The sequence below is a fragment of the Pseudophryne corroboree genome, chromosome 11, assembly GCF_028390025.1.
Source record: "Pseudophryne corroboree isolate aPseCor3 chromosome 11, aPseCor3.hap2, whole genome shotgun sequence".
NCBI classification, from domain to species: Eukaryota; Metazoa; Chordata; class Amphibia; order Anura; family Myobatrachidae; genus Pseudophryne; species Pseudophryne corroboree.
The window spans coordinates 344,221,503-344,361,016 of NC_086454.1; the positions used below are offsets into that span (position 1 = coordinate 344,221,503).

Genomic DNA, 139,514 nt, shown 5'->3' on the forward strand with positions numbered 1-139,514 from the left:
CAGCCTAACCCTAACTTCCCTCATCCCCTGTGCGCTCCCCGCAGCCTAACCCTAACTTCCCTCATCCCCTGTGCGCTCCCCGCAGCCTAACCTTAACTTCCCTCATCCCCTGTGTGCTCCCGCAGCCTAACCCTAACTTCCCTCATCCCCTGTGTGCTCCCGCAGCCTAACCCTAACTTCCCTCATCCCCTGTGTGCTCCACTCAGCCTAACCCTAACTTCCCTCATCCCCTGTGTGCCCCCGCAGCCTAACCCTAACTTCCCTCATCCCCTGTGTGCTCCCCACAGCCTAACCCTAACTTCCCTCATCCCCTGGGTGCTCCCTGCAGCCTAACCCTAACTTCCCTCATTCCCTGTGCCCTCCCCGCAGCCTAACCCTAACTTCCCTCATCCCCAGTGCGTTCCCCGCAGCCTAACCCTAACTGCCCTCATCCCCTGTGTGCTCCCCGCAGCCTAACCCTAACTTCCCTCATCCCCTGTGTGCTCCCGCAGCCTAACCCTATCCCACCCCTTCCGCAACCTAACCCTAACTTCCCTCATCCCCTGTGTGCACCCCTTCTGCAGCCTAACCCTAACTTCCCTCATCCCCTGTGCGCTCCCCGCAGCCTAACCCTAACTTCCCTCATCCCCTGTGCGCTCGCCGCAGCCTAACCCTAACTTCCCTCATCCCCTGTGTACTCCCGCAGCCTAACCCTAACTTCCCTCATTCCCTGTGCGCTCCCCGCAGTCTAACCCTAACTTCCCTCATTCCCTGTGCACTCCCCGCAGCCTAACCCTAACTTCCCTCATCCCCTGTGTGCTCCCCGCAGCCTAACCCTAACTTCCCTGATCCCCTGTGCGCTCCCCGCAGTCTAACCCTAACTTCCCTGATCCCCTGTGTGCTCCCGCAGCCTAACCCTAACTTCCCTCATTCCCTGTGCGCTCCCGTAGCCTAACCCTAACTTCCCTCATCCCCTGTGCGCTCCCCGCAGCCTAACCCTAACTTCGCTCATCCCCTGTGTGCTCCCCGCAGTCTAACCCTAACTTCCCTCATCCCCTGTGTGCTCCCCGCAGACTAACCCTAACTTCCCTCATCCCCTGTGTGCTCCCCGCAGCCTAACCCTATCTTCCCTCACCCCCAGTGCGTTCCCCGCAGCCTAACCCTAACTTCCTTCATCCCGTGTGCTCCCCGCAGCCTAACCCTATCCCACCCCTTCCGCAGCCTAACCCTAACTTCCCTCATCCCCTGTGTGCTCCCCACAGCCTAACCCTAACTTCCCTCATCCCCTGTGTGCTCCCCGCAGCCTAACCCTAACTTCCCTCATTCCCTGTGCCCTCCCCGCCGCCTAACCCTAACTTCCCTCATCCCCAGTGCGTTCCCCGCAGCCTAACCCTAACTGCCTTCATCCCCTGTGTGCTCCCCGCAGCCTAACCCTAACTTCCCTCATCCCCTGTGTGCTCCCGCAGCCTAACCCTATCCCACCCCTTCCGCAACCTAACCCTAACTTCCCTCATCCCCTGTGCGCTCCCCGCAGCCTAACCCTAACTTCCCTCATCCCCTGTGCGCTCCCCGCAGCCTAACCCTAACTTCCCTCATCCCCTGTGCGCTCCCCGCAGCCTAACCTTAACTTCCCTCATCCCCTGTGTGCTCCCGCAGCCTAACCCTAACTTCCCTCATCCCCTGTGTGCTCCACACAGCCTAACCCTAACTTCCCTCATCCCCTGTGTGCCCCCGCAGCCTAACCCTAACTTCCCTCATCCTCTGTGTGCTCCCCACAGCCTAACCCTAACTTCCCTGATCCCCTGGGTGCTCCCTGCAGCCTAACCCTAACTTCCCTCATTCCCTGTGACCTCCCCGCAGCCTAACCCTAACTTCCCTCATCCCCAGTGCGTTCCCCGCAGCATAACCCTAACTGCCCTCATCCCCTGTGTGCTCCCCGCAGCCTAACCCTAACTTCCCTCATCCCCTGTGTGCTCCCGCAGCCTAACCCTATCCCACCCCTTCCGCAACCTAACCCTAACTTCCCTCATCCCCTGTGCGCTCCCCGCAGCCTAACCCTAACTTCCCTCATCCCCTGTGCGCTCCCCGCAGCCTAACCCTAACTTCCCTCATCCCCTGTGCGCTCCCCACAGCCTAACCCTATCCCACCCCTTCTGCAGCCTAACCCTAACTTCCCTCATCCCCTGTGCGCTCCCCGCAGCCTAACCCTAACTTCCCTCATCCCCTGTGCGCTCCCCGCAGCCTAACCCTAACTTCCCTCATCCCCTGTGTACTCCCGCAGCCTAACCCTAACTTCCCTCATTCCCTGTGCGCTCCCCGCAGTCTAACCCTAACTTCACTCATTCCCTGTGCACTCCCCGCAGCCTAACCCTAACTTCCCTCATCCCCTGTGTGCTCCCCGCAGCCTAACCCTAACTTCCCTGATCCCCTGTGCGCTCCCCGCAGTCTAACCCTAACTTCCCTGATCCCCTGTGTGCTCCCGCAGCCTAACCCTAACTTCCCTCATTCCCTGTGCGCTCCCATAGCCTAACCCTAACTTCCCTCATCCCCTGTGCGCTCCCCGCAGCCTAACCCTAACTTCCCTCATCCCCTGTGTGCTCCCCGCAGTCTAACCCTAACTTCCCTCATCCCCTGTGTGCTCCCCGCAGACTAACCCTAACTTCCCTCATCCCCTGTGTGCTCCCCGCAGCCTAACCCTTACTTCCCTCACCCCCAGTGCGTTCCCCGCAGCCTAACCCTAACTTCCTTCATCCCGTGTGCTCCCCACAGCCTATCCCTATCCCACCCCTTCCGCAGCCTAACCCTAACTTCCCTTATCCCGTGTGCTCCCGCAGCCTAACCCTATCCCACCCCTTCCGCAGCCTAACCCTAACTTCCCTCATCCCCTGTGTGCTCCCGCAGCCTAACCCTATCCCACCCCTTCCGCAGCCTAACCCTAACTTCCCTCATTCCCTGTGCGCTCCCGCAGCCTAACCCTAACTTCCCTCATCCCCTGTGCGCTCCCCGCAGCCTAACCCTAACTTCCCTGATCCCCTGTGTGCTCCCCGCAGTCTAACCCTAACTTCCATCATCCCCTGTGTGCTCCCCGCAGTCTAACCCTAACTTCCCTCATCCCCTGTGTGCTCCCCGCAGCCTAACCCTAACTTCCCTCACCCCCAGTGCGTTCCCCGCAGCCTAACCCTAACTTCCCTCATCCCCTGTGTGCTCCCCGCAGCCTAACCCTAACTTCCCTCATCCCCTGTGTGCTCCCCGCAGCCTAACCCTAACTTCCTACATCCCGTGTGCTCCCCGCAGCCTAACCTTATCCCACCCCTTCCGCAGCCTAACCCTAACTTCCCTTATCCCGTGTGCTCCCGCAGCCTAACCCTATCCCACCCCTTCCGCAGCCTAACCCTAACTTCCCTCATCCCCTGTGTGCTCCCGCAGCCTAACCCTATCCCACCCCTTCCGCAGCCTAACCCTAACTTCCCTTATCCCATGTGCTCCCGCAGCCTAACCCTATCCCACCCCTTCCGCAGCCTAACCCAACTTCCCTTATCCCGTGCACTCCCCGCAGCCTAACCCTAACTGCCCTCATCCCCTGTGCGCTCCCCGCAGCCTAACCCTAACTTCCCTCATCCCCTGTGCACTCCCCGCAGCCTAACCCTAACTGCCCTCATCCCCTGTGTGCTCCCCACAGCCTAACCCTAACTTCCCTCATCCCCTGTGTGCTCCCCGCAGCCTAACCCTAACTTCCCTCATCCCCTGTGCACTCCCCGCAGCCTAACCCTAACTGCCCTCATCCCCTGTGCGCTCCCCATAGCCTAACCCTAACTTCCCTCATCCCCTGTGTGCTCCCCACAGCCTAACCCTATCCCACCCTTTCCGCAGCCTAACCCTAACTTCCCTCATCCCCTGTGCGCTCCCCGCAGCCTAACCCTAACTTCCCTCATCCCCTGTGTGCTCCCGCAGCCTAACCCTAACTTCCCTCATCCCCTGTGTGCTCCCGCAGCCTAACCCTAACTTCCCTCATCCCCTGTGTGCTCCCCGCAGCCTAACTCTAACTTCCCTCATTCCCTGTGCCCTCCTCGCAGCCTAACCCTAACTTCCCTCATCCCCAGTGCGTTCCCCGCAGCCTAACCCTAACTGCCCTCATCCCCTGTGTGCTCCCCGCAGCCTAACCCTAACTTCCCTCATCCCCTGTGTGCTCCCGCAGCCTAACCCTATCCCACCCCTTCCGCAGCCTAACCCAACTTCCCTTATCCCGTGCACTCCCCGCAGCCTAACTCTAACTTCCCTCATCCCCTGTGTGCTCCCCGCAGTCTAACCCTAACTTCCCTCATCCCATGTGTGCTCCCGCAGCCTAACCCTATCCCACCCCTTCCGCAGCCTAACCCTAACTTCCCTCATTCCCTGTGCGCTCCCCGCAGTCTAAACCTAACTTCCCTCATTCCCTGTGCACTCCCCGCAGCCTAACCCTAACTTCCCTCATCCCCTGTGTGCTCCCCGCAGTCTAACCCTAACTTCCCTCATCCCCTGTGTGCTCTCCGCAGCCTAACCCTAACTTCCCTCACCCCCAGTGCGTTTCCCGCAGCGTAACCCTAACTTCCCTTATCCCCTGTGCACTCCCCGCAGCCTAACCCTAACTTCCCTCATCCCCTGTGTGCTCCCCGCAGTCTAACCCTAACTTCCTTCATCCCCTGTGTGCTCCCCGCAGCCTAACCCTAACTTCCCTCATCCCCTGTGTGCTCCCCGCAGCCTAACCCTAACTTCCCTCATCCCCTGTGTGCTCCCCGCAGCCTAACCCTAACTTCCCTCATCCCCTGTGTGCTCTCCGCAGCCTAACCCTAACTGCCCTCATCCCCTGTGTGCTCCCCACAGCCTAACCCTAACTTCCCTTATCCCGTGTGCTCCCGCAGCCTAACCCTATCCCACCCCTTCCGCAGCCTAACCCTAACTTCCCTCATCCCCTGTGTGCTCCCGCTGCCCAACCCTATCCCACCCCTTCCGCAGCCTAACCCTAACTTCCCTTATCCCGTGTGCTCCCGCAGCCTAACCCTATCCCACCCCTTCCGCAGCCTACCCCTAACTTCCCTCATCCCCTGTGTGCTCCCGCAGCCTAACCCTAACTTCCCTCATCCCCTGTGTGCTCCCGCAGCCTAACCCTAACTTCCCTCATCCCCTGTGTGCTCCCGCAGCCTAACCCTAACTTCCCTCATCCCCTGTGTGCTCCCCGCAGCCTAATTCTAACTTCCCTCATTCCCTGTGCCCTCCCCGCAGCCTAACCCTAACTTCCCTCATCCCCAGTGCGTTCCCCGCAGCCTAACCCTAACTGCCCTCATCCCCTGTGTGCTCCCCGCAGCCTAACCCTAACTTCCCTCATCCCCTGTGTGCTCCCGCAGCCTAACCCTATCCCACCCCTTCCGCAGCCTAACCCAACTTCCCTTATCCCGTGCACTCCCCGCAGCCTAACTCTAACTTCCCTCATCCCCTGTGTGCTCCCCGCAGTCTAACCCTAACTTCCCTCATCCCATGTGTGCTCCCGCAGCCTAACCCTATCCCACCCCTTCCGCAGCCTAACCCTAACTTCCCTCATTCCCTGTGCACTCCCCGCAGTCTAAACCTAACTTCCCTCATTCCCTGTGCACTCCCCGCAGCCTAACCCTAACTTCCCTCATCCCCTGTGTGCTCCCCGCAGTCTGACCCTAACTTCCCTCATCCCCTGTGTGCTCCCCGCAGCCTAACCCTAACTTCCCTCACCCCCAGTGCGTTTCCCGCAGCGTAACCCTAACTTCCCTTATCCCCTCTGCACTCCCCGCAGCCTAAACCTAACTTCCCTCATCCCCTGTGTGCTCCCCGCAGTCTAACCCTAACTTCCTTCATCCCCTGTGTGCTCCCCGCAGCCTAACCCTAACTTCCCTCATCCCCTGTGTGCTCCCCGCAGCCTAACCCTAACTTCCCCCATCCCCTGTGTGCTCCCCGCAGCCTAACCCTAACTTCCCTCATCCCCTGTGTGCTCCCCGCAGCCTAACCCTAACTGCCCTCATCCCCTGTGTGCTCCCCACAGCCTAACCCTAACTTCCCTTATCCCGTGTGCTCCCGCAGCCTAACCCTATCCCACCCCTTCCGCAGCCTAACCCTAACTTCCCTAATCCCCTGTGTGCTCCCGCAGCCCAACCCTATCCCACCCCTTCCGCAGCCTAACCCTAACTTCCCTTATCCCGTGTGCTCCCGCAGCCTAACCATATCCCACCCCTTCCGCAGCCTAACCCTAACTTCCCTCATCCCCTGTGTGCTCCCGCAGCCTAACACTAACTTCCCTCATCCCCTGTGTGCTCCCGCAGCCTAACCCTAACTTCCCTCATCCCCTGTGTGCTCCCGCAGCCTAACCCTATCCCACCCCTTCGACAGCCTAACCCTAACTTCCCTTATCCCGTGCACTCCCCGCAGCCTAACTCTAACTTCCCTCATCCTCTGTGCGCTCCCCGCAGCCTAACCCTAACTTCCCTCATTCCCTGTGCACTCCCCGCAGACTAACCCTAACTTCCCTCATCCCCTGTGTGCTCCCCGCAGCCTAACCCTAACTTCCCTCATCCCCTGTGTGCTCTCCGCAGCCTAACCCTAACTGCCCTCATCCCCTGTGTGCTCCCCACAGCCTAACCCTAACTTCCCTTATCCCGTGTGCTCCCGCAGCCTAACCCTATCCCACCCCTTCCGCAGCCTAACCCTAACTTCCCTCATCCCCTGTGTGCTCCCGCAGCCCAACCCTATCCCACCCCTTCCGCAGCCTAACCCTAACTTCCCTTATCCCGTGTGCTCCCGCAGCCTAACCCTATCCCACCCCTTCCGCAGCCTACCCCTAACTTCCCTCATCCCCTGTGTGCTCCCGCAGCCTAACCCTAACTTCCCTCATCCCCTGTGTGCTCCCGCAGCCTAACCCTAACTTCCCTCATCCCCTGTGTGCTCCCGCAGCCTAACCCTAACTTCCCTCATCCCCTGTGTGCTCCCCGCAGCCTAATTCTAACTTCCCTCATTCCCTGTGCCCTCCCCGCAGCCTAACCCTAACTTCCCTCATCCCCAGTGCGTTCCCCGCAGCCTAACCCTAACTGCCCTCATCCCCTGTGTGCTCCCCGCAGCCTAACCCTAACTTCCCTCATCCCCTGTGTGCTCCCGCAGCCTAACCCTATCCCACCCCTTCCGCAGCCTAACCCAACTTCCCTTATCCCGTGCACTCCCCGCAGCCTAACTCTAACTTCCCTCATCCCCTGTGTGCTCCCCGCAGTCTAACCCTAACTTCCCTCATCCCATGTGTGCTCCCGCAGCCTAACCCTATCCCACCCCTTCCGCAGCCTAACCCTAACTTCCCTCATTCCCTGTGCACTACCCGCAGTCTAAACCTAACTTCCCTCATTCCCTGTGCACTCCCCGCAGCCTAACCCTAACTTCCCTCATCCCCTGTGTGCTCCCCGCAGTCTAACCCTAACTTCCCTCATCCCCTGTGTGCTCCCCGCAGCCTAACCCTAACTTCCCTCACCCCCAGTGCGTTTCCCGCAGCGTAACCCTAACTTCCCTTATCCCCTCTGCACTCCCCGCAGCCTAACCCTAACTTCCCTCATCCCCTGTGTGCTCCCCGCAGTCTAACCCTAACTTCCTTCATCCCCTGTGTGCTCCCCGCAGCCTAACCCTAACTTCCCTCATCCCCTGTGTGCTCCCCGCAGCCTAACCCTAACTTCCCTCATCCCCTGTGTGCTCCCCGCAGCCTAACCCTAACTTCCCTCATCCCCTGTGTGCTCCCCGCAGCCTAACCCTAACTGCCCTCATCCCCTGTGTGCTCCCCACAGCCTAACCCTAACTTCCCTTATCCCGTGTGCTCCCGCAGCCTAACCCTATCCCACCCCTTCCGCAGCCTAACCCTAACTTCCCTAATCCCCTGTGTGCTCCCGCAGCCCAACCCTATCCCACCCCTTCCGCAGCCTAACCCTAACTTCCCTTATCCCGTGTGCTCCCGCAGCCTAACCCTATCCCACCCCTTCCGCAGCCTAACCCTAACTTCCCTCATCCCCTGTGTGCTCCCGCAGCCTAACCCTATCCCACCCCTTCCGCAGCCTAACCCTAACTTCCCTCATCCCCTGTGTGCTCCCGCAGCCTAACACTAACTTCCCTCATCCCCTGTGTGCTCCCGCAGCCTAACCCTAACTTCCCTCATCCCCTGTGTGCTCCCGCAGCCTAACCCTATCCCACCCCTTCGACAGCCTAACCCTAACTTCCCTTATCCCGTGCACTCCCCGCAGCCTAACTCTAACTTCCCTCATCCTCTGTGCGCTCCCCGCAGCCTAACCCTAACTTCCCTCATTCCCTGTGCACTCCCCGCAGACTAACCCTAACTTCCCTCATCCCCTGTGTGCTCCCGCAGCCTAACCCTAACTTCCCTCATCCCCTGTGCCCTCCCTGCAGCCTAACCCTAACTTCCCTCATCCCCAGTGCATTCCCCGCAGCCTAACCCTAACTTCCCTCATCCCCTGTGTGCTCCCGCAGCCTAACCCTATCCCACCCCTTCCGCAGCCTAACCCTAACTTCCCTTATCCCATGTGCTCCCGCAGCCTAACCCTAACTTCCCTCATCCCGTGTGCTCCTGCAGCCTAACCCTAACTTCCCTCATCCCGTGTGCTCCTGCAGCCTAACCCTATGCCACTCCTACCGCAGCCTAACCCTAACTTCCCTCATACCCTGTGTGCTCCCCACAGCCTAACCCTAACTGCCCTCATCCCATGTGTGCTCCCCGCAGCCTAACCCTAACTGCCCTCAAACCCTGTGTGCTCCCCACAGCCTAACCCTAACTGCCCTCATCCCATGTGTGCTCCCCGCAGCCTAACCCTAACTTCCCTCATCCCCTGTGTGCTCCCGCAGCCTAACCCTAACTTCCCTCATACCCTGTGCGCTCACCGCAGCCTAACCCTAACTTCCCTCATCCCCTGTGTGCTTCCCACAGCCTAACCCTAACTTCCCTCATCCCCTGTGTGCTCCCGCAGCCTAACCCTAACTTCCCTCATCCCCTGTGTGCTCCCGCAGCCTAACCCTAACTTCCCTCATCCCCTGTGTGCTTCCCACAGCCTAACCCTAACTTCCCTCATCCCCTGTGTGCCCCCGCAGCCTAACCCTAACTTCCCTCATCAACTGTGTGCTCCCCACAGCCTAACCCTAACTTCCCTCATCCCCTGTGTGCTCCCCGCAGCCTAACCCTAACTTCCCTCATTCCCTGTGCCCTCCCCGCAGCCTAACCCTAACTTCCCTCATCCCCAGTGCGTTCCCCACAGCCTAACCCTAACTGCCCTCATCCCCTGTGTGCTCCCCGCAGCTTAACCCTAACTTCCCTCGTCCCCTGTGTGCTCCCGCAGCCTAACCCTATCCCACCCCTTCCGCAACCTAACCCTAACTTCCCTCATCCCCTGTGCGCTCCCCGCAGCCTAACCCTAACTTCCCTCATCCCCTGTGCGCACCCCACAGCCTAACCCTATCCCACCCCTTCCGCAGCCTAACCCTAACTTCCCTCATCCCCTGTGTGCTCCCCGCAGCCTAACCCTAACTTCCCTCATCCCCTGTGTACTCCCGCAGCCTAACCCTAACTTCCCTCATTCCCTGTGCGCTCCCCGCAGTCTAACCCTAACTTCCCTCATTCCCTGTGCACTCCCCGCAGCCTAACCCTAACTTCCTCATCCCCTGTGTGCTCCCCGCAGCCTAACCCTAACTTCCCTGATCCTCTGTGCGCTCCCCGCAGTCTAACCCTAACTTCCCTGATCCCCTGTGTGCTCCCGCAGCCTAACCCTAACTTCCCTCATTCCCTGTGCGCTCCCGCAGCCTAACCCTAACTTCCCTCATCCCCTGTGCGCTCCCCGCAGCCTAACCCTAACTTCCCTGATCCCCTGTGTGCTCCCCGCAGTCTAACCCTAACTTCCATCATCCCCTGTGTGCTCCCCGCAGTCTAACCCTAACTTCCCTCATCCCCTGTGTGCTCCCCGCAGCCTAACCCTAACTTCCCTCACCCCCAGTGCGTTCCCCGCAGCCTAACCCTAACTTCCCTCATCCCCTGTGTGCTCCCCGCAGCCTAACCCTAACTTCCCTCATCCCCTGTGTGCTCCCCGCAGCCTAACCCTAACTTCCTTCATCCCGTGTGCTCCCCGCAGCCTAACCCTATCCCACCCCTTCCGCAGCCTAACCCTAACTTCCCTTATCCCGTGTGCTCCCTCAGCCTAACCCTATCCCACCCCTTCCGCAGCCTAACCCTAACTTCCCTCATCCCCTGTGTGCTCCCGCAGCCTAACCCTATCCCACCCCTTCCGCAGCCTAACCCTAACTTCCCTTATCCCGTGTGCTCCCGCAGCCTAACCCTATCCCACCCCTTCCGCAGCCTAACCCTAACTTCCCTCATCCCCTGTGTGCTCCCGCAGCCTAACCCTATCCCACCCCTTCCGCAGCCTAACCCAACTTCCCTTATCCCGTGCACTCCCCGCAGCCTAACCCTAACTGCCCTCATCCCCTGTGCGCTCCCCGCAGCCTAACCCTAACTTCCCTCATCCCCTGTGTGCTCCCCGCAGCCTAACCCTAACTTCCCTCATCCCCTGTGCACTCCCCGCAGCCTAACCCTAACTGCCCTCATCCCCTTTGTGCTCCCCACAGCCTAACCCAAACTTCCCTCATCCCCTGTGTGCTCCCCGCAGCCTAACCCTAACTTCCCTCATCCCCTGTGCACTCCCCGCAGCCTAACCCTAACTGCCCTCATCCCCTGTGCGCTCCCCATAGCCTAACCCTAACTTCCCTCATCCCCTGTGTGCTCCCCACAGCCTAACCCTATCCCACCCTTTCCGCAGCCTAACCCTAACTTCCCTCATCCCCTGTGCGCTCCCCGCAGCCTAACCCTAACTTCACTCATCCCCTGTGTGCTCCCGCAGCCTAACCCTAACTTCCCTCATCCCCTGTGTGCTCCCGCAGCCTAACCCTAACTTCCCTCATCCCCTGTGTGCTCCCCACAGCCTAACTCTAACTTCCCTCATTCCCTGTGCCCTCCTCGCAGCCTAACCCTAACTTCCCTCATCCCCAGTGCGTTCCCCGCAGCCTAACCCTAACTGCCCTCATCCCCTGTGTGCTCCCCGCAGCCTAACCCTAACTTCCCTCATCCCCTGTGTGCTCCCGCAGCCTAACCCTATCCCACCCCTTCCGCAGCCTAACCCAACTTCCCTTATCCCGTGCACTCCCCGCAGCCTAACTCTAACTTCCCTCATCCCATGTGTGCTCCCCGCAGTCTAACCCTAACTTCCCTCATCCCATGTGTGCTCCCGCAGCCTAACCCTATCCCACCCCTTCCGCAGCCTAACCCTAAATTCCCTTATTCCCTGTGCGCTCCCCGCAGTCTAAACCTAACTTCCCTCATTCCCTGTGCACTCCCCGCAGCCTAACCCTAACTTCCCTCATCCCCTGTGTGCTCCCCGCAGTCTAACCCTAACTTCCCTCATCCCCTGTGTGCTCCCCGCAGCCTAACCCTAACTTCCCTCACCCCCAGTGCGTTTCCCGCAGCGTAACCCTAACTTCCCTTATCCCCTGTGCACTCCCCGCAGCCTAACCCTAACTTCCCTCATCCCCTGTGTGCTCCCCGCAGTCTAACCCTAACTTCCTTCATCCCCTGTGTGCTCCCCGCAGCCTAACCCTAACTTCCCTCATCCCCTGTGTGCTCCCCGCAGCCTAACCCTAACTTCCCTCATCCCCTGTGTGCTCCCCGCAGCCTAACCCTAACTTCCCTCATCCCCTGTGTGCTCCCCGCAGCCTAACCCTAACTGCCCTCATCCCCTGTGTGCTCCCCACAGCCTAACCCTAACTTCCCTTATCCCGTGTGCTCCCGCAGCCTAACCCTATCCCACCCCTTCCGCAGCCTAACCCTAACTTCCCTCATCCCCTGTGTGCTCCCGCAGCCCAACCCTATCCCACCCCTTCCGCAGCCTAACCCTAACTTCCCTTATCCCGTGTGCTCCCGCAGCCTAACCCTATCCCACCCCTTCCGCAGCCTACCCCTAACTTCCCTCATCCCCTGTGTGCTCCCGCAGCCTAACCCTAACTTCCCTCATCCCCTGTGTGCTCCCGCAGCCTAACCCTAACTTCCCTCATCCCCTGTGTGCTCCCGCAGCCTAACCCTAACTTCCCTCATCCCCTGTGTGCTCCCCGCAGCCTAATTCTAACTTCCCTCATTCCCTGTGCCCTCCCCGCAGCCTAACCCTAACTTCCCTCATCCCCAGTGCGTTCCCCGCAGCCTAACCCTAACTGCCCTCATCCCCTGTGTGCTCCCCGCAGCCTAACCCTAACTTCCCTCATCCCCTGTGTGCTCCCGCAGCCTAACCCTATCCCACCCCTTCCGCAGCCTAACCCAACTTCCCTTATCCCGTGCACTCCCCGCAGCCTAACTCTAACTTCCCTCATCCCCTGTGTGCTCCCCGCAGTCTAACCCTAACTTCCCTCATCCCATGTGTGCTCCCGCAGCCTAACCCTATCCCACCCCTTCCGCAGCCTAACCCTAACTTCCCTCATTCCCTGTGCGCTCCCCGCAGTCTAAACCTAACTTCCCTCATTCCCTGTGCACTCCCCGCAGCCTAACCCTAACTTCCCTCATCCCCTGTGTGCTCCCCGCAGTCTAACCCTAACTTCCCTCATCCCCTGTGTGCTCCCCGCAGCCTAACCCTAACTTCCCTCACCCCCAGTGCGTTTCCCGCAGCGTAACCCTAACTTCCCTTATCCCCTCTGCACTCCCCGCAGCCTAACCCTAACTTCCCTCATCCCCTGTGTGCTCCCCGCAGTCTAACCCTAACTTCCTTCATCCCCTGTGTGCTCCCCGCAGCCTAACCCTAACTTCCCTCATCCCCTGTGTGCTCCCCGCAGCCTAACCCTAACTTCCCTCATCCCCTGTGTGCTCCCCGCAGCCTAACCCTAACTTCCCTCATCCCCTGTGTGCTCCCCGCAGCCTAACCCTAACTGCCCTCATCCCCTGTGTGCTCCCCACAGCCTAACCCTAACTTCCCTTATCCCGTGTGCTCCCGCAGCCTAACCCTATCCCACCCCTTCCGCAGCCTAACCCTAACTTCCCTCATCCCCTGTGTGCTCCCGCAGCCCAACCCTATCCCACCCCTTCCGCAGCCTAACCCTAACTTCCCTTATCCCGTGTGCTCCCACAGCCTAACCCTATCCCACCCCTTCCGCAGCCTAAACCTAACTTCCCTCATCCCCTGTGTGCTCCCGCAGCCTAACCCTAACTTCCCTCATCCCCTGTGTGCTCCCGCAGCCTAACCCTAACTTCCCTCATCCCCTGTGTGCTCCCGCAGCCTAACCCTATCCCACCCCTTCGACAGCATAACCCTAACTTCCCTTATCCCGTGCACTCCCCGCAGCCTAACCCTAACTTCCCTCATCCCCTGTGTGCTCCCGCAGCCTAACCCTAACTTCCCTCATCCCCTGTGCCCTCCCTGCAGCCTAACCCTAACTTCCCTCATCCCCAGTGCATTCCCCGCAGCCTAACCCTAACTTCCCTCATCCCCTGTGTGCTCCCGCAGCCTAACCCTATCCCACCCCTTCCGCAGCCTAACCCTAACTTCCCTTATCCCATGTGCTCCCGCAGCCTAACCCTAACTTCCCTCATCCCGTGTGCTCCCGCAGCCTAACCCTAACTTCCCTCATCCCGTGTGCTCCCGCAGCCTAACCCTATGCCACTCCTACCGCAGCCTAACCCTAACTTCCCTCATACCCTGTGTGCTCCCCACAGCCTAACCCTAACTGCCCTCATCCCATGTGTGCTCCCCGCAGCCTAACCCTAACTGCCCTCAAACCCTGTGTGCTCCCCACAGCCTAACCCTAACTGCCCTCATCCCATGTGTGCTCCCCGCAGCCTAACCCTAACTTCCCTCATCCCCTGTGTGCTTCCGCAGCCTAACCCTAACTTCCCTCATACCCTGTGCGCTCACCGCAGCCTAACCCTAACTGCCCTCATCCCCTGTGTGCTCCCCACAGCCTAACCCTAACTTCCCTTATCCCGTGTGCTCCCGCAGCCTAACCCTATCCCACCCCTTCCGCAGCCTAACCCTAACTTCCCTCATCCCCTGTGTGCTCCCGCAGCCTAACCCTATCCCACCCCTTCCGCAGCCTAACCCTAACTTCCCTTATCCCGTGTGCTCCCGCAGCCTAACCCTATCCCACCCCTTCCGCAGCCTAACCCTAACTTCCCTCATCCCCTGTGTGCTCCCGCAGCCTAACCCTATCCCACCCCTTCCGCAGCCTAACCCAACTTCCCTTATCCCGTGCACTCCCCGCAGCCTAACCCTAACTTCCCTCATCCCCTGTGTGCTCCCCGCAGCCTAACCCTAACTTCCCTCATCCCCTGTGTGCTCCCCGCAGCCTAACCCTAACTGCCCTCATCCCCTGTGTGCTCCCCACAGCCTAACCCTAACTTCCCTTATCCCGTGTGCTCCCGCAGCCTAACCCTAACTTCCCTCATCCCCTGTGTGCTCCCGCAGCCTAACCCTATCCCACCCCTTCGACAGCCTAACCCTAACTTCCCTTATCCCGTGCACTCCCCGCAGCCTAACTCTAACTTCCCTCATCCCCTGTGCGCTCCCCGCAGCCTAACCCTAACTTCCCTCATTCCCTGTGCACTCCCCGCAGACTAACCCTAACTTCCCTCATCCCCTGTGTGCTCCCGCAGCCTAACCCTAACTTCCCTCATCCCCTGTGCCCTCCCTGCAGCCTAACCCTAACTTCCCTCATCCCCAGTGCATTCCCCGCAGCCTAACCCTAACTTCCCTCATCCCCTGTGTGCTCCCGCAGCCTAACCCTATCCCACCCCTTCCGCAGCCTAACCCTAACTTCCCTTATCCCATGTGCTCCCGCAGCCTAACCCTAACTTCCCTCATCCCGTGTGCTCCCGCAGCCTAACCCTAACTTCCCTCATCCCGTGTGCTCCCGCAGCCTAACCCTATGCCACTCCTACCGCAGCCTAACCCTAACTTCCCTCATACCCTGTGTGCTCCCCACAGCCTAACCCTAACTGCCCTCATCCCATGTGTGCTCCCCGCAGCCTAACCCTAACTGCCCTCAAACCCTGTGTGCTCCCCACAGCCTAACCCTAACTGCCCTCATCCCATGTGTGCTCCCCGCAGCCTAACCCTAACTTCCCTCATCCCCTGTGTGCTCCCGCAGCCTAACCCTAACTTCCCTCATACCCTGTGCGCTCACCGCAGCCTAACCCTAACTGCCCTCATCCCCTGTGTGCTCCCCACAGCCTAACCCTAACTTCCCTTATCCCGTGTGCTCCCGCAGCCTAACCCTATCCCACCCCTTCCGCAGCCTAACCCTAACTTCCCTCATCCCCTGTGTGCTCCCGCAGCCTAACCCTATCCCACCCCTTCCGCAGCCTAACCCTAACTTCCCTTATCCCGTGTGCTCCCGCAGCCTAACCCTATCCCACCCCTTCCGCAGCCTAACCCTAACTTCCCTCATCCCCTGTGTGCTCCCGCAGCCTAACCCTATCCCACCCCTTCCGCAGCCTAACCCAACTTCCCTTATCCCGTGCACTCCCCGCAGCCTAACCCTAACTGCCCTCATCCCCTGTGCGCTCCCCGCAGCCTAACCCTAACTTCCCTCATCCCCTGTGTGCTCCCCACAGCCTAACCCTAACTTCCCTCATCCCCTGTGTGCTCCCCGCAGCCTACCCTAACTTCCCTCATTTCCTGTGCACTCCCCGCAGCCTAACCCTAACTGCCCTCATCCCCTGTGTGCTCCCCACAGCCTAACCCTAACTTCCCTCATCCCCTGTGTGCTCCCCGCAGCCTAACCCTAACTTCCCTCATCCCCTGTGCACTCCCCGCAGCCTAACCCTAACTGCCCTCATCCCCTGTGCGCTCCCCACAGCCTAACCCTAACTTCCCTCATCCCCTGTGTGCTCCCCACAGCCTAACCCTATCCCACCCTTTCCGCAGCCTAACCCTAACTTCCCTCATCCCCTGTGCGCTCCCTGCAGCCTAACCCTAACTTCCCTCATCCCCTGTGTGCTCCCGCAGCCTAACCCTAACTTCCCTCATCCCCTGTGTGCTCCCGCAGCCTAACCCTAACTTCCCTCATCCCCTGTGTGCTCCCCGCAGCCTAACCCTAACTTCCCTCATTCCCTGTGCCCTCCCCGCAGCCTAACCCTAACTTCCCTCATCCCCAGTGCGTTCCCCGCAGCCTAACCCTAACTGCCCTCATCCCCTGTGTGCTCCCCGCAGCCTAACCCTAACTTCCCTCATCCCCTGTGTGCTCCCGCAACCTAACCCTATCCCACCCCTTCCGCAGCCTAACCCAACTTCCCTTATCCCGTGCACTCCCCGCAGCCTAACTCTAACTTCCCTCATCCCCTGTGTGCTCCCCGCAGTCTAACCCTAACTTCCCTCATCCCATGTGTGCTCCCGCAGCCTAACCCTATCCCACCCCTTCCGCAGCCTAACCCTAACTTCCCTCATTCCCTGTGCGCTCCCCGCAGTCTAAACCTAACTTCCCTCATTCCCTGTGCACTCCCCGCAGCCTAACCCTAACTTCCCTCATCCCCTGTGTGCTCCCCGCAGCCTAACCCTAACTTCCCTCACCCCCAGTGCGTTTCCCGCAGCGTAACCCTAACTTCCCTTATCCCCTGTGCACTCCCCGCAGCCTAACCCTAACTTCCCTCATCCCCTGTGTGCTCCCCGCAGTCTAACCCTAACTTCCTTCATCCCCTGTGTGCTCCCCGCAGCCTAACCCTAACTTCCCTCATCCCCTGTGTGCTCCCCGCAGCCTAACCCTAACTTCCCTCATCCCCTGTGTGCTCCCCGCAGCCTAACCCTAACTTCCCTCATCCCCTGTGTGCTCCCCGCAGCCTAACCCTAACTGCCCTCATCCCCTGTGTGCTCCCCACAGCCTAACCCTAACTTCCCTTATCCCGTGTGCTCCCGCAGCCTAACCCTATCCCACCTCTTCCGCAGCCTAACCCTAACTTCCCTCATCCCCTGTGTGCTCCCGCAGCCCAACTCTATCCCACCCCTTCCGCAGCCTAACCCTATCTTCCCTTATCCCGTGTGCTCCCGCAGCCTAACCCTATCCCACCCCTTTCGCAGCCTAACCCTAACTTCCCTCATCCCCTGTGTGCTACCGCAGCCTAACCCTAACTTCCCTCATCCCCTGTGTGCTCCCGCAGCCTAACCCTAACTTCCCTCATCCCCTGTGTGCTCCCGCAGCCTAACCCTATCCCACCCCTTCCGCAGCCTAACCCTAACTTCCCTTATCCCGTGCAATCCCCGCAGCCTAACTCTAACTTCCCTCATCCTCTGTGCGCTCCCCGCAGCCTAACCCTAACTTCCCTCATCCCCTGTGTGCTCCCCGCAGCCTAACCCTAACTGCCCTCATCCCCTGTGTGCTCCCCACAGCCTAACCCTAACTTCCCTTATCCCGTGTGCTCCCGCAGCCTAACCCTAACTTCCCTCATCCCCTGTGTGCTCCCGCAGCCTAACCCTATCCCACCCCTTCGACAGCCTAACCCTAACTTCCCTTATCCCGTGCACTCCCCGCAGCCTAACTCTAACTTCCCTATCCCACCCCTTCCGCAGCCTAACCCTAACTTCCCTCATCCCCTGTGTGCTCCCGCAGCCTAACCCTATCCCACCCCTTCCGCAGCCTAACCCTAACTTCCCTTATCCCGTGTGCTCCCGCAGCCTAACCCTATCCCACCCCTTCCGCAGCCTAACCCTAACTTCCCTCATCCCCTGTGTGCTCCCGCAGCCTAACCCTATCCCACCCCTTCCGCAGCCTAACCCAACTTCCCTTATCCCGTGCACTCCCCGCAGCCTAACCCTAACTGCCCTCATCCCCTGTGCGCTCCCCGCAGCCTAACCCTAACTTCCCTCATCCCCTGTGTGCTCCCCACAGCCTAACCCTAACTTCCCTCATCCCCTGTGTGCTCCCCGCAGCCTACCCTAACTTCCCTCATTTCCTGTGCACTCCCCGCAGCCTAACCCTAACTGCCCTCATCCCCTGTGTGCTCCCCACAGCCTAACCCTAACTTCCCTCATCCCCTGTGTGCTCCCCGCAGCCTAACCCTAACTTCCCTCATCCCCTGTGCACTCCCCGCAGCCTAACCCTAACTGCCCTCATCCCCTGTGCGCTCCCCACAGCCTAACCCTAACTTCCCTCATCCCCTGTGTGCTCCCCACAGCCTAACCCTATCCCACCCTTTCCGCAGCCTAACCCTAACTTCCCTCATCCCCTGTGCGCTCCCTGCAGCCTAACCCTAACTTCCCTCATCCCCTGTGTGCTCCCGCAGCCTAACCCTAACTTCCCTCATCCCCTGTGTGCTCCCGCAGCCTAACCCTAACTTCCCTCATCCCCTGTGTGCTCCCCGCAGCCTAACCCTAACTTCCCTCATTCCCTGTGCCCTCCCCGCAGCCTAACCCTAACTTCCCTCATCCCCAGTGCGTTCCCCGCAGCCTAACCCTAACTGCCCTCATCCCCTGTGTGCTCCCCGCAGCCTAACCCTAACTTCCCTCATCCCCTGTGTGCTCCCGCAACCTAACCCTATCCCACCCCTTCCGCAGCCTAACCCAACTTCCCTTATCCCGTGCACTCCCCGCAGCCTAACTCTAACTTCCCTCATCCCCTGTGTGCTCCCCGCAGTCTAACCCTAACTTCCCTCATCCCATGTGTGCTCCCGCAGCCTAACCCTATCCCACCCCTTCCGCAGCCTAACCCTAACTTCCCTCATTCCCTGTGCGCTCCCCGCAGTCTAAACCTAACTTCCCTCATTCCCTGTGCACTCCCCGCAGCCTAACCCTAACTTCCCTCATCCCCTGTGTGCTCCCCGCAGCCTAACCCTAACTTCCCTCACCCCCAGTGCGTTTCCCGCAGCGTAACCCTAACTTCCCTTATCCCCTGTGCACTCCCCGCAGCCTAACCCTAACTTCCCTCATCCCCTGTGTGCTCCCCGCAGTCTAACCCTAACTTCCTTCATCCCCTGTGTGCTCCCCGCAGCCTAACCCTAACTTCCCTCATCCCCTGTGTGCTCCCCGCAGCCTAACCCTAACTTCCCTCATCCCCTGTGTGCTCCCCGCAGCCTAACCCTAACTTCCCTCATCCCCTGTGTGCTCCCCGCAGCCTAACCCTAACTGCCCTCATCCCCTGTGTGCTCCCCACAGCCTAACCCTAACTTCCCTTATCCCGTGTGCTCCCGCAGCCTAACCCTATCCCACCTCTTCCGCAGCCTAACCCTAACTTCCCTCATCCCCTGTGTGCTCCCGCAGCCCAACTCTATCCCACCCCTTCCGCAGCCTAACCCTATCTTCCCTTATCCCGTGTGCTCCCGCAGCCTAACCCTATCCCACCCCTTTCGCAGCCTAACCCTAACTTCCCTCATCCCCTGTGTGCTACCGCAGCCTAACCCTAACTTCCCTCATCCCCTGTGTGCTCCCGCAGCCTAACCCTAACTTCCCTCATCCCCTGTGTGCTCCCGCAGCCTAACCCTATCCCACCCCTTCCGCAGCCTAACCCTAACTTCCCTTATCCCGTGCAATCCCCGCAGCCTAACTCTAACTTCCCTCATCCTCTGTGCGCTCCCCGCAGCCTAACCCTAACTTCCCTCATTCCCTGTGCACTCCCCGCAGACTAACCCTAACTTCCCTCATCCCCTGTGTGCTCCCGCAGCCTAACCCTAACTTCCCTCATCCCCTGTGCCCTCCCTGCAGCCTAACCCTAACTTCCCTCATCCCCAGTGCATTCCCCGCAGCCTAACCCTAACTTCCCTCATCCCCTGTGTGCTCCCGCAGCCTAACCCTATCCCACCCCTTCCGCAGCCTAACCCTAACTTCCCTTATCCCATGTGCTCCCGCAGCCTAACCCTAACTTCCCTCATCCCGTGTGCTCCCGCAGCCTAACCCTAACTTCCCTCATCCCGTGTGCTCCCGCAGCCTAACCCTATGCCACTCCTTCCGCAGCCTAACCCTAACTTCCCTCATACCCTGTGTGCTCCCCACAGCCTAACCCTAACTGCCCTCATCCCATGTGTGCTCCCCGCAGCCTAACCCTAACTTCCCTCATACCCTGTGTGCTCCCCACAGCCTAACCCTAACTGCCCTCATCCCATGTGTGCTCCCCGCAGCCTAACCCTAACTTCCCTCATCCCCTGTGTGCTCCCGCAGCCTAACCCTAACTTCCCTCATACCCTGTGTGCTCCCCACAGCCTAACCCTAACTTCCCTCATCCCCTGTGTGCTCCCGCAGCCTAACCCTAACCCTCCCCCTAGTGCCTGGCCCTAACCCAGCACTTACCTTTTTTTGATTCTGACCGCCAGGCTCCATGGTGATTCTGAGTGCCGGGATCCTGCCCGCATCCCAGAGAATTCTACCTACAGTATTAGAGAGCTTTCCATGTTTTACGATGACTAATTGAAAATAAATGTTATGGATGGAAAATAAATGGGTAAAACAGGGGTGGAATGGTATATAAATATGACGCATATGCTAATGGTGCCGGTTTGCAGGCATCTTGCGATACTTGCCACTGTGCATGCCTATATTGTGGCTGTTTTAGTGAACTCATTTTGCACCTGTGATTTGGGTTATAATTACACAGAAATTAATTGCCAAATCACGTATTTAGGGCGCTTTCCACACTGCGGCTAATTTACTCACCCAGGGCTATTCTTTTAGCTCCGATACCGCCACTTTTTTGGGTGAAACCAAATCCCTGATAAGTAAGCATTTTTTTCCGCGATTGCGACCACGGTTTGCAGCTTTTCGCGGATCCTATGTGTTGTTGCAAGAAAATGGGTAATTTTTATTGCGGAAAATATAGATTGTAATTGGATAGTCTGATAACAGGCCTCATTCAGAACTGATGGTTAGCGCTGTGACAAGGACCACATACACCGGGGTAAAAGTTCCAAACACGGGGTTTATTTTTCCACAGCTTCCACAGACAGCGGTTCATAAACAGGTCACAGGTCACAACAGTTTATGGCAAGATTTTGCAGTATCGCAGCATATTGGGACGCCTAACAATAGCCACCCCTTGGCCTATCACCTGGGCGACTAGTTCACCATCAGGAACCCTGAACTCTGTTCCCAGCAGAGGCTTAAGCCAAGCTCTCAGGTGCTGCTGATTAACCTGAAAGTTGTTCCCAGCAGGCTGCAAAACCTGGACCAGACCTCCTAAACACATTACACCCAGGTTACCAGGTGGTGAGTATTGCCTCGCATCTGTGGCACTGTGGCCTCCTTGCCACAGCATACAAGTCTGATGGCAGAATGGGTGACTGACAGGCTGAGGGTGTTTGGGGGCGGGGAAGGGGCGGCGACTGGTTCCGTTCCACAAAACGGAGGCATAAGGCCTCCATTTTGTGGGAGTGCCTGTCAGTGTCTGCGTCGCCTTACCTCAGCAGCGGACCTGAGATGGAAATCTGAGTGGCGGTTACTCAGATGACCAATGGTCGCGCAGTGTGATCTGATGGTGCATATTAAGACGCAGCAGCATATAACGGAAACAGCCAGGAGGCGTCTATTTACACCAGGCGCCTCCTGCTGCATTCGCATATGAGCTGTGCGATGTTGCAGAGCCGCTTCCTTGCGGCTGTGTAATATCGTACAACTCTGAATCAGCCCCAATGACCATCGGCCAAAAATCGTGAAAAAAGGCTTTTTTTTTTTGCGAGGAAATTTATCACAGCCAATAGGATATCCCCCTTAGTCTGCAGTATTTAGTGACTGATTTCAGGGCGGGCCCCTGGACATTTGCCGGTCTAACCGCCCTGTAGTTACGCCACTGACAGAACCACAAGTGACCGGCTGATCAGAAACAAAATAAATCAATTTATTTATTTAAGACAATAATAATCTCAATAGTAATTAAATCTCTTTTTTTCCTATTAGGATAACGTTGTATACAAGTCTAATATTTATTAAAGTACGTGATGGTCTCCTATGAAGTTATGGATGACGAGGTCATTAAGGAGGCACTCAAGAAGTCTGACTCCATTCCCACGGTTCTGCCATAAGCCGTTGGTAGGAGGTAAGTCTCAGCAAGGTCTGTCCATATAACGGAATATATCCCTGGGGTGTATATAATGGGGGCACATTTTTAAGTTAGGTGCCATTATTTGACAGCACCCCAGTAACTGTGTGTCCTGCATTAATTTATTAGTTCTTACCCAGGGGCGTTTTAAGAGAAGAGGAGTCTTATAATAGACTCTTGAACGTTTTCAGCCCCAGACCCATGTGACCCTTAATCCAGCCCTGCTCACGAGCCCCCTCCTACTTTACACCAACCCTGGTTTTATGCTACATCCAGGGTCTACTGTGCTTAAATGATATGAAAACCTTGGTGAAGAACATACCAAAAAAAAAAAAAAAACCAATGCATTTAGTAAATGTTTCTATAGGGTAAGTGCAAACCAATAAATTCTAATTATCCGAAAGGTGGAAAACTCTTTTCATGCTTGTAATAAACACAGTATATCCTCTGTCTGTATTACTGAATTCACCATTATCCTAATTAGCACAGCCCTGCATCCCATATAGCCATCAATAAAGGCCATTTTTGTGTCTGATGAAGGGTCTGTGCTCAGATGATTGTCATATGACAGACGGGTTGGGGACTGCAGCCTACAACTGAACTGTGTTTGCATGAGAAGCCATATAGATCCGATACCACTGGTAAGGGCTCAGGAGAATCCAGTATTTAAAGGGACAATACCATCAATATTGTATTTCATTTATAGATGAAGAAAGATTGGAGCTACATACAGGATCAGACTGGAACCTTACCCTTGTAGGATGAGGTGGGGCCCACCGGGAATTTCCCTAGTGGCCCTGTGGCCCCACCTCCAGGGGTAAGGTTCCAGATTGCGCACTCAAATTTTACATGATTACTCTATTAGAGGATCAGTTGCCTGGTGGAGCAGGATCACTGATCAGCATGGGTGCTTGGTAAACGTCTATAGAAACTAAACCAAGTTTTGCCCTTCTTCCATTCAGGTTAGGGTTAGGCCCTGGAGAGAGGGCTAGTACTTAGGGATAGGAGAGAAATACTTACTAAAACACTGAAGGATCTGAGGTCTGACAAGGAAGTCACAGTCACATGACCGCGGGGATCCTGGAACACGCTGCTGGAGTCACTGCAGCCTCCAGGAGCAGGTAAGTCACCACATACTTGAATAGCAAGATGGTCAACTTCCACGTTATGACCATTTCTCATATTGATATGAAGATGTCGACATTTCGTAAGGTGAAGACTTGGAGACCAGAAATGGGCCTAATGGGTGGAGCCCGCCCTCACTCTCCATCCATAACCACCTGGAACCCTTAACCTGGCTTTTACAAAAGCCCAAAAGTTTGTTTTGTGATCCAAGACATTTTAATGGGGCTTTAAAACATACAAGTTAGAAACCTGGGACAAATATATATATAACTTTACCAGTGCTTTTATCATAATATGGACACATGCAGTGCAAATGATGCCGAGCCAGGAATATCCCGGGTCGGTGCCACAGTGGTAAAGGGATAAGACCCGGGTCTGACATGGCTTGGACCATATTCCAAATCACGGGTCAGGCCCGGGACTTTGGTGGAAAAGGGGTAAAACAAAATGTACTTCATTTAATATGTTTTTCTGAATTGATCAGTAAGAATCTTTAGCCCTAGGGGTGCCGTAAAAAATGGATATGGTGATATATTCCTCATGTATGGTGATACATGCGGTGATTAGACACGGCTGGGGGATTCTGGAGAGAAGCTGGAAGAAGATCAATGTTTGCTCACAAGCCGCTCCAAGTTTGGCTCAGGGGGACGTGCAATGACACGGCTCGGCTATATTTGCCAGTTAAATAAATGAACCTATTGTGACAGAGACTAAATATACCAGAGCTGATGGTTCACATGGGTGAGAACGAATCATTGGACTAAGGCTTGAAGACCACAACAAAGCACACCAGCTAGAAGTTGGGAGTAGTTAGTAAACACTCCACAGATAAGGCTCCGGGCAGTATGCTATTATTAGTACTTCAGGGAATAACCCTTCCAGTGTCGGCTGTTACCAATCACGTAATCCTGTCTGTGCTATAACTAAGCAGATAAAGTACGACTTAGGGGTAATATTCAATTAAAGTCGGAAACTGCCGTGTTGTCAGAAAGACGGGAGTTCCTGACTGATTGAGGTCGGAAGGGGTTCCGACCTATTCAATCTGGGGCCGTTTCTTCCGACAAGTCGGGATGCAGGCGGATCGGCGGCTATAGGGGTGTATTCAATAAGTGTCAGAAGCTGCCGTCTTGTTGGAAAGACGGCAGCTTCAGACAGGTTTAGGTCGGAAGGGGTTCCAAACTATTCAATGCTGGCTGTTTTTTTCCAACAAGTCGGGAATTCCCGACTTGTCGGAAAACACGTGGATTGTCGGATTAGCAGCGGATCCACGTGTTCCACGGCCAAATCCGACAGGTTTTGGCACCGGGTCCGACAATTTCAATCCGACTTTTTTTAAAAGTCGGACTGACGTTGTCATAACCAGGGTGAGAAGACGGGTGAGGCAGCTGGAGGACAGCGGGTGAGGCAGCCGGAGGACAGTGGGTGAGGTAGCCGGAGGACAGCAGCAGCACGGATGGGACAGCACTGGTGAGCGGCTGTGACAGTTGTCGGGAACGGTCAAATCCGACTGTCGGATTTGGCCACTCATTGAATACTAACTTGTCGGGTCCTTTCCATTGGAAAGGACCCTACAGGTATTGAATACACCCCTAAGTCGCCGATCCACCTGCATTGTTGGAAGCGCGGCCAAACCCGACAGGTTACTCAGAATGTCCACTGTATCTAAGCTGCTGTGGCCCATGCATTTGCGTCAGCACAGCCATGACACAGAGGCAACGTGCCTTCATTCTGTGCAACTTTCCCCATTTCCACAACCAAACAGCAGCGGCATGCAATCATGCTGAGAAAACCACTCATGTCAAATTCCTGATTATCATGTTCTTGCTTTCCATCTGCTCATGGAACAGAAGGCACTCCAATGAATTGCAGTCTTCAGTAATGCACCATCTGAGGCTTGATAAGGTCGTCTTGCCCTTTGGCTGCTGGCAGGAAAAAGTTGCAGTTGGGCGCTCAATCGGCCATATTGAGTTAATGGCAGGTATTGGAGACAAAGGTGCAACCTGGCTGGTAAGGCCTAAGCCTAGGAGGAGAATTAACCATCAGTGAAGTTCTCCTTTAATTCCCTCACCATAGCAACTGCACCATCATGTTTAGTAATGGGTATAACTTCCAATGACATAGACACCACCTTTACTTGACCTTTATCTGGAGCGATACTCTTGAGACTGTGCAAATGTACTGGCTAATTTACCTTCATCTCTTCATATTACTTTTGTGGAGAACTTTGTGGTCTTGTAAGAATCAGGAAATGAGGCCTGGAACCCTAAATGCCAGTGACAGGCAACTGGAGGCCAACTGAGCCTTCATCTGTGGCCCTCAAGACCTCTTCTCCTTTATGACTTATCTGCCCTGCTCATATTCTCTGATTTATGACCGTGAGTGAGGGGGGAGGCTGAGGGGTGATGTAAGGTACAGTATGTAAATTCTGAGGAGTGTTTTGGGATAAACATTCTAAAGGGTAAATGTGGTTGGTAGGAATTTTGTGTTGAATGTGGGGTCTGTTACAAGTGCACGTGGTGTCTCTGATTACATTATTACATTAAGGTATTGTGCGGCCCGTTAGACATTAGGGTGTTGTGCGACCCGTTAGACATTAGGGTGTTGTGCGACCCGTTAGACATTAGGGTGTTGTGTGACCTGTTAGACATTAGGGTATTGTGCGACCCGTTAGACATTAGGGTATTGTGCGACCCGTTAGACATTAGGGTATTGCGCGACCCATTAGACATTAGGGTATTGCGCGACCCGGTAGACATTGGGGTATTGCGCGACCCGGTAGACATTGGGGTATTGCGCGACCCGTTAGACATTGGGGTATTGCGTGACCCGTTAGACATTAGGGTATTGTGCGACCAGTTAGACTTTAGGGTATTGCGCGACCCGTTAGACATTAGGGTATTGTGCGACCCGTTAGACATTAGGGTATTGTGCGACCAGTTAGACATTAGGGTATTGTGTGACCCGTTAGATATTGGGGTATTGTGCGACCCGTTAGACATTAGGGTATTGTGCGACCAGTTAGACATTAGGGTATTGTGTGACCCGTTAGATATTGGGGTATTGCGCGACCCGCTAGACATTAGGGAATTGCGCGACCCATTAGACATTAAGGTATTGTGCGACCTGTTAGACATTAGGGTATTGTGCGACCCTTTAGACATTAGGGTATTGTGCGACCTGTTAGACATTAGGGTATTGTGCGACCCATTAAATGGTTAGGGTTCACACAGCCCTTGAAATATACTAGGTGGCCTACCATTGCTGTATTCGCATTAACTATGGGAGACATCTATGCGGCCTGCAGAAAAATACATGTTACACTGGAAATTCATATTCGTTTTCATGCGTGCCAAATCCAATAACAGAAAGATTATCTTTGATAAATGAGTCCCTGTATCATAGCTATTAATAATGAGCAGCGGATGTCAGGCTCAGAGGGCATGGGTTTCTCTAACGCTACAGAAAAACAAAACTTCTGAATGGCTTCTTTGAGTAAGGCAGTTGTATATCACAGTGACACTGAACAATATTGTGCTTATTCATTATGGAATATGCTAGGTTTCAGCACAATAGTCACAGTATAAAACATGTATAAATATAAATACACAAAACCAATCACTAAAGACAACGTGCTCAGTTCACTCCGGCCCTCATTCCGAATTGATCGCTCGCTGACGTTTTTCGCAGCACAGCGATCCGGTTACTACTGCGCATGCATATGCATCGCAATACGCATGTGCGTCGTACGGGTACAAACAGCATCGTTGCTATGCAATGCTTCTAGTGACGAATCCATTCGCACAACCGATCGCAAGGAGACTGACAGGAAGAAGGCGTTTATGGGTGTCAACTGACCGTTTTATGGGAGTGGTAGGGAATACGCAGGAGTGTCCAAGCGTTTGCAGGGCGGGTGTCTGACGTCAATTCCGGGACCGGACAGGCTGGATTGATCGCAAGGGCTGAGTAAGTTCAGACCTACTCAGAAACTGCAAAAAAACCACAAATTTTTTGTCCCGCTCAGCTGCACATGCGATCGCACACTTGCAAAGCAAAATACACTCCTCGGTGGGCGGCGACTATCTGAGCTTAGAAACTCTGTGTTAATCATCTAGAACAGGGCTAGAACAGGGCTGGCCAAACCGGTCCTCGAGATCTACCAACAGTGCATGTTTTCCAGGCCTCCTGGAGATCTGTAGAATTGTCAGTTAGGAATGAATACAGCACATCTGAACTGTTGGTAGATCTCGAGGACTGGTTTGGCCAGCCCTGATCTAGAACATTCCATATACATTCTACATCCCCAGGGGGGACCGATCCATGAAGATGCAACTCAATTATTCCTTGGACCTCCCCTCCCCTAGAGTATCTCCTACAGTACGGTTCAGCTGTGTATATTGCTTAGCGGTCATGCAGTTTAAAATAAGAATTTACTTACCGATAATTCTATTTCTCGTAGTCCGTAGTGGATGCTGGGAACTCCGTAAGGACCATGGGGAATAGCGGCTCCGCAGGAGACTGGGCACAAAAGTAAAGCTTTAGGACTACCTGGTGTGCACTGGCTCCTCCCCCTATGACCCTCCTCCAAGCCTCAGTTAGGATACTGTGCCCGGACGAGCGTACACCATAAGGTAGGATTTATGAATCCCGGGTAAGACTCATACCAGCCACACCAATCACACCGTACAACTTGTGATCTGAACCCAGTTAACAGCATGATAACAGAGGAGCCTCTGGATAGATGGCTCACAACAACAATAACCCGATTTTAGTTAACAATAACTATGTACAAGTATTGCAGACAATCCGCACTTGGGATGGGCGCCCAGCATCCACTATGGACTACGAGAAATAGAATTATCGGTAAGTAAATTCTTATTTTCTCTGACGTCCTAGTGGATGCTGGGAACTCCGTAAGGACCATGGGGATTATACCAAAGCTCCCAAACGGGCGGGAGAGTGCGGATGACTCTGCAGCACCGAATGAGAGAACTCCAGGTCCTCCTCAGCCAGGGTATCAAATTTGTAGAATTTTGCAAACGTATTTGCTCCTGACCAAGTAGCTGCTCGGCAAAGTTGTAAAGCCGAGACCCCTCGGGCAGCCGCCCAAGATGAGCCCACCTTCCTTGTGGAGTGGGCATTTACAGATTTTTGGCTGTGGCAGGCCTGCCACAGAATGTGCAAGCTGAATTGTACTACAAATCCAACGAGCAATAGTCTGCTTAGAAGCAGGAGCACCCAGCTTGTTGGGTGCATACAGGATAAACAGCGAGTCAGATTTTCTGACTCCAGCCGTCCTGGAAACATATATTTTCAGGGCCCTGACCACGTCTAGCAACTTGGAGTCCTCCAAGTCCCTAGTAGCCGCAGGCACCACAATAGGTTGGTTCAGGTGAAACGCTGAAACCACCTTAGGGAGAAACTGAGGACGAGTCCTCAATTCCGCCCTGTCCGAATGGAAAATCAGATAAGGGCTTTTACAGGATAAAGCCGCCAATTCTGACACGCGCCTGGCCCAGGCCAAGGCCAACAGCATGACCACTTTCCATATGAGATATTTTAACTCCACAGATTTAAGTGGTTCAAAACAATGTGATTTTTGGAACCCAAAACCTACATTGAGATCCCAAGGTGCCACTGGAGGCACAAAAGGAGGCTGTATATGAACTTCAGGGACTGAAGCTAGTTCTTTCTGGAAGAAAATTGACAGGGCCGAAATTTGAACCTTAATGGACCCCAATTTCAGGCCCATAGACACTCCTGTTTGCAGGAAATGTAGGAATCGACCCAGTTGAAATTCCTCCGTCGGGCCTTACTGGCCTCGCACCACGCAACATATTTTCGCCAAATGCGGTGATAATGTTTTGCGGTTACATCCTTCCTGGCTTTGATCAGGATAGGGATGACTTCATCCGGAATGCCTTTTTCCTTCAGGATCCAGCGTTCAACCGCCATGCCGTCAAACGCAGCCGCGGTAAGTCTTGGAACAGACAGGGTCCTTGCTGGAGCAGGTCCCTTCTTAGAAGTAGAGGCCACAGATCCTCCGTGAGCATCTCTTGAAGTTCCGGGTACCAAGTCCTTCTTGGCCAATCCGGAGCCACGAATATAGTGCTTACTCCTCTCCATCTTATAATTCTCAGTACCTTGGGTATGAGAGGCAGAGTAGGGAACACATACACTGACTGGTACACCCACGGTGTTACCAGAGCGTCTACAGCTATTGCCTGAGGGTCCCTTGACCTGGCGCAATACCTGTCGAGTTTTTTGTTGAGGCGGGACGCCATCATGTCCACCTTTGGTTTTTCCCAACGGTTTATAATCATGTGGAAGACTTCTGGGTGAAGTCCCCACTCTCCCGGGTGGAGGTCGTGTCTGCTGAGGAAGTCTGCTTCCCAGTTGTCCACTCCCGGAATTCCTGCTTCTTGTGCCACCCTGTCTGTTTACATGGGTGACTGCCGTGATGTTGTCCGACCGGATCAACACCGGCTGACCTTGAAGCAGAGGTCTTGCTAAGCTTAGAGCATTGTAAATGGCCCTTAGCTCCAGGATATTTATGTGAAGTGATGTCTCCAGGCTTGACCATAAGCCCTGGAAATTCCTTCCCTGTGAGACTGCTCCCCAGCCTCGCAGGCTGGCGTCCGTGGTCACCAGGACCCAGTCCTGAATGCCGAATCTGCGGCCCTCTAGAAGATGAGCACTCTGCAACCACCACAGGAGGGACACCCTTGTCCTTGGTGACAGGGTTATCCGCTGATGCATCAGAAGATGCGACCCGGACCATTTGTCCAGCAGGTCCCACTGTAAAGTTCTTGCGTGGAATCTGCCGAATGGGATTGCTTCGTAGGAAGCCACTATTTTTCCCAGAACCCTTGTGCATTGATGCACTGAGACTTGGCTCGGTTTTAGGAGGTTCCTGACTAGCTCGGATAACTCCCTGGCTTTCTCCTCCGGGAGAAACACCTTTTTCTGGACTGTGTCCAGGATTATCCCTAGGAACAGAAGACGAGTCGTCGGAACCAGCTGCGATTTTGGAATATTGAGAATCCAACCGTACTGCCGCAACACTACCTGAGATAGTGCTACACCGACCTCCAACTGTTCCCTGGATCTTACCCTTATCAGGAGATCGTCCAAGTAAGGGATAACTAAAAACTCCCTTCCTTCGAAGGAGTATCATCATTTCGGCCATTACCTTGGTAAAGACCCGGGGTGCCGTGGACCATCCAAACGGCAGCGTCTGAAACTGATAGTGACAGTTCTGTACCACAAACCTGAGGTACCCTTGGTGAGAAGGGTAAATTGGGACATGAAGGTAAGCATCCTTGATGTCCAGAGATACCATGTAGTCCCCTTCTTCCAGGTTCGCAATCACTGCTCTGAGTGACTCCATCTTGAATTTGAACCTCTGTATGTAAGTGTTCAAAGATTTTAGATTTAAAATCGGTCTCACCGAGCCGTCCGGCTTCGGTACCACAACAGTGTGGAATAATACCCCTTTCCCTGTTGCAGGAGGGGTACCTTGATTATCACCTGCTGGGAATATAGCTTGTGAATGGCCTCCAAAACTGCCCCCCTGTCGGAGGGAGACGTCGGTAAAGCCGACTTTAGGAAACGGCGAGGGGGAGACGTCTCGAATTCCAATTTGTACCCCTGAGATACCACCTGAAGGATCCAGGGGTCTACTTGCGAGTGAGCCCACTGCGCGCTGAAATTCTTGAGACGGGCCCCCACCGTGCCTAAGTCCGCTTGTAAAGCCCCAGCGTCATGCTGAGGGCTTGGCAGAGGCGGGAGAGGACTTCTGTTCCTGGGAACTGGCTGATTTCTGCAGCCTTTTTCCTCTCCCTCTGTCACGGGACAGAAATGAGGAACCTTTTGCCCGCTTGCCCTTATGGGAACGAAAGGACTGCGCCTGATAATACGGCGTCTTCTTATGTTGAGAGGCGACCTGGGGTAAAAACGTGGATTTCCCAGCTGTTGCCGTGGCCACCAGGTCTGAAAGACCGACCCCACATAACTCCTCCCTTTTATAAGGCAATACTTCCAGATGCCGTTTGGAATCCGCATCACCTGACCACTGCCGCGTCCATAACCCTCTTCTGGCAGAAATGGACAGCGCACTTACTCTTGATGCCAGTCGGCAAATATCCCGCTGTGCATCACGCATATATAGAAATGCATCTTTTAAATGCTCTATAGGCAATAATATACTGTCCCTATCTAGGGTATCAATATTTTCAGTCAGGGAATCCGACCACGCCAACCCAGCACTGCACATCCAGGCTGAGGCGATTGCTGGTCGCAGTATAACCCCAGTATGTGTGTAAATACATTTTAGGATACCCTCCTGCTTTCTATCAGCAGGATCCTTAAGGGCTGCCATCTCAGGAGAGGGTAGAGCCCTTGTTTTGACAAGCGTGTGAGCGCTTTATCCACCCTAGGGGGTGTTTCCCAACGCACCCTAACCTCTGGCGGGAAAGGATATAATGCCAATAACTTTTTAGAAATTATCCGTTTTTATCGGGGGAAACCCACGCTTCATCACACACCTCATTTAATTTCTCAGATTCAGGAAAACTACAGGTAGTTTTTCCTCACCGAACATAATACCCCTTTATTGGTGGTACTCGTATTATCAGAAATGTGTAAAACATTTTTCATTGCCTCAATCATGTAACGTGTGGCCCTACTGGAAGTCACGTTTGTCTCTTCACCGTCGACACTGGAGTCAGTATCCGTGTCGGCGTCTGTATCTGCCATCTGAGGTAACGGGCGCTTTAGAGCCCCTGACGGCCTATGAGACGTCTGGACAGGCACAAGCTGAGTAGCCGGCTGTCTCATGTCAACCACTGTCTTTTATAAAGAGCTGACACTGTCACGTAATTCCTTCCAACAGTTCATCCACTCAGGTGTCGACCCCCTAGGGGGTGACATCACTATTACAGGCAATTTGCTCCGCCTCCACATCATTTTCCTTCTCATACATGTTGACACAAACGTACCGACACACAGCACACACACAGGGAATGCTCTGATAGAGGACAGGACCCCACTAGCCCTTTGGGGAGACAGAGGGAGAGTTTGCCAGCACACACCAGAGCGCTATATATATATAGGGATAACCTTATATAAGTGTTTTTCCCCTTATAGCTGCTGTATTGTTAATACTGCGCCTAATTAGTGCCCCCCTCTCTTTTTTAACCCTTTCTGTAGTGTAGTGACTGCAGGGGAGAGCCAGGGAGCTTCCCTCCAACGGAGCTGTGAGGAAAAATGGCGCCAGTGTGCTGAGGAGATAGGCTCCGCCCCCTTCTCGGCGGCCTTTTCTCCCGCTTTTCAGTGTAATCTGGCAGGGGTTAAAATTCATCCATATAGCCCTGGGGGCTATATGTGATGTGTTTTCGCCAGCCAAGGTGTTTTTATTGCTGCTCAGGGCGCCCCCCCCTAGCGCCCTGCACCCTCAGTGACCGGAGTGTGAAGTGTGCTGAGGAGCAATGCAGCTGTGCGCTACCTTGGTGAAGACAGGATGTCTTCTGCCGCCGATTTTCCGGACCTCTTCTTGCTTCTGGCTCTGTAAGGGGGCCGGCGGCGCGGCTCTGGGACCGGACTCCATGGCTGGGCCTGTGTTCGATCCCTCTGGAGCTAATGGTGTCCAGTAGCCTAAGAAGCCCAATCCACTCTGCACGCAGGTGAGTTCGCTTCTTCTCCCCTTAGTCCCTCGATGCAGTGAGCCTGTTGCCAGCAGGTCTCACTGAAAATAAAAAACCTAAAACTAAACTTTTCACTAAGCAGCTCAGGAGAGCCCCTAGTGTGCACCCTTCTCGTTCGGGCACAAAAATCTAACTGAGGCTTGGAGGAGGGTCATAGGGGGAGGAGCCAGTGCACACCAGGTAGTCCTAAAGCTTTACTTTTGTGCCCAGTCTCCTGCGGAGCCGCTATTCCCCATGGTCCTTACGGAGTTCCCAGCATCCACTAGGACGTCAGAGAAAATGATAATATTAATAGCACGGACTGCACCCATACCCTAATTGCATAACCATAACAAAAACGATATCACGTCAGTTCATCCTCTTTCATATATTTAAATTATTTGCAAGATGATGTGGCTGTTTGTCGGAGCTCAATGGGCATGTTCCCACCACTATTTCAGTACACTCATTAATACTCAATGCTGCCCAACTTCCTACAGCAGATAACTAACTATAGTGAGATCAGGGGGTGCCGCTGCTATGGGGCCCGGAGGTCTAGGGGGCCCGCTTCTGCTCCCATTGGACTCAGTGCTGAATGCTACTGGGAGAGATGGTGGCTCCTCTGTGGTCACTCAACTGATGGGCCAGAGAGGAGAGGGATGGAAGAGCTCAGAGCTAATCAGGTGCCAGTCCATACCTTGATTTAAAGAAAGAAAAAGGGTTTGCAGATACACTAGCGCTGAGGGCCATTACTGTGGGGCATTATTTTTGGTGAATATTATAATGTAGGGTAATGACTAAGATGGAAGTAGATGATGATGATATGATGGGGCTGTGAAGATGATGAAGAGCTGAGAGGATGTTAATGTGTGACAATGATATGCATCAGTAAGCACGCCCCTTGGTTGTACTGCGGTGGAACGCTGTGGGGAGAGTTATGACTTGGAGCAATGCGGGCCCCTTCTAAATGTTGCTATGGGGCCCACAAATTTCTAGCAATGTCCCTGTTCTGCAGCCATGAGTAAAGGTTACTATAAAGAAACGGTGCAGCTGAAACACAGTAGCTGTGAACAAATGTTTAGTTAGGAGTCTTCCAACACCTTGTTTAGCGTGCACTCAGGGCATGAGTGTTTGAGGCTCCCCGCAAAAGAGGATGCTCCCCTTTACTCCCCAATCCCCCAGAAAAGTCACTTAGCAGGGTATGGGTCTTCATGTCCCCTCTCACTCACCTCAAAGCTGGGTGACCTCCTTACTTCCAACTCCCAGAGTCTCACGAATCTTTAAGGGACAATGGTGATAAGAATAGGGGGCCCCACCTTGACCGCTGTAGCCAATGGGCCCCTTTGGTGCAAAGGACTTCAGGCCCACTGTCATTGCAAGACTGTGGTGGACCTCATGTAATATAGTTTGGCCACTGTTTTCCTTGGAGACTGGATTCTACAGCGCTCCCACCAAACCACCCTATAAGGGTCCAATCTTCCGCCCTCAATCAAAAAAAGTGGACATAAAAAAACAGACAAATGTTATTACCCAGGCAAAAGAATATTGGTGTCACTGAAAGCCCTTGTGCTCTGTGGCTTTATCAGCCTTGGTACCAATCACACTGAGGCACAGCTTAGGGCACTTCTATGATGCACAGACAGTGGCAGGGGCAAATACCCAAGTGTCTGAAAACCGTGGTGTACCGGCGCATCTGCAACTGATCTCATGGCCTGGTTCAGAGATGGTCGGTAATGCAGCAGTGATCGCAGTAGCGGTAGCGTAAATATGCAAATGCTGAGACGCCCACTTTCAGGCTCCCTGGTCTGTGCAACTGCGATAGAGATTATAAACACTCCAAGTACAGATGCCCCGAGTACAGATGCCCCCAGTACAGATGCCCCCTGTAGTTATGCCCCCAGTACAGATGCCCCCGTTAGAAGCTTTCCCAGTACATTTGCGCCAGTAGTTATGCCCCAGTATATCGTGTTCATGCTAGGCTGTTTTAGCAGGGTGCTGTGCCCTGCCCGATTTTTTAGGGCAAAATCCGCCCTGCCCTTTCTGCGGCGCCCTGCTAAAACAGCCGCCCGCTTCCTGCCTTCCCAGCGTGCAAAGATGCCGTGCGCATGCGCGCGGCATCCATTCACGCTGTGAGAGAGCTTGAGGGAAGCCCAGCACCTCCGTAGGAGCTGGGCATGCCCCTAACAGTGACGCCGCCGACCGCCCACGCCCCGTTTTAACGTCTGTGGGCTGAACGGCCCACTTTTATGGTGCAAAATGACCACACACCCTATTTGTATGGCCACGCCCCTTTTCGGCACGCGCACACGCTTGTGCCCATCTCAATCCGGCGCCCTGCCCTGCCTGAATTCTAGAGTGAATACTAGTATAGATGCCCCCAGTAGAAGCTGCCCCCAGTACAGTTGCCCCCTGTAGTTATGACCCAAGTAATTTCCCAGTATAGATGCCCCCAGTAGAAGTTGTCCCCAGTATAGATGCCCCCAGTAGAAGTTGTCCCCAGTATAGATGCCCCAGTAGAAGATGCCCCCTAGTAGCGTTGCTTCACACACAAAAAAACAACCCACAATACTCACCAGCCCCTCTTCTGCTTCCGGACCACTGACCTCCACCTGGCCGCCCGCTCCTCGGATCTATGGGAAAGACGTCATGACGTCTCTCCCATGGCGCCGCACAGCCTCACACAGCCGGAAGCCGCTGAGGGGAAGGTGCATCCCATTGCTGCTCCGGGCTCACATTCTGGGTTAGGTGAGCCGGAGGAGGTGGAGCTGTGTTCCGTCTCCAATTGGAACTGACGGCGACCTGTTCCGGCTCACTTTAACCTCTGGGTATATCATATTACTACTACTACTACACGTGTCAGTTTTTCCATATATGTACTAGGCCCTTGTATGGCTCACCTCCGACAGTGTAGCCTTCGTAGTGCGCCCAACATGGCTGCCTCATCTGGTTCACTTGTGGATGGGATGAAAAATACATGGACCTGGCGGTTTCGTTGGGACCCTACTCTTAGCATTAGGACGCTGAAATCACCACATTTTGTGTCATCTCTTCTAGAGGTTGACTATTCCACCCAGGGTAATCCTAAGCAGCGCGCCCAAGATGGCTGCCTCACCTGGTACCTGTGAAGGTGGTATACACAACCCTTGGAAGTTGTTACCCAAAATGCCTACTACACCAATCCTGCATTATGCTTTCTGTGTGCTCAAGGTTTTCTTTTTATGTCTGTGCGGCTTGTCAGTTGCTGTATTACTTAAATCTTATGTATTATGGGGGTAATTCAGACTGCATTGCTGCAGCGACATTTCTTTGTGGAGTGCGCACGTGCAGCGGCCGCACTGCGCGTGCGCACCCCGGGAGCCCAGTGAGATGCTAATTGACAGGCAGAGGCGGTTGCGGGGCGGGAGGCATTTGCGGGGCGGGAGGGGGCGTGCCAACAGAGTTAGAACGCCGTTGGCGGGGCACGGTCTGGACAGCAGTGCCGCTGCGGCCCGGAACGCAGCTGGTAGCTCCCTGCCAGTGTGCAGGAGCTGCGTAGGTAGGGAGCTACTTGCCAGCTACAAAAGCATCGTGCAATGCTCTAGTACCTGTGTGTGTGTGTTTGTGGGGGGAAGGGGGGAGGGTCAGGGCCTGACATGTGGGGCGGACTAATCCTGTGCTTGGCGTCCGTCCCCCCCCCCCCCCCCTCATGTCAGAATAACTAATTGTAGATGTGCTAAATTTAGCACATCTAGGATGAACTCTGAATTACCCCCTGTGTGCATTGTTTCTGATGTCTGTAAAGCGCCTTGGGTCCTGTTGTAGAAAGAGCGCTATATAAATAAAATTATTATTACTCTAGCTACTCTCCACACTTCCAACTAAACATGGCTTCTGAAGCGGCTGGGAACGCAGCAGAGTCCCCAAAACGCCCGTGACACACCCTAAACATTCACATTAGGTCACCTTCCACCCTCCACCCTGAAACGTCACTGCGAACGCTGTTGGAAACTTAGGTTTGCACGTGCTCAGTAAGGGTTTCCCGGGACCTACCGTCAGAAGGACAAGAAGTGATGTATACAGTGCTAGATAACAGAAACTGGGTTTTAACTCTCATTTATATTACTGATATAAAAAAACACAACAAAAAAGTTCAAATAAAGCGGAACACTGATCATGTGACATTGTCTAATTGTCACAATGCAATTATACAACATCTTCATAACAACAGATACAATTAGTTATGAAAGGAAGACTGGGATAGGTATGTCATCCCAGCTGGGTAGTCGGGGTAGGTGCAGATAGCAGGGGGAGACTGTGCTGAGAGGTCGGGCATATTGGGAAAAAAAGGTGAAGACCACCTGGAATCCCCTCGCCCAGCGCTGTAGTATTTGCTGGCTGTTATGCTTTGTATTATTGCAGTTTGGTGTATAGCGGTTAGCATGTTCTTAATGGTTCATCACGCAATGCCGCTCGGCTGGGCTAACTTAATATCCACCTCCCTGGATACTAAACTCCGATGCAGGGACATTTAATCCGGCAATCCGCTGTCCGTGCCATCTCCGGTGGCAGTAAGCACTGCCGAGCCTGGGGCATCCGCACAGATTCCAATGTCCTGCGTAGACAGACAAACAAGGATAGAGGGATCCACAAGGATCCGTTTTCACATCCCAGATCTCCTTCCCACCGGAAGGAATGCGGTCCAGGAATGAACGTCATCTGAAGATAGTGAAGGTTCCCGCTGTCAAGTTCTGAAAATGTTATGTTTTTGGAGTTTGATGAATTTAGGTCCCCTTACTAGTGCATGGGGACGCCGGGCCAGAACGGGACTGAAATGTAACAAGAGATAGCCGTGACATCTAATGTATTACCTTTGTAATGAATGGCCCCGATGTTATTACATTCACCTACTCTTGTAGAAATAAAGGGATACAGTAAGTGTTGCAAGGGAGGTTATAATGGTGCTGCTAACTTGTCTATCATATTAGGGAAACCATCCTTCTGGAGACACCAGGGGAAGTTGTGCAGGCCGCTAGCTAAAGACACTGAAGGTCAACTGGGGCCCTGTTCTCACTCAAAACCATGCTTGTAGGTAAATTGTGGGCTTAGATGGATTATCTCTGATGGCCAGACCAATGTGGTCTTTAGGTCTATGCCAAGCTCATGTAGTCATCCTGGAGTGGATCCCGAGGGTAGCCTGCAGCAACAGAAGGATTTAGAGGAGGCTCACTGGCCTTCTGACATTATGCAGGTACCAGTTCCAGTGAGGAAACACTCATTTCAGCCCCTCCAAAGCCACACAACCATGAGATGTGAAGACAGAGCCCAGCCATCCACAATGGGTGCTGCAGCCTACCTTGGACAAGCTTTTTAGGGGTTAAGGCTCCTGATGAACTGGTCTAGCATCATGACCCAGTACCTGCAGAACTTTTCACTTTGTGGATTCACCAATAGTGGGAGGACATTGTGGTTGCCGTCTAGCTTACTGGTGGCTCAATAGGAGGGACAACTCTTCAGATGTATGGGGACTATAGTCCCATTACAGTAGGACTTGTAGGCTCTCCTTGCACTAAACCTGGAATGATCCAAAATGGCTGCCTCAACTCTCTTATCTTCATGGGTTCTGTACTCTGCAAATCTAGACCTCTCTATTGTGTTCATGGTTTCCGGACTGTCTGCACATCTAGACCTCTGTATTACTGCAAATGTAGACCTCTGTATTCTGTTCATGGTTTCTGTAGTGTGCAAAGCTAGACCTCTGTATTATGCGTCAGCATCCGGAGTCTTACCTCCGGTTCCGGTCCCTGCAGCCTTCCTGTTAGCTGGTTGGTGTGGCTGCGGCGGATAGGAGCTGAGGCAGTGAGGGCCTCCGGTACGGCTGCCGGGCGTCTGGAGGCCGGGGTCCGGGTCCTGGGGAGCATGGCAGCCGGAGGTGTCTGTTTGCAAGTGTCCTGTTGCTGGCCAGAGGTAGTGGCTGGGTGATGGTTCCACATGTGTCCTCAGGGAGCCGCCATGTTGGAGACCAAGCCAATAGGTATCCCAGTTCGCATCCAGCCAATCCGGTGCTGTTTTCTCTAATAAAAAGGGATTGATGCTTAGCTATGGTGCCAGTGCTTCAAGTTACTTGCTGCTGTAAGGTGCTTAAGCTCCGTGCTCCCAGGTTAACCCTGGTATCCTGGTTCTGCGGAGACCCGGTGGTCAGTTCTGTTATTGCAATCCTTTGCTTCCAGTCCACCTGCCCTTGCGGGGAAAGTACTGGGTCCTCTATCTGGTAGGGTCCCCGTTTGCTGTCAGTGCTCACAGTGATCCTCTCTTCAACATCGTTCTTCAAGTCATCTCTTCATTCAGTGTTCTTCAGCATCGTTTACAAATCACAAGTCGTCTCCTCATTCAGTGTTCTTCAGCATCGTTTATATATCACAAGTCATCTCCTTATTTAGTGTTCTTCAGCATTGTTTATAAATCACAAGTCATCTCATTCAGTGTTCTTCAGCATCGTTTACAAATCACAAGTCATCTCATTCAGTGTTCTTCAGCAGTTCACAAATCACAAGTCATCTCTTCATTCAGTGTTCTTCAGCATTGTTCACAAATCACAAGTCATCTCTTCATTCAGTGTTCTTCAGCATCGTTTATAAATCACAAGTCATCTCTTCATTCAGTGTTCTTCAGCATTGTTCACAAATCACAAGTCATCTCTTAATTCAGTGTATTTCAGCATCGTTTACAAATCACAAGTCATCTCTTCATTCAGTGTTCTTCAGCATAGTTTATAAATCACAAGTCATCTCATTCAGTGTTCTTCAGCATCGTTTACAAATCACAAGTCATCTCCTCATTCCGTGTTCTTCAGCATTGTTCACAAATCACAAGTCATCTCTTCATTCAGAGTATTTCAGCATTGTTTACAAATCCAAAGTCATTTCTCCATTCAGTATTCTTCAGAACCATCTACAAGTCACAAACATTTTGTTCCTCAGAACTCACTCGGACTTATTTCCTAGCTGTATTATTGAAGTCTCATTAAAACTGAATTAGTCTTTCTTCAGTGTATCGTTCTCAGTCATTGTCCTCATTGCCTATCCTTCTTCATCTTCGGGCCAAATCTACAATCGATGAGTAAGAACTATGGCCCTCATTCCGAGTTGATCGCTCGGTATTTTTCATCGCATCGCAATGAAAATCCGCTTAGTACGCATGCGCAATATTCGCACTGCGACTGCGCCAAGTAATTTAACAATGAAGATAGTATTTTTACTCACGGCTTTTTCTTCGCTCCGGCGATCGTAGTGTGATTGACAGGAAATGGGTGTTACTGGGCGGAAACACGGCGTTTTAGGGGCGTGTGGTTGAAAACGCTACCGTTTCCGGAAAAAACGCAGGAGTGGCCGGAGAAACGGGGGAGTGTCTGAGCGAACGCTGGGTGTGTTTGTGACGTCAAACCAGGAACGACAAGCACTGAACTGATCGCACAGGCAGAGTAAGTGTGGAGCTACTCTAAAACTGCTAAGTAGTTTGTGATCGCAATAATGCGAATACTTCGGTCGAAATTTTAAGAAGCTAAGATTCACTCCCAGTAGGCGGCGGCTTAGCGTGTGTAACTCTGCTAAATTCGCCTTGCGACCGATCAACTCGGAATGAGGGCCTATATTCTGCCACCTCGTTTCCTTCCTTTGCCGAAAGCTGATCCCTCAGTCAAGTGGCAGATCCTCAACTCAAGCCAAGCGTAACATTATGTTCATGGGCCCTCATTCCGAGTTGATCGCTCGGTATTTTTCATCGTTTTGCAATGAAAATCCGCTTAGTACGCATGCGCAATATTCGCACTGCGACTGCGCCAAGTAATTTAACAATGAAGATAGTATTTTTACTCACGGCTTTTTCTTCGCTCCGGCGATCGTAGTGTGATTGACAGGAAATGGGTGTTACTGGGCGGAAACACGGCGTTTTAGGGGCGTGTGGTTGAAAACGCTACCGTTTCCGGAAAAAACACAGGAGTGGCCGGAGAAACGGGGGAGTGTCTGAGCGAACGCTGGGTGTGTTTGTGACGTCAAACCAGGAACGACAAGCACTGAACTGATCGCACAGGCAGAGTAAGTGTGGAGCTACTCTAAAACTGCTAAGTAGTTTGTGATCGCAATAATGCGAATACATCGGTCGAAATTTTAAGAAGCTAAGATACACTCCCAGTAGGCGTAGGCTTAGCGTGTGTAACTCTGCTAAATTCGCCTTGCGACCGATCAACTCGGAATGAGGGCCATGGTTTCTGTTCTCTCTGCAAATCTAGACCTCTGTATTATGTTCATGGTTTCTGTTCTCTCTGCACATCTAGACCTCTGTATTATGTTCATGGGCCCTCATTCCGAGTTGTTCGCTCGCAAGGCGATTTTAGCAGAGTTACACACGCTAAGTCGCCGCCTACTGGGAGTGAATCTTAGCTTCTTAAAATTGCGAACGATGTATTCGCAATATTGCGATTACAAACTACTTAGCAGTTTCAGAGTAGCTTCAGACTTACTCGGCATCTACGATCAGTTCAGTGCTTGTCGTTCCTGGTTTGACGTCACAAACACACCCAGCGTTCGCCCAGACACTCCTCCGTTTCTCCGGCCACTCCTGCGTTTTTTCCGGAAACGGTAGCGTTTTTATCCACACGCCCCTAAAACGCCGTGTTTCCGCCCAGTAACACCCATTTCCTGTCAATCACACTACGATCGCCGGAGCGATGAAAAAGCCGTGAGTAAAAATCCTATCTTCATAGCAAAATTACTTGGCGCAGTCGCAGTGCGAACATTGCGCATGCGTACTAAGCAGAAAAACGCTGCGATGCGAAGAAATTTACAGAGCGATCAACTCGGAATGAGGGCCTATGTTCGTGGCTCTGTTCTCTCTGCACATCTAGACCTCTGTATTATGGCCCTCATTCCGAGTTGATCGCTCGCAAGGCGAATTTAGCAGAGTTGCTCACGCTAAGCCGCCGCCTACTGGGAGTGTATCTTAGCATCTTAAAATTGCGAACGATGTATTCGCAATATTGCGATTACAAACTTCTTAGCAGTTTCAGAGTAGCTTCAGACTTACTCGGCATCTGCGATCAGTTCAGTGCTTGTCGTTCCTGGTTTGACGTCACAAACACACCCAGCGTTCGCCCAGTCACTCCCCCGTTTCTCCAGCCACTCCCGCGTTTTTTCCGGAAACGGTAGCGTTTTTAGCCACACGCCCCTAAAACGCCGTGTTTCCGCCCAGTAACACCCATTTCCTGTCAATCACACTACGATCGCCGGAGCGATGAAAAAGCCGTGAGTACAAATACTATCTTCATTGTAAAATTACTTGGCGCAGTCGCAGTGCGAATATTGCGCATGCGTACTAAGCGGAATTTCACTGCGATGCGAAGAAATTAACCGAGCGAACAACTCGGAATGAGGGCCAATTTTTATGGTTTCTGTTCTCTCTGCACATCTAGACCTCTGTATTATGTTCATGGTTTCTGTTCTCTCTGCACATCTAGACCTCTGTATTATGATCATGGCTCTGTTCTCTCTGCACATCTAGACCTCTGTATTATGTTTATGGTTTCTATTCTCTCTGCACATCTAGACCTCTGTATTATGTTCATGGTTTCTGTTCTCTCTGCACATCTAGACCTCTGTATTATGTTCATGGCTCTGTTCTCTCTGCACATCTAGACCTCTGTATTATGTTCATGGTTTCTGTTCTCTCTGCACATCCAGACCTCTGTATTATGTTCATGGTTTCTGTTCTCTCTGCACATCTAGACCTCTGTATTATGATCATGGCTCTGTTCTCTTTGCACATCTAGACCTCTGTATTATGTTCATGGTTTCTGTACTGTCTGCACATCTAGACCTCTGTATTATGTTCATGGGATCTGTTCTCTCTGCACATCTAGACCTCTGTATTATGTTCATGGTTTCTGTTCTCTCTGCACATCTAGACCTCTGTATTATGTTCATGGTTTCTGTTCTCTCTGCACATCTAGACCTCTGTATTATGTTCATGGCTCTGTTCTCTCTGCACATCTAGACCTCTGTATTATGTTCATGGGATCTGTTCTCTCTGCACATCTAGACCTCTGTATTATGTTCATGGTTTCTGTTCTCTCTGCACATCTAGACCTCTGTATTATGTTCATGGTTTCTGTTCTCTCTGCACATCCAGACCTCTGTATTATGTTCATGGTTTCTGTTCTCTTTGCACATCTAGACCTCTGTATTATGTTCGTGGCTCTGTTCTCTCTGTACATCTAGACCTCTGTATTATGTTCATGGTTTCTGTTCTCTCTGCACATCCAGACCTCTGTATTATGTTCATGGTTTCTGTTCTCTCTGCACATCTAGACCTCTGTATTATGTTCATGGTTTCTGTTCTCTCTGCACATCTAGACCTCTGTATTATGTTCGTGGTTTCTGTTCTCTCTGCACATCTAGACCTCTGTATTATGTTCGTGGTTTCTGTTCTCTCTGCACATCTAGACCTCTGTATTATGTTTGTGGTTTCTGTTCTCTCTGCACATCTCGACCTCTGTATTATGTTCATGGTTTCTGTTCTCTCTGCACATCTAGACCTCTGTATTATGTTCATGGTTTCTGTACTGTCTGCACATCTAGACCTCTGTATTATGATCATGGTATCTGTTCTCTCTGCACATCTAGACCTCCGTATTATGTTCATGGCTCTATCCTCTCTGCACATCTAGACCTCTGTATTATGATCATGGCTCTATTCTCTCTGCACATCTAGACCTCTGTATTATGATCATGGTTTCTGTTCTCTCTGCACATCTAGACCTCTGTATTATGTTCATGGTTTCTGTTCTCTCTGCACATCTAGACCTCTGTATTATGTTCATGGCTCTGTTCTCTCTGCACATCTAGACCTCTGTATTATGTTCATGGGATCTGTTCTCTCTGCACATCTAGACCTCTGTATTATGTTCATGGTTTCTGTTCTCTCTGCACATCTAGACCTCTGCATTATGTTCATGGTTTCTGTTCTCTCTGCACATCCAGACCTCTGTATTATGTTCATGGTTTCTGTTCTCTTTGCACATCTAGACCTCTGTATTATGTTCGTGGCTCTGTTCTCTCTGTACATCTAGACCTCTGTATTATGTTCATGGGATCTGTTCTCTCTGCACATCTAGACCTCTGTATTATGTTCATGGTTTCTGTTCTCTCTGCACATCTAGACCTCTGCATTATGTTCATGGTTTCTGTTCTCTCTGCACATCCAGACCTCTGTATTATGTTCATGGTTTCTGTTCTCTTTGCACATCTAGACCTCTGTATTATGTTCGTGGCTCTGTTCTCTCTGTACATCTAGACCTCTGTATTATGTTCATGGTTTCTGTTCTCTCTGCACATCCAGACCTCTGTATTATGTTCATGGTTTCTGTTCTCTCTGCACATCTAGACCTCTGTATTATGTTCATGGTTTCTGTTCTCTCTGCACATCTAGACCTCTGTATTATGTTCGTGGTTTCTGTTCTCTCTGCACATCTAGACCTCTGTATTATGTTCGTGGTTTCTGTTCTCTCTGCACATCTAGACCTCTGTATTATGTTCATGGTTTCTGTTCTCTCTGCACATCTAGACCTCTGTATTATGTTCATGGTTTCTGTACTGTCTGCACATCTAGACCTCTGTATTATGATCATGGTATCTGTTCTCTCTGCACATCTAGACCTCCGTATTATGTTCATGGCTCTATTCTCTCTGCACATCTAGACCTCTGTATTATGATCATGGCTCTATTCTCTCTGCACATCTAGACCTCTGTATTATGATCATGGTTTCTGTTCTCTCTGCACATCTAGACCTCTGTATTATGTTCATGGTTTCTGTTCTCTCTGCACATCTAGACCTCTGTATTATGGCCCTCATTCCGAGTCGTTCGCTCGTTCTTTTTCATCGCATCGCAGTGAAATTCCGCTTAGTACGCATGCGCAATATTCGCACTGCGACTGCGCCAAGTATTTTTACAATGAAGTTAGGATTTTTACTCACGGCTTTTTCATCGCTCCGGCGATCGTAGTGTGATTGACAGGAAATGGGTGTTACTGGGCGGAAACACGGCGTTTTAGGGGCGTGTGGATGAAAACGCTACCGTTTCCGGAAAAAACGCAGGAGTGGCCGGAGAAACGGGGGAGTGTCTGGGCGAACGCTGGGTGTGTTTGTGACGTCAAACCAGGAACGCCAAGCACTGAACTGATCGCACTGGCAGAGTAAGTGTGGAGCTACTCTAAAACTGCTAAGTAGTTTGTGATCGCAATATTGCGATTACTTCGGTCGCAATTTTAAGAAGCTAAGATACACTCCCAGTAGGCGGCGGCTTAGCGTGTGTAACTCTGCTAAATTCGCCTTGCGAGCGATCAACTCGGAATGAGGGCCTATGTTCATGGCTCTGTTCTCTCTGCACATCTAGACCTCTGTATTATGTTCGTGGTTTCTGTTCTCTCTGCACATCTAGACCTCTGTATTATGATCATGGTTTCTGTTCTCTCTGTACATCTAGACCTCTGTATTATGTTCATGGTTTCTGTACTGTCTGCACATCTAGACCTCTGTATTATGTTCATGGTTTCTGTTCTCTCTGCACATCTAGACCTCTGTATTATGTTCATGGCTCTGTTCTCTCTGCACATCTAGACCTCTGTATTATGTTCATGGTTTCTGTTCTCTCTGCACATCTAGACCTCTGTATTATGTTCATGGTTTCTGTTCTCTCTGCACATCTAGACCTCTGTATTATGATCATGGTTTCTGTTCTCTCTGCACATCTAGACCTCTGTATTATGTTCATGGCTCTGTTCTCTCTGCACATCCAGACCTCTGTATTATGTTAGTGGTTTCTGTTCTCTCTGCACATCTAGACCTCTGTATTATGTTCATGGTTTCTGTTCTCTCTGCACATCTAGACCTCTGTATTATGATCATGGTTTCTGTTCTCTCTGTACATCTAGACCTCTGTATTATGTTCATGGTTTCTGTACTGTCTGCACATCCAGACCTCTGTGTTATGTTCATGGTTTCTGTTCTCTCTGCACATCTAGACCTCTGTATTATGTTCATGGTTTCTGTTCTCTCTGCACATCTAGACCTCTGTATTATGTTCATGGTTTCTGTTCTCTCTGCACATCTAGACCTCTGTATTATGTTCATGGCTCTGTTCTCTCTGCACATCTAGACCTCTGTATTATGTTCATGGGATCTGTTCTCTCTGCACATCTAGACCTCTGTATTATGTTCATGGTTTCTGTTCTCTCTGCACATCTAGACCTCTGCATTATGTTCATGGTTTCTGTTCTCTCTGCACATCCAGACCTCTGTATTATGTTCATGGTTTCTGTTCTCTTTGCACATCTAGACCTCTGTATTATGTTCGTGGCTCTGTTCTCTCTGTACATCTAGACCTCTGTATTATGTTCATGGGATCTGTTCTCTCTGCACATCTAGACCTCTGTATTATGTTCATGGTTTCTGTTCTCTCTGCACATCTAGACCTCTGCATTATGTTCATGGTTTCTGTTCTCTCTGCACATCCAGACCTCTGTATTATGTTCATGGTTTCTGTTCTCTTTGCACATCTAGACCTCTGTATTATGTTCGTGGCTCTGTTCTCTCTGTACATCTAGACCTCTGTATTATGTTCATGGTTTCTGTTCTCTCTGCACATCCAGACCTCTGTATTATGTTCATGGTTTCTGTTCTCTCTGCACATCTAGACCTCTGTATTATGTTCATGGTTTCTGTTCTCTCTGCACATCTAGACCTCTGTATTATGTTCGTGGTTTCTGTTCTCTCTGCACATCTAGACCTCTGTATTATGTTCGTGGTTTCTGTTCTCTCTGCACATCTAGACCTCTGTATTATGTTCATGGTTTCTGTTCTCTCTGCACATCTAGACCTCTGTATTATGTTCATGGTTTCTGTACTGTCTGCACATCTAGACCTCTGTATTATGATCATGGTATCTGTTCTCTCTGCACATCTAGACCTCCGTATTATGTTCATGGCTCTATTCTCTCTGCACATCTAGACCTCTGTATTATGATCATGGCTCTATTCTCTCTGCACATCTAGACCTCTGTATTATGATCATGGTTTCTGTTCTCTCTGCACATCTAGACCTCTGTATTATGTTCATGGTTTCTGTTCTCTCTGCACATCTAGACCTCTGTATTATGGCCCTCATTCTGAGTCGTTCGCTCGTTCTTTTTCATCGCATCGCAGTGAAATTCCGCTTAGTACGCATGCGCAATATTCGCACTGCGACTGCGCCAAGTATTTTTACAATGAAGTTAGGATTTTTACTCACGGCTTTTTCATCGCTCCGGCGATCGTAGTGTGATTGACAGGAAATGGGTGTTACTGGGCGGAAACACGGCGTTTTAGGGGCGTGTGGATGAAAACGCTACCGTTTCCGAAAAAAACGCAGGAGTGGCCGGAGAAACGGGGGAGTGTCTGGGCGAACGCTGGGTGTGTTTGTGACGTCAAACCAGGAACGCCAAGCACTGAACTGATCGCACTGGCAGAGTAAGTGTGGAGCTACTCTAAAACTGCTAAGTAGTTTGTGATCGCAATATTGCGATTACTTCGGTCGCAATTTTAAGAAGCTAAGATACACTCCCAGTAGGCGGCGGCTTAGCGTGTGTAACTCTGCTAAATTCGCCTTGCGAGCGATCAACTCGGAATGAGGGCCTATGTTCATGGCTCTGTTCTCTCTGCACATCTAGACCTCTGTATTATGTTCGTGGTTTCTGTTCTCTCTGCACATCTAGACCTCTGTATTATGATCATGGTTTCTGTTCTCTCTGTACATCTAGACCTCTGTATTATGTTCATGGTTTCTGTACTGTCTGCACATCTAGACCTCTGTATTATGTTCATGGTTTCTGTTCTCTCTGCACATCTAGACCTCTGTATTATGTTCATGGCTCTGTTCTCTCTGCACATCTAGACCTCTGTATTATGTTCATGGTTTCTGTTCTCTCTGCACATCTAGACCTCTGTATTATGATCATGGTTTCTGTTCTCTCTGTACATCTAGACCTCTGTATTATGTTCATGGTTTCTGTACTGTCTGCACATCTAGACCTCTGTATTATGATCATGGTTTCTGTTCTCTCTGTACATCTAGACCTCTGTATTATGTTCATGGTTTCTGTACTGTCTGCACATCCAGACCTCTGTGTTATGTTCATGGTTTCTGTTCTCTCTGCACATCTAGACCTCTGTATTATGTTCATGGTTTCTGTTCTCTCTGCACATCTAGACCTCTGTATTATGTTCATGGCTCTGTTCTCTCTGCACATCTAGACCTCTGTATTATGTTCATGGTTTCTGTTCTCTCTGCACATCTAGACCTCTGTATTATGTTCATGGTTTCTGTTCTCTCTGCACATCTAGACCTCTGTATTATGTTCATGGCTCTGTTCTCTCTGCACATCTAGACCTCTGTATTATGATCATGGTTTCTGTTCTCTCTGCACATCTAGACCTCTGTATTATGTTTGTGGTTTCTGTTCTCTCTGCACATCTAGACCTCTGTATTATGATCATGGCTCTGTTCTCTCTGCACATCTAGACCTCTGTATTATGATCATGGTTTTTGTACTCTGCACATCTAGACCTCTGTATTATGTTCATGGTTTCTGTTCTCACTGCACATCTAGACCTATGTATTATGTTCATGGTTTCTGTACTGTCTGCACATCTAGACCTCTGTATTATGTTCATGGTTTCTGTTCTCTCTGCACATCTAGACCTATGTATTATGTTCATGGTTTCTGTACTGTCTGCACATCTAGACCTCTGTATTATGTTCATGGTTTCTGTTCTCTCTGCACATCTAGACCTCTGTATTATGATCATGGGTTCTGTTCTTTCTGCACATCTAGACCTCTGTATTATGTTCATGGTTTCTGTTCTCTCTGCACATCTAGACCTCTGTATTATGTTCATGGTTTCTGTACTGTCTGCAAATCTAGACCTCTGTATTATGTTCGTGGTTTCTGTTCTCTCTGCACATCTAGACCTCTGTATTATGATCATGGCTCTGTTCTCTCTGCACATCTAGACCTCTGTATTATGATCATGGTTTCTGTTCTCTCTGCACATCTAGACCTCTGTATTATGTTCATGGTTTCTGTTCTCTCTGCACATCCAGACCTCTGTATTATGATCATGGTTTCTGTTCTCTCTGCAAATCTAGACCTCTGTATTATGTTCATGGTTTCTGTACTGTCTGCACATCTAGACCTCTGTATTATGTTCATGGTTTCTGTTCTCTCTGCACATCTAGACCTCTGTATTATGATCATGGGTTCTGTTCTCTCTGCACATCTAGACCTCTGTATTATGTTCATGGTTTCTGTTCTCTCTGCACATCTAGACCTCTGTATTATGTTCATGGCTCTGTTCTCTCTGCACATCTAGACCTCTGTATTATGTTCATGGTTTCTGTACTGTCTGCAAATCTAGATCTCTGTATTATGTTCGTGGTTTCTGTTCTCTCTGCACATCTAGACCTCTGTATTATGATCATGGCTCTGTTCTCTCTGCACATCTAGACCTCTGTATTATGTTCATGGCTCTGTTCTCTCTGCACATCTAGACCTCTGTATTATGTTCATGGTTTCTGTTCTCTCTGCACATCTAGACCTCTGTATTATGATCATGGTTTCTATTCTCTCTGTACATCTAGACCTCTGTATTATGTTTCATGGTTTCTGTACTGTCTGCACATCTAGACCTCTGTATTATGTTCATGGTTTCTGTTCTCTCTGCACATCTAGACCTCTGTATTATGTTCATGGTTTCTGTACTCTGCACATCTAGACCTCTGTATTATGTTCTTGGTTTCTGTACTGTCTGCACATCTAGACCTCTGTATTATGTTCATGGTTTCTGTTCTCTCTGCACATCTAGACCTCTGTATTATGTTCATGGTTTCTGTTCTCTCTGCACATCTAGACCTCTGTATTATGTTCATGGTTTCTGTACTGTCTGCACATCTAGACCTCTGTATTATGTTGATGGGTTCTGTTCTCTCTGCACATCTAGACCTCTGTATTATGTTCATGGTTTCTGTTCTCTCTGCACATCTAGACCTCTGTATTATGTTCATGGTTTCTGTTCTCTCTGCACATCCAGACCTCTGTATTATGTTCATGGTTTCTGTTCTCTTTGCACATCTAGACCTCTGTATTATGTTCGTGGCTCTGTTCTCTCTGTACATCTAGACCTCTGTATTATGTTCATGGTTTCTGTTCTCTCTGCACATCCAGACCTCTGTATTATGATCATGGTTTCTGTTCTCTCTGCACATCTAGACCTCTGTATTATGTTCGTGGTTTCTGTTCTCTCTGCACATCTAGACCTCTGTATTATGTTCGTGGTTTCTGTTCTCTCTGCACATCTAGACCTCTGTATTATGTTCGTGGTTTCTGTTCTCTCTGCACATCTAGACCTCTGTATTATGTTTGTGGTTTCTGTTCTCTCTGCACATCTCGACCTCTGTATTATGTTCATGGTTTCTGTTCTCTCTGCACATCTAGACCTCTGTATTATGTTCATGGTTTCTGTACTGTCTGCACATCTAGACCTCTGTATTATGATCATGGTATCTGTTCTCTCTGCACATCTAGACCTCCGTATTATGTTCATGGCTCTATTCTCTCTGCACATCTAGACCTCTGTATTATGATCATGGCTCTATTCTCTCTGCACATCTAGACCTCTGTATTATGATCATGGTTTCTGTTCTCTCTGCACATCTAGACCTCTGTATTATGTTCATGGTTTCTGTTCTCTCTGCACATCTAGACCTCTGTATTATGTTCATGGCTCTGTTCTCTCTGCACATCTAGACCTCTGTATTATGTTCATGGGATCTGTTCTCTCTGCACATCTAGACCTCTGTATTATGTTCATGGTTTCTGTTCTCTCTGCACATCTAGACCTCTGCATTATGTTCATGGTTTCTGTTCTCTCTGCACATCCAGACCTCTGTATTATGTTCATGGTTTCTGTTCTCTTTGCACATCTAGACCTCTGTATTATGTTCGTGGCTCTGTTCTCTCTGTACATCTAGACCTCTGTATTATGTTCATGGTTTCTGTTCTCTCTGCACATCCAGACCTCTGTATTATGTTCATGGTTTCTGTTCTCTCTGCACATCTAGACCTCTGTATTATGTTCATGGTTTCTGTTCTCTCTGCACATCTAGACCTCTGTATTATGTTCGTGGTTTCTGTTCTCTCTGCACATCTAGACCTCTGTATTATGTTTGTGGTTTCTGTTCTCTCTGCACATCTAGACCTCTGTATTATGTTCATGGTTTCTGTTCTCTCTGCACATCTAGACCTCTGTATTATGTTCATGGTTTCTGTACTGTCTGCACATCTAGACCTCTGTATTATGATCATGGTATCTGTTCTCTCTGCACATCTAGACCTCCGTATTATGTTCATGGCTCTATTCTCTCTGCACATCTAGACCTCTGTATTATGATCATGGCTCTATTCTCTCTGCACATCTAGACCTCTGTATTATGATCATGGTTTCTGTTCTCTCTGCACATCTAGATCTCTGTATTATGTTCATGGTTTCTGTTCTCTCTGCACATCTAGACCTCTGTATTATGGCCCTCATTCCGAGTCGTTCGCTCGTTCTTTTTCATCGCATCGCAGTGAAATTCCGCTTAGTACGCATGCGCAATATTCGCACTGCGACTGCGCCAAGTATTTTTACAATGAAGTTAGGATTTTTACTCACGGCTTTTTCATCGCTCTGGCGATCGTAGTGTGATTGACAAGAAATGGGTGTTACTGGGCGGAAACACGGCGTTTTAGGGGCGTGTGGATGAAAACGCTACCGTTTCCGGAAAAAACGCAGGAGTGGCCGGAGAAACGGGGGAGTGTCTGGGCGAACGCTGGGTGTGTTTGTGACGTCAAACCAGGAACGCCAAGCACTGAACTGATCGCACTGGCAGAGTAAGTGTGGAGCTACTCTAAAACTGCTAAGTAGTTTGTGATCGCAATATTGCGATTACTTCGGTCGCAATTTTAAGAAGCTAAGATACACTCCCAGTAGGCGGCGGCTTAGCGTGTGTAACTCTGCTAAATTCGCCTTGCGAGCGATCAACTCGGAATGAGGGCCTATGTTCATGGCTCTGTTCTCTCTGCACATCTAGACCTCTGTATTATGTTCGTGGTTTCTGTTCTCTCTGCACATCTAGACCTCTGTATTATGATCATGGTTTCTGTTCTCTCTGTACATCTAGACCTCTGTATTATGTTCATGGTTTCTGTACTGTCTGCACATGTAGACCTCTGTATTATGTTCATGGTTTCTGTTCTCTCTGCACATCTAGACCTCTGTATTATGTTCATGGCTCTGTTCTCTCTGCACATCTAGACCTCTGTATTATGTTCATGGTTTCTGTTCTCTCTGCACATCTAGACCTCTGTATTATGTTCATGGTTTCTGTTCTCTCTGCACATCTAGACCTCTGTATTATGATCATGGTTTCTGTTCTCTCTGTACATCTAGACCTCTGTATTATGTTCATGGTTTCTGTACTGTCTGCACATCCAGACCTCTGTGTTATGTTCATGGTTTCTGTTCTCTCTGCACATCTAGACCTCTGTATTATGTTCATGGTTTCTGTTCTCTCTGCACATCTAGACCTCTGTATTATGTTCATGGCTCTGTTCTCTCTGCACATCTAGACCTCTGTATTATGTTCATGGTTTCTGTTCTCTCTGCACATCTAGACCTCTGTATTATGTTCATGGTTTCTGTTCTCTCTGCACATCTAGACCTCTGTATTATGTTCATGGCTCTGTTCTCTCTGCACATCTAGACCTCTGTATTATGATCATGGTTTCTGTTCTCTCTGCACATCTAGACCTCTGTATTATGTTAGTGGTTTCTGTTCTCTCTGCACATCTAGACCTCTGTATTATGATCATGGCTCTGTTCTCTCTGCACATCTAGACCTCTGTATTATGATCATGGTTTCTGTACTCTGCACATCTAGACCTCTGTATTATGTTCATGGTTTCTGTTCTCACTGCACATCTAGACCTATGTATTATGTTCATGGTTTCTGTACTGTCTGCACATCTAGACCTCTGTATTATGTTCATAGGCCCTCATTCCGAGTTGTTTGTTCGGTATTTTTCATCGCATCGCAGTGAAATTCCGCTTAGTGCGCATGCGCAATTTTCGCACTGCGACTGCGCCAAGTATCTTTGCTATGAAGAAAGTATTTTTACTCAAGGCTTTTTCTTCGCTCCGGCGATCGTAATGTGATTGACAGGAAATGGGTGTTACTGGGCGGAAACACAGCGTTTTAGGGGCGTGTGGCTGAAAACGCTACCGTTTCCGGAAAAAACGCAGGAGTGGCCGGAGAAACGGTGGGAGTGCCTGGGCGAACGCTGGGTGTGTTTGTGACGTCAACCAGGAACGACAAGCACTGAACTGATCGCACAGGCAGAGTAAGTCTGAAGCTACTCTAAAACTGCTACGAGGTTTGTGATCGCAATATTGCGATTACATCGTTCGCAATTTTAAGAAGCTAAGATTCACTCCCAGTAGGCGGCGGCTTAGCGTGTGCAATGCTGCTAAAATCGGCTTGCGAGCGAACAACTCGGAATGAGGGCCATGGTTTCTGTTCTCTCTGCACATCTAGACCTCTGTATTATGATCATGGGTTCTGTTCTCTCTGCACATCTAGACCTCTGTATTATGTTCATGGTTTCTGTTCTCTCTGCACATCTAGACCTCTGTATTATGTTCATGGCTCTGTTCTCTCTGCACATCTAGACCTCTGTATTATGTTCATGGTTTCTGTACTGTCTGCAAATCTAGACCTCTGTATTATGTTCGTGGTTTCTGTTCTCTCTGCACATCTAGACCTCTGTATTATGATCATGGCTCTGTTCTCTCTGCACATCTAGACCTCTGTATTATGATCATGGTTTCTGTTCTCTCTGCACATCTAGACCTCTGTATTATGTTCATGGTTTCTGTTCTCTCTGCACATCCAGACCTCTGTATTATGATCATGGTTTCTGTTCTCTCTGCAAATCTAGACCTCTGTATTATGTTCATGGTTTCTGTACTGTCTGCACATCTAGACCTCTGTATTATGTTCATGGTTTCTGTTCTCTCTGCACATCTAGACCTCTGTATTATGATCATGGGTTCTGTTCTCTCTGCACATCTAGACCTCTGTATTATGTTCATGGTTTCTGTTCTCTCTGCACATCTAGACCTCTGTATTATGTTCATGGCTCTGTTCTCTCTGCACATCTAGACCTCTGTATTATGTTCATGGTTTCTGTACTGTCTGCAAATCTAGACCTCTGTATTATGTTCGTGGTTTCTGTTCTCTCTGCACATCTAGACCTCTGTATTATGATCATGGCTCTGTTCTCTCTGCACATCTAGACCTCTGTATTATGTTCATGGCTCTGTTCTCTCTGCACATCTAGACCTCTGTATTATGTTCATGGTTTCTGTTCTCTCTGCACATCTAGACCTCTGTATTATGATCATGGTTTCTATTCTCTCTGTACATCTAGACCTCTGTATTATGTTCTTGGTTTCTGTACTGTCTGCACATCTAGACCTCTGTATTATGTTCATGGTTTCTGTTCTCTCTGCACATCTAGACCTCTGTATTATGTTCATGGCTCTGTTCTCTCTGCACATCTAGACCTTTGTATTATGTTCATGGTTTCTGTTCTCTCTGCACATCTAGACCTCTGTATTATGTTCATGGCTCTGTTCTCTCTGCACATCTAGACCTCTGTATTATGATCATGGTTTCTGTTCTCTCTGCACATCTAGACCTCTGTATTATGTTCATGGCTCTGTTCTCTCTGCACATCTAGACCTCTGTATTATGATCATGGTTTCTGTTCTCTCTGCACATCTAGTCCTCTGTATTATGATCATGGCTCTGTTCTCTCTGCACATCTAGACCTCTGTATTATGATCATGGTTTCTGTACTCTGTACATCTAGACCTCTGTATTATGTTCATGGTTTCTGTTCTCACTGCACATCTAGACCTCTGTATTATGTTCATGGTTTCTGTACTGTCTGCACATCTAGACCTCTGTATTATGTTCATGGTTTCTGTTCTCTCTGCACATCTAGACCTCTGTATTATGATCATGGGTTCTGTTCTCTCTGCACATCTAGACCTCTGTATTATGTTCATGGTTTCTGTACTGTCTGCAAATCTAGACCTCTGTATTATGTTCGTGGTTTCTGTTCTCTCTGCACATCTAGACCTCTGTATTATGATCATGGTTTCTGTTCTCTCTGCACATCTAGACCTCTGTATTATGTTCATGGTTTCTGTTCTCTCTGCACATCCAGACCTCTGTATTATGATCATGGTTTCTGTTCTCTCTGCAAATCTAGACCTCTGTATTATGGCCCTCATTCCGAGTTGATCGGTCGCAAGGCGAATTTAGCAGAGTTACACACGCTAAGCCTACGCCTACTGGGAGTGTATCTTAGCTTCTTAAAATTGCGACCGAAGTATTCGCATTATTGCGATCACAAACTAGTTAGCAGTTTTAGAGTAGCTCCACACTTACTCTGCCTGTGCGATCAGTTCAGTGCTTGTCGTTCCTGGTTTGACGTCACAAACACACCCAGCGTTCGCTCAGACACTCCCCCGTTTCTCCGGCCACTCCTGCGTTTTTTCCGGAAACGGTAGCGTTTTCAACTACACGCCCATAAAACGCCGTGTTTCCGCCCAGTAACACCCATTTCCTGTCAATCACACTACGATCGCAGGAGCGAAGAAAAAGCCGTGAGTAAAAATACTATCTTCATTGTTAAATTACTTGGCGCAGTGCGAATATTGCGCATGCGTACTAAGCGGATTTTCATTGCGATGCGATGAAAAATACCGAGCGATCAACTCGGAATGAGGGCCTATGTTCATGGTTTCTGTACTGTCTGCACATCTAGACCTCTGTATTATGTTCATGGTTTCTGTAGTCTGCACATCTAGACCTCTGTATTATGTTCATGGTTTCTGTTCTCTCTGCACATCTAGACCTCTGTATTATGTTCATGGTTTCTGTACTCTGCACATCTAGACCTCTGTATTATGTTCATGGTTTCTGTTCTCTCTGCACATCTAGACCTCTGTATTATGTTCATGGTTTCTGTTCTCTCTGCACATCTAGACCTCTGTATTATGTTCTTGGTTTCTGTACTGTCTGCACATCTAGACCTCTGTATTATGTTCATGGTTTCTGTTCTCTCTGCACATCTAGACCTCTGTATTATGTTCATGGTTTCTGTACTGTCTGCACATCTAGACCTCTGTATTATGTTGATGGGTTCTGTTCTCTCTGCACATCTAGACCTCTGTATTATGTTCATGGTTTCTGTACTGTCTGCACATCTAGACCTCTGTATTATGTTCATGGTTTCTGTTCTCTCTGCACATCTAGACCTCTGTATTATGTTCATGGTTTCTGTACTCTGCACATCTAGACCTCTGTATTATGTTCATGGGCCCTCATTCCGAGTTGATCGGTCGCAAGGCGAATTTTGCAGAGTTACACACGCTAAGCCTACGCCTACTGGGAGTGAATCTTAGCTTCTTAAAATTGCGACCGAAGTATTCGCATTATTGCGATCACAAACTACTTAGCAGTTTTAGAGTAGCTCCACACTTACTCTGCCTGTGCGATCATTTCAGTGCTTGTCGTTCCTGGTTTGACGTCACAAACACACCCAGCGTTCGCTCAGACACTCCCCCGTTTCTCCGGCCACTCCTGCGTTTTTTCCGGAAACGGTAGCGTTTTCAACCACACGCCCCTAAAACGCCGTGTTTCCGCCCAGTAACACCCATTTCCTGTCAATCACACTACGATCGCCGGAGCGAAGAAAAAGCCGTGAGTAAAAATACTATCTTCATTGTTAAATTACTTGGCGCAGTCGCAGTGCAAATATTGCGCATGCGTACTAAGCGGATTTTCATTGCGATGCGATGAAAAATACCGAGCGATCAACTCGGAATGAGGGCCATGGTTTCTGTTCTCTCTGCACATCTAGACCTCTGTATTATGTTCATGGTTTCTGTTCTCTCTGCACATCTAGACCTCTGTATTATGATCATGGCTCTGTTCTCTCTGCACATCTAGACCTCTGTATTATGTTCATGGTTTCTGTTCTCTCTGCACATCCAGACCTCTGTATTATGTTCATAGTTTCTGTTCTCTCTGCACATCTAGACCTCTGTATTATGTTCATGGTTTCTGTTCTCTCTGTACATCTAGACCTCTGTATTATGTTCATAGTTTCTGTTCTCTCTGCACATCTAGACCTCTGTATTATGTTCATGGTTTCTGTTCTCTCTGTACATCTAGACCTCTGTATTATGTTCATAGTTTCTGTTCTCTCTGCACATCTAGACCTCTGTATTATGTTCATGGTTTCTGTTCTCTCTGCACATCTAGACCTCTGTATTATGTTCATAGTTTCTGTTCTCTCTGCACATCTAGACCTCTGTATTATGTTCATGGTTTCTGTTCTCTCTGCACATCTAGACCTCTGTATTATGTTCATGGTTTCTGTTCTCTCTGCACATCTAGACCTCTGTATTATGTTCATGGTTTCTGTTCTCTCTGCACATCCAGACCTCTGTATTATGTTCATGGTTTCTGTTCTCTCTGCACATCCAGACCTCTGTATTATGTTCATGGGCCCTCATTCCGAGTTGTTCGCTCTGAGTTTTTCATCGCATCGCAGTGAGAATCCGCTTAGTGCGCATGCGCAATGTTCGCACTGCGGCTGCGCCAAGTAACTTTACTATGAAGAAAGTAATTTTACTCACGGCTTTTTCATCACTCCGGCGATCGTATTGTGATTGACAGGAAATGGGTGTTACTGGGCGGAAACACGGCGTTTTAGGGGCGTGTGGCTGGAAACGCTACCGTTTCCGGAAAAAACGCAGGAGTGGCCGAAGAAACGGTGGGAGTGTCTGGGCGAACGCTGGGTGTGTTTGTGACGTCAGCCAGGAACGACAAGCACTGAACTGATCGCACTGGCAGAGTAAGTCTGAAGCTACTCAAAAACTGCTACGAGGTTTGTAATCGCAATATTGCGATTACTTCGGTCGCACTTTTAAGAAGCTAAGATACACTCCCAGTAGGCGTAGGCTTAGCGTGTGTAACTCTGCTACATTCGCCTTGCGAGCGAACAACTCGGAATGAGGGCCATGGTTTCTGTACTGTCTGCACATCTAGACCTCTGTATTATGTTCATGGTTTCTGTACTGTCTGCAAATCTGTGTGTGTAACTATGTGTCAGTAACAGTTTGTGTGTGTAACTATGTGTCAGTAACAGGGTGTGTGTGACAGTAACGGTACACAACAGTTATACACTCACTGGCTGCACTATTAATGTCAATTTAACAGAACTGCATTGATTTTAATGTTCCTACCTGCTAGCGCTGCTGTCATTCTGGGTAGAGTAGCGGCAGGTACGGTGTTCCGGGGGAACGTGCTGCCTGACTGCTGACGTGTGCTGTGTATTATTTATGCAAATGCCAAAATGTACCTATGTATGGCTCCTGGATGTAACTATAGAGAGCAGGGGTATTCAACATGCAGTGCTCCAGCTGCTGAGGAACTACACATCCCAGCATGGCTTGACACAGTTTTGCTATTAGAAAATGCTAAAACTGCTGCAGGGCATGCTGGGATGTCTAGTTCCACAGCAGCTGGAGGGCTGCATGCTGAACACCCCTGGTATAGAGGTTAGCAGCTGGCACATGAGACAGACAGGAGTGCCCGCTGGGGACACAGTGGGTACCATGAACTTAGAGCAGCATAACCATCCACATCCAAACTGGCGACTTGATGCCCCGTTCCATCCCTGACCGCTCCCGGAACACACATTCCTGTATCAGCACAAAGACAGGGATCAGGGTTTCCACGTTATCACCTTGCAGCAACAGACATTTCCCAATGTGTTATACACATGGGGGGGTCATTCCGAGTTGATTGCTAGCTACATTCGCTCGCTGTGCAGCGATGAGGCAAAAAATCGCCACTTCTGCACATGCAGCGCAATGCGCACGCGCAACGTACTATTACAGCGAACAATGTCGTTTTACACAGGGTCTAGCGAAGCTTTTCAGTCGCACTGCTGGCCGCAGAGTGATTGACAGGAAGTGGGCGTTTCTGGGTGTCAACTGACCGTTTTCAGAGAGTGTTGAAAAAAACGCAGGCGTGCCATGAAAAACGCAGGCGTGGCTGGGAGAATGCAGGGCGTGTTCCGGAACTGAACAGTCTGAAGTGATCACAAGCGCTGAGTAGGTTTTGAGCTACTCTAAAACGGCACAAAAAAACTTTGCCGCCGCTCTGCGATCCTTTCGTTCGCACTTCTGCTAAGCTAAAATACACTCCCAGTGGGAGGCGGCATAGCGTTTGCACGGCTGCTAAAAACAGCTAGCGAGCGAACAACTCGGAATGACCCTCATAGAACATTGCTGTCCGGTACTTTCCTCCTACAGTCACATGTCCCAGTGTGAGACGGACGCGGTGGATTCCCGACACACACCTTTCCTCCTCCAGCCACGTATTGCTCTCTAAATGAGATTATATTTCACGTAACGGAAAAATTAAATGAACATATGTTACCCACAAATAATTGTGCGAGTTATTCTATAGAACTATTTCATAAGTCAATATACAGGAATGCCTCATAGATTTAGGCGGCTACAAACTGGCGTCATCTTAACCGGTTCATTGAAAGAACGAATATCATCGCAAAATGTCTGCAATTAGCAGACGAAATACCAGGGGATGGGTCTGCGCCGGTTTATGTCTTTTTTTATGTACTGCGGACATTTATTGATCGATGTAGACTTTTTTTTTTATTATATGTTTGATTGTATTCTATTAATGTAGATTTACTTTTTCTTTAAAGTAAATTATATATATATATATATATATATAGAGAGCGATCTCTCCTCTGGTTGTCCTAGCTCAGAGGTTCCCAAACGCGATCCTCAAGGCACCCCAACGGTCCAGGTTTTAGGTATAGCCATGGTTCAGCGCAGGTCGGCACTGCGTCCACCTAAGTTCTCTGATTAAGCTTCTTCTAGACCTCTTGGACACTATGGGGCTTGGTCTTGTCACACTACACATGTTCCGAAAATGGGTGCTGTAACTACACAGAGGGCGTGTTTATGCCAATGCATCCCATTGGAGGCCAGGATACAAGCCAATATGGAGGATGCGTTCCTTTAGCAGCTACGATAGGGCAGGTGGTCGCTAATTGTGGTAAACCCGGCACATAAGATACACATGCAATACAGGCGAAAACAGTATACGCTTTTATTCCCCCCGTCTCCTGGTTCGCGCTTCCAGGTGTGTAGTGAATGAGGCGCTACTCCTGGTGCCTACAGAAAGCAGTCAGGGAATGGACACATCACCTGGGATACAATATGGCCGCACCCCCGGGATATTCCCAGTAATCACTCCCTACGTAGGGATCAGCACAGCAGGACGGCGCTGCCAGTGGCACAGACTACGACTGCAGTAACAGGATCACAGAAGCTCAGCAGCGGAACAAACCTTGTTTCATGTTCCCTGTGTGACTGCCTTTAATTCTGGAGGGAGCGCCTCACATGAGATTTATTAACCAGCCAAGTGTTAGCACTGCCTGCTTCACACTTCATGGGATTTGCAGGACACTCACGCGGTTTTAATGGAGGACGGACAGAAGCCACATGACCGTGTCCAGCGCTACAGGGAGCGAGCGGGGGAACCACACAGGCACTACGTGGCTTGTACCCACGCAGACGTGGCCTGCAATGCATCAGTACTCGGACCAGAGCTGTGTAGTCTGTTTCTGTTTATTTCACTGTACAGTTTCCCTGCAGGGTGGGGGTGGGGAGGAAGGTGTCGACGCGCGCACAGGGTCAGTCCCACTCTGCGTCCGCCTCCTCATCCTGGTTGTCTTCTCGCGGGGGCTCCTGAAACTGGATATTGGCCAGCATGTCTCTCATCGCAGCCATGAGTCTGTTTACGCCTCGATTCAGGTCTTGCACGGCCCCAGCCTCATCGCCCTCCGCCAGGGCTTCCCCCTGTGAAACAACCGTAAGAACGTTATTGCGTAATTCATGCTAGCACTGCAGCTGTTTTACCTTCACCACCTAGTAGCGTGCAACAAGCAATTAGCGGCCGTGTTATCACTAATTAGCAGATGCGGATGTATTGGCAGATGCTGGGCCAGGCCTTCATAGAAAGCTATGGACCTGTATTCACTGAGCAACAACAGGGAGATAGTGGGCCCAATACAGACCAGATATGATGGGCAAAACCATGTGCAGTGCAGGTGGGGCAGATGTAACATGTGCAGAGAGAGTTAGATTTGGGTGTGGTGTGTTCAATCTGAAATCTAAATTGCAGTGTAAAAACAAAGCAGTCAGTATTTACCCTGCACAGAAACAATATACCCCACCCAAATCTAACTCTCTCTTCACATGTTACATCTGCCCCACCTGCAGTGCACATGGTTTTGCCCATTAGAGAAAGTTTGCTGCTACGATGAGGTCTGAATAAGGCCCAGCGTCACACTGATTGCAGCACTGTGCCCTCTATCTGTGATAACACCAAGAACTTTCCGTTATGCAGCCCACAGATTCCGCAGCGCTTTACAGAGTATATATCAGTCGTCAGCGACAAGAGCAGATCACCGGTGGACGAGGCACCACAGAATTATGTTGTACATTAGATTACAAGGTGAGGAAAATATAATAAACATGGTACAAGTACGAGACCTACCTGCAAGTTAAAATTTGGCAAAAGGGATCTAAAGAACAGAGACAGGGTCCCCTCGTTAGACGGACGGTTTGTCCTGCAAATGTAAGAAGAGGCATTAGACAGAGAGAACGAGCCGGACTCCCATAACGAGGCAGCTAGTGGCGGGGTATGAGGTAACGACAGAGGGACAGAGACAGCTGGACTCCCATAGCCAGACGGCACAGCACAGTAATGAGACAGCTAGTGGCAGGTATGTAGTAACGACAGAGGGACAGAGACAGCCGGGCTCCCATAGACAGACAGCACAGCACAGTAACGAGACAGCTAGTGGCGGAGTATGTAGTAACGACAGAGGGACAGAGACAGCCGGGCTCCCATAGACAGACAGCACAGTAATGAGACAGCTAGTGGCGGGGTATGTAGTAACGACAGAGGGACAGAGACAGCCGGGCTCCCATAGACAGACAGCACAGCACAGTAACGAGACAGCTAGTGGCGGAGTATGTAGTAACAACAGAGGGACAGAGACAGCCGGGCTCCCATAGACAGACAGCACAGCACAGTAACGAGACAGCTAGTGGCAGGTATGTAGTAACGACAGAGGGACAGAGACAGCCGGGCTCCCATAGACAGACAGCACAGCACAGTAACGAGACAGCTAGTGGCGGAGTATGTAGTAACGACAGAGGGACAGAGACAGCCAGACTCCCATAGACAGACGGCACAGCACAGTAACGAGACAGCTAGTGGCGGGGTATGTAGTAACGACAGAGGGACAGAGACAGCCGGGCTCCCATAGCCAGACGGCACAGCACAGTAATGAGACAGCTAGTGGCAGGTATGTAGTAACGACAGAGGGACAGAGACAGCCGGGCTCCCATAGACAGACAGCACAGCACAGTAACGAGACAGCTAGTGGCGGAGTATGTAGTAACGACAGAGGGACAGAGACAGCCGGGCTCCCATAGACAGACAGCACAGCACAGTAATGAGACAGCTAGTGGCAGGTATGTAGTAACGACAGAGGGACAGAGACAGCCGGACTCCCATAGACAGACGGCACAGCACAGTAACGAGACAGCTAGTGGCGGGGTATGTAGTAACGACAGAGGGACAGAGACAGCCGGGCTCCCATAGACAGACAGCACAGCACAGTAACGAGACAGCTAGTGGCGGGGTATGAGGTAACGACAGAGGGACAGAGACAGCTGGACTCCCATAGCCAGACGGCACAGCACAGTAATGAGACAGCTAGTGGCAGGTATGTAGTAACGACAGAGGGACAGAGACAGCCGGGCTCCCATAGACAGACAGCACAGCACAGTAACGAGACAGCTAGTGGCGGAGTATGTAGTAACGACAGAGGGACAGAGACAGCCGGGCTCCCATAGACAGACAGCACAGCACAGTAACGAGACAGCTAGTGGCAGGTATGTAGTAACGACAGAGGGACAGAGACAGCCGGGCTCCCATAGACAGACAGCACAGCACAGTAACGAGACAGCTAGTGGCGGAGTATGTAGTAACGACAGAGGGACAGAGACAGCCGGACTCCCATAGACAGACGGCACAGCACAGTAATGAGACAGCTAGTGGCGGGGTATGTAGTAACGACAGAGGGACAGAGACAGCCGGGCTCCCATAGACAGACAGCACAGCACAGTAATGAGACAGCTAGTGGCGGGGTATGTAGTAACAACAGAGGGACAGAGACAGCCGGGCTCCCATAGACAGATGGCACAGCACAGTAACGAGACAGCTAGTGGCGGGGTATGTAGTAACGACAGAGGGACAGAGACAGCCGGGCTCCCATAGACAGACAGCACAGCACAGTAACGAGACAGCTAGTGGCGGAGTATGTAGTAACGACAGAGGGACAGAGACAGCCGGGCTCCCATAGACAGACAGCACAGCACAGTAACGAGACAGCTAGTGGCGAGGTATGTAGTAACGACAGAGGGACAGAGACAGCCGGGCTCCCATAGACAGACCGCACAGCACAGTAACGAGACAGCTAGTGGCGGGGTATGTAGTAACGACAGAGGGACAGAGACAGCCGGGCTCCCATAGACAGACGGCACAGCACAGTAACGAGACAGCTAGTGGCGGGGTATGTAGTAACGACAGAGGGACAGAGACAGCCGGGCTCCCATAGACAGATGGCACAGCACAGTAACGAGACTGCTAGTGGCGGGGTATATAGTAACGACAGAGGGACAGAGACAGCCGGGCTCCCATAGACAGACGGCACAGCACAGTAACGAGACAGCTAGTGGCGGGGTATGTAGTAACGACGGGAGGGACAGAGACAGCCGGGCTCCCATAGACAGACGGCACAGCACAGTAACGAGACTGCTAGTGGCGGGGTATGTAGTAATGACAGAGGGACAGAGACAGCCGCACTCCCATAGACAGAGAGCACAGTAACGAGACAGCTAGTGGCGGAGTATGTAGTAACGACGGGAGGGACAGAGACAGCCGGACTCCCATAGCCAGACGGCACAGCACAGTAACGAGACAGCTAGTGGCGGGGTATGAGGTAACGACAGAGGGACAGAGACAGCCGCACTCCCATAGACAGACGGCACAGCACAGTAACGAGACAGCTAGTGGCGGGGTATGTAGTAACGACAGAGGGACAGAGACAGCCGGACTCCCATAGACAGACGGCACAGCACAGTAATGAGACAGCTAGTGGCGGAGTATGTAGTAACGACAGAGGGACAGAGACAGCCGGACTCCCATAGACAGACGGCACAGCACAGTAACGAGACAGCTAGTGGTGGGGTATGAGGTAACGACAGAGGGACAGAGACAGCCGGACTCCCATAGACAGACGGCACAGCACAGTAACGAGACAGCTAGTGGTGGAGTATGTAGTAACGACAGAGGGACAGAGACAGCCGGGCTCCCATAGACAGACAGCACAGCACAGTAACGAGACAGCTAGTGGCGGAGTATGTAGTAACGACAGAGGGACAGAGACAGCCGGGCTCCCATAGACAGACAGCACAGTAATGAGACAGCTAGTGGCGGGGTATGTAGTAACGACAGAGGGACAGAGACAGCCGGACTCCCATAGACAGACGGCACAGCACAGTAACGAGACAGCTAGTGGTGGGGTATGAGGTAACGACAGAAGGACAGAGACAGCCGGACTCCCATAGACAGACGGCACAGCACAGTAACGAGACGGCTAGTGGCGGTGTATGTAGTAACGACAGAGGGACAGAGACAGCCGCACTCCCATAGACAGACCGCACAGCACAGTAACGAGACAGCTAGTGGCGGGGTATGTAGTAACGACAGAGGGACAGAGACAGCCGGACTCCCATAGACAGACGGCACAGCACAGTAACGAGACAGCTAGTGGCGGAGTATGTAGTAACGACAGAGGGACAGAGACAGCCGCACTCCCATAGACAGACGGCACAGCACAGTAACGAGACAGCTAGTGGTGAGGTATGTAGTAACGACAGAGGGACAGAGACAGCCGGACTCCCATAGACAGACGGCACAGCACAGTAACGAGACAGCTAGTGGCGGGGTATGTAGTAACGACAGAGGGACAGAGACAGCCGGACTCCCATAGACAGACGGCACAGCACAGTAACGAGACAGCTAGTGGTGAGGTATGTAGTAACGACAGAGGGACAGAGACAGCCGGACTCCCATAGACAGACGGCACAGCACAGTAACGAGACAGCTAGTGGTGAGGTATGTAGTAACGACAGAGGGACAGAGACAGCCGGGCTCCCATAGACAGACAGCACAGCACAGTAACGAGACAGCTAGTGGCGGGGTATGTAGTAACGACAGAGGGACAGAGATAGCCGGACTCCCATAGACAGACGGCACAGCACAGTAACGAGACAGCTAGTGGCGGGGTATGTAGTAACGACAGAGGGACAGAGACAGCCGGCCTCCCATAGACAGACAGCACAGCACAGTAACGAGACAGCTAGTGGCGAGGTATGTAGTAACGACAGAGGGACAGAGACAGCCGGACTCCCATAGACAGACGGCACAGCACAGTAACGAGACTGCTAGTGGCGGGGTATGTAGTAATGACAGAGGGACAGAGACAGCCGCACTCCCATAGACAGAGAGCACAGCACAGTAACGAGACAGCTAGTGGCGGGGTATGTATTAACGACAGAGGGACAGAGACAGCCGCACTCCCATAGACAGACAGCACAGTAACGAGACAGCTAGTGGCGGGGTATGTAGTAACGACAGAGGGACAGTGTCACCCCCCTCCCCCACTGGCCGCTACCAAACTCCCTCATCCACCCAACAGGGAATTACCGGAGCCAGTCCTACAAACACTCACTCTGTGAGCCACTAACCTCTGCCCTGTTCTCGTGGCAGGTAAGTCACACCGCACTGTATACATGGATATAGATTCATGACGACAGGCGGCTTCCCTGACATCAGGTATGACGTGGCCGGGGTAAGCCTGCAAACCCCACATGTCGTAGCTGGTTATCAATTCCAATCCTCACGTGGCCCCAGCATGTCATGTTTTCTTGAGTTCTTTAATCATGTACAGGTGAGTTACTATATGTTGCTGGGTCAGTAATTATCCCACTTATTTTCACAGTCAGAAATCCTGAAAACATGACCCGCTGGAGGCACTTGAGGATAGGAGTTGAATACCCCATGGTCTAGGACAACAAATCAGATTTTAAAAGAGCTTAGACTAGACTGGGTGCTCACTAATACTAGTAACGTCGCTGGAACATTATAGTTATTTATATAGCGCACACATATCCTGCAGCGCTGTACAGACTATTTCAGTCATCCACGACAGTGGAGTTTACAATCTATATTACCTGCCACCGCTCTTATATATGGTATTTAACCTACCAGTATGGTTTTGAATGGCAGGAGGAAACCGCATATACCGTGGGGACCTTGCAAACAAGGGGAGCACATACAAACTCCACATACCCTAAGGATTCAGTGCTGTGTAAGGCAGTAAAGCTATCCACGATGCCAACTGTGCCATGTTATTACAGTACAGTTAAGTGAAGACAGGATCCTGGGTGAGAAGACGCACCTGCCCCCAATACTCACCGTTCAGGCCGTGTGTAGGACACAACAGAATCCAGTGGGGGAAGTGGATCGAAGCTCAGCACGGGCTGTGATGTCACTTCCTGTAGGCGGGACAGGAATACAACAGTTTGGCAAAATAGAACGTTTAAAGAAATGATATAATTATACGGCTGCTGAGAGGAAGAGACTTTATTACAGCACGAGAGCAAAGCAGCGGAGTCTCAGACCTAAACGGTTTATGTCCCCCCTTAAATTTATTAAATCCCTCAAAAGTACCCAGTTACTGCCTACTATATCCCCATTGTAACTGCTCTCCAGTGTCCCCTAGTGGATGATGAAGAAAGTACAGTATTTGGGGACTGAACCATTCAAAGCCTCATCTCTACAGATAATCCGTTCAGCTAGAGACCAGCGGAATAAGAAACGCTCACATACACTATATGCACGGTGACCACTAGAACATGCAATCAGTCAGTAACTGGATTAAAGGATTTATGTTTTTTTTCTACACATTTTTTTCTCCATAAAATTACATGGAGGGAGGAGGGGGGGGGGGGGGGGGGGGGAGGGGGTACAATCAGTCAAGGGGTACTTGGGAAAGACTCCTCACTCATTTTCGTCTGCACCGCCCAGAGGCGCGAGAGGAGAGAGGCGCAAGGTTTTCCACCCGTAATTACACACATGGGGCCCAATTCTGACGCAGTGCGAAGTTCACGCAATTTGTTGATGTTTGCACTACACCGATTGCGCTGCATGAACTCCAGAGTGTACTGGGCGGTCCTGGGCGGTAAAACACAAGGAGCAGGCCCATCTTACGGGCATGATATGGGAATGTTACGGGCGTATCGCAGGGGAGGTTGCGAACTGTAGGCGCTTCGTGTACATTGGAGGCCGCACTCAGACGGAGCTGGTGCAAATTCCGATGATGCATCAGACGGGCGTCTAAGTCCTGGCGCAGTGAGACGCACGGCTGTACGCCAGGGAGGGGCTTATACTACCTGTACGGTGAAATACACGGCGCCTAATGAGCTATGTATTACACACAGGATGGCTGGATGTGCTACAGATATCTCGCTATAGAATAGAGGGGAAACACTGGGAGACATTCGCACTATACAGCTGCTACACAATATGAGTCTTTGTTTGTCGCACACTTACTGGAGAGCCAGCTCAGCCTCACACCCGTCCACAACTGTGCACTGGTGTAAAGCCTCGGCCAAAGCGACCTCTGTGTCAGTCTTTTCCAGTAGACTATGAAGAGCTAAGAAATCCCCACCTCCTTCATCTGCAGTATATTCCTCCTGTAAGACTCCGCAATGAGGAGCCATGGAGACTGCTACCGGGAGGGCTGCAGCTGCCGGTGGTCTGTCTCCACCACTACAGACATGGCGGCCAGCCGGCTCTAGTGCCAGGGAAAGCTCTACCCGTAATGTCATCAGAGATGCACCAGGAGCCACTGAGACTTCTACCGGGAGGGCTGCAGCTGCCGGTGGTGTGTCTCCACCACTACAGGCACGGCGGCCAGCTGGTTCTAGCGCCAGGGAAAGCTCTACCTGTAACCCGTAGAGATGCACCAGGTACAGGATTTAACTGTACAACTTTCTGACACAGGTTTTGGAAGCACAGACAGAGAAATAATGAAGTGTATTGTGTCTCTGTGCGAGATCATAGTAGGCGATACATGTATACAATTAGGAGGGATATTAGGAGGGATATTTACCTGTTGGTCGCCTACATCTCTGGGCTCTAGACTTTTTTTTTTATCTTAGGCAGCTTACATTCTAAAACCCAGCACCAGCAGACACTTTAATAAAACCTCCCGATACCGCACTCTATACCCCAGTGTCCCCATATTGTAACAGAGGCAATGCAGTGTGAGCACCAGACTCCAATTCACTGTATTATAATAGGATAGGTGTGAGTAGGGGTGTAGAAGAGAGGGATGGGTGGGAGTGGAGAAGAGAGGGATGGGTGGGGGCAGAGAAGAGAGGGATGGGTGGGAGTGGAGAAGAGAGGGATGGGTGGGGGCAGAGAAGAGAGGGATGGGTGGGAGTGGAGAAGAGAAGGATAGGAGAGGATGAAGAAGAAAGGGATGGGTGGGGGCAGAGAAGAGAGGGATGGGTGGGAGTGGAGAAGAGAGGGATGGGTGGGAGTGGAGAAGAGAGGGATGGGTGGGAGTGGAGTAGAGAAGGATAGGAGGGGATGATGAAGAGAGGGATGGGTGGGAGTGGAGAAGAGAGGGATGGGTGAGGGCAGAGAAGAGAAGGATAGGAGAGGATGAAGAAGAAAGGGATGGGTGGGGGCAGAGAAGAAAGGGATGGGTGGGAGTGGAGAAGAGAAGGATAGGTGGGGATGAAGAAGAGAGGGATGGGTGGGAGTGGAGAAGAGAAGGATAGGTGGGGATGAAGAAGAGAGGGATGGGTGGGAGTGGAGAAGAGAAGGATAGGAGGGGATGAAGAAGAGAAGGATAGGAGGGGATGAAGAAGAGAGGGATGGGTGGGAGTGGAGAAGAGAAGGATAGGAGGGGATGAAGAAGAGAAGGATAGGTGGGGATGAAGAAGAGAGGGATGGGTGGGAGTGGAGAAGAGAAGGATGGGTGGGGGCAGAGAAGAGAAGGATAGGTGGGGATGAAGAAGAGAGGGATGGGTGGGAGTGGAGAAGAGAAGGATAGGAGGGGATGAAGAAGAGAAGGATAGGAGGGGATGAAGAAGAGAGGGATGGGTGGGAGTAGAAGAGAAGGATAGGAGGGGATGAAGAAGAGAGGGATGGGTGGGAGTAGAAGAGAAGGATAGGAGGGGATGAAGAAGAGAAGGATAAGAGGGGATGAAGAAGAGAGGGATGGGTGGGAGTAGAAGAGAATGATAGGAGGGGATGAAGAAGAGAGGGATGGGTGGGAGTAGAAGAGAAGGATAGGAGGGGATGAAGAAGAGAAGGATAAGAGGGGATGAAGAAGAGAGGGATGGGTGGGAGTAGAAGAGAATGATAGGAGGGGATGAAGAAGAGAGGGATGGGTGGGAGTAGAAGAGAAGGATAGGAGGGGATTAAGAAGAGAGGGATGGGTGGGAGTAGAAGAGAAGGATAGGAGGGGATGAAGAAGAGAGGGATGGGTGAGGGCAGAGAAGAGAGGGATGGGTGGGAGTGGAGAAGACAAGGATAGGTGGGGATGAAGAAGAGAGGGATGGGTGGGAGTGGAGAAGAGAAGGATAGGAGGGGATGATGAAGAGAGGGATGGGTGGGAGTAGAAGAGAAGGATAGGCGGGGATGAAGAAGAGAGGGATGGGTGGGAGTGGAGAATAGAGGGATGGGTGGGAGTAGAAGAGAAGGATAGGTGGGGATGATGAAGAGAGGGATGGGTAGGGGCAGAGAAGAGATGGATGGGTGGGAGTGGAGAAGAGAAGGATAGGTGGGGATGAAGAAGAGAGGGATGGGTGGGAGTGGTGAAGAGAAGGATAGGAGGGGATGAAGAAGAAAGGGATGGGTGAGGGCAGAGAAGAGATGGATGGGTGGGAGTGGAGAAGAGAAGGATAGGAGGGGATGATGAAGAGAGGGATGGGTAGGGGCAGAGAAGAGATGGATGGGTGGGAGTGGAGAAGAGAAGGATAGGAGGGGATGAAGAAGAGAAGGATGGGTGAGAGCAGAGAAGAGAAGTATGGGTGGGTGTGGAGAAGAGGATGGGTGGGGCTGGAGAAGAGAAGGTTTGGAGGGGATAAAGAAGAGAGGGATAGGTAGGAGTGGAAAAGAGAAAGATAGAAGGGGATGAAGGAGAGGGATGGAGAAGAGGATGGGTGGAGCTGGAGAAGAGAAGGATAGGAGGGGATGAAGAAGAGAGGGATGGGTAGGGAATGAGAAGAGGATGGGTGGGGGCGGAGAAGAGAGGGATGGGTGGAGCATAGAATAGAGGGATGGGTGGCGTGGAGAAGAGAGGGATGGATGGGGTTCAAGAAGAAAGGGGTGGGTGGGGTTTAGATGAGAGGGAATAGGTGGTTGAAAATAATGGCATAGGTGGGAAAGGAGAAGAGAGGAGATGTGGGGCAGGAGAAGAGCAGAATGGGGAGTGGACAAGAGAGAGTGATATTTTGGATGAGATATAAAGGAACAGAAGGGGGGGGTGAATGAGAAGAGAAGGAAGGGGTGGAATGGAGTAGAGATACAGGCAAGTGTGGCAAAGTGATAAAAGTAATAGGTGTGCGGGGAGGAGAAGAACTATCGGGGGCTGTAACATGCAGACGTAGAGTTTGTGATGAGAGCATGATACAAAACAGCTACAGAAGGAGCTCAATATATCACAAGTTACTTGCCCTGGGGCCCCTTCATACCGTAATCCAGCCCCGAGGGGGAGAGAAGCACAGGTGTGTGTGTGTGTGTGTGTGTGTGTGTGTGTGTGTGTGTGTGTGTGTGTGTGTGTGTGTGTGTGTGTGTGTGTGTGTGTGTGTGTGTGTGTGTGTGTGTGTGTGTGTGTGTGTGTGTGTGTGTGTGTGTGTGTGTGTGTGTGTGTGTGTGTGTGTGTGTGTGTGTGTGTCACTACATAGTAAGAAGGTGGGAGAGGCCCCTCGGGAGATCTCACACAGAGCCATGCTCACCAGAGGGAGTGCAGCGTTGGTGCCCTTGATCTCGGACAAGATGACGTGACGATGTACGTTCCTGGGGGCACTCTGATAGCGAATCTTCCTCCTGGCAATGGAAACGTTTATATTTATAGATTAGGAAAACAATCTGAAGCTTTACAAGAAATTGCAGCACGGGGTGATCCTGATTACCTAACCCTCAGACAACGCTTTCATGTTCTCAATAGCCCATTGTTCTACGCTGTGTGCACTCCCCGCAGTATTACCATAGCGACAAGGAACTCACAGATATAAGAAAGTCGTTATATACTGGATAACCCACCTCCACTGATAACTACAACCCTCCATGGCCATATAACGGGCGGCAGAATGCTTTTATACTGCTCCCAGCAATCATTTCTAATGTAGGGTTACATTAACCACTTTACAAGCTTGCCCTGAACGGTCGCAGGCGGAGCATTGGTAGACTGTAGGCTCTGACGGGCAGGGCCCTCTGAACCTTACGTCGCACGTCTGCCCCCCTCCCCGGCATCTACTAATTCACACACAATCCGTCCACGCTCTAGCGGTATCATATGCTCGGTACTGTACCATTATACCTGCATCCTGTCGACATGCACAACTCTCCTCACATGACTTGTGTGTTCATACAGTATATCTCATGTTTATGTCAGTTTTATGTATTTGTTCTATGTCTATCTAGCATGTCGGCACTTGTGGCGCCTCGTCGGTAAAACTTGATGATGACTGCTGGGAGGCAGATACTGGAATTGATCTCACCTGGCCTCGCACTCCTTCACTATGGGCTCACTACTGTCCACCATGCGCAGAACTTCCCGCACGTTCTGCTCCAGCCACGACATGATCGCAGGATCCTTCCAGAGGCTGTGGCATCGTCCGACATACAGGGAGATCAGCTGGGACAGGGCAGCCGGCTGGCTGGGTAAAGACACATTAAAGACAAAATAAACGTCCATATTTTATATGCCAATGACGGACGCACAAAGCTTGTACAGAGTGCTAGAGTGGCTGATGCTTATAATATACAGAGGACGATCAGAGTGCTAGAGTGGCTGATGCTTATAACATCCAGAGAAGGACGATCAGAGTGCTAGAGTGGCTGATGCTTATAATATCCAGAGAAGGACGATCAGAGTGCTAGAGTGGCTGATGCTTATAATATCCAGAGAAGGATGATCAGAGTGCTAGAGTGGCTGATGCTTATAATATCCAAAGAAGGACGATATTATCAAATCAGCTTTGCAAACTTATGAGACGTTAGGCAGTTTTTAGGGGCCAATCACAACAAGGAAGACGTCAGGATAGAGGGTCGGAGGTCAGTCATTTCTGCGCCTGTACTGTGAACCCAAAATCCGCTCTTCTGTGGAAGAATCTGCCCCGCCGACGCACAACTTTAGCCTGATATTTGTCTGACACACAGGGGTAAGAGGTAAGTAGTCCAACCCTAATGCTGTGAGTACACCTAGCAACTACTTTGTGGACTGAACTTATAAAGTGCTACTACAGAGGTGAATGTACGTCCGCCTGCAGAGCTTAGTGTGCATGAAACCACGTTGCGCGTGTTCCGGCAATAAGCGCGCACGTGTGCTGGTGTTTGCAGTGCTGTATGCATTCAGACTGTATCCACTCTTATGATGGGGGCCTGCGGGCTGCAGCAAGTGCTGGGATTTTGGCCATTTTGCTGCTTTTTTAAATAAGGTCATCTTTATTCTTTTTCACAAAAGGAAACAAGAAAGAAACAGAGAAGCAGACAGCGCAATACACAAGAGCGCCCATATACAGGAGGTGTCAGGCCTCAGCAATTTCCAGAGCGGATAATACGGATCAATGCAAAAAAACAGAGAAGGACCCGCAGCTGCACAGGGACCGAGCAGCGGAGAGGGAATAAACTAGGCTCAGACAAATTAATGCGGAGGTCAGAGACTGTCCATCCAACCATCCGCATCAGTCAGGAACAGCAGCAATGTCATCAGTACAAAGAGCTATGGTATCCACAGTCGCCTGTAGGCCAGGAATGCTAGGCCCAGATCTTCTAAGATGTAACTCTCTCTGCACATGTTACATCTGCCCCCCCTGCAGTGCACATGGTTTTGCCCAACTGCTAACACATTTGCTGCTGCGATCAACTCTGAATTACCCCCATTAAACGGAGACAGGCCATAGCTGCGGGTGCAGAGTAAAGCAACACACTGCAAGCTGGGTAGACACTAGACGATATGTCGGCCGATCCCGCGTACTGGAGTGACATATCGGGTACATTGCCTAGTGTGTACCCATGATATGCGCATTCCGGCGGGTAGTTAGGGATTACATGCTGCAGAATGTCACGTAGCTTCCCCCGTCGGACCCGGCATCGGCAAGTGTGTTAAAGTCTTAACAACGTCCATGGACACCGGCACATGACCCTCCCCTCAGCCTCATGGGACTTCTATAGATGGAAAACCAACGTATGCAAATTCTCAGCTGTAAACGTCCCAGACATAAATCCCATTTGGTCAGAATGACTAAAGTGTCAATTTTTTTAAAAGGGAAAACTGTTTAGGTTTTTCCGTTACAAAAAACAAAAAATCACCAAAGTCTCTGCAGTTCCCGAAACTCGCAGGCGGATTCGGTGTGATATATCAATAGACGGTCAGAATCCCGACAGCCCCCCCAAAAAAGTACCCTACCCCTCCCTTGTGGGTGCCTAACCGTAAGCCTCTCCGGTGGTGCCTAACCCTCCCTTCCCCGCTGCCTAAACCTAACTCACCCTGCTTGGTGCCTAACTCTAACCTCCCCTTGTAAGCGCCTAACCCTAACCCCCCCCCCCTCCCCGGTATCTAACCAACGCTTCCCCTCCCTGTACCCTAATCCCCCCCTCTGATGCCTAAACCGAACCTCCAACCCCCTGCAGCAGGGCGCAAGTGCACCCCGCTAAAAGAGCATTCGGGATTCCCGGCATCGATATCTTGACACTAGGATCCCAATCTCCATCGATATTTTGATGCCGGCATTTTGCCGCGGGTCGAGATTCCCGCGTCTGTGTTTCGGTCGGCGGCATTGTAACTACATAGCATCTAGACAGGAAATTTTCCAGGCCGCAGCGGAGGGTCTGTGAGCTTATCACTAGCCCCCTACTGAGTGAGCGCCAAGGTCTGGGGAGGTCAGAGGTCAGGGTGATGTACAAGGGGCGGAACATTTGTGCTCTACCGTGGACAATCTCTTACCAACACCAAATCTTTGCTACTTTTAGGTGAATGTAGTTGTGGAGTTACAATCCAGTTCAAAGAGTCTGAAAGTTCTTTTTTTTATATTGCAAGTTTTTTTCATTCAAAATTTTTTACCTTATTTGGGCGACAGTTCCAAAGAATGCGTGCGAAGCTACAGCGGCGTCGGGCTGAACCCCACAGGCTTCGAGCAGCGGCAGGAGGACTGGAGCAGGGAGAGAAGAGAATCGGAGCAACCAGTAACTGAAGGGTTTGTAACATTATTATTATTATTACTGTGCTGATCTCACCGATTACAGCAGGGTGCCACCGCTCGTGTCATTTACCGTTTACAGTGTTCTCATAGGTCAATACATTGTTTTATTTTATAGGCTGCAGGTGTATCGCTGCATATGAAGGCGTCATACAAATGTTTTTTACATACAGCAAATGCAACTAGGACACATAGTCTAAAAATGTAATTTCAGAACCCATACAAACACAGAAACATACAAACTCCACACAGATAGTGCATTCAAACCGTAGATCTCACTGCTGAGGCCGCGCACTAACCAAGTTGCCGCCGTACGCTACACAAAGCAGCAGGTCCTGATTTCAATTTAAAAAAAACTTTATTACTGCTGCCATTATGCAAACCGTGACAAACACGGCTGGTGACACATAATGGCTCCAGACAGGGATATAAGACAAACTCTGCCACAGGCGGGGCACATACCTCCGGGGAACATTATGAGAGCCTGCTGCAAGAGATGCGATGCTCTGCCATAGGCGGTGCCCTGCTCAGGCTCAGACACCTCCTCCTGCTGGCTGTACTGCAACACTGCCAGGGGGACAGAGAAGGCAAAGTTTGGCAGCTGGGATAAGTTCCGATGGCTCTGCAATGTGAAACAGAACTCACGTTAAGATGACTACAAGTCCCAGCTGCTACCTGTGTGCTAATAGTAATCATACATCTGGAAGACATATAATGAACCAGTCACTCGTTCTGCAGAACTTTTGCACGTTTTGTTGTTTCAGATGGTTGCAGTCTATTAGCTGCGTCCCGATTGCTGTAGCGGGGATTACAGCACCCCCCGCCCCCCCATACCCAGACTCCACGATCTGTCACCCAGATGGCCAGGCAGCACAGATTGGCCCCTTGCAGTTGTAGCTGCATGACCACCAGGCGGTACAACGCTGACCCAACGCTCACTCACCTCCCACTCCTCATACATCCGCCTGAGGAACACGTACTCCCGCGCCCGCAGAGACAGGTAATCAATCAGCAGCAGCATGCAGAGAGGGTCGTTTTCTGGGTCAAGACTGCAAGCAGAACGCAGAGAACATCAGCAAGGGAAAGACAGGTCAATAAACGTCAATACACAAGATAGATCCATCCGCAGGAATGGCTGCACAAACAGGGGAAAACAGACTCTGCCATAATAGGATTTTAATACCTACCGGTAAATCCTTTTCTCCTAGTCCGTAGAGGATGCTGGGGACTCCAAAAGGACCATGGGGTATAGACGTGATCCGCAGGAGCTTGGGCACACTAAAAAGACTTTTACTGGGTGTGCTCTGGCTCCTCCCTCTATGCCCCTCCTCCAGACCTCAGTTATAGGAACTGTGCCCAAGAGAGACGGACATTTCGAGGAAAGGATTTTTGTTAAACTAAGGGCGAGAATCATACCAGCCCACACCACAAACATACCGTACAACCGGAGTAGCAGGAAACCAGATAACAGTATGAACTAACAACAGCTACAAGCTGAACATAACTGATACACAACCACGTGTAACCAAAACTAACCAGTATCACTACAACTGCAAGTAACAGTCCGCACTGGGATGGGCGCCCAGCATCCTCTACGGACTAGGAGTAAAGGATTTACCGGTAGGTATTAAAATCCTATTTTCTCTTACGTCCTAGAGGATGCTGGGGACTCCAAAAGGACCATGGGGTCTATACCAAAGCTCCAGAGCGGGCGGGAGATTGCGGACGATTCTGCGGCACCGACTAAGCAAACATGAGGTCCTCATCAGCCAGGCTATCAAACTTGTAGAACTTAGCAAAAGTGTTTGAACCCGACCACGTAGCTGCTCGGCAAAGTTGAAGTGCCGAGACCCCTCGGGCAGCTGCCCAAGATGAGCCCACTTTCCTGGTAGAATGGGCCTTTACTGACTTCGGCAACGGCAGCCCAGCCGTACGATGAGCGTGCTGAATCGTATTACAAATCCAGCGTGCAATAGTCTGCTTGGAAGCAGGATTTCCAATCTTGTTGGAAGCATACAGGACAAACAGAGCCTCTGTTTTCCTAGTAAAAGGCGTTCTGGCAACGTACATTTTCAAAGCTCGTACAACATCAAGAGATTTTGGGACCGCCACAGCATCCGTAGCCACAGGTACCACTATAGGTTGGTTTATGTGAAACGAAGAAACCACCTTCGGCAGAAACTGTTGACGAGTCCTCAATTCCGCTCTATCCGAATGGAAGATCAAATATGGACTCTTGTGAGACAAAGCCGCCAACTCGGATACTCGTCTGGCAGACGCCAGAGAGAAAAGCATGACCACTTTCCAAGTGAGAAACTTTAACTCAACCTTACGCAAAGGTTCAAACCAGGGAGACATAAGAAATTGTAACACCACGTCAAGATCCCACGGCGCCACGGGTGGCACAAATGGAGGATGGATATGCAGCACTCCCTTCACGAACGTCTGAACCTCAGGAAGGGCGGCCAATTCCTTTTGAAAGAAAATAGATAAAGCCGAAATCTGCACTTTGATGGAACCCAATTTCAGGCCTGCATCCACGCCTGCCTGCAAAAAATGGAGAAACCGACCCAAGTGAAATTCCTCCGCAGGAGCTGCTTTGGTTTCACACCACGACACATACCTTCTCCAAATACGGTGATAATGTTTCGCCATAACCTCCTTCCTAGCCTTAAGGAGAGTGGGGATGACCTCCCCGGGAATACCTTTCCGAGCTAGGATTTGGCGTTCAACTTCCACGCCGTCAAACGCAGCCGCGGTAAGTCCGGAAACACGCAGGGCCCCTGCATTAACAGGTCCTCTCTTAGAGGAAGCGGCCAAGGATCTTCTACAAGCAATTCCTGAAGATCCGGATACCAAGCCCTCCGTGGCCAATCTGGAACGACGAATATCGCCTGAACCCTTGTTCGTCTTACGATCCTCAGCACCTTTGGAATGAGAGGAAGCGGAGGGAACACATACACCGACTGAAACACCCACGGAGTTACCAGGGCGTCCACTGCACTGGCTTGGGGGTCCCTTGACCTGGAACAATACCTCGGAAGCTACTTGTTGAGGCGAGACGCCATCATGTCTATCAGAGGAATTCCCCAACCCCTTGTCACTTCTGCAAATACTTCTTGATGAAGTGCCCACTCTCCTGGATGGAGATCGTGTCTGCTGAGGAAGTCTGCTTCCCAGTTGTCCACGCCCGGGTGGAAGACTGCTGACAGAGCGCTCACGTGCTGTTCCACCCAGCGAAGGATTCTTGTGGCCTCCGCCATTGCCGCCCTGCTCCTTGTTCCGCCTTGGCGGTTTACGTACGCCACCGCTGTTATGTTGTCCGACTGGATCAGGACAGGGAAACCCTGAAGAAGGTTCTTCGCTTGCAGCAGGCCGTTGTAAATGGCTCTTAACTCGAGAACATTTATGTGGAGACAAGATTCCTGGCTTGACCATTTTCCCTGGAAATTTCTTCCTTGAGTGACCGCTCCCCAGCCTCGGAGACTTGCATCCGTGGTCAGCAGGACAAAGTCCTGGATTCCGAATCGGCGTTCCTCTAGAAGGTGAGAGCCTTGCAGCCACCACAGGAGAGAAATCCTGGCCCTGGAAGATAGACTTATTTTCCGGTGCATGTGCAGGTGAGACCCGGACCATTTGTTCAGCAGATCCCACTGAAACACCCGGGCATGAAACCTGCCAAACGGAATGGCTTCGTAAGCCGCAACCATCTTCCCTAGCACCCGAGTGCATTGATGAATCGACACACTTGTCGGCCTCAGCAGCTCCCTGACCATAGTCTGGATTTCCAGAGCCTTGTCCTCCGGAAGAAACACTTTCTGTAGCTCCGTGTCTAGAATCATGCCCAGGAAGGGCAGCCGAGTGGACGGGATCAACTGAGACTTTGGCAAATTTAGAATCCAACCGTGATGTCGCAGAACCGACAGGGAGAGATCCACATTTCTTAACAACTGGTCCTTGGACCTCGCCTTTATTAGGAGATCGTCCAAGTACGGGATAATTGTGACCCCTTGCTTGCGAAGGAGAACCATCATTTCCGCCATTACCTTGGTGAACACCCTCGGGGCCGTGGAAAACCCAAACGGCAATGCCTGAAATTGGTAATGACAATCCTGTACCGCAAACCTCAAGAAGGCCTGATGAGGAGGGTAAATCGGGACGTGCAAGTAAGCATCCTTTATGTCGACTGACGCCATAAAGTCCCCCCCTTCGAGGCTGGAGATCACAGCTCGAAGCGACTCCATCTTGAACTTGAAAATTTTCAAGTATGGATTGAGGGATTTCAGGTTCAGAATCGGTCTGACCGAGCCGTCCGGCTTCGGCACGACAAAGAGGCTCGAATAGAACCCTTCCCCCCGTTGGGACGGGGGAACCGGCACCACGACCCTCTGTTGACACAACTTTTGTATCGCCGCATTTACCACTTCTCTTTCGGGAAGAGAAACCGGCACGGCCGACACGAAAAAGCGGCGGGGGGGGCGGGGGCATCTCCTGAAACTCCAGTTTGTACCCTTGGGACACTATGTCTAAGACCCAAGGATCCAGGGCCCATTGAAACCAGACCTGACTGAAGAATCGGAGACGGCCCCCCACCGGTACGGACTCCCGCAGGGGAGCCCCAGCGTCATGCGGTGGACTTGGTAGAGGCGGGGGAGGACTTTTGGTCCTGGGTGCCTGACACTGCAGGCGACTTCCTTCCCCTTCCTCTACCCTTTGAAGCGAGGAAGGACGAGCCCTTCCCTCTCCTGTATTTATTAGGCCGAAAGGACTGCATCTGCTGATGCGGTGCCTTTTTCTGTTGTGCGGGAACATAAGGAAGAAAATACGACTTACCCGCAGTATCGGTAGACACCAGGTCAGCAAGGCCGTCAGCAAACTAGACAGTACCTTTAAAAGGGAGAGCTTCCATATTCTTCATGGAGTCGGCATCAGCAGTCCATTGATGAATCCACAGCGCCCTCCTGGCCGAGACCGCCATGGCATTGACTCTTGATCCCAAGAGGCCAACATCCCTCGCCGCATCCTTTAGGTAATCTGCAGCGTCCTTGATATAACCAAGAGTCAAAAGAAAGTTATCCTTATCAAGGGTATCCATATCAGAAGCTAAATTATCAGCCCACTTAGCAATAGCACTACTCACCCACACCGACGCCACAGCAGGTCTGAGCAATGCACCAGTATTAACAAAAATGGACTTCAATGTCGTCTCCAGCTTGCGATCCGCCGGATCCTTGAGAGCCGCCGTGTCAGGAGACGGAAGCGCCACCTTCTTAGACAAAATGATAGAGCCTTGTCAACATTTGAAGACGACTCCCATTTTTCCCTGTCATCAGAGGGGAAAGGATACGCCATGTAAATTCTCTTGGGAATCTGCCACCTTTTGTCAGGTGACTCCCAAGCCTTTTCACAAAGCGCATTTATTTCATGAGAGGGGGGAAATTTTACCTCAGGCCTTTTCCCTTTAAATAAGCAAACCTTGTGTCTGGAACAGCAGGTTCCTCAGAGATATGTAAAACATCTTTTATAGCCACAATCATATACTGAATACTCTTAACTACCCTTGGGTGTAAAGTAGCCTCATTGAAATCGACCTCGGAATCAGAGTCCGTGTCGGTATCTGTATCAACCATCTGATTAAACGAGCGCTTTTGTGACCCCGAGGGGGTCTGTATCTGAGACAAAGCGTCCTCCATGGATTTCCTCCATGTTTGTGTCTGAGAATCAGATTTATCAAGCCTCTTAGACAATAAAGCCACATTAGCATTAAGAGTACTTAACATAGTAACCCAATCAGCAGTCGGCTGTGCCGACAGAGCCATTTCCAGCCCCTTTTCTGCGCCCCCAGTAATTTCCTCCCGGGGAGGAACACTCAGCCTCAGACATGCCGACACGTAGTACCAACACCCCCACACTCACACTGGCCAATAAAGGGGACAGCCTACAGGGAAGCCCGGAGAGAGAAACACAGAGAGAGTATGCCAGCTCACACCCCAGCGCCCATATACTACACAAGTATAATATATGTCAGGAGCGCTGTAAATAACAAAAAAGCACCCCCCCTCCCCCCCGGTTTTGCTCCCTATTACTTGTGAGGAGCTTGGAGCTCCGGGCCAGCGTCTCTGCAGCAGCTGCTAAGCCCCGCCCCTTCCCGGGGCGCTTCAGTCCCGCTCAAATTTGAAATCTTTATACTGGGGGGGGGGGGGGTTAATATATACGGTGCCCGGGCACCGAATACGCCTTTAGCTAGTCCCATTGACCTCAGTAACTGCTGCCCAGGGTGCTTACCCCCAGCGCTCTGCACCCTGCAAGTGCCGTTGGTGATGTGTGTGGGAGCATGGAGCGCAGCGCTACCGCTGCGCTGTACCTCCGTTACTGAAGTCTTCTGCCGTCTGAAGTCTTCGGTTCTTCTAATACTCACCCGGCTTCTGGCTTCTGTGAGGGGGGTGACGGCGCGGCTCCGGGAACAAGCAGCTAGGCGAACCAAGTGATCGAACCCTCTGGAGCTAATGGTGTCCAGTAGCCTAAGAAGCAGAGCCTTTAACTCAGAAGAAGTAGGTCTGACTTCTCTCCCCTCACTCCCACGCTGCAGGGAGCCTGTAGCCAGCAGGTCTCCCTGAAAATAAAAAACCTAACAAAAGTCTTTCAAGAGAAACTCAGTAGAGCTGCCCTAGTGTGTGTCCAGTCACTCCTGGGCACAAAGTCTAACTGAGGTCTGGAGGAGGGGCATAGAGGGAGGAGCCAGTTCACACCCAGTAAAAGTCTTTTTAGTGTGCCCAAGCTCCTGCGGATCCCGTCTATACCCCATGGTCCTTTTGGAGTCCCCAGCATCCTCTAGGACTTAAGAGAAATACTATTACACTGCTTTGTATTGATTATTAATTCAGCTCACAAATACGGCTGCTTGTATAGAGGTTACCTGCGTGTTCTCATAGTAATCATGGCTCGGAGTGTGCACTCACCTGAGGATAAGTTTACAGAACTCCAGAGCAGTCCGTGGGCAGCCTCTCTTCTCCAAGAATATCATGTGTTTGAAAAGAGCCAAGAAAAATCCTCTGTTGGGAGAGAAAGGAGCAAAATGAAGCGGACGGAACATCAATGTACAGTATTAACGTTATGTCGTACACAGGTATAGCTGTCACCAGTCTTCCTGCATCAGTTTTACAGGAGCCTCATATAACTACCCATTACCCTAACTCAGTCTGTGGCTTCCTGCTGCCTTCATTCCCCTCCTCACATCATGTCACTGCCCCTGTCACATGCAGCCGTCTTCAATGACACATCACTCATATCCTGATATACTCTGTGCTGCTGGGGGACCCTGATCCTCCCACTATATAACTCTGTCTGTGGCTTCCTGCTGAATCCATTCCCCTCCTCACATGATGTCACTGCCCCCGTCACATGCAGCCCTGTCCTCACTGACACATCACTCATCTCCTGATATACTCTGTGCTGCTGGGGACCCTGCTCCTCCCACTATATAACTCTGTCTGTGGCTTCCTGCTGAATCCATTCCCCTCCTCACATGATGTCACTGCCCCCGTCACATGCAGCCCTGTCCTCACTGACACATCACTCATCTCCTGATATACTCTGCGCTGCTAGGGACCCTGCTCCTGCCACTATATAACTCTCAGTCTGTGACTTCCTGCTGCCTTCATTCCCCTCCTCACATCATGTCACTGCCCCTGTCACATGCAGCCCTGTCCTCACTGACACATCACTCATCTCCTGATATACTCTGTGCTGCTGGGGACCCTGCTCCTCCCACTATATAACTCTCAGTCTGTGGCTTCCTGCTGCCTCCATTCCCCTCCTCACATCATGTCACTGCCCCTGTCACATGCAGCCCTGTCCTCACTGACACATCACTCATCTTCTGATATACTCTGTGCTGCTGGGGACCCTGCTCCTCCCACTATATAACTCTCAGTCTGTGGCTTCCTGCTGCCTCCATTCCCCTCCTCACCTCATGTCACATGCAGCCCTGTCCTCACTGACACATCACTCTTCTCCTGATATACTCTGTGCTGCTGGGGACCCTGCTCCTCCCACTATATAACTCTCGGTCTGTGGCTTCCTGCTGCCTCCATTCCCCTCCTCAACTCATGTCACATGCAGCCCTGTCCTCACTGACACATCACTCATCTCCTGATATACTCTGTGCTGCTGGGGACCCTGCTCCTCCCACTATATAACTCTCAGTCTGTGGCTTCCTGCTGCCTCCATTCCCCTCCTCACATCATGTCACTGCCCCTGTCACATGCAGCCCTGTCCTCACTGACACATCACTCATCTCCTGATATACTCTGTGCTGCTGGGGACCCTGCTCCTCCCACTATATAACTCTCAGTCTGTGGCTTCCTGCTGCCTCCATTCCCCTCCTCACATCATGTCACTGCCCCTGTCACATGCAGCCCTGTCCTCACTGACACATCACTCATCTCCTGATATACTCTGTGCTGCTGGGGACCCTGCATCTCCCACTATATAACTCTCAGTCTGTGACTTCCTGCTGCCTCCATTCCCCTCCTCACATCATGTCACTGCCCCTGTCACATGCAGCCCTGTCCTCACTGACACATCACATCTCCTGATATACTCTGTGCTGCTGGGGACCCCGCTCCTCCCACTATATAACTCTCAGTCTGTGACTTCCTGCTGCCTCCATTCCCCTCCTCACATCATGTCACTGCCCCTGTCACATGCAGCCCTGTCCTCACTGACACATCACTCATCTCCTGATATACTCTGTGCTGCTGGGGACCCTGCTCCTCCCACTATATAACTCTCAGTATGTGGCTTCCTGCTGCCTCCATTCCCCTCCTCACATCATGTCACTGCCCCTGTCACATGCAGCCCTGTCCTCACTGACACATCACTCATCTCCTGATATACTCTGTGCTGCTGGGGGACCCTGCTCCTCCCACTATATAAAATAAGCAATGTTCATAGTACATTATAAGTCTGACATAAGCCGGTGGTGGCAACAGACCTGTTTTCTGTCCGGCAGTAGTCCAGCCTGCAGGTCCCACTGGTGAGGCTGAACACAGGGTGGAATGCGCACTCCAGACTGTAGAGGGCTCTCTCTGTAAATCAGACATGTACAGTATTACGCTTTACAATCAGGAATCTTTGCCCTCACGGAAAATCTGCAAGACGTGATATTTACCAACTAGGTCTCTGGCCATTTCTTGGTCTTCCTGCAGCCGGCACACATCGCTGAGCTGCAGCAGCGAGTCCACGTGATAGGGGTTCCCCTGAAGGAGCAGCTGCGCCAGGGAGTAAAGAACGGTAAATACAGCACAGATAAGAGACACGGACTGGGCGATACAAGTAAATGTGAGTATGAAGCACAAACATCTCCACGGTATAGGAGAGACACAGTCCATCCATGGCTCCGCAGCTCAGGATGGACAGGAAGATGCTCCCACTGCAGCAGAGAATGGGTGACCTGGGCTGGACAGGGGACGGGTGACGTACCACAATGTTGTTGGGATCCATAGACTCCACAGCGTCCAGGAACTTGAACTGCACCTGCTGGTAGTCTCGCTGGTGCTCGAAGGTGAAATACTGGACCCCTCGCTTGGTCTCCAGGAGACTCATAGTGATGCCTGAAATGGAAACACCCATGAGCATAGGACACTGGGAAAATCAAGCTGCTATAGTAACGCTCCTAAGATATCAGTGAGGAGCCAATATGGCGTATCTGCTCCCATCTCCTAGGTAACCGCTGCCGCTGTAATGCCGTGTCATGGCCTCGTTACCTTTGGTGATTAGTGTAATATGATGTCCCAGCGTCCGGTCACCATAGCGATACTGGACTGCCCTGACAAGATTGATTTATTCTCAGGGTGGGACCCCTCAGATATCCAATTCTCCACAGCCCTGTCCTTCGTAGTCTTCCTTCATTTAATTTTCCTCATATACCATCCCCAAGTATATGAGACATTTATTAAGGGAATGGAGCTTCTTTAGGCCTTCAACAATCCTTGAAAGGTCTACACAGAGTAAATTAGGCACCATGCTCTGACGGGTTCCAGCACAGAAATGCCTCAGGAACTTGGGCCCTCACCAGCATTCCTCTCCAAACTTTGGGACTGGACAATGGGGCTCAACAGCTGCTTGTAGGGTTTCAGCCACGGACTGTGGTGGGAGCCATATTGTCCCTGAGGTAACTGAGTGAGGCCCTGGCTCAGACATAAGACACTTCCCTGAGTCGACGCACTGCTGGATGGGCAGGAGATAGTTTTATACATGGACTCTTCCTTTCTGCCCTCTCTTACCATGCTATGCAGCCCTTTGTACATACCGCCCAGCCATCAGTCTCCTCCATCATGTTCATAGTTACACCTTCTAGCATCTGTGTATGGTCCCCCCTTCACTTCCCGTGGCTTCCGTCACTGTCCGCAATCTCCCCTTAGCTACTCCTTCCAATGCGGCCCGGTGACCAGAGCGCGGGAGGCGGTGTTATTGCCATGTTGGCGGCAGAAGGTGAGAACCTTGTGATTACCACCCTTAGGAAGACTCCATCCAAATTCTCAACTCATCCCTAGCTGCAGCTTCCCAGTCCTCCTAGCATTCCTTACCAAGCATGTGACATTCTGCTGCCCCCTTATTATTAAGCAGCACCTTATATTCCCGCTGCACCCTCCCGATCGGGATGCAGGTCTTCCGTACCCTTCTCAGTTCTCCAAGGACCCAAAACTATCTGCCTGATCCTAATGTGTCTACTCCGGTAAACTGTACAGTCTTCACAGTGACACGTTATCTCCTGGCCTAGTTAGGTGTCTGACTGTAGTATGTGAGGTTGAGAGTTCGAGTCCTAGGTATGGCTGGTTGGGCAATGTATGTTTTAAATACATTATTTCCACATTGGGGTGGTCCCCTCGCTGGTACAAGTATTCTGATACAGCTATGCCACTCACTGACAGATACCCCACGAACGTGTTATACTATCAGTAAATACACTATACTGTACGTATGCATCTGTAGCACCCATCTGCCATTCTCTCCCCACTCTATACAATCGCACTGTCTGTATATCAGGGCAACGACAAACAATGATGCCATATATCTAGCCGTCTACAGGCGGGTGTTGGAGGAATAAGCCAGGGATTCTTTTACAGCTGCAGAGAGAAGCAGTACAATGTTATGGTGGAAATAGATCTCCTCGCCATGGTATGTCTGATATCAGACAGCTTCTTCTGGGTTCAGAGACACCACAACTAGGTGACACTCTGCAGACAGCCTGGCAATGACAGCAGACACTACAGAACGCCAGCCGCCAGCCGGATAATGAGCCAGAGTCATCTCTATCACTGGTGCTGCACTAATTGCCTGATCCGGGCTCTGTATATAACCAGTCTGTGCCAGTAACGGAGGGAACGTTGGGTCTTTCATGCCAGCACATGATTCCTTTGATTTCTAGGAACAGTGGAACTGAAGCTTTAGGTCACCAGACGTTCTGTTCCTGCATTTCTCCAGCTTTTGTGGCGTCGCTGTCACATTTTGTTTTCTACGAGCAATGAGCAGATTTTCCCTATTTTTAATTTATACTACATTGCGGGGAATTCAAGTGCCGGCAATTCCCCCAAATGTTCATTACTCCTGCAAAGGTGGTTCGTTTATGGCGTTACGTCATGGATGTGCCCCAGTCATGTGTTCCTGACCACACTTTACTGCTGTGTGATGCCACGTGCTCCCCTGTTTCACCATACCCTGTAGGGGCTCAGATGTTTGCCCCGTGACAACATAGCAGTCACAGCCAGCGTAGGAAAATTGCGTAGAAGCGGTGTGAGATGTCGCCACGGTTGGCTGGTCATTCTGTGTTGCCCGATACAGAGACATGCGCTAGTGCCGCCGCAGATGTGAATGTGTACGCAGAAACTGTGCGAAAATATGCAGATGCCGCAGGCGCTTGGATTTGCACTGAGACGCCAAGCGGTGGCGTACAAAAACGCAGCATCAGACCCAGATAAGTCGATTATCGAACTTCTGACTAGGTCTAAGTAAGACGCCATTGCAGGTAAGTGCAGGATCACAGTCGCAGGCGGAGAAACACCTGCATGCTGTCGCCATTTCTCGTTACCGCGCCAAACCTTCCCTGACTGTCCCTCACTTTGCGAATAAATCATGTGACCGCTGACGCAAGATGAAGTGACATCACTTCCTGGAGCTCTCATCCCGCCTTCCTGCAGCTCCCCACTGGGACTTATTGAGGGTTTTTTTAATGGTGCCCTTAGCTGCAGACGACGAGCGAGACTGCGCAGTTTTAATGTATACGCCGACAACCAGTTCCGCTCGGCATCTGCAGCGAAGGAGCTAAAATGCTGCAGAGGCACTGGGAGAAATGTTACACAAACTCCCCCCATAGCCCCTTTATAAGCCCCCCATAATACCATCAGACGCTCACCTGTTTTACTGAATCTCGGCCAGGTGTTCTGTGGGGATGTGAGCCAGGTGCTTCTGTGATGCGGCCGCTGCCTCTGGCGCTGCCTGCGAGGTGGAAGAAAGACGATAGCATGACTAGTATAAAATAAACATATTGGAAAGATACAAAAACACACACGGTGGAGTCACATTATTATGTCCGCCAGCTAATAGCCAGAGTAACCGCCGTGTGCAGCGCGGACGGCAGCTAGATGGGCTGAGCTGTCGCTATGGACACGCACGGTCATTGTGACGGTGAGCTGCGTCACTGCAGCGTGTCGGTCGTCCTCGCACCTTCGTAGCCGACGTTCACCTCTCACATCAGTGGCACGTGGTGCTGCGCAGTTTTCACGTCGGTTATTCACAATGGCGCCATTTGTCCAGTCACGATACGCCTTCACCGCAGCAGCACGCGGACAGGTCACACACTGCGCTGTCAGAATACCGAGGGCCTTGGCCTGAAAGCCGATAAAATCATCTCTTTCTGCAACGCGGATAAATCGCCCCTTTTACCCATGACAGCAACGAGTGATATGTGTGCAGACAGCTTATAGCACAACTTATATACCCACCAAGCCAGCGCACACCTTATATACCCACCAAGCCAGCGCACACCTTATATACCCACCAAGCCAGCGCACGCCTTATATACCCACCAAGCCAGCGCACGCCTTATATACCCACCAAGCCAGCGCACGCCATATATACCCACCAAGCCAGCGCACGCCTTATATACCCACCAAGCCAGCGCTCGCCTTATATACCCACCAAGCCAGCGCACGCCTTATATACCCACCAAGCCAGCGCACGCCTTATATACCCACCAAGCCAGCGCACACCTTATATACCCACCAAGCCAGCGCACGCCTTATATACCCACCAAGCCAGCGCACGCCTTATATACCCACCAAGCCAGCGCTCGCCTTATATACCCACCAAGCCAGCGCACGCCTTATATACCCACCAAGCCAGCGCACGCCTTATATACTCACCAAGCCAACGCACACCTTATATACCCACCAAGCCAACGCACACCTTATATACCCACCAAGCCAGCCCACACCTTATATACCCACCAAGCCAGCGCACACCTTATATACCCACCAAGCCTGCGCACACCTTATATACCCACCAAGCCAGCGCACACCTTATATACCCACCAAGCCAGCGCACACCTTATATACCCACCAAGCCTGCGCACACCTTATATACCCACCAAGCCTGCGCACACCTTATATACCCACCAAGCCAGTGCACACCTTATATACCCACCAAGCCAGCACACACCTTATATACCCACCAAGCCAGCACACACCTTATATACCCACCAAGCCAGCACACACCTTATATACCCACCAAGCCAGCACACATCTTATATACCCACCAAGCCAGCGCACACCTTATATACCCACCAAGCCAGCACACACCTTATATACCCACCAAGCCAGCGCACACCTTATATACCCACCAAGCCAGCGCACACCTTATATACCCACCAAGCCAGCGCACACCTTATATACCCACCAAGCCAGCGCACACCTTATATACCCACCAAGCCAGCGCACACCTTATATACCCACCAAGCCAGCGCACACCTTATATACCCACCAAGCCAGCACACACCTCATATACCCACCAAGCCAGCGCACACCTCATATACCCACCTCTAACAGGCCAGGCATAACCGTCCCGCGCTCCGCTCTGCGCTGTGTAGCAGGTAACGGAATAGTGCTTATGTCAGCAATATCACTAACATCGGGCGGGAAAGACCCCAGTATGAGAGAGACACCGAGTGGGATTACTCCCTAGAAGTCCAGTGCAGGATGTTCTTACTGACACATTTCTATCACGCTAAGAGCATTTGTTACAGGAACACAAAGGGGGGGATTCAACTGCCGGCGAATCCCTTTGCCCAGCCCGAATCAGCGCGACAATAGCTACGCGGTACGGCAGCCCAATCTCGCACAGACGTGTTAGCTGCACCATAGGGCAGCGAGCACTTTTGTGCAAATCTGGCACTCAGCCGGCCGAGCGGCAACAGCAATTTGCACCCTTCGCCTGCAGTTGAATTCACCCCATATTAGCCTTCATCTTCTACACAAAAACCGTCAGGATTGAATAGAAGAAATCTGGCACGCCCCTGAAACGAAATGGTAATGACAGAACTCAGTATGTATCGTTATTTTATTAGGCAGTAATAGTTAATTAGGCAGACGCCTGTTTGTATGACAGAGCTCGTACACCCTGACATTCCTGGCTTCCCGTTATACAGACGTAGGGCGTTAATGTTTTATGGTGTTATATTTCAGAGACTGCAATAAAGCATTACCTGGGGGTGACACCATGTACCCTATTACACCAAAGTAATAACTTACCTGTAAATAAGGTACTTTATGTCCCCATACTGAGCTATCGCTTTTCAATCATCCAGTCACCATTAATCTAATTTACCGTCTCAGATCTGTTGTTCTCACCCCTAAGTAGACATGAAAGCAGGACACGCAGTCTCAGAGCTCACCTCTGCTCTCCCATCACTGCCCGAGAACCAAAGTATTTCTTCAGCTCCGTCTCTGGGTTCAAGCTCCTACAAACAGGGAAATGGGGTGTTAGAAGGGACAGGGGCAGGTAGGTTGGTCCGTTCAGCGATTGCCCATTGGAGTTTACCTATCCTTGTCATTATGCTAAACAATACAGCTCACTAAATGAAATCATCTGAGCCCCTGGCAGCCTTTTACGAACATTGGTCTTCGCCCTCTTGCAGACAGTGCTAGGTGATTGTTTAGTATACACTAGCCACAACACTCTGGAAAGACTTGCTGTGTACTGATCTGGCAGTGACTCCTGTATACTCTTTTGGTTGTTCCCATATCCTGATTATATATTCTGTGTACTAGACTCTCCCTGCGATTATTGATCATACTTTTGACCATTCCCAATCTGCCTTCTAACACTGTGTATTAGAGCTATAGAACACACTTGGCCAAGTTTCTGTCGGACTCTCTTGCTATTGGGATGTCTGCGTATATAATATAATGTCTTTGAAGGTCCATACACACTAAACGATAAAATGAGCGACGTCGCTCATTTTCCCCCTCCTTGAGCGACGTCGCTCTTTTTATCGTCAAATGTGTATGCCGCCAGCGACGACCGATGCGCGGCCTCGCGGGTCGGCAACGATCGTCGCTGTCGGTAGGGCATGCATGGAGGATGTGGACTGTCGTCCACGACCTTCATGCAGGGCTGGCGGAGGCGTGACGTCACTGAGCGATAATATCGCTCAGTGTGTACAGTCGGTCGCCGGCTGTCTGGCCCAGGAGGGGGAAACATTAGATGATGTCACTCACAGAGCGATATCGTCTAATGTGTATGGGCCTTAACATTGGTCAAAAAAACATTGTGAAGTCTTAAATATTGGGTTGGAAACACTGATGGTTTCTGATGTTAGCCAATATTTCTAATCATTTGGAGCAATCTAGCAACATGACACCCCAAGCAAGGGATTTCAACATGAAACCTCCTGCACCATATTTATACACTTAATGTTTGAGCTGTCAATCATTCTGTACTTTATGTGCACCTTACAATTCAGTTAAATCCCCACGTATTTAAAACATACATTGCTCAGCCAGCCATACCTAGGACTTAAACTCTCAACCTCACATACTACAGTCAGACACCTAACAAGGAGCTACAGTGTTTGAACTGGCATAGGAAGCCTGGTAATTCTAAGTACCTGAAACTATTTGGTAATTGCTACTTTAAACCTTTGCAGCTAAGCAGGTCTATGCAGTGTGCAGACACTTACGCAAGAGCAAATATCTCCATGTGTTAGATGTCTTCTCCATGTCTTAGGTGTCTGACTGTACTACATGAGGTTGAGAGTTTGAGTCCCCTTAAGGGCATGCTGAGAATAGTCTGTTTCAAATACAAGGTGAGATAACTGAAGATGCACATATCTCCTATATGTATAGACACCAATCAACGAGCCTGCCTGCCCCAGAACCCCCAACACAACTGATCCCAGGACTGTGCAGAAGGACTGTGATGTTCTCTCTCTCAGCCTTTACCTGTGCTCCACATATAACAGGGGGCGGCTGTCTGTGCTTCCATTATTCTGGCTTTGGTAGGTGAAGCCATTGGTATTTTCTATGCTCTCCAGAATACTGTCAATATTTTCCAGATCATCTCCACCCTCTAGAGCGCCATCTGGCTGCAGAGGGGAGAAACACAAACTGGTCAGTAGTGAAATCTGCATGATTTTATACATATAACACACAATGGCCCTCATTCCGAGTTGTTCGCTCGTTAGTTTTCTTCGCATCGGTGCGATAAGTCGCAAACTGCGCATGCGCAGTGTTCGCAGTGCGTCTGCGCCAAGTAAATTTGCAAAAAAGTTAGGTATTTTACTCACGGCTTAGCGAAGAAATTTCTTTGTTCTGGTGATCGTAGTGTGATTGACAGGAAGTGGGTGTTTCTGGGCGGAAACTGGCCGTTTTATAGGGGTGTGTGTGAAAAAACGCTGCCGTTTCTGGGAAAAACGCGGGAGTCTCTGGAGAAACGGGGGAGTGTCTGGGCGAACGCTGGGCGTGTGTGACGTCAAACCAGGAATGAAAAGGACTGAACTGATCGCAGTGGCAGAGTAAGTATCGAGCTACTCGGAAACTGCGAAGAAATTTCTAATCGCTATTCTATTCGCAATTTTGCGAATCTTTCGTTCGCTATTCTGCAAAGCTAAAATTCACTCCCAGTAGGCGGCGGCTTAGTGTGTGCAAAGCTGCTAAAAGCAGCTAGCGAGCGAACAACTCGGAATGAGGGCCCGTGTACGCTCAATAATACATCTGTACACCGGATTGTCGATGCAAATATCTAATCGGCTGATCATGTGGCAGCAAGTCAATGCATAAAAGCAGCAGACATGGTCAAGAGGTTCAGTTGTTGTTAAGACTAAACACCAGAATAGGAAAAAATAGGATTTTAATACCTACCGGTAAATCCTTTTCTCCTAGTCCGTAGAGCAGGCATTCCCAACCACGGTCCTCAAGGCACACCAACAGTGCAGGTTTTAGTGATATCCAGGCTGCAGCACAGATGGTTAAATCAAAATAACTGACCTACTAATTAAATCACCTGTGCTGAAGCCTGGATATCACTAAAACCTGCACTGTTAGTGTGCCTTGAGGACCGTGGTTGGGAATGCCTGCCGTAGAGGATGCTGGGGATGCCAAAAGGACCATGGGGTATAGACGGGATCCGCAGGAGACATGGGCACACTAAAAGACTTTGACTGGGTGTGAACTGGCTCCTCCCTCTATGCCCCTCCTCCAGACTCCAGTTATAGGAACTGTGCCCAGGGAGACGGACATTTCGAGGAAAAGGATTTTTGTTAAACCAAGGGTGAGATACATACCAGCTCACACCACAACACACCGTACAACTGGTTTACCAAGAAAACCAGATAGCAGTATGAACGAAAAACACAGCAACAAGCTGAACATGACCGATACACAACCTTCGTGTAACCGAAACCAACAAGTAACAATACAACTGCAAATAACAGTACGCACTGGGATGGGCGCCCAGCATCCTCTACGGACTAGGAGAAAAGGATTTAGGTATTAAAATCCTATTTTCTCTTACGTCCTATCGGATGCTGGGGACTCCAAAAGGACCATGGGGTCTATACCAAAGCTCCAGACCGGGCGGGAGAGTGCGGACGACAATGCAGCACCGATTGAGCAAACATGAGGTCCTCATCAGCCAGGGTATCAAACTTGTAGAATTTAGCAAAAGTGTTTGAACCCGACCACGTAGCTGCTCGGCAAAGCTGAAGTGCCGAGACGCCTCGGGCAGCCGCCCAAGATGAGCCCACCTTCCTGGTAGAATGGCCCTTCACCGACTTCGGCAACGGCAATCCAGCCATAGAATGAGCGTGCTGAATCGTATTACAAATCCAGCGCGCAATAGTCTGCTTGGAAGCAGGATTTCCAATCTTGGAAGCATACAGGACAAATAGAGCCTCTGTTTTCCTCACAAGAGCCGTTCTGGCGACATAAACCTTCAACGCTCTTACCACATCGAGAGATTTTGGCACCGCCACGGCATCTGTAGCTCCCGCACCACAATAGGTTGATTTATGTGAAACGAAGAAACCACCTTCGGCAGAAATTGTTGACGAGTCCTCAATTCCGCTCTATCCACATGGAAAATCAAATATGGGCTCTTGTGAGACAAAGCCGCCAATTCCGACACCCGTCTGGCGGACGTCAAGGCCAAAAGCATGACCACTTTCCAAGTGAGAAATTTCAACTCAACCTTTCGCAAAGGTTCAAACCAGGGAGACATAAGAAATTGTAACACCACGTCAAGATCCCACGGTGCCACGGGTGGCACAAACGGAGGATGGATATGCAGCACTCCCTTCACGAAAGTCTGAACTTCAGGAAGGGCGGCCAATTCTTTTTGAAAGAAAATAGATAAAGCCAAAATCTGCACTTTGATGGAACCCAATTTTAGGCCTCCATCCACTCCTGCCTGCAAAAAATGGAGGAAACGACCCAGCTGAAACTCCTCCGCAGGAGCTTTCCTGGCTTCACACCACGACACATATTTTCTCCAAATACGGTGATAATGCTTTGCCGTGACCTCCTTTCTAGCCTTAAGGAGAGTGGGGATGACTTCCCCGGGAATACCTTTCGAGCTAGAATTTGGCGTTCAACCTCCACGCCGTCAAACGCAGCCGCGGTAAGTCCTGAAATACGCATGGCCCTTGCAGTAACAGGTCCTTTCTGAGAGGAAGCGGCCAAGGATCTTCTATGAGCAATTCCTGAAGATCCGGATACCAGGCCCTCCGTGGCCAATCTGGAACGACGAGTACTGCATGGAACGCTTGTTCGTCTTATGATCCTCAACACTTTCGGAATGAGAGGAAGTGGAGGGAACACATATACCGACTGAAACACCCACGGAGTTACCAGGGCGTCCACTGCACTGGCTTGGGGGTCCCTTGACCTGGAACAGTACCTCGGAAGCTTCTTGTTGTGGCGAGACGCCATCATGTCTATTTGAGGAATTCCCCAACGCCTTGTCACTTCTGCAAATATCTCTTGATGAAGAGCCCACTCTCCCGGATGGAGATCGTGTCTGCTGAGGAAGTCTGCTTCCCAGTTGTCCACGCCCGGAAGGAAGACTGCCGACAGAGCGCTCACGTGCTTTTCCGCCCAGCGGAGAACTCTTGTGGCCTCCGCCATCGCCGCTCTGCTCCTTGTTCCGCCCTGACGGTTTACGTACGCTACCGCTGTTACGTTGTCCGACTGAATCAGGACAGGTAGACCTCGAAGAAGGTGTTCCGCTTGCAGAAGGCCGTTGTAAATGGCTCTTAACTCCAGAACGTTTATGTGGAGACAAGTTTCCTGGCTTGACCATTTTCCCTGGAAACTTCTTCCTAGCGTGACTGCTCCCCAGCCTCGGAGACTTGCATCCGTGGTCAGCAGGACCCAATCCTGGATTCCGAACCTGCGTCCCTCTAGAAGGTGAGAACTTTGCAGCCACCACAGGAGAGAAATTCTGGTCCTGGAAGATAGACTTATTTTCCGGTGCAAGTGCAGGTGAGACCCGGACCATTTGTCCAGCAGGTCCCACTGAAACACCCTTGCATGAAACCTGCCAAACGGAATGGCTTCGTAAGCCGCAACCATCTTCCCTAGCACTTGAGTGCATTGATGAATCGACACTCTTGCCGGTTTCAGAATCTCCTTGACCATGCATTGGATTTCCAGAGCCTTTTCCGCTGGAAGAAACACTCTTTGCAGTTCCGTGTCCAGGATCATGCCCAAGAAAGGCAGCCGAGATGTCAGAATCAACTGAGATTTTGGCAAATTTAGAATCCAACCATGATGTTGCAGAACCGTCAGGGAGAGTTCCACATTTCTTAGCAACTGCTCCTTCGATCTCGCCTTTATCTGGAGATCGTCCAAGTACGGGATAATTGTGACACCTTGCTTGCGTGGGAGCACCATCATTTCCGCCATCACTTTGGTGAAGACCCTCGGGCCGTGGAAAGCCCAAACGGCAACGTCTGAAATTGGTAATGATAATCCTGCACCGCAAATCTCAGGAAAGCCTGATGTGGAGGATATATCGGGACGTGTAAGTAGGCATCTTTTATGTCGACTGACGCCATAAAATCCCCCCCTTGTAGACTGGAGATCACTGCCTGAAGAGATTCCATTTTGAACTTGAAAGTTTTCAAATACAGATTTAGGGACTTTAGGTTCAGGATCGGTCTGACCGAGCCATCCGGCTTTGGTACGACAAAGAGGCTTGAATAAAACCGTTCTCCCCGTTGGGACTAGGGTACCGGGACAATGACACACTGTTGACACAGCTTTTGTACCGCAGCACTCCCTACTTCCCTTTCTGGGATAGAAACTGGCAAGGCTGATTTGAAAAATCGGTGGGGGGGGGGCACCTCCTGAAACTCCAGTTTGTATCCTTGGGACACTATGTCTAACACCCAAGGATCTAGGCCCGAGTGAACCCAGACCTGACTGAAGAGTCTGAGAAGCGCCCCCACCGGCACGGACTCCCGTAGGGGAGCCCCAGCGTCATTGCGTGGACTTGGCAGAGGCCGGGGAGGACTTTTGGTCCTGGGAGCCTGACGCAGCAGGCGCCCTTTTTCCCCTTCCTCTACCTTTTGAAGCAAGGAAGGACGAGCCTCTTCCTTTTTTGTATTTATTAGGCCGAAAGGACTGCATCTGATAATGGGGCGCCTTTTTCTGTTGTGCTGGAACATAAGGAAGAAAAGATGACTTACCCGCTGTAGCGGTAGACACTAGGTCAGCGAGGCCGTCACCAAACAAGACACTACCTTTATAAGGGAGAGCTTCCATAGCTTTCTTGGAGTCGGCATCAGCATTCCATTGATGAATCCACAGCGCTCTCCAGGCCGAGACAGCCATGGCATTGACCCTTGATCCCAAGAGGCCAATATCCCTCGCCGCATCCTTTAGGTAAGCTGCAGCGTCCCTGATATAACCGAGAGTCAAAAGAATGTTATCCTTATCCAGGGTATCCATGTCAGATGCCAAATTATCAGCCCACTTAGCAATAGCACTACTCACCCAAGCCGACGCCACGGAAGGTCTGAGGAGCGCACCCGTAGTGACATAAATAGCTTTTAATGTTGTTTCCTGCTTACGATCCGCAGGATCCTTGAGGGCAGCAGTGTCGGGAGACGGAAGCGCCACCTTCTTGGACAGCCGGGACAGGGCCTTGTCCACATTGGGAGATGACTCCCACTTTTCCCTGTCGACAGAGGGGAAAGGATATGCCATAAAAATTCTCTTGGGAACCTGCCACCTTTTGTCAGGAGATTCCCAAGCTTTTTCACAAAGAGCGTTCAGTTCATGAGAGGGGGGAAACGTCACCTCAGGCTTCTTTCCCTATACAAACAAACCCTTGTATCAGGAACAGCAAACAGTTCAGAAATATGTAAAACATCTTTAATTGCCCCAATCATGTACTGAATACTCTTCACCACTCTTGGATGTAAACTGGCCTCACTAAAGTCGACACTGGAATCAGAGTCCGTGTCGGTATCAGAATCCGCCATCTGGATAAATGAACGCTTTTGTGACCCCGAGAGTGCCTGTTCCTGGGACAAGGCGTCCTCCATGGATTTTCTCCATGCTTGTGTCTGAGAATCAGATTTATCCAGCCTCTTAGACAATAATGCCACATTTGCATTCAATGTACTTTACATGGCCACCCAATCAGCAGTCGGCGGTGCCGACAGAGACACTCCCAACTCTTTCTCTGCACCCCCAGTAACCTCCTCCGGGGAGGAGTACTCAGCCTCAGACATGTCGACACAGTGTACCGACATCCACACACTCACACTGGCAAATGGGGACAGACCCACAGAGAAGCCAGTTAGAGAGAACACAGAGAGAGTATACCAGCTCACACCCCAGCGCCCATATAATACTGAAAAATATATATATGATGAGTGCGCTGTTACAATAGCACCAAATTACTGTGCCCCCCCCCCCCCCCCCCCCCGTTTTGCTCCCTGTACTTGATAAGGAGCGTGGAGGTCCGGGCCAGCGTCTCTGCATAGTCTGTGAAGAGAGAAAATGGCGCTGGCAAGCTGTGAGGGCTAAGCCACGCCCCCACCTCGGCGCGCTGTAGTCCCGCTCAATTTTAAATATTTATTCTGGCGGGGGCTTATATTTAGTGCCTAGGCACTTATAATATGTCTCTTTGCCAGTTATAAAGCCTCAGTAACATGCTGCCCAGGGCGCTCCCCCCTGCGCCCTGCACCCTGTGAGTGCCGTTGGTGTATGTGTGGGAGCCTGGCACGCAGCGCGACCACTGCGCTGTACCTCGTTACTGAAGTCTTCTGCCGTCACTGATGTCTTCTGATCTTATCATACTCCCCCGGCTTCTTTCTTCTGGCTTCTGTGAGGGGGGTGACGGCGCGGCTCCGGGAACAAGCAGCTAGGCGCACCAAGGGATCGAACCCTCTGGAGCTAATGGTGTCCAGTAGCCTAAGAAGCAGAGCCCTTAACTCAGAAGAAGTAGGTCTGACTTCTCTCCACTCACTCCCACGATGCAGGGAGCCTGTAGCCAGCAGGTCTGCCTGAAAATAAAAAACCTAACATAAAGTCTTTTCAGAGAAACTCAGGAGACCTCCCCTAGTGAGTGTCCAGTCTCTCTGGGCACAGAATCCAACTGAGGTCTGGAGGAGGGGCATAGAGGGAGGAGCCAGTTCACACCCATTCAAAGTCTTATAGTGTGCCCATGTCTCCTGCGGATCCCGTCTATACCCCATGGTCCTTTTGGAGTCCCCAGCATCCTCTAGGACGTAAGAGAAAATATGATCTCGGTGACTTTGACCATGGAAGAATTTTTGGTGCCAGGCGAAGTGGTTGGAGTACCTCACACGCTGCTGCTCTTTGGGATTTTCATGTACAAATCTCTAGAATTTACAGAGAATGCTGCGCAAAACAAAAAACACCCTGAGAGAGGCAGTTCTGTGAGAGGTCTCAAGCCACACATACGTGGCAATGAGCTCAGTGTCCTCCAGTGGGCGCTAGTCGCACATATACGTGGCAATGAGCTCAGTGTCCTCCAGTGGGCGCTAGTCGCACATACGTGGCAATGAGCTCAGTGTCCTCCAGTGGGCGCTAGTCGCACATACCTGGCAATGAGCTCAGTGTCCTCCAGTGGGCGCTAGTCGCACATACGTGGCAACGAGCTCAGTGTCCTCCAGTGGGCGCTAGTCGCACATACCTGGCAACGAGCTCAGTGTCCTCCAGTGGGCGCTAGTCGCACATACCTGGCAACGAGCTCAGTGTCCTCCAGTGGGCGCTAGTCGCACATACCTGGCAATGAGCTCAGTGTCCTCCAGTGGGAGCTAGTCGCACATACGTGGCAACGAGCTCAGTGTCCTCCAGTGGGCGCTAGTCGCACATACGTGGCAACGAGCTCAGTGTCCTCCAGTGGGCGCTAGTCGCACATACCTGGCAATGAGCTCAGTGTCCTCCAGTGGGCGCTAGTCGCACATACGTGGCAATGAGTTCAGTGTCCTCCAGTGGGCGCTAGTCGCACATACGTGGCAATGAGTTCAGTGTCCTCAAGTGGGCACTAGTCACACATATGTGGCAATGAGCTCAGTGTCCTCCAGTGGGGCGCTAGTCACACATATGTGGCAATGAGCTCAGTGTCCTCCAGTGGGGCGCTAGTCACACATATGTGGCAATGAGCTCAGTGTCCTCCAGTGGGCGCTAGTCACACATATGTGGTAATGAGCTCAGTGTCCTCCAGTGGGCGCTAGTCGCACATACGTGGAATTTGAGTTCAGTGTCCTCCAGGGGGCGCTAGTCACACATATGTGGTAATGAGCTCAGTGTCCTCCAGTGGGCGCTAGTCACAGATATGTGGCAATGAGCTCAGTGTCCTCCAGTGGGGCGCTAGTCACACATATGTGGTAATGAGCTCAGTGTCCTCCAGGGGGCGCTAGTCGCACATATGTGGCAATGAGTTCAGTGTCCTCCAGGGGGCGCTAGTCACACATACATGGCAATGAGCTCAGTGTCCTCCAGTGGGCGCTAGTCGCACATACGTGGCAATGAGCTCAGTGTCCTCCAGTGGGCGCTAGTCGCACATACGTGGCAATGAGCTCAGTGTCCTCCAGTGGGCGCTAGTCGCACATACGTGGCAATGAGCTCAGTGTCCTCCAGTGGGCGCTAGTCGCACATACCTGGCAATGAGCTCAGTGTCCTCCAGTGGGCGCTAGTCGCACATACCTGGCAATGAGCTCAGTGTCCTCCAGTGGGCGCTAGTCGCACATATACGTGGCAATGAGCTCAGTGTCCTCCAGTGGGCGCTAGTCGCACATACGTGGCAATGAGCTCAGTGTCCTCCAGTGGGCGCTAGTTGCACATACGTGGCAACGAGCTCAGTGTCCTCCAGTGGGCGCTAGTCGCACATACCTGGCAATGAGCTCAGTGTCCTCCAGTGGGCGCTAGTCGCACATACCTGGCAATGAGCTCAGTGTCCTCCAGTGGGCGCTAGTCGCACATACGTGGCAATGAGTTCAGTGTCCTCCAGTGGGCGCTAGTCGCACATACGTGGCAATGAGTTCAGTGTCCTCCAGTGGGCGCTAGTCACACATATGTGGCAATGAGCTCAGTGTCCTCCAGTGGGGCGCTAGTCACACATATGTGGCAATGAGCTCAGTGTCCTCCAGTGGGGCGCTAGTCACACATATGTGGCAATGAGCTCAGTGTCCTCCAGTGGGCGCTAGTCACACATATGTGGTAATGAGCTCAGTGTCCTCCAGTGGGCGCTAGTCGCACATACGTGGAATTTGAGTTCAGTGTCCTCCAGGGGGCGCTAGTCACACATATGTGGTAATGAGCTCAGTGTCCTCCAGTGGGCGCTAGTCACAGATATGTGGCAATGAGCTCAGTGTCCTCCAGTGGGGCGTTAGTCACACATATGTGGTAATGAGCTCAGTGTCCTCCAGGGGGCGCTAGTCGCACATATGTGGCAATGAGTTCAGTGTCCTCCAGGGGGCGCTAGTCACACATATGTGGCAATGAGCTCAGTGTCCTCCAGTGGGGCGCTAGTCACACATATGTGGCAAAGAGCTCAGTGTCTTCCAGTGGGGCGCTAGTCACACATATGTGGTAATGAGCTCAGTGTCCTCCAGGGGGCGCTAGTCGCACATACGTGGCAATGAGTTCAGTGTCCTCCAGGGGGCGCTAGTCACACATATGTGGCAATGAGCTCAGTGTCCTCCAGTGGGGCGCTAGTCACACATACGTGGCAATGAGCTCAGTGTCCTCCAGTGGCATCTAGTCGCACATACGTGGCAATGAGTTCAGTGTCCTCCTGTAGGCGCTAGTCGCACATACGTGGCAATGAGCTCAGTGTCGTCGCACATACGTGGCAATGAGCTCAGTGTCCTCCAGTGGGCGCTAGTCGCACATACCTGGCAATGAGCTCAGTGTCCTCCAGTGGGCGCTAGTTGCACATACGTGGCAATGAGCTCAGTGTCCTCCACTGGGCGCTAGTCGCACATACGTGGCAATGAGCTCAATGTCCTCCAGTGGGCGCTAGTCACACATACGTGGCAATGAGCTCAGTGTCCTCCAGTGGGCGCTAGTCGCACATACCTGGCAATGAGCTCAGTGTCCTCCAGTGGGCGCTAGTCACACATACGTGGCAATGAGCTCAGTGTCCTCCAGTGGGCGCTAGTCGCACATACGTGGCAATGAGCTCAGTGTCCTCCAGTGGGCGCTAGTTGCACATACGTGGCAACGAGCTCAGTGTCCTCCAGTGGGCGCTAGTCGCACATACCTGGCAATGAGCTCAGTGTCCTCCAGTGGGCGCTAGTCGCACATACCTGGCAATGAGCTCAGTGTCCTCCAGTGGGCGCTAGTCGCACATACGTGGCAATGAGTTCAGTGTCCTCCAGTGGGCGCTAGTCGCACATACGTGGCAATGAGTTCAGTGTCCTCCAGTGGGCGCTAGTCACACATATGTGGCAATGAGCTCAGTGTCCTCCAGTGGGGCGCTAGTCACACATATGTGGCAATGAGCTCAGTGTCCTCCAGTGGGGCGCTAGTCACACATATGTGGCAATGAGCTCAGTGTCCTCCAGTGGGCGCTAGTCACACATATGTGGTAATGAGCTCAGTGTCCTCCAGTGGGCGCTAGTCGCACATACGTGGAATTTGAGTTCAGTGTCCTCCAGGGGGCGCTAGTCACACATATGTGGTAATGAGCTCAGTGTCCTCCAGTGGGCGCTAGTCACAGATATGTGGCAATGAGCTCAGTGTCCTCCAGTGGGGCGCTAGTCACACATATGTGGTAATGAGCTCAGTGTCCTCCAGGGGGCGCTAGTCGCACATATGTGGCAATGAGTTCAGTGTCCTCCAGGGGGCGCTAGTCACACATATGTGGCAATGAGCTCAGTGTCCTCCAGTGGGGCGCTAGTCACACATATGTGGCAAAGAGCTCAGTGTCTTCCAGTGGGGCGCTAGTCACACATATGTGGTAATGAGCTCAGTGTCCTCCAGGGGGCGCTAGTCGCACATACGTGGCAATGAGTTCAGTGTCCTCCAGGGGGCGCTAGTCACACATATGTGGCAATGAGCTCAGTGTCCTCCAGTGGGGCGCTAGTCACACATACGTGGCAATGAGCTCAGTGTCCTCCAGTGGCATCTAGTCGCACATACGTGGCAATGAGTTCAGTGTCCTCCTGTAGGCGCTAGTCGCACATACGTGGCAATGAGCTCAGTGTCGTCGCACATATGTGGCAATGAGCTCAGTGTCCTCCAGTGGGCGCTAGTCGCACATACCTGGCAATGAGCTCAGTGTCCTCCAGTGGGCGCTAGTTGCACATACGTGGCAATGAGCTCAGTGTCCTCCACTGGGCGCTAGTCGCACATACGTGGCAATGAGCTCAATGTCCTCCAGTGGGCGCTAGTCACACATACGTGGCAATGAGCTCAGTGTCCTCCAGTGGGCGCTAGTCGCACATACCTGGCAATGAGCTCAGTGTCCTCCAGTGGGCGCTAGTCGCACATACGTGGCAATGAGCTCAGTGTCCTCCAGTGGGGCGCTAGTCACACATACGTGGCAATGAGCTCAGTGTCCTCCAGTGGCATCTAGTCGCACATACGTGGCAATGAGTTCAGTGTCCTCCTGTAGGCGCTAGTCGCACATACGTGGCAATGAGATCAGTGTCCTCCAGTGGCCTCTAGTCGCACATACGTGGCAATGAGCTCAGTGTCCTCCAGTGGCCTCTAGTCACACATACGTGGCAATGAGCTCAGTGTCCTCCAGTGGGCGCTAGTCGCACATACGTGGCAATGAGCTCAGTGTCCTCCAGTGGGCGCTAGTCGCACATACGTGGCAATGAGCTCAGTGTCCTCCAGTGGGCGCTAGTCGCACATACCTGGCAATGAGCTCAGTGTCCTCCAGTGGGCGCTAGTCGCACATACGTGGCAACGAGCTCAGTGTCCTCCAGTGGGCGCTAGTCGCACATACCTGGCAACGAGCTCAGTGTCCTCCAGTGGGCGCTAGTCGCACATACCTGGCAATGAGCTCAGTGTCCTCCAGTGGGCGCTAGTCGCACATACCTGGCAATGAGCTCAGTGTCCTCCAGTGGGCGCTAGTCACACATATGTGGTAATGAGCTCAGTGTCCTCCAGTGGGCGCTAGTCGCACATACGTGGAATTTGAGTTCAGTGTCCTCCAGGGGGCGCTAGTCACACATATGTGGTAATGAGCTCAGTGTCCTCCAGTGGGCGCTAGTCACAGATATGTGGCAATGAGCTCAGTGTCCTCCAGTGGGGCGCTAGTCACACATATGTGGTAATGAGCTCAGTGTCCTCCAGGGGGCGCTAGTCGCACATATGTGGCAATGAGTTCAGTGTCCTCCAGGGGGCGCTAGTCACACATACGTGGCAATGAGCTCAGTGTCCTCCAGTGGGCGCTAGTCGCACATACGTGGCAATGAGCTCAGTGTCCTCCAGTGGGCGCTAGTCGCACATACGTGGCAATGAGCTCAGTGTCCTCCAGTGGGCGCTAGTCGCACATACGTGGCAATGAGCTCAGTGTCCTCCAGTGGGCGCTAGTCGCACATACCTGGCAATGAGCTCAGTGTCCTCCAGTGGGCGCTAGTCGCACATACCTGGCAATGAGCTCAGTGTCCTCCAGTGGGCGCTAGTCGCACATACGTGGCAATGAGCTCAGTGTCCTCCAGTGGGCGCTAGTCGCACATACGTGGCAATGAGCTCAGTGTCCTCCAGTGGGCGCTAGTTGCACATACGTGGCAACGAGCTCAGTGTCCTCCAGTGGGCGCTAGTCGCACATACCTGGCAATGAGCTCAGTGTCCTCCAGTGGGCGCTAGTCGCACATACCTGGCAATGAGCTCAGTGTCCTCCAGTGGGCGCTAGTCGCACATACGTGGCAATGAGTTCAGTGTCCTCCAGTGGGCGCTAGTCGCACATACGTGGCAATGAGTTCAGTGTCCTCCAGTGGGCGCTAGTCACACATATGTGGCAATGAGCTCAGTGTCCTCCAGTGGGGCGCTAGTCACACATATGTGGCAATGAGCTCAGTGTCCTCCAGTGGGGCGCTAGTCACACATATGTGGCAATGAGCTCAGTGTCCTCCAGTGGGCGCTAGTCACACATATGTGGTAATGAGCTCAGTGTCCTCCAGTGGGCGCTAGTCGCACATACGTGGAATTTGAGTTCAGTGTCCTCCAGGGGGCGCTGGTCACACATATGTGGTAATGAGCTCAGTGTCCTCCAGTGGGCGCTAGTCACAGATATGTGGCAATGAGCTCAGTGTCCTCCAGTGGGGCGCTAGTCACACATATGTGGTAATGAGCTCAGTGTCCTCCAGGGGGCGCTAGTCGCACATATGTGGCAATGAGTTCAGTGTCCTCCAGGGGGCGCTAGTCACACATATGTGGCAATGAGCTCAGTGTCCTCCAGTGGGGCGCTAGTCACACATATGTGGCAAAGAGCTCAGTGTCTTCCAGTGGGGCGCTAGTCACACATATGTGGTAATGAGCTCAGTGTCCTCCAGGGGGCGCTAGTCGCACATACGTGGCAATGAGTTCAGTGTCCTCCAGGGGGCGCTAGTCACACATATGTGGCAATGAGCTCAGTGTCCTCCAGTGGGGCGCTAGTCACACATACGTGGCAATGAGCTCAGCGTCCTCCAGTGGCATCTAGTCGCACATACGTGGCAATGAGTTCAGTGTCCTCCTGTAGGCGCTAGTCGCACATACGTGGCAATGAGCTCAGTGTCGTCGCACATACGTGGCAATGAGCTCAGTGTCCTCCAGTGGGCGCTAGTCGCACATACCTGGCAATGAGCTCAGTGTCCTCCAGTGGGCGCTAGTTGCACATACGTGGCAATGAGCTCAGTGTCCTCCAGTGGGCGCTAGTCGCACATACGTGGCAATGAGCTCAGTGTCCTCCAGTGGGCGCTAGTCACACATACGTGGCAATGAGCTCAGTGTCCTCCAGTGGGCGCTAGTCGCACATACCTGGCAATGAGCTCAGTGTCCTCCAGTGGGCGCTAGTCGCACATACGTGGCAATGAGCTCAGTGTCCTCCAGTGGGGCGCTAGTCACACATACGTGGCAATGAGCTCAGTGTCCTCCAGTGGCATCTAGTCGCACATACGTGGCAATGAGTTCAGTGTCCTCCTGTAGGCGCTAGTCGCACATACGTGGCAATGAGATCAGTGTCCTCCAGTGGCCTCTAGTCGCACATACGTGGCAATGAGCTCAGTGTCCTCCAGTGGCCTCTAGTCACACATACGTGGCAATGAGCTCAGTGTCCTCCAGTGGGCGCTAGTCGCACATACGTGGCAATGAGCTCAGTGTCCTCCAGTGGGCGCTAGTCGCACATACGTGGCAATGAGCTCAGTGTCCTCCAGTGGGCGCTAGTCGCACATACCTGGCAATGAGCTCAGTGTCCTCCAGTGGGCGCTAGTCGCACATACGTGGCAATGAGATCAGTGTCCTCCAGTGGCCTCTAGTCACACATACGTGGCAATGAGCTCAGTGTCCTCCAGTGGGCGCTAGTCGCACATACGTGGCAATGAGCTCAGTGTCCTCCAGTGGGCGCTAGTCGCACATACCTGGCAATGAGCTCAGTGTCCTCCAGTGGGCGCTAGTCGCACATACGTGGCAATGAGATCAGTGTCCTCCAGTGGCCTCTAGTCGCACATACGTGGCAATGAGATCAGTGTCCGCCAGTGGCCTCTAGTCACACATACGTGGCAATGAGCTCAGTGTTCTCCAGTGGCCTCTAGTCACACATACGTGGCATATAAATACCAGTCACAGATACATCCTCATATCCGTCACACTGTACCAACGCCGCCTGTGCTATTCCTCTCCGTTATCACCTAGTTCAGGCTGGCTGCTCAGGGAAAGATAAAATATATCTGAACAGGGCGAAGGCCGAGCCCAACCTCCTGCACTGAGGGCGAATATGTAACTATACTGACAGCGGGTGCCCTGCTCCACGGTACGTGCAACCTAACTACCCGTGCTCTTTGTTATTCGTTGCTATGGACTACAGCAATCTCCACACACACTCTCCTTTCATCCCACCCATGTATCAAACACCTAGAGAGGAAATCGTCTACTGACCAGTAACAACCAGAGCGAGCGGGACGGGACTGGGAATATTACCTGACTGTTGGCGGGCGAGGCCTTCTTTGCTTTCCGCTTCTTCTTCTTCTTTTTCGCTTTATTACTTGGAGCAGCCTGAAAAGAAAGTCAGTGTATTATATAATGATTGTCTGAGGGAAGAAACAGACAGAAGTGTACGGATAGGAGGTCACTTAATGTGGAGCCGTCATGTGCAGCTTATATTCATAATAGCAATTTATCAGGAAGAGGGGACATATTCCCACAAACGCCACTAGAACCCCCGCCCCAGCCTTCTGAAGCTGCCACATAAAATAGTCAAACTTATATACGTTATTCATTACACGGGGAGCACGGAGCTGATCTGGAATGTTCTTCCCCATACGTGAGGATGATACATAATAAGGTACAAGAATGACGGTGGTCTAATGTCGGATTTACTATGCCAGGAAATGCTCGCCCACGTTGGCGCAGTAACCGGCCCCTCCCCTGTATGACGGCTGGCAGACATTTGTAATGCAGGCCACAGAATGGTCGTCAATGCTACTGAGGACAGCTATCCAATCAGCAACACCGACACTGCAATGCCCCAAGTGCATTTCCGCTGTAACCAATAGTTCAGCCAACGGCGAAAGGTCTATTACTGTTCCAGCATCGGCTAAACCGCACGACCGGCGGCCCCCCGCCATATTACCAGATGTGGTGGGGGCAGGGTGTTTACAGTAAAAGCGCGGTCTTCTGTATCTTTCTCCTTTAATAAACCTGGACTCAATTAAAGTATAAGCCCTTGTTTTATTAAGGGTTAAATATACAAAATAATCTTTCAAATATGTTGCATATATAATCCCAATCCTACAGCTCAGCATTTGCTAGATACGTTTTCTGACTTAAAAAATAGGATTTTGGTACTTACCAGGTAAATCCTTTTCTTTGAATCCATAGGGGGCACTGGAGTACTCTTGGGATATGGACGGGCTTCCGTAGGAACAGCACTGAATATTTAAATTTAGAACACTCCACCCCTCCATATCCCCGAGTACCTCTCAGTGTTTTTTACTGAGCCGAACAGGAACTATAGAGAGGTTGACAATGGAGTATTACATATAACATAACTGACAATAACGAAGTTAACCCATAACGTTACTGACAACTAAACAGTTGACACCCTAACCAGCACTTGTAATTTGAACCAGTCGGTGAAAGTGTGTTACCATAAGATCCTCAGAACTAACCACAACTGCTCTGGGTGGGCGTCCAGTGCCCCCTATGGATTCAAAGAAAAGGATTTACCTGGTAAGTACCAAAATCCTATTTTCTTTATCATCCACTAGGGGTCACTGGAGTACTCTTGGGACGTACCAAAGCTTCCCCCATGGGCGGGAGAGCTGTTTGGCACTGGTAACACTAGGCGGCCAAAGCTAGATGCTGATGCCGCAAATGTATCAAACTTGTAAAAGCGCACAAACGTGTGCACTGAAGACCATGTAGCCGCACGGCAAAGCTGCGTCGCAGAAGCCCCACGACCAGCTGCCCATGAAGTTCCCACAGAACGTGTGGAATGAGCGGTTACTGACGTAGGCGGTTGTAACCTAGCATGTAAGCCTGACGTATGGTCAAACTAAAACGGGGAAAAGGCGCCTCCCTGAGCCTATGTTGAAACGCTGCCCGCTGCTCCCAAAGGAATAGGGTATTAGCAATCCCTAGACAATTGGAACCAAAAAAACTAAACAAGAGAGCGCAGGCAGACTTAACAAAAGTTCACAATTTATTAAAACAGTGATCACAAAATAAGATAATATAAAAATGATTATGATTAAGAACTAATTCCGTACTACAACTCCATATATTCCACACATTAAAGTGCACTGATATGCTAGTATATTGACAATATGAAGTATTCTAGAAATTTTAAGCAGCTGGTGTTTTAGATGCTGAAGATCTGGATGTTATACGTATAACAGTCTCATACTTGTATTGATTTGTTCAAAGTGAAAATCACGTATATACAAAGTCAGTGCACTGTTGATTACAGATTAAATATCTGTGAGTTACCTCCAATGGACGAAGCACCCGTTCCGTTTGGTTAAGTATATCCTCATACAGGGATTTAACGCTTATTGCTTCCTTACTGTGAATATAGCACTCCCGAGTGCTCAGGTGTCCGCTTGTTCCAGCGACTATGTCCACTGTTCTCTCCTTACTTAGATCGTGTCCAGCTCGTGACTGCTCACTGCTCCAACGGATCACCTGGCAGTGCCGCGGCAGGTCGAAGTGCCGTTGATCCAAAAAGACAAGCTGTCAGCCACGGTCCCCTTGTTTGCAGGAGGGACCAATGCGGGTGGCTTTATTCGGGCAGATCCCGACCCGACAGTTGAGGTGAGCTAGCCGCCACGGTCCCCGTGATTCAAAATGGACCAGTGCAGGAGGCTGAAATCGGGCAGATTTTTACACGACAGTGGAGTATAGCTGGAACCGGTGAAGTCCGTAAAAGGTGGAAGTTGTTGGATAGAAGGTAGTCGGATCCTATAGCAGCCCTGACGCGTTTCTCGACCGGCACAATCTGGTCGTTTCCTCAGAGGGTTATAATGAACCTATCCTGCTGGTTCCTCATATTTAAAGAACTCCTAGGACGGTCATTAGTACAGGCACCTGAGAGGCACCTGTTCAGATCATTAGTGAACGTGTGTGCAAGTGGAATTAAAGTCAGTTCCACAGACAGATCAAACAATCTTAAATACGAATGTCCAAACAGACTAATTCAACCAAATAACACACCAAAATTAAAATTAAAATTCAAATAACTTACAGAGTAATACTTTTATACATTTCATTACTATTATCATTGATGTTATATCTTAGCGGAGTGGGAGACAGCAATATATCCCAATATAATTGTTAATATAATTATTTATAATCCAAATTTCACAGGGTGAATGGTTCATATCACTATAATAATTATTAATATGATCTGACCATAGCAATATTAAACCATGTCTAATTTATTAATCAATGAATTCCATGTATCTATATGGAGTATTCACTTAGATTAATCCAATTGTATCTTATAGGGTAAAGAAAAATACATATACATTCCTTATGAAAAAACAGGTGATAATCAATTAAACTAGACCAATTACATGCCACTCATCATTAGGCATATATATCTATGCATATAGTATGGATAAGCCATTTGATCTCCATTGTACTGGATACTAAAATAAATAAAATAAATAAAATAAAATAAAGAATGAAATAAATATAAATAAAAATAAATATGAAAATATAAAAAATAAATATAAAAAATTAAATAAAATATTTAAATATATATAAATATAAATATAAATATACATATACACAGGTGGGAAGAAAGGTGGGAATGGAAGAAAGCATCAAACGATGGCAGAGAGATATATTTACACTCATCTGCCAAAGTGGGAGGCACTCTCCCACTCCCCCAGCATAAACAAAATCAAAGAGACATAATGGTAAAGACAGCTCATGGAGACAACTGTACTTAACCCCACAAAAGGGGACAAGATGATTTTGCATAAATTGCAAAAGAGATAGAGATATTTTATTTAATTTTTTATATTTATTTTTTATATTTTCATATTTATTTTTATTTATATTTATTTCATTCTTTATTTTATTTTATTTATTTTATTTATTTTAGTATCCAGTACAATGGAGATCAAATGGCTTATCCATACTATATGCATAGATATATATGCCTAATGATGAGTGGCATGTAATTGGTCTAGTTTAATTGATTATCACCTGTTTTTTCATAAGGAATGTATATGTATTTTTCTTTACCCTATAAGATACAATTGGATTAATCTAAGTGAATACTCCATATAGATACATGGAATTCATTGATTAATAAATTAGACATGGTTTAATATTGCTATGGTCAGATCATATTAATAATTATTATAGTGATATGAACCATTCACCCTGTGAAATTTGGATTATAAATAATTATATTAACAATTATATTGGGATATATTGCTGTCTCCCACTCCGCTAAGATATAACATCAATGATAATAGTAATGAAATGTATAAAAGTATTACTCTGTAAGTTATTTGAATTTTAATTTTAATTTTGGTGTGTTATTTGGTTGAATTAGTCTGTTTGGACATTCGTATTTAAGATTGTTTGATCTGTCTGTGGAACTGACTTTAATTCCACTTGCACACACGTTCACTAATGATCTGAACAGGTGCCTCTCAGGTGCCTGTACTAATGACCGTCCTAGGAGTTCTTTAAATATGAGGAACCAGCAGGATAGGTTCATTATAACCCTCTGAGGAAACGACCAGATTGTGCCGGTCGAGAAACGCGTCAGGGCTGCTATAGGATCCGACTACCTTCTATCCAACAACTTCCACCTTTTACGGACTTCACCGGTTCCAGCTATACTCCACTGTCGTGTAAAAATCTGCCCGATTTCAGCCTCCTGCACTGGTCCATTTTGAATCACGGGGACCGTGGCGGCTAGCTCACCTCAACTGTCGGGTCGGGATCTGCCCGAATAAAGCCACCCGCATTGGTCCCTCCTGCAAACAAGGGGACCGTGGCTGACAGCTTGTCTTTTTGGATCAACGGCACTTCGACCTGCCGCGGCACTGCCAGGTGATCCGTTGGAGCAGTGAGCAGTCACGAGCTGGACACGATCTAAGTAAGGAGAGAACAGTGGACATAGTCGCTGGAACAAGCGGACACCTGAGCACTCGGGAGTGCTATATTCACAGTAAGGAAGCAATAAGCGTTAAATCCCTGTATGAGGATATACTTAACCAAACGGAACGGGTGCTTCGTCCATTGGAGGTAACTCACAGATATTTAATCTGTAATCAACAGTGCACTGACTTTGTATATACGTGATTTTCACTTTGAACAAATCAATACAAGTATGAGACTGTTATACGTATAACATCCAGATCTTCAGCATCTAAAACACCAGCTGCTTAAAATTTCTAGAATACTTCATATTGTCAATATACTAGCATATCAGTGCACTTTAATGTGTGGAATATATGGAGTTGTAGTACGGAATTAGTTCTTAATCATAATCATTTTTATATTATCTTATTTTGTGATCACTGTTTTAATAAATTGTGAACTTTTGTTAAGTCTGCCTGCGCTCTCTTGTTTAGTTTTTTTGACGTATGGTCAGTTTTATCCATCTGGACAAGGTTTGTTTAGACGCTGGCCAACCCATCTTGGCAGCATCATAGAGAACAAACAACGTATCCGTTTTACGAACTGAAGACGTTCAGGATACATAAACGCGTAATGCGCGTACCACATCCAGAGTTCCAGAATGTGCCGTCAACACAGGAACTACTATTGGTTGATTGATGTGAAAAGATGACACTACCTTTGGTAAGAAGGCGGGATTCGTACGAAGTTCCGCTCTGTCATCATGAAACACCAAATACGGTGCCTTGCATGACAATGCACCCAAATCCGAAACACGCCTTGCCGAAGCTAAGGCTAGAAGAAAAATTGTTTTCCAAGTGAGAAACTTTATATCCACTTGCTGTAAGGGTTCAAAATATGAAGACTGTAAGAAATCTAAAACCAGATTCAAGTCCCATGGCGCTGTAGGTGGAATGAATGGAGGCTGTACTCTGAGGACACCTTGGAGAAAAGTGCGTATAGACGGCAATAGAGCCAATCGTCTTTGAAAGTAAATTGACAAAGCAGATACCTGCACCTTTAGTGTAGATAAACGCAGTCCTCCATCTAACCCTGTTTGTAGAAACAACAAGAGGCGGCATAACTTGAAAGCTGATGTCGGAAATTTCCGAGCTTCACACCAACCTATATAGGCACGCCATATTCTGTAATAATGAGCTGCCGTAACTGGCTTCCTAGCTCGTAACATGGTTGGTATAACTGAATCTGGAATGCCCTCTCTTCTTAAGAGGACGGTCTCAACAGCCACCCCGTCAAACGCAGCCGCGCTAAATCGGGGTAAAGGAATGGACCCTGTTGTAACAGGTCTGGACGTAGCGGGAGCGGCCAAGGATCGTCTGCGAGTAATCCTCGGAGATCCGAGTACCAAGCTCTCCGAGGCCAATGAGGCGCCACTAGTATGACTGTGACCGACTCTCTTTTGATTCGTTTTAGCACCAGAGGGAGCAACGGAAACGGTGGAAACAGATACACAAGACTGTACGGCCACTCGACCGTGAGAGCATCCACCGCCACTGCCTGTGGATCTCTTGTTCTGGACACATACTGGAATGTCTGGTGATTGTGTCGAGACGCCATCAGGTCCACCTGAGGATAACCCCATCGCTGAACCAACATGCGAAACACTTCTGGATTTAATGCCCATTCGCCTGGATGAAAATCCCGACGACTGAGATAATCCGCTTCCCAGTTGTCCACTCCCGGAATGAACACTGCCGACAATATCACCTGGTGGCATTACGCCCAATTGAGGATTCGAGCTACTTCCCGCATTGCCATGCGGCTTCTCGTTCCTCCTTGTTTGTTGATGTATGCGACCGCCGTCGCATTGTCCGACTGCACTTGGACAGGCTGAGAGCGAAGCATATGCACTGCTTGTCGTAGCGCATTGTAAATTGCGCGGAGTTCTAGAACATTTATCGACAGCAATTTCTCGTGATCCGCCCAGAGACCCTGGAGCTGACAATTTTGAATTACCGCTCCCCAACCTCTGAGACTGGCGTCCGTAGTTAGAATGATCCAATTCCAACCTCCGAACCGTCTTCCTGCGGTTAAATTGTGTTCCTTGAGCCACCAGAGCAGAGATACTCTTGCTGTTGGTGACAACCTCACCCTGTGGTGAATCTGCAGATGCGAGCCCGACCACTGGGCAAGCACATTCAGCTGAAATGGACGAGAGTGAAATCTTCCGAACTGAAGCGCCTCGAAAGCTGCCACCATTGTGCCTAAGAGGCGAATGCACAAGTGTACCGACACTGTGCGTGGCTTGAGCACTAATTGTACTAGATGACGTAGCATTTGTACTTTCTGCTGTGGTAGGTAAATTCTTTGATTGACCGTATCGAGAATCATACCTAGGAACTGAAGGCGTTGAGACGGAATTAGATGTGATTTCTTGAAGTTGACAATCCAACCGTGGTGAACCAGTACATCGTATGTTAGCAGCGCATGTTGGAGAAGTATCTGTTGAGACGGAGCTTTGATGAGCAGATCGTCTAAATACGGAACTATTGTCACTCCCAGGGATCTGAGGTGAGCTATCATCACAGACATCACTTTGGTGAATACCCGTGGCGCTGATGACAGGCCAAACGGTAGAGCCTGAAACTGGTAATGGTTCTGGCGTATTGCAAACCGTAAGAATTTCTGATGAGGCTGCCAAATTGGAATGTGTAAGTACGCATCCTTGAGGTCTAGCGCAATCATAAATTCCTTTGCCTCTAAACCCGCAATCACCGAACGTAGAGACTCCATCTTGAATCTGTAGTAAGTTACGTACTGATTGAGCCCCTTTAAGTTCAATATTGGTCTGACTGAGCCATCCGGCTTCGGGACCACAAACAGACTTGAATAATAACCCTGACCCTGTTGGTGTACAGGGACCGGAATTAACACTGCCGAATCTAGTAGGGACTGAATGGCAATTTGCAAAACCGTCCTCTTGTCGTCCGACAGAGGCAATCCTGTCTTGAAAAACCGCAGAGGCGGAAGACAGTCGAACTCTATTTTGTAACCTTTTAACACTAAATTTCGGATCCAGCCATCCGCGGATGTGTGGAACCACGCTACATGGAACGTCTGAAGGCGTGCTCCCACAATTGGAGAACCGAGATGGGCTGGTAGGCCGTCATGCCACTGGCTTGTCGGTAACCTTAGCGTCTTGGCGAGTTGTGTTGGTTTGATGGAAACCACGTCCGCGACCACGTCTAGCAGGCGTGGCTGATCCTCTGCCACGTCCTCGAAAGGGCTGAGGTCTAAAGGATTTGAACGAAGGTCCAGCGTACCTTCTTCTTGGAACCGGTGGAGGCAATGGTAAGAAAACAGACTTACCTCCCGTAGCCTCCGCAATCCATGCGTCCAATTCTGGACCAAACAACTTCTTTCCATCGTAAGGCAACGCCTCTATACTTCGTTTGACCTCTGCCTCCGCCTGATAAGTACGCAGGTAGAGTGCTCTTCGTGCCGTAATTAGCGACGATGAAATACGAGAAGTGAGCTGACAGACGTCAGTAGACGCTGTACAGAGATACTCTACAGCCTCAATCATTTGATTTACAAGAATTATCAGGTTTTCGTCCTGTAAAGCAGATTTGAGTTCTGTAAGCCATATTATGAGCGCCTTAGTGACCCAAATGCCAACCAATCCAGGTCTTAGCATCACACCTGCTGCTACATACATGGATTTTAGCATAGTTTCTATTTTGCGATCTGAAGGATCTTTAAGCGTAGTAGCTGATGGCACTGGTATGGTTAATTTCTTGGTAAGCTTGGACACTGACGAATCAACTATTGGTGGATTCTCCCATGTACACGTTACCGAGTCTGGAAACGGATAACTAGACTTAAATCTGCGAGGTATAGAAAACCGTTTATCTGGATTCTGTCGTGTTTCTACTAGCATCTGATTTAGAGAATCCGACACAGGAAAACTTATTGGCGTCTTCCGTCGTTTAGTAAATACGACCTGATCATTTGTGAGAGGCTGCTCAGCTTCAGGAAACCTTAGAGACTGACGTACCGCTCTGATGAGATCATCAATGCCGGAACTGTTAACCTCCTCGCCATCTGACTCCACTTCGCCCTCCTCACCCTCATCTTGTTCCGTGAGGTCAGGCATGGAATCGTCAGAATGCAACATAGCAGACACTGGAAAATCATAAGACATATGAAAGTTATCCCGTTTACCCAAAATGGATTTGGACCTTACGCAAGACTGAGACGCCTCCGGTAGTTCTGGCGGTCTCATTCTAGACTCAGATCTTACCGTTTCCCGCTCCTGACGAGCGGCGGTCAATTCTGAACTTAACCTATCCAGTACATTTACTAACATACCCCACGGAGGGTCCGGTGAGGAAATTGGTTGTAAAACAGGAGCAGCAATGGTATTCTGAACCGAATTTACAAAACATACTGTACATGTGGTAGATGCATCCGGTAACACACTGCCACATACTTTGCAATTATGCTTTTTAGTTTTTGCTGGTGCCTTACTCATTATGGCGACAGACAATACAATACACAAAACACAGACACCTGCACGACTCAGTAAAATAGCAATAAGGTGTCTCTGTATATAAATCTGGCCAAGTGCAGTACACGTGGCCAGTACTATGAAATGTGATCCCAAATTCCCACTAACACCCCTGCGCCTCCGGTGGAGTAGAGATGTAGGACAGGAACGTTCTGGAATCACAGAGGAAGACACAGGAAGCATGGTTAATGGCTGCCATGCTTATACATATAATCACAGTGCATTCCATACTGATGTTATACAGAGTCTCCCTGCCAGCAAAAGCCTCATTATATATTATATATATAAAATGTGTGGCATTCAACAGCCTGCTGCTGTCCCTTCTCCACCCCCCCCTCGCAGCTGTAGCGTGCAGTGCGGGCCGGGCATCGGGCACCTGATAGAGCTTAGCGCTATGATTACGGCCCCCAGCGGATACAAGCGGCGGCCGGAGCATTGGGAGCAGCGGCGGCGGACCAGACGCGGGGAGCAGATAGCCTGTAGCGGCGGCCGGAGCATTTAAGAAGCGCTGGAGCGGAGACCCGGCGGCCAGCATTACCCGGCGGCCAGCAGCTGAGCGTTACCCGGCGCCAGCCGCTGAACGTTACCCGGCGGCCGGCGCTGCTGCAGCCGCAGCCAGAAAAAACAGCAGCGCCTTCTCCCCTCGTCGGGACGGCAGCGGAAGCTGACCGCCCCGTTCTCACTCTCCTCACATACCTGCAATATCTGTAATGAGGCTCCGACGGGGCTTCTCAGTAAGCGCCGGCCAGCCTGCAGGAAGTGTGTGTGTGTGTGGCTGTGAGGGAGCTCTTTCAGAGAGGCCCGACACGCCCCTGCTGCTATCAGCAGCTGCACTATCCCTGACCCTGCCTTTTGGAAGGGGGAAAGGGATACATAAAATAGAAAAAATAAAAATAAAAATAAAAATTCAAAGTAAGTGTGGACTCAGCCACATTAGCTGTTGCTACTTCGAGCACAGAAAAAACACTGAGAGGTACTCGGGGATATGGAGGGGTGGAGTGTTCTAAATTTAAATATTCAGTGCTGTTCCTACGGAAGCCCGTCCATATCCCAAGAGTACTCCAGTGACCCCTAGTGGATGATAAAGAAACTTACCTTCCTTATCACAAAAAGTGACTCACGGTACTGGGAGAACCCCCAGATGATGTGGTAACATGGGGTTAGATACGCTCCACAGCAGAGTATCTCATAACCAGTAAGTAGCAGTATTGGAGTTGTATTTACTAAACAGACTCTTAGGGGTCTGCTGTGTAAACCTTCTGAGGGGTGGGTGACGCATAGCTCTGCCAATCACAGAGACCCTCTGTCCGGGGAACTCACCTTTAGTTTCTGACAGCTATGATACACACGGCTATCTAAGCACGTTAATATTCTGCGCTGTCAGCTCCGCTGGGACTGGCGAGACTGGCCGAGTATTCTCCGTAAAGCGCTGCAGTATGTGCGTGCGCTATAGAAATAAATGCAAATTTTAAACAAATATATAAATATAAAATCCAGGAGCGCCACTTGCTCTCTCCGACTCTTCGGCTGCAATCGATATTAGCCCAGTACAGATCGCCTTTAATCCGGAGTCAGGAAAATGACTGGTAAACCTCAACGGAGAACATTCTGTAGGGCGGCCATTTTACTCGCCCAAACAATTCATTCATGAGCAGACTTGCCTACCCTCCCGATTTTTACCTTAGCCTCCCGCTGCCCCGGAAGCCCAGCTAGTCCTCCCGCTTTTTCCCTGCCCCTCGTGAGATTACAGACTGCGCATGTGCAAGACCTGATGAGGCGGGGCGCAGGCCATGCATGGAAAAAGTAACCGCGGCGCGCTTCAAGCCCTGTGTGATAGATAGAGGAGTGTGTAGACTCAGGTACCTGCGGGCGCCTGTAAGGCACTGAAGCCAGCCGCTGACATTCCCATAATGGTCTGTGACTGATAAGGAGACGGGCCGTCACCCAGGTAACAGGAACATACAGCCATACCCAGGGAGCCGCTAGCGGTGTGAGCATCAGGCGTTGTATTCTGTCCTGAGGCATGCTTCTGTCGCCGGCAGGGTCCAGAACGGCACACTCTGCAAGTGGCCCCTTCCCCCAAATGTTTTTTTTTCTAGTGACCGCTGTCCTTGATCGTGGCCCGTAACCCCGCCCAAACCCCCCCCCCCCCCCCCCCCGGCATTTTGACGCAATTCGCAGGCCTGTGGGGAGGTGGCAGAGGCAACGCATTGCATTTTCCATATAACCTATTTGGCTCCACCCCTGCCCTATAGGCCCGCGAATCGCGGCAAATAGTGGCGGGGGCGGGGCTTAATTATGCAAAGTGCCTGGTCCCACTGAACAACCTGAAGTCCTGCTGCAAGTTCTGCATCAAGTCCTAAAGTTTATAGTAAGTAAAAGTAGTGTACTGTATGTATTTGGCAATAGCATTGCTACCATGTACATGCATTTGCAACATTATATACAGCAATTTCTCTGAACATATATAAATATTCTGTATATATTACATACATTCTTTCCATATACCGTATTTTTCGGATCATAAGACGCACCTGACCATAAGACGCACCTAGTTTTTAGAGTAAGAAAACTGGAAAAAAAATATTCTGAACCATTTCTGCTTTATCTTCCGTGCGCTGCCTCCCTAGTTTTCACCAACCTCTAAGAGATAGTTCTGTGTGATTTCTCAGACTCCTACAAGGATTCTGTACAGCGCAGCCTTCTGTCAGAGCCAGCATACAGAGACACACACACACACACATCAGAGCCAGCATACACAGACACACATACTGACAGTACCAGTGGTTCCCCGCGTCCAGGCTCTCAGCTAACGCTGCCCGCGGTGCACTCCTGAGGAGGGAGGAGGTGTGGGGGGGGGGGGGGGGGAGCGGGGGAGTCACATGATGCCGGCTCTGCTGCCGAGATGGGCTCTGAGATGCGGGCGCTCTGCTGATGACGGCGCAGCAGCAGCATCCAGGACACGGTGCTACCCGCAAACACGTCTTATTCGCTCCATAAGACGCACATACTTTTTCCCCCACATTTTTGGGGAGAAAAAAGCGTCTTATGGTCCGGAAAATACGGTATATAAGTGATATTTTCACCTTCAGGAGAAATTATTTTTAATATGGAAAGAATGTATGTAATATATACAGAAGATTTATATATGTTCAGAGAAATTGCTGCATCACTCACAGGTCTAATTAATTTGCAAAGCGGATTCACATAGTCTGCATGACTTTTCTAAATCAACGTTTCATTTTATTGTATAAAATTTAGTCAGGACATAAAACATAAGAGGCAGTATCCTACCTTACATAGCAGAAGAATAAAAGCCTTCACCAATACCATTACTGAGCCCTGCACCCCATGCCGTCGGAGGAGCCGCAGTTAAAGTGAGTGGCCACAAGTGTGGATTAAGCTTCGGCACCCGAGGAGGCTCGGGAAAATAACCCTTATCTACACGGCATTATCAGAATACACGCCACCAAAAGGGGAAGTATGCGGGCACAACAGTGTTTTGGACCGTGTGCAGTGAAGTATGAACAAGTGACATTAACGGTGGAACAATTACAACTAATATCAATTAATATAAAACCTAACTTCCCAGTCACCAGCTTTATTTATCCCAGATGGAATTACCGAATGTACACTTTGTTTAAACAACCTCTGGACACCCATTGCTTAGTATCACAATCCAGTACTACATCTAAACTTGGAGGATTGCCAGCTTCATTATTGTACTAACCTTACTTGCAAGGATGCAAATAGTTATCTAGTAACAGCGGTTTACATTGTTGCAATTGACAGTGATTTACAATGTTACTCAATATCATCGCTGAACAGTCAGTCTCTGGGAGTCAGCTTACGCTGTTGTAATAACTGTGTTTCCGAGTACTCAATAGAGATATGAAGCTGCATATAATATTCAGTATTTTATTAAGTAGATGCATTGTTTGAATTTTTATGTAATATGGTGATTTGTGCTTATTAAAACTATTTTTAGAAATTGAATCACCGGTATAAATGATTCACATGCGCGGCCTCTTTGGTTGTTTGTTTAGAGACGGGAAGAATAGGGGAAGACGGGTAGAGTAAAGGAAGAATATGGTGAGATGGGATGAATAGGGGGAAATAGGGGAAGATGATGCGAATAGTTGGAGACAGGAGGAATAGAAGAGGGATGGGGATTTTAACATGGCTGTCAGTGAGTGCGCTCTCTGGGGGCAGGTAATGCCTGTGACACTCAGCACCCAGTTTCTCCCCTTTCTCCTGTCAGCATAAGAATCTTGGTTTAGAGCAGTGGTCCCCAAGCTTTTTTAAATTACGGCACCCTAGAGTATCCGAGTTTTTTTCACGGCACCCCTAGGCCATAAGTTTATTGCTGAGAAATTTAGAAAGAAATATAAAATTAAGTAAATTGTGTTTATAGATCCTCCTTTGGTTTAAATATGTGGTGGGGGACAGGACTTGCATATGTTTGTCCAGATATTTGTTTTTGGTGTTTCCTATTACATTGACCATAAATAATTTGAATTAGTCCTTGATCACCAATCCAAGGCACCCCTACAAGTGTCGTGAGGCACCCCAGGGAGCCACGGTACACAGTTTGAGAATCACTGGGTTAGTGTAAAAGGAAGCCAATCTCTCTTTCACTGGCCTCACTTAAAAGTAACAAATGTTATTTGCAAGTTGTATATGCAACTTCATGCTATAGTTTATCAGCCACTGCAGGACACACCCCTAAGTGGCAATAGATACGCCCATAGGTGGAGCTAGACACGCACTTTTGGTGGAACATGATACCCCCTCAGCGGCACGCGCTGCATACTGCCACCGATTACAATCTCCCTGAAACTACTTTTCAAAAGTAGGCAAGTATGTTCATGAGAATGCAGAAAACCAGCTCACTAGGAACCACAGACATCATCATGGTATGAAAAGCTACAAGAATGCAGAATATCAATCACTAGGAACCGGTGACATCACTGTGCGTCTCAGTGTTACACGGTACAATAAGTGTGCGTCACAGTGAGCTCCGATTGGGCATGGCGCACTAACACTATATAGCCAGGCTACAGTCACAGGCAAGATGGCTGCCTCTACTTCAATGGGACAAGAACACAGATCATTTTAATGGACCATTTAAATTGAATCATGTCCTTATTTTTCATCAAAGTGACATTTCCTCTGCAGAACATAACAAGAGATTTTCCACCAGCGCAGAACAAGAAGGGTGCGTGTTACCTCTGCTATAGCCGCCTCGCTCCCGCCATTTTGCTGGTTCTCTTGTCCATCCGGCTCCTCTTCATCGCTCAATCTGGACTGAGCCGCCCGGCCGACGTTTGGGTCACTGTGGGGTTCTTCGTCTGTTTCAGTAATCTGTAACAAGGTGACATAATAAGTCTCATCCCAATGTCACGTATACAGTGAGGTCAGCAAGTCAGCCGTCTAAGACTACACAGCCATGAACCACAGACTCTGCACTGAGAGGCCAATAGCAGAGTATTCATGTGTACCAACTGAGCGCCATTAAGAACGTGTTTTTCACCAACCGTTACTTTATTTAATGGGCGATCCGCAGGGGTGTATCTATATGTGCAGGATGAGTGGAGAACACGGGCCCCTGCATCAATGGGGGCCCTGCTGCTGCGCCAAGGGCCTTTTCTATCTCTACCGCAAGCGCCATCTTCTGCAAATATCAAACAGGAAATGGTACATACAGCAAAAGGTGTGTGTGTGTGTGTGTGTGTGTGTGTGTGTGTGTGTGTGTGTTGTGTCAGAAATGGGCAATCTGTGGCGTGAAAGTTGTTCTGGAACCAATACACAGACAATGACACTAGTGCACGTAGCAGTCTCACGTTTATTTGCTACCTACAGCAGGCTGAGAAAACCCGTCTCCGACTTTTGTGGAACATGTACCAGCCTGCACAACAACTAAGGGACCATAGGTGACCTAAGCCTGTTCAATGGTGTAATAAGTAGAGTCAAATAGCACATCCATATATGATGTTATTGCCAGGTGCTGTTAGCGTTTCCACCACTAGATGGCAGCACACCCCAGCTGGAATGGGTTACTGATAACCTGCCGGCTGCTGTGAGCGGTTCCCCCACTAGATGGCAGCACACCCCAACTGGAATGGGTTACTGATAACCTGCTGCCTGCTGTGAGCGGTTCCCCCACTAGATGGCAGCACACCCCAGCTGAAATTGCTCTGCCGGCTGCTGTGAGCGGTTCCCCCACTAGGTGGCAGTACACACCAGCTGGAACGGGTTACTCAGACCCCGTTCCTCCAATAGTTTGCGGTTCCCCCGGTTTTTCCGGCTGGATGGCTCGGGCTGCTGGGGTTCCTCCTCGGGGCCCTCCGGCTCCTCCTGCCCCCTCTGCTCCCCGCGCAGCCTCCTCAGGGCACGGCGGGACATGGCTCTCCCCAGCAGCAGCAGCAGCAACCAGGCGGGCGACGAGCACGTACAGCTCTGGAAAACGGACGAGCACGGAAGAGACAGGTCTGCGCATGCGCGCTGCCAGGGGCGTGTCGTTTCACTATGCGGCCGCCAGATGGTGCTGGTGCAGCGTGTGATCTCTAGGGATGTCACAGCGAGAGAACACATCGGTTACAAAACATTGGGGGTAATTCCAAGTTGATCGCAGCAGGAAATTTTTTAGCAGTTGGGCAAAACCATGTGCACTGCAGGGGAGGCAGATATAACATGTGCAGAGAGAGCTAGATTTGGGTGGGTTATTTTATTTCTGTGCAGGGTAAATACTGGCTGCTTTATTTTTACACTGCAAATTAGATTGCAGATTGAACTCACCACACCCAAATCTTACTCTCTCTGCACATGTTAAATCTGCCTCCCCTGCAGTGCACATGGTTTTGCCCAATTGCTAACTAAATTCCTGCTGCGATCAACTTGGAATTACCCCCATTGTGTAGTCCTTAACATTGGTTCTGTTCGAGCGATGTTAACCGATGTTTCTTTCTCTCGCTCTCTATATATTTTTTCTTACGTAAAATAGCTGCCTAAGCATATATTAGAAGCAATAAATTCTGACATCATCCTTCTGTTTGTTAATCTACAGGCTATATATATATTTTTCTATGTATGTATAGAGAGAGAGACCGTGCTATATATTTATATATCAGAATCAGCTTTATTGGCCAGGTATACATACATATACTAGGAATTTGTCTTCGGTTTGCTATACAACAAGTAGGTAACAGATAAGCAAGTGGGGGGGGGGGCACACACAAGTAAAGTCATACAGATAGGTATACCGTAGGGACACAAGTGAGTTACATGTACGTCTAGTCAGTCAATGTTCAGGAGTTCAGCAGGCGGACCGCTTGGGGAAAGAAACTTCTGAGGCTTCTGGTGGACCTGGTGGGGACGGCCCTGTAACGCCTGCCTGAAGGAAGCAAGTTAAACATGCAGTGGCCGGGGTATAGCTGGTCCTTTACTATCTTCATTGCCCGCTTTTTAGCTCTGGACTGAGGGAAGGTCGGCCCCGATGATCTTCTCTGCGGTTCTGACCACCTTTTGGAGCCTGCATCTGTCCCTCGCGCTAGCAGAGCCATACCAGTATCGAGGAGCACAGTACCGACTCCACAATCGCGGAGTAGAAGAGGAGCAGAAGCTTCTGTGGGATGTTGAACTTCCTTAGTTGCCTGATGAAGAACAATCTCTGCTGCGCTTTCCTGACAGTGGCGTCAGTGTTGGACCCCCATTTAAGGTCCCGAGAGATTGTGGTCCCTAGAAACTTGGGAGTCCATTAGCGATACCACACGGTCAGCAATTGTTAGCTGAGGTGCACTAGATGACTTCTTCCTGAAGTCCACTATCATCTCTACAGTTTTGAGGGGGTTGCGCTCAAGGTTGTTGCGGCTGCACCACTGGGCCAACCGGTCTACTTCCCGTCTATAGGCCGATTCATCCCCGTCCTTGATAAGGCCGATGACGGTGGTGTCTTCAGCGATTTTGATGATCTTTACCGATTGCGCCTCTGAGGTACAGTCATTTGTGTACAGGGAGAAGAGCAGGGGTGAGAGGACACAGCCCTGAGGGGGCCCCTCTACTAATGGACAGCGCATGAGAGGTGAATTCCCCCGCTTTCACCACCTGTGTCCTATCTGTCAGGAAGTCTACTATCCAGGAACAGGTAGCTTCCGGGACCCCTAGGCGAAGTAATTTGGGGTGAAAGATGCTAGGGACGATTGTATTGAAGGCCAAGCTGAAATCGACAGCTGAAATCTAGATAGATAGAGATAGATAGATAGATTTAGAGGTGAGAAGTCCAGATTCTGAGAGATCAGAGTCAACCCAAGCCATGGTTCAGGTGTTCCCGATGGACTCGAATCTCCCATGGAGGCAGAACGTCTTCCTTCCAGTGTCAAATTCTCACAGGACTTGGATTCTGTATCAGATGCCGGAGCCTGGACCCGGCACCATTTCACACCCGGCACACTGCGCTATACTCTGCTGTAGTGGCTGTGAGGTTACTGTGTATAGGGTGCCCCGCTGCTGAATGCTGCGCTATACTCTGCTGTAGTGGCTGTGAGGTTACTGTGTATAGGGTGCCCTGCTGCAGAACACTGTGCTACACTCTGCTGTATTGGCTGTACTGAGACTCAAGACTCACAAGTGGCTGTGACTGTGTATAGTGGGCACGCTGCTGTATGCTGCCCCGTACTGTGCTGTAGCGGCTGCGCTGAGACTCCAGACTCGCAAGTGGTTGTGCTGTGACTGTGTATAGGAGGCAAGCCTGCTGAATGCTGTGCTATACTCTGCTGTCGTGGCTCTACTGAGACTCTGGACTCACAAGTGGCTCTGCTGTGACTGTGTATAGGGGGCACGCTGCACTATACTCTGCTGTATTGGCTGTACTGAGACTCTGGACTCACAAGTGGCTATGCTGTGACTGTGTATAGGAGGCACGCTGCTGAATGCTGTGCTATACTCTGCTATAGTGGCTGTACTGAGACTCCGGACTCACAAGTGGCTGTGCTGTGACTGTATAGGGGGCATGCTGTGCTATCCCTTGCTGTAGTGGCTGTACTGAGACTCTGGACTCACAAGTGGCTGTCCTGTGACTGTGTATAGGAGGCATGCTGCTGTATTCTGCTGTATTGGCTGTACTGAGACTCTGGACTCACAAGTGGCTGTGCTGTGATTGTATAGGGGGCACGCTGCTGAATGCTGCGCTATACTCTGCTGTAGTGGCTGTACTGAGACTCTGAACTCACAAGTGGCTGTGCTGTGACTGTGTATAGGGGGCACGCTGCACTATACTCTGCTGTATTGGCTGTACTGAGACTTTGGACTCACAAGTGGCTGGGCTGTGACTGTGTATAGGAGGCACGCTGCTGTATGCTGCACTATACTCTGCTGTATTGGCTGTACTGAGACTCTGGACTCACAAGTGGCTGTGCTGTGACTGTGTATAGGGGGCACACTGCGCTATACTCTGCTGTATTGGCTGTGAGGTTACTGTGTATAGGGTGCCCCGCTGCTGAATGCTGCGCTATACTCTGCTGTAGTGGCTGTGAGGTTACTGTGTATAGGGTGCCCCGCTGCAGAACACTGTGCTACACTCTGCTGTATCGGCTGTACTGAGACTCAAGACTCACAAGTGGCTGTGACTGTGTATAGTGGGCACGCTGCTGTATGCTGCCCCGTACTGTGCTGTAGCGGCTGCGCTGAGACTCCAGACTCGCAAGTGGCTGTGCTGTGACTGTATATAGGAGGCAAGCCTGCTGAATGCTGTGCTATACTCTGCTGTCGTGGCTGTACTGAGACTCTGGACTCACAAGTGGCTGGGCTGTGACTGTGTATAGGAGGCACGCTGCTGTATTATGCGCTATATTCTGCTCTAGTGGATGCACTGAGAATCCGGACTCACAAGTGGCTGGCTATGCTGTGACTGTGTACAGGAGGCACGCTGCGCTATACTCTGCTGTAGTGGCTGTACTGAGGCTCTGGACTCACAAGTGGCAGTGCTATGACTGTGTATAGGGGGCACGCTGCTGTATGCTGCGCTATACTCTGCTGTAGTGGCTGTACTGAGACTCCGGACTCACAAGTGGCAGTGCTGTAACTGTGTATAGAGGACACGCTGCTGTATGTTGCGCTATACTCTGCTGTAGTGGTTGTGAGGTGACTGTAGGGGGCACGCTGCTGTATGCTGCACTGTACTCTGCTGTAGTGGCTGTACTGAGACTCCGGACTCACAAGTGGCTGTGCTGTGACTGTGTATAGGGGGCACGCTGCTGTATGCTGCGCTATACTCTGCTGTAGTGGCTGTACTGAGACTCCGGACTCACAAGTGGCAGTGCTGTAACTGTGTATAGAGGACGCGCTGCTGTATGTTGCGCTATACTCTGCTGTAGTGGTTGTGAGGTGACTGTGTATAGGGGGCACGCTGCTGTATGCTGCACTGTACTCTGCTGTAGTGGCTGTACTGAGACTCCGGACTCACAAGTGGCTGTGCTGTGACTGTGTATAGGATTTTCAGGCTGTGAAGAGCAAACTTCAACTACTACCTGCCAGGATGTGGTTACCATTCAGTCCAACATGGCATAACTTGTGACCCGCATTGATACCCCTGGTAAACTATAAGGTGGTTTCAGCGGACTCCCTCACTCAATTCATCTCACCATGGTTCTGACATACATTCCCTAAAGTCTCGCCTGGAGGCCCTGGACAATCGTGTCCCTCCGTAATAAGAGGCCATCCTGTGGAAAACCCATCAGCTTGAGGAGATAGATCTTAACGGTGAGAATACCCAGCTTTTCCCTGATGTGTCCTGGTCCACCCTCCAGCAGCGGAGAGCCCTGGAGCCTCTTACGGATGATCTCCGCAAACATGATATGAAATATCGCTGGGGCAGGCTTCTCCGTTCTAATTGCAAGTGGCAAATCTATTTTGCTTCACATATGCGCAGACCTCATGTCGGGACGCACACGGGAAGGACCCGTGTACAATTCCCGGTTGCGACCTGCATTTGCCATGTGAAAGCGATATAAGGGAGTCTTATTGTGGAAGCATGGAAGCTATACAAGTAGATAAATTATAAGATTCCTGGTGAAAATTCTCTTAACTCTTAATATCATATAACTTATTCTATAGTCAAAGTTTGTATTCATACATATTGAAGGTAAAGACTTCTCCCATTAATCCTTCTTTGTCAGCTCCATTAGTAACATACAGTAAGATTGATACAAAGTATAAATATCACTGTCGTCGCAGGCAACAAAACATTGCCATGTCAATGTTATAAATCTATATTATGAACAGCAGTCATATACTGTAGTTCATAATTACAGTATATGTCTACATATCACTCTCTATTTTATTGGAACAATTAACTAAATAGAATGTTGACTGGAATATAAATAGGATTTTAATTACCTACCGGTAAATCCTTTTCTCGTAGTCCATAGAGGATACTGGGGTCCACATTAGTACCATGGGGTATAGACGGGTCCACTAGGAGCCTTGGGCACTTTAAGAAATCAATAGTGTGCTCCTCCCTCTATGCCCCTCCTACCAGACTCAGTCTAGAAACTGTGCCCGAGGAGACAGACATATCTTGAGAGAAGGATTCAGAAAGGATAGTGGTGAGATTCGAACCAGCACACACAAACAAGAAGAAAACCATGTTAACACAACATGAACAGGAACAGCAATGGCTGATCCCACAACAATACTTAACCAAGTAACCCTGCAGGAAACACGAAGCACTGGACGGACTACGAGAAAAGGATTTACCGGTAGGTAATTAAAATCCTATTTTCTCTTACATCCTAGAGGATACTGGGGTCCACATTAGTACCATGGGGATGTACCAAAGCTCCCAAACCGGGTGGGAGAGTGCGGACGTTCTTGCAGAACTGATTGACCAAACTGAAGGTCCTCAGAGGCCAAGGTATCAAGCTTGTAGAACTTAGCAAACACGTTCGAACCAGACCAAGTAGCTGCTCGGCAGAGCTGTAGAGCCGAGACACCCCGGGCAGCCGCCCAGGAAGAACCCACCGACTGAGTAGAGTGGGCATGAACAGATGTAGGAACCGGCAAGCCTGCTGTAAAGTAAGCATGCTGGATAGTCAGCGTGATCCAGCGAGCAATAGACTGCTTAGAAGTAGGACACCCAATTTTCTTGGGATCATAAAGCACAAACAGCGAGTCCGATTTTCTATGACGAGCCGTCCGTTTGACATAGATTCTCAAAGCCCTCACAACATCCCGAGACTTTGAAGTAGAAAAGGTGTCAGCAAGCACCGGAACCACAATAGGTTGGTTGATATGAAACGCAGACACCACCTTTGGAAGAAATTGCTGACGAGTTCTGAGTTCAGCTCTATCGTCATGAAAAATCAAATAGGGACTCTTGTGAGACAAGGCTCCCAATTCCGAAACATGCCGTGCCAAGGCCAATAGTGTGATGGTCTTTCACGTAAGAAACTTTACATCCACCTCCTGTAAAGGCTCAAACCAATCTGACTGCAGAAATTTTAACACCACGTTAAGATCCCAAGGAGCTGTGGGAGGCACAAAGGGTGGTTGGATGTGTAGAACACATTTCAAGAAGGTCTGAACCTCAGGAAGCGAAGCCAACTGTTTCTGGAAGAAAATGGACAAGGCCGAAATCTGGACTTTTATGGATCCTAAACGTAGGCCAACATCTGCACCAGACTGCAGAAAAAGCAGAAAGCGACCCAGTTGAAATTCCACAGCAGGAAATTTCCTGTGTTCACACCAAGAGACGTATTTTCTCCAAATTCGGTGGTAATGTTTTGACCTTACCCTTTTCCTGGCTTGGATCAAGGTAGGAATTACCCTGTCCGGAATACCTTTTCCGGGCTAGAATCTGACGCTCAACCTCCATGCCGTCAAACGTAGCCACGGTAAATCTTGATAGATGAACAGTCCTTGTTGTAGAAGATACCCCTGAAGAGGTAGAGGCAACGGGTCCTCCAGAAGCATTTCCAGTAGATCTGCGTACCAAGCCCTTCTTGGCCAATCCAGAGCAATGAGAATTGCTTGAACCCTTTCCCTTTTTATTCTTTTGAGAATTCTTGGGATCAATGGAAATGGTGGAAAGACATACACCATCTGATAGACCCACGGAGTCACCAGAGCATCCACCGCCACCGCCTGTGGGTCTCTTGACCTGGAACAATACCGCTGGAGCTTTGTCTTGAGACGAGAGGCCATCATGTTTATCTGAGGAGTCCCCCACCGACGAGTCAAGAACCCGAACACCTCCAGGTGAAGGCCCCACTCTCCTGGGTGGAGGTCGTGTCTGCTGAGGAAGTCTGCTTCCCAGTTGTCCACTCCCGGCATGAAGATCACGGACAGCGCCACAGCGTGTCTCTCTGCCCAGAGTAGAATCCTTGTCACCTCTGACATTGCTGCTCTGCTCTTCGTTCCGCCTTGTCGGTTTATGTACGTCACCGCGGTCACATTGTCCGACTGAACTTGGATGGCTCGATCATGAAGAAAATGTGCTGCCTACAAAAGGGCATTGTATATGGCCCTTAGTTCCAGAACATTGATCGGAAGAATGGTTTCCTGACTTGACCATCTTCCTTGGAAGTGTTCTCCTTGGGTGACTGCTCCCCAACCTCTGAGGCTTGCGTCCGTGGTCAACAGAATCCAATTTTGAATCCCGAACCTTCGGCCCTCGGTCAGGTGAGAAGTCTGTAGCCTCCACAGAAGACAAATCCTGGCTCTTGGTGACAGTCGTATCCTCTGGTGCATGTGGAGATGCGATCCAGACCATTTGTCCAGCAGATACAGCTGGAAGGGCCTTGTGTGAAACCTTCCATACTGCAATGCCTCATAAGAGGCTACCATCTTTCCCAGGAGGCGAATGCACAGATGCACAGATATCCGGGTCGGCCTGAGGACGTCCCGCACCATTGACTGAATTACCAATGCCTTTTCCAGAGGAAGGAATACTTTCTGTACCTATGTGTCCAGCATCACCCCAGGAACAGAAGCCTCCGTGTTGGTTCCAGGTGAGAATTTGGCAGGTTCAGAATCCACCCGTGATCCTGGAGAAGTCGTGTGGAGAGGGTAATGCTGTGCAACAGCCTCTCCCTGGATGGTGCTTTTATGAGCAGATCGTCCAGGTACGGTATTATGTTCACTCCTCGTTTGCGGAGGAGAAACATCATCCGCCATCACTTTGGTAAATACCCTCGGGGCAGTGGAGAGCCTAAAGGGCAGGGCCTGGAACTGGTAATGACAGTCCTGCAACGCAAACCTTAGATAAGCCTTATGTGGCGGCCAAATCGGAATATGAAGGTACGCATCCTTGATATCCAGAGACACCAGGAATTCTCCCTTCTCCAGACCTGAGATCACTGCTCTCAGCGACTCCATCTTGAATTTGAACACCCGTAAATACGGGTTCAGTGACTTAAAATGGGCCTTACCGAACCGTCTGGTTTCGGTACCACACTGTTATTAACCACAAGTAATGGTTCATTCCTGTTTGCTTTCCGTTTATGTATTTTGTACTATTGTTCTGTTCGCATGCCAGGATTTCCATTACACTGGTTTAGAAGACTCTTGTTGGCCGCCGGTGGTGAGTCTGTGTAATTGCAGCCTGTTTCTTTGTGTTTAGTCTCACCTGTCAGATAGTTGATCATTATGTGGTGGGTCTCTGTACTGCAATCTGGCTCTTGTCTGTTACTCTCACCTGCAGCTATTCTGGTCATTATCTTGTTCCTGGCTTCCAGCCATCCTGATTGGGGCGTGTTTCCTTATTACCTAGCTAGCTCTGCAGTTCTGGGCTTGATGATAGACATCCTGCTTAGATACCTGTATGTTCCTGAATAGAGTCTTGTCCAGTATTGCATCTGTGTCCAGGTCCTGTCTGATACTGGAATCCTGTGTACTCAGCTCTGGAAGAGTCCAGAGCTTCCTGTGAGCTGTTCCTGCCCTGGTGTGTTCCTGTGATCCAGTAGCCCTGAGTCCAGTGGTCTGTTGTCGAAATCCTGCAAGCCTTCTGGTCCTGTGAGCCTGTGACTGCGGCTTTGGGGTTCCCGTCCTTCTGCCTGTATTCACACCGTTGTCGTGAGTAGCAGCTTGGCCGTATCTGTCCGTTATATTTGCTTTTGGATTTTCTGCAGAGGGTTCTGCGTATGCCGTCATCGCCGGTACACAGTAGTATTGTGTCGGCGTGTGGACAGCATTTAATTTGTTGTAGTTTGTCCTGGCGGCTGAGCCGCACATACTTTTGGGTTCTGTAGTTGCCCCTAACTCAGGTTTCTCTTTAGTTAGAGGTTCCCCTTATTATTGCCCCGTCTCAGTTTACGCCTTGTCTCCAACTAAGACCGGGGGGCATCGGAGTTGGGCAGACATAATCCGCCCTTCAAACGCAGATACCGTGGGCCCAAGCAAACCTAGTCTCGCAGGCGTAGACTGACCACACAGGTGGAACAACGGAGTCAGGTTTCTGTAGGGGTTGCTGCAACTCAATTCCCACTCCAGCATTACATTTCTGTACTTGGGGCTCATCCGCCCAGTTCCAGGAGTACCAAGTACTGTGAACGTAACACACAGACAGGTTGGAATAGAAACCCTTGTTTTGCAGTTGAAGAGGAACTGGAACAATGACCTGAGTCTGTACCAGTTTTTAAATTGTTGCTTGCAAGGTCATACTTGCTTCCGGTGAAGCTGGTAAACCTGATTTGAAGAATCTGCGAGGTGGGAGTTCTTGAAACTCCAGTCTGTAGCCCTGGACGATAAGATCTTTTACCCATGGACCCAGGCATGAGGTGGTCCATATGTGACTGAAATATCGCAACCGGGCTCCCACCTGCCTGTTGACCAGGCAGTGCGATCCACCGTCATGCTGAAGGCTTTGCGGAAGCAGAACCGGAGATCTGATCCTGTGAGACTGTATTTGCAGGTTTTCTGGGCTTACCTCTATTGCCTTTGAAGGCAGTAGAAGAACCCTTGGCTTTACCTTTAAACTTCGCCGTCTGAAAGGACTGCAACGTTGGTGCAGAATAGGATTTCCTAGCCGGGGGTGCTGTGGAAGGAAGGTATGTAGACTTACCCGCCGTAGCCTTGGATATCCACGTATTCAGTTCATCTCCAAACAGGGCTTCACCTGTGAAAGGTAGGTTTTCCACGCCTTTCCTGGAATCCGCATCTGCAGTCCACTGGCGTAGCCACAAGCCCCCTATGTGCTGAAACTGCCATGGCAGTGGTGCGAGCGTTGAGTAAACCAATTTCCTTTATGGCCTCCACCATAACGTTAGCAGAATCCTGTATATGCTGTAGGAGTAAAATTATCTCCCCCCTGGATAAGGAATCTAACCCGTCAATTAGATTACCAGACCATTTTGGAATGGCCCTAGAGATCCATGCACAAGCTATAGTGGTTCTCTGGGCCACCCCCACAGTTCTGTACAGAGATTTGAGAGGGGTCTCAATCTTGCGGTCTGCAGCCTCCTTCAACGAAGCTGCCTCAGGAACAGGTAAAAGTATCTTACGTGACAGCCTGGAAACCGATGCGTCCACTATCGGTGGGTTTTCCCATTTTTTCCTATCATCCTGAGGGAACTGGAAGGATGTGAGTAACCGTTTTGGAATCTGAAACTTCCTGTCAGGATTAACCCAGGTTGCTTCAAAAAGAGAATTTAATTCCTTAGAAGCAGGAAAAGTAGCAGAGGATTTCTTTTTCACATTAAAAATAAGATTTTACTTACCGATAAATCTATTTCTCGTAGTCCGTAGTGGATGCTGGGACTCCGTAAGGACCATGGGGAATAGCGGCTCCGCAGGAGACAGGGCACAAGAATAAAAGCTTTAGGATCAGGTGGTGTGCACTGGCTCCTCCCCCTATGACCCTCCTCCAAGCCTCAGTTAGGATACTGTGCCCGGACGAGCGTACATAATATGGAAGGATATTGAATCCCGGGTAAGACTCATACCAGCCACACCAATCACACCGTACAACTCGTGATCTGAACCCAGTTAACAGTATGATAAAACGAAAAGGAGCCTCTGAAAAGATGGCTCACAACAATAATAACCCGAATTTTTGTAACAATAACTATATACAAGTATTGCAGACAATCCGCACTTGGGATGGGCGCCCAGCATCCACTACGGACTACGAGAAATAGATTTATCGGTAAGTAAAATCTTATTTTCTCTGACGTCCTAGTGGATGCTGGGACTCCGTAAGGACCATGGGGATTATACCAAAGCTCCCAAACGGGCGGGAGAGTGCGGATGACTCTGCAGCACCGAATGAGAGAACTCCAGGTCCTCCTCAGCCAGGGTATCAAATTTGTAGAATTTAGCAAACGTGTTTGCCCCTGACCAAGTAGCTGCTCGGCAAAGTTGTAAAGCCGAGACCCCTCGGGCAGCCGCCCAAGATGAACCCACTTTCCTTGTGGAATGGGCTTTTACCGATTTTGGCTGTGGCAGGCCTGCCACAGAATGTGCAAGCTGAATTGTACTACAAATCCAACGAGCAATCGTCTGCTTAGAAGCAGGAGCACCCAGTTTGTTGGGTGCATACAGGATAAACAGCGAGTCAGATTTCCTGACTCCAGCCGTCCTGGAAACATATATTTTCAGGGCCCTGACCACGTCAAGCAACTTGGAGTCCTCCAAGTCCTTAGTAGCCGCAGGTACCACAATAGGTTGGTTCATGTGAAATGCAGAAACCACCTTAGGTAGAAATTGAGGACGAGTCCTCAATTCTGCCCTGTCAGAATGAAATATTAAGTAAGGGCTTTTATATGATAAAGCCGCCAATTCTGACACACGCCTGGCTGAAGCCAGGGCTAACAGCATCGTCACCTTCCATGTGAGATATTTTAAGTCCACAGTGGTGAGTGGTTCAAACCAATGTGACTTTAGGAAACTCAACACAACATTGAGATCCCAAGGTGCCACTGGAGGCACAAAAGGAGGCTGTATATGCAGTACCCCTTTTACAAATGTCTGAACTTCAGGTACTGAAGCCAGTTCTTTTTGGAAGAAAATCGACAGGGCCGAAATTTGAACCTTAATGGACCCTAATTTTAGGCCCATAGACAGTCCTGTTTGCAGGAAATGGAGGAAACGACCCAGTTGAAATTCCTCTGTAGGGGCCTTCTTGGCCTCACACCACGCAACATATTTTCGCCAAATGCGGTGATAATGTTTTGCGGTTACGTCCTTCCTGGCCTTGACCAGGGTAGGGATGACTTCATCTGGAATGCCTTTTTCCTTCAGGATCCGGCGTTCAACCGCCATGCCGTCAAACGCAGCCGCGGTAAGTCTTGGAACAGACAAGGCCCCTGCTGGAGCAGGTCCTTTCTTAGAGGTAGAGGCCATGGTTCGTCCGTGAGCATCTCCTGAAGTTCCGGATACCAAGTCCTTCTTGGCCAATCCGGAACCACGAGTATAGTTCTTACTCCTCTCCTTCTTATGATTCTCAGTACTTTTGGTATGAGAGGCAGAGGAGGGAACACATACACTGACTGGTACACCCACGGTGTTACCAGAGCGTCCACCGCTATTGCCTGAGGGTCCCTTGACCTGGCGCAATATCTGTCTAGTTTTTTGTTTAGACGGGACGCCATCATGTCCACCTTTGGTTTTTCCCAACGGTTTACAATCAGGTGGAAGACTTCTGGGTGAAGTCCCCACTCTCCCGGGTGAAGGTCGTGTCTGCTGAGGAAGTCTGCTTCCCAGTTGTCCACTCCCGGAATGAACACTGCTGACAGTGCTATCACATGATTTTCCGCCCAGCGAAGAATCCTTGCAGCTTCTGCCATTGCCCTCCTGCTTCTCGTGCCGCCCTGTCTGTTTACGTGGGCGACTGACGTGATGTTGTCCGATTGGATCAATACCGCCTGACCCTGAAGCAGGGGTTTCGCTTGACTTAGGGCATTGTAAATGGCCCTTAGTTCCAGAATGTTTATATGAAGAGATGTTTCCATGCTTGACCACAAGCCCTGGAAATTTCTTCCCTGTGTGACTGCTCCCCAGCCTCTCAGGCTTGCATCCGTGGTCACCAGGATCCAATCCTGAATGCCAAATCTGCGGCCCTCTAGTAGATGAGCACTCTGCAGCCACCACAGAAGAGACACCCTTGTCCTTGGCGACAGGGTTATCCGCTGATGCATCTGAAGATGCGATCCGGACCATTTGTCCAGTAGATCCCACTGAAACGTTCTTGCATGGAATCTTCCGAATGGAATCGCTTCGTAAGAAACCACCATTTTTCCCAGGACCCTCGTGCACTGATGCACTGACACCTGGCCTGGTTTTAGGAGGTTCCTGACTAGCTCGGATAACTCCCTGGCCTTCTCCTCCGGGAGAAACACCTTCTTCTGGACTGTGTCCAGAATCATTCCTAGGAACAGAAGACGTGTCGTTGGAATCAGCTGCGATTTTGGAATATTTAGGATCCACCCGTGCTGACGTAACACTACCTGAGATAGTGCTACTCCGACTTCTAACTGTTCCCTGGACCTTGCCCTTATCAGGAGATCGTCCAAGTAAGGGATAATTTAGATGCCTTTTCTTCGAAGAAGAATCATCATTTCGGCCATTACCTTGGTAAAGACCCGAGGTGCCGTGGACAACCCAAACGGCAGCGTCTGAAACTGATAATGACAGTTTTGTACTACAAACCTGAGATACCCTTGGTGAGAAGGGTAGATTGGGACGTGGAGATAAGCATCTTTGATGTCCAGAGACACCATATAGTCCCCTTCTTTCAGGTTCGCTATCACCGCTCTGAGTGACTCCATCTTGAATTTGAACCTTTTTATGTAAGTGTTCAAGGATTTCAGATTTAAAATTGGTCTCACCGAGCCGTCCGGCTTCGGTACCACAAACAGCGTGGAATAATACCCCTTTCCCTGTTGTAGGAGGGGTACCTTGATTATCACCTGCTGGGAATACAGCTTGTGAATGGCTTCCAAAACTGCCTCCCTGTCGGAGGGAGACTTTGGTAGAGCAGACTTCAGGAACCGGTGAGGGGGAAACGCCTCGAATTCCAGTTTGTACCCCTGCGATACTACCTGTAGAATCCAGGGGTCCACTTGTGAGTGAGCCCACTGCGCGTTGAAATTCTTGAGACGGGCCCCCACCATGTCTGAGTCTGCTTGTAAAGCCCCAGCGTCATGCTGAAGACTTGGCAGAAGCAGGGGAGGGCTTCTGTTCCTGGGAAGCGGCTGCATGGTGCAGTCTTTTTCCCCTTCCTCTGCCCCGGGGCAGAAAAGAGTGGCCTTTTGCTCGCTTGTATTTATGGGAACGAAAGGACTGAGTTTGAAAAGACGGTGTCTTTTTCTGCTGATGTGAAGTGACCTGGGGTAAAAAGGTGGACTTTCCAGCCGTTGCCGTGGCCACCAGGTCCGATAGACCAGCCCCAAATAACTCCTCCCCTTTATACGGCAATACTTCCATATGTCGTTTGGAATCCGCATCCCCTGACCACTGTCGCGTCCATAACGTTCTTCTGGCAGAGATGGACATAGCACTTACTCTTGATGCCAGGGTGCAAATATCCCTCTGTGCATCACGCATATATAGTAATGCATCCTTCAAATGCTCTATAGTTAACAATATATTGTCCCTATCCAGGGTATCAATATTTTCAGTCAGGGAATCCGACCACGCGACTCCAGCACTGCACATCCAGGCTGAAGCGATTGCTGGTCGCAGTATAACACCAGTATGTGTGTATATACTTTTTAGGATATTTTCCAGCCTTCTATCAGCTGGTTCTTTGAGGGTGGCCGTATCAGGAGACGGTAACGCTACTTGTTTAGATAAACGTGTGAGCGCCTTATCTACCCTAGGGGGTGTTTCCCAACGTGTCCTAACCTCTGATGGGAAAGGATATAGTGCCAATAATTTATTAGAAATTAGCAGTTTTTTGTCGGGGGAAACCCACGCTTTATCACACACCTCATTTAATTCATCTGACTCAGGAAAAACTATTGGTAGTTTTTTTACACCCCACATAATACCCTTCTTAGTGGTACTTGTAGTGTCAGAAATGTTCAATGCCTCCATCATTGCCGTGATCATGTAACGTGTGGCCCTACTGGACATTACGTTTGACTCATCACCGTCGACACTAGACTCAGTATCTGTGTCTGGGTCTGTGTCGACCCACTGAGGTAACGGGCGTTTTAGGGCCCCTGACGGTGTCTGAGACGCCTGGACAGGCACTAATTGATTTGCCGGCTGTCTCATGTCGTCAACAGTTTTTTGCAAAGTGCTGACATTATCACTTAATTGTTTAAATACGATCATCCAGTCAGGTGTCGACTCCCTAGGGGGTGACATCACTAACACAGGCAATTGCTCCGCCTCCACATCATTTTCCTCCTCATACATGTCGACACACACGTACCGACACACAGCACACACACCGGGAATGCTCTGATAGAGGACAGGACCCCACAAGCCCTTTGGAGAGACAGAGGGAGAGTCTGCCAGCACACACCCAGCGCTATATATATATATACACAGGGATAACCTTATATAAGTGTTATTCCCTTATAGCTGCTGTTTATATTGTTATTTGCTGCCAATAGTGCCCCCCCTTCTCTTTTTTACCCTGATTCTGAAGCAGGACTGCAGGGGAGAGTCAGGGAGCCGTCCTTCCAGAGGAGCTGTGAGGGAAAATGGCGCTTGTGTGCTGAGGAGATAGGCTCCGCCCCTTCACGACGTCCTTATCTCCCGCTCTTTTGTGTAAAAATGGCAGGGGTTAAAATACATCCATATAGCCCAGGAGCTATATGTGATGTATTCTTTTTGCCACCTAAGGTATATACTGTTATATTGCGTCTCAGGGCGCTCCCCCCCAGCGCCCTGCACCCTCAGTGACCGGAGTGTGAAGTGTGCTGAGAGCAATGGCGCACAGCTGCGGTGCTGTGCGCTACCTTAGTCTGAAGACAGGATCGTCTTCTGCCGCCGATTTCACCGGACCTCTTCGTCTCTTCTGGCTCTGTAAGGGGGACGGCGGCGCGGCTCCGGTGACCCATCCAGGCTGTACCTGTGATCGTCCCTCTGGAGCTAATGTCCAGTAGCCTAAGAAGCCCAATCCACTCTGCACGCAGGTGAGTTCGCTTCTTCTCCCCTTAGTCCCACGATGCAGTGAGCCTGTTGCCAGCAGGACTCACTGAAAATAAAAAACCTAAATTAAACTTTTATTCTAAGCAGCTCAGGAGAGCCACCTAGCATGCACCCTTCTCGTTCGGGCACAGAAATCTAACTGAGGCTTGGAGGAGGGTCATAGGGGGAGGAGCCAGTGCACACCACCTGATCCTAAAGCTTTTATTCTTGTGCCCTGTCTCCTGCGGAGTCGCTATTCCCCATGGTCCTTACGGAGTCCCAGCATCCACTAGGGCGTCAGAGAAAAAGGATTCCTCCTCGTCCTCTGACACCTTATCAGGAATGTCTAATACATCTCTTATAGCTTCAATCAGGGCCTGTATTTCCTGTGCTAAAGCTGCATCCCCCTACCAAGTCCACCTCTCCCTCCTCTGGGTCTGATACATCATCATCGGTATCAGCCTGCATGATTTGGGCCAGAGTACGTTTCTGTGGAGAAATGGCAGGGGTCTGAGACGCTGGAATGACCACTGAATCTCTATTCATGAGGTCGTCTACAGATTGCCTTAAATATTGCGTCTCCTTCTCATTTTGGGATCATTTATTTGAAATATTTGAATTAATTCCTTTTAATGAATCTAACCATACTGGTTCAGATCCACTAGCCTGAGAATGTGTACTACCCTGAGTACACTGCAGTGATCCCCCAGATTGATAAAAACACTCTGCTGTGCATGATACACACTCCTTTAACATGATAAATGTGAAAGAAACACACACACACACAGAGTAAGGAAAAGGTTAAAGCACAGTTAACCCACACAGAGCCCTTCTAGGGAGACACAGAGTATATTGGAGCCAGCCACACAGCTCCCCTATAGCTAAAGATTAAACTTAGCTGGGTCACAAACTAAGTACTCTTAATAGGGCTTAGTACACAAAATTATTGCTCCCCCCTTTGCTATGACCCCCTGGTACCGCTGAGGTACTTTGGAGTCCGTGTGGAGGAGCTGCGCTTCCCTGACAGGCTGCCCGTGTAAAGCTGCAGAGGGAAAATGGCACTGGAGAGCTGCTGGATCCGCTCATAGTGAAGGCCCCGCCCCTGTAATGGTGCGCAGTCTTCCCGGTCTTTATACTGGCTGAGGTGTGGAAGCATGTGTGGCTCTGTTAGGGGTGGCGGCGTGCTGCGGGTCTGTACGCTCGCCGTGGTGAGGCTTGCGAATAGGACCCTCAGGAGCTCAGTGTCCTGTCAGCGGGGAACGGGACCATTAACCCTAGGGAGGGGGGCCTCCCCCCTCCCCCTTTGCAAATGGAGCGATTATTGAATTACTGTGCATGCGCACGTGCGAGGGGGAAAAGCAATAGAAAACGCGTACAGATCGTAATCGCAATGTAGTGTTTGACTGACAGGAAGCCGCCATTTCTGGGTGGAAACCTGCTGTTTTCTGGGTGTGTTACAACGCACGGACGTTTTTGGGGAGGGTCTCTGACGTCAGCGCAGACCACTTCCAACCCGTCTGGCAGCCTCAGACTTACATTTGCGCAGACGGCAAAGATTCTGCGATGTTCCGGGAATTGCGTATGCATCTGCGAGTGGATGTGGTGATCTGCGCTGCTTTCGCTATTTTGCAAGGGGCGTTTTTTCTTCCTGTCGGGGCAGCACCTTTTACTCGCAGACAACGCAATTTCTCTGATCAGCCTTCCATGCGGAATTAGGACCTAAGACTCCATTTGTATTATAGTATTGAAGATGTTACTGTGAATAAACAGATGTGTTTGGTGGTAAAGAATACGTGATGTCATCTTGTGAAAGTAAGTGAATAAATAAGAATTTACTTACCGATAATTCTATTTCTCGGAGTCCGTAGTGGATGCTGGGGTTCCTGAAAGGACCATGGGGAATAGCGGCTCCGCAGGAGACAGGGCACAAAAAGTAAAGCTTTACGATCAGGTGGTGTGTACTGGCTCCTCCCCCTATGACCCTCCTCCAAGCCTCAGTTAGGTACTGTGCCCGGACGAGCGTACACAATAAGGAAGGATTTTGAATCCCGGGTAAGACTCATACCAGCCACACCAATCACACTGTACAACCTGTGATCTGAACCCAGTTAACAGTATGATAACAGCGGAGCCTCTGAAAAGATGGCTCACAACAATAATAACCCGATTTTTGTAACTATGTACAAGTATTGCAGACAATCCGCACTTGGGATGGGCGCCCAGCATCCACTACGGACTCCGAGAAATAGAATTATCGGTAAGTAAATTCTTATTTTCTCTATCGTCCTAGTGGATGCTGGGG

General features: G+C 50.2%; 1 protein-coding gene across 1 annotated transcript; it reads right to left on the reverse strand.

The window, feature by feature from the left end:
- Nucleotides 1-60,744: 60,744 nt before the first annotated feature.
- TCF25 (transcription factor 25) lies at nucleotides 60,745-121,626 on the reverse strand. The gene is made up of 18 exons (XM_063945938.1): nucleotides 121,382-121,626; nucleotides 120,368-120,502; nucleotides 105,943-106,017; nucleotides 91,273-91,415; nucleotides 89,724-89,789; nucleotides 87,189-87,271; nucleotides 84,257-84,387; nucleotides 83,946-84,045; nucleotides 83,769-83,862; nucleotides 81,733-81,825; nucleotides 75,717-75,822; nucleotides 75,236-75,395; nucleotides 74,638-74,725; nucleotides 72,074-72,232; nucleotides 71,309-71,399; nucleotides 66,750-66,829; nucleotides 61,692-61,764; nucleotides 60,745-60,991 (listed from the first exon to the last, which is right to left on the reverse strand). The coding sequence occupies exons 1-18, from the start codon at nucleotides 121,541-121,543 to the stop codon at nucleotides 60,827-60,829; spliced, it is 2,004 nt and encodes a 667-aa protein (XP_063802008.1). The 5' UTR covers nucleotides 121,544-121,626; the 3' UTR covers nucleotides 60,745-60,826.
- Between the last annotated feature and the right edge of the window lie 17,888 nt (nucleotides 121,627-139,514).

Coding starts and splice junctions, on each gene's coding strand:
- TCF25 (XM_063945938.1), bottom strand. CDS start 121,543: ATGTCCCGCCGTGCCCTGAGGAGGCTGCGCGGGGAGCAGAGGGGGCAG. Junction 75,823..81,732: donor TTCTGTAAACTTATCCTCAG/GTGAGTGCACAC, acceptor TTCTGCTTGCAG/TCTTGACCCAGAAAACGACC. Junction 72,233..74,637: donor GGAACTGTCGCCCAAATAAG/GTAAAAAATTTT, acceptor GTCTTTACCCAG/CCAGCCGGCTGCCCTGTCCC.